At 44.5% G+C, this 144,179-nt stretch overlaps 1 protein-coding gene across 1 annotated transcript; it reads left to right on the top strand.

The window, feature by feature from the left end:
- The first annotated feature begins 11,478 nt into the window (after positions 1 to 11,478).
- LOC144824330 (mucin-5B-like) lies at positions 11,479 to 119,593 on the top strand. Its single transcript, XM_078683447.1, has 14 exons — positions 11,479 to 11,527; positions 11,628 to 11,792; positions 39,447 to 39,547; positions 40,824 to 40,975; positions 57,377 to 57,515; positions 58,448 to 58,558; positions 66,867 to 67,046; positions 77,203 to 77,442; positions 94,752 to 94,908; positions 99,588 to 99,716; positions 104,853 to 104,997; positions 109,617 to 109,660; positions 109,869 to 110,039; positions 118,854 to 119,593. The coding sequence occupies exons 1-14, from the start codon at positions 11,479 to 11,481 to the stop codon at positions 119,591 to 119,593; spliced, it is 2,523 nt and encodes an 840-aa protein (XP_078539573.1).
- Positions 119,594 to 144,179: the final 24,586 nt, after the last annotated feature.

The raw sequence follows: 144,179 nt of genomic DNA on the forward strand, positions 1-144,179 counted from the left end.
GTTCGAAGGACCCTCACAAACTGACCACTCCCCATAGGGAGCTCTCAGACCTATCCCCAAGTCTCCCTCTGCATCCTGTTACCGGGTACCCCCCACACCCCTATCTTTGTCCCTTGGCTGCTCTCCAGCAACTGTCAAAGTCCCTAGAACTCAGAGGCTTCACACAGGCATTTGTCACTGTGGCAAACATAAAATATGGGATGAATCCCCCTGGAGAAAAGGAGTGAGAGACTGATGCCATGCATTCATAATAGGAGTAGACTTCAATCCACCCTAACTAATCATCCAATTTCTCACAGAGTGTGAATACGTAAGTGTAATTGAGCATGAGTATGTGGCGTTATACTTGCAGGTCTGTGTTAGACTTGGGCCTTAGGGCAGGTTCACCCCTAATCTTTTTGCCTTTATTTGTGACCCTGTGTAGTGATTTTTGGGTCTTGGCGCACTTTTTCCCTGTGTCCCAGAGTGAAAGTGCGTGCGTGTAGTATGGCTGGCCTGCCCTCCCATAGGAATGCATGGGGAATGTGTGTGCCCTGGTAGTTCCTGATGTGTGGGGAGTGCAGGCTCGAGTTTAGTATGTATAAACTCGTGAGAATGAATGCTGCGCAATGGTATGTGCGGCTTGTATGTGTCTAGAAGGGAAGTGCTACTTCTGGACATTGATGTATGTGTGCAGTGAGTATACTGGAGCGTGATTGGCTGGAGCTGGCTGGCATGCCAGGCTCCAGGAAGTCTGGATGGGTCTGCCCGGTGGTGAGTGTGAGATCAGCATGAGTAATGTGTGGGAGGAGTGCACCTGGGTCCTGGATGGGCTGGGGTTTTCCCCACACAATGCTGGCTCCGCCCCCCTGTGGTTTGTCTAATGACCCAAGCCTCCCCAGTGAATGAAAGGGGTGGTTGGGCCATCAAGGGTACTCCCAAGCCAGCTGCAACTGGTTTCCCCCCACCCTGCACCTCCTAACAAAGGATTTCTCTGTATAAAAATGGGGCTGTGTCCCCACAGAAGTTGTTCTACTTTTGGATCCTTGCCAGAGGGGGCTGTTGCTGTTGCTGGGGCCAGGAGGACCGCCACTTGGCTTGTCTCCCTGCCTGGAGACCCAGTGTGCTGGCTCTGGCCCTGCCCTGCCCCCCTGTCTGCCTCCAGACCTTGCTGGAGCTTTGCTGTGCTTGGGGAGCGCTCTCCCTTGTCCCCAGCGCTGGGAGCGCTTCATTTTGCTTTTAGCGCTGAGAGCGCTTTATTTCATGCCCTAAGCGCTTAAGAGCGCTTTATTTTGATTCTAGCGCTTTGGAGCGCTTTTCCAGGCCGAGCGAGTGCCTACCTCGCTTTCTATTTTTATTTTGAGGCCGGTGCCCACCCGGCATTGCCCCGTTTCCTTGTTAATTTGAGCGGCTGCCCACACCGCATTTGCCCGCGATCACCGCCGCAGCCCGAGTGAGAGGAGGAAGCAGCGCCCGCCTTCAAGTCCGGGCCGCGCTGGGATTGGCCCAGCCGGCCGAGCCCCCTTTCACGTCATCACAGGAGGCGGAGGAGAGAGAGAAGCAGGAAGCAGCCTACGTTGACCACGAGGCTCCCGAGTGAAGGGGAGCCCCGCCCGTGGCCCAGCAGAGTCACTGAGGAGCCGTCCTGCAGCCCCAGACGCCCGGTGAGTGTGGGCTTACCGAGGGAGTCCAGCGGAGACTGCCTCCAACCCAGGAGGAGCCGGTGAGTGGGGCAGCGATTCCCGTGTGGCGGAGGGGGGCGTCGGGACACACTGTCGGTGCCTGCCCCTCCCCTCCAGAACGAAGGCCGGTTGTGTTCGAGCCTAAGAGAGGCTCCTGGGGGACGATTTGTTATTTAGAGCCCCAAGGCTCTAGGGGGCCCCTGGATTGCTACGAGCCTGCGAGGCTCGAGTGCCAGTGCATTGATTTACGAGCCAGAGAGGCTCTGGGGGCCATTTACATGGTGTAGAGCCCCGAGAGGCTCTGAGGCCATTCCTTGGTAATTACGAGCCCTGAGAGGCTCCCCGCCCATATTGATTTAGAGCCCTGAGAGAGGCTCTGGGGGCAATTCATTATTTTGAGAGCGCTGAAGCTCTAGATTGCGCATTTGCTTTGCGAGCCCCTGAGAGGCTCCTTGCCCACTTGTTCTCGAGCCCACCTGGCTCCAACGTTTGCCCAGTCCTGTTTTACAACTGTCCAGCACTTAGTGGACAGTTGCTACGTTTAGGCTTTTGTGTTCTGTGCTGCCTGCGCAGACCCCCTGACACTGAGACTCAGGGCATTCCGCCCCTTTCGAGGCCAGTTGGCCTGAGGGACATTTTGAGTGTTGTGCTACATGCACCCTGCGCATTGTGATTTCTTTGCTATATGATTCTTGCGCAAAAGTTCTAACCTGCACCTCTGAATGTGTTTTAATGTTACATGTGCAATTCTTGTTTATTATTACCTTTGCTAAAAGTGACCTGCTTAGGTAATTCTTTATGTGTTTATCCCCTTTGCTAAAAGTGACCTGCTTAGAGGATTGGTTGTGTCATTACCTTTGCTAAAAGTGACCTGCTTAGGTAGTGCCTTGTTCTTTTATTTCCCTTTGCTAAAAGTGACCTGCTGAGAGGAATGTTGATGTTTAATTGCCTTTGCTAAATGTTACTTGCCTAGGTGATTATTTTAGGTTTCCTTCCCCCTGCGTGATTTCCCTACAGAGACTAGGGTGGCGTAGTAGGTGATAGGTTTTCCTTCCATAGGTCCTAGCTCCCTGCGTGATTTCCCTACAGAGACTAGGGTGGCGTAGGAGGTATTTTCCCTTTACCAGTTGTTACTGGTTGTATGCTACATTTTCTATTTCTGTGTTACAGTCATTATATGTTTATGTGCTAAAGTGTTATACCTACAAGTATTATTTCTAACAAGTGCATACCCCTGACAGTGGTCCAGGTGGCCCTGTCCTGTACATAATCCCTTGTAAATCTTGCCCGTGCCTGTTGGCACATTGTAAAGTGTGTGTGTTATCTAATGTGTTTTTATTATTATAATACAAAGGCTATTTTTGATATAACCTTGTGTGGAGTTTCCTTTGTGGTGGGCCTTTGGTTGTTGTCGCTGGGGTGCGCGCGCAAACGCTTTACACATCGCCTCTGAGATTAGCCTTGCTGCTCGCGCCACGTTACCTAGAGGGTGAGCGGGGGTTATCTTGGTGTGTGACTCCCTAGCCCTGACCTTGGAAATGGTGATCCCTGACTGACCTTGGCGCAAGCCTTGGCCGGCCGGAGGTCCCGTTTCTAACATTGGTGGCTAGCGGTGCGGATTGGACTTGCGTTTGCGTTGTACCACAGTGGCGACAGGCCACACTTCAAAACTCTGCAATTTTAGATAACCACATTTTTGGGATTATTGTTTTTAGGGAAGTTCAGTTTTGCTTCTCCTGAAAGGTGTCATTTGTATTTTGTCCAGTACCTTGTTCCCCGCCCTGCTCCCAGAGTTTGGTACCTGTGTCGCTAGTGGTCAGGTTGAGATAATCAGGGGTGGTAGAAACTGCCTTACCAGTCCGAGGGGAGGGTTGTGTGTGAATGAGTGTGTGTTACGCTGGACAGTGGAGTGCAAGTTCTGAGATAGGAATCTTGCTGAATTGTGTTAATTGTGTACTCCTGTTTAGCTCAGACCCCCAGGTTCCCTGTGTGATCTCGTCTCTAGAACGTCTGCCAAAATGGAGCCTGTTTTTTATCTCAGTGATCTAGTTTGGTACAGTATGCAGGAGTTGGAAAGGTTCTGTAGAGAGAGAGACATAGGGGTGGATGAGTCAGATACTGAGAACCAACTTAGGAACCACCTGATCCAATGGTATAAGGATCAAAGGGATCTTGAGCGCAGCGAGGAAAGGGACCAGGCCACATGCCATGAGGGTGGTGAGTCTGTGGGGAGCCCTGAAGATTCTGATGAAGAATGTGAGTTGGATGATGACAGTGGTTGGGCCCCAGCAGATAGTGAGGACCCCATAGATAGGGAGTCCCTTGCTAGGCCCAGTGTCAGTACCAGCGCCCCATCCCTTGTCCTGTCCCCAGAAGAGTGGGAAGATAGGGAGAAAGAAAGGGAGCACCAGTTAGCGATGGAACAGCTCATGTTAGAGCATGCCCAGGCTATGGCGCAGCTAGAGATCGAAAGACTCTTAGCGCAGGAGAGGATAGAGTTGGAGAGAAGGGCCATCATCCGTGAGAGAGCAGCCCTAGAGGATAGACTCTCCCCTGCGCACAGTTGTAATTGTCTGGATTCCCCAGAGAGGGTGGAGTCCAGTGGTGGCAGCTTTTTAAATATAAGTGTAGACAGTCCCACTCTCAGTTCCCCGAGTATGGTGCCTGTTTTCCCAGAAGAGGAGTTAAGGTTGAGATTCAGGAATCTTAGAAAACTGCCTCACCAGTCTTGGGAAGATTTTGAGGACGAATGTTGTGGGACACTGTTTGATTGGGTAAAGGTTCACACGGAAGATGATTTTGACATCTTTTTTGAGTTGATTGTCAAAGAGCACCTGCTCAGTTGTTGTTCACCAGGGTTGCGCACACACCTGTTGGGGTGTGGATTGTCTGGCGCATGTGAGCTGGCAGCGGAAGCAGAGCGATGGGACAGTGCGAGAGGTTCTTCTGAGTCACTAGTGAGTGATTCCAACAATAGTGGGTCAGGTGTCTTCCAGCCCAGTGTGGTGGAGGAGGGTGAGAGTAGCCCAGCTAGGTCCTTGGTTAGTGAGGAGGGTGTAGGGGCTGACTGCCTGTCTCAGTGGAGCGGGAGTGAGTGTGTGACCGAGAGTCCCCAAACGCCCGAAGCCTTGTCACAGAGTCTGGATGGTTCCTTTAGGGAACACCAGGAAGGGAACCTAGACTTGCCTGTTAGTTCACTTGAGGGAGATCTCCTAGTGGGTAGAGAACCTGGAGCATCTGTAAGCGGAGCTTCCATGGTTATAGAGTCTGGCAGTACTGCTCCAGTAGGGAGAGTACCGGAGTCCAGCGTGAGGAGTGATTGGGGGAGTTCCCCAGTGGAAGAACCAGTGGGTCAGGGACTACCCAGTGGGGCTAGGATCCCGTGTAGTGACCATGGTGACACCACTTCTGTGCTGGGGGATCTTTGCGCACTGTCAGGTGGACAGGAGGCGGGAGATCTGCGCCAGGCAGACAGTCACCCAACATATGTGTCATTTGCTAGCCTCAGGGGGATGGTGTGTGAGTCCCCAGAAGTCCTGGAGTGCCAGGCATTGGTTCCACCGAAGGTTTTAGACCAGAGGTTGGATGGCCAGGTTCAGGATCAGCCTGACCTGAAGGGTGGGACTACTGTAATCAGTGTCCTAACCAGTTCTTTCTCCAGAGGTACCGCCCCGGTTGGGAGGGAGCAGGACTCTGGAAGGGGGTGCAGAGGGTGGGAGAGCCCACCTCTGACCCCGGTACCACCTGAGGGGTTAAACCCTAGGTTGGGAGAATGTTGTTTAGAGGGAACCCCTCGCAGGAGGAGGAGGAACCCTAGGAGAAGAGGTAAGGGGAGGAGAGCCTTCCCTGAGACTCCTGGTCCGCCTGAGGTTGTAGACCCTAGGCTGGAGAACCAGTGGCAGTCTAGCCCTGTCTTGCAGACAGGAAGAGTGGAGCATGGCTATTATGTGCCAGGGGTTATTACCCCCCACTTTATGAGTAGGCAGGATCCAGTGGTACCTGGATGGCCTAGGGCCTGGTCCTGGCAGAGGGCAGCTGGAGAGTATCAGTGGGGTACCCCAGTTAGTCCCTACAGTAGTTTTAGAAGGAACCCTAGGGGTTCACCGTGGCGTAAAACAGGAGGGTGTCCCTGCAGTTGTGGGCCCGCGTCCTTGTTTTATCGCCCCAAGCAGGGAAGCCCATCACGGTGGTGATCGGTCTGCCCTGCGTTTTGGCTGGAAGGGGGTCGTGTTAGACTTGGGCCTTAGGGCAGGTTCACCCCTAATCTTTTTGCCTTTATTTGTGACCCTGTGTAGTGATTTTTGGGTCTTGGCGCACTTTTTCCCTGTGTCCCAGAGTGAAAGTGCGTGCGTGTAGTATGGCTGGCCTGCCCTCCCATAGGAATGCATGGGGAATGTGTGTGCCCTGGTAGTTCCTGATGTGTGGGGAGTGCAGGCTCGAGTTTAGTATGTATAAACTCGTGAGAATGAATGCTGCGCAATGGTATGTGCGGCTTGTATGTGTCTAGAAGGGAAGTGCTACTTCTGGACATTGATGTATGTGTGCAGTGAGTATACTGGAGCGTGATTGGCTGGAGCTGGCTGGCATGCCAGGCTCCAGGAAGTCTGGATGGGTCTGCCCGGTGGTGAGTGTGAGATCAGCATGAGTAATGTGTGGGAGGAGTGCACCTGGGTCCTGGATGGGCTGGGGTTTTCCCCACACAATGCTGGCTCCGCCCCCCTGTGGTTTGTCTAATGACCCAAGCCTCCCCAGTGAATGAAAGGGGTGGTTGGGCCATCAAGGGTACTCCCAAGCCAGCTGCAACTGGTTTCCCCCCACCCTGCACCTCCTAACAAAGGATTTCTCTGTATAAAAATGGGGCTGTGTCCCCACAGAAGTTGTTCTACTTTTGGATCCTTGCCAGAGGGGGCTGTTGCTGTTGCTGGGGCCAGGAGGACCGCCACTTGGCTTGTCTCCCTGCCTGGAGACCCAGTGTGCTGGCTCTGGCCCTGCCCTGCCCCCCTGTCTGCCTCCAGACCTTGCTGGAGCTTTGCTGTGCTTGGGGAGCGCTCTCCCTTGTCCCCAGCGCTGGGAGCGCTTCATTTTGCTTTTAGCGCTGAGAGCGCTTTATTTCATGCCCTAAGCGCTTAAGAGCGCTTTATTTTGATTCTAGCGCTTTGGAGCGCTTTTCCAGGCCGAGCGAGTGCCTACCTCGCTTTCTATTTTTATTTTGAGGCCGGTGCCCACCCGGCATTGCCCCGTTTCCTTGTTAATTTGAGCGGCTGCCCACACCGCATTTGCCCGCGATCACCGCCGCAGCCCGAGTGAGAGGAGGAAGCAGCGCCCGCCTTCAAGTCCGGGCCGCGCTGGGATTGGCCCAGCCGGCCGAGCCCCCTTTCACGTCATCACAGGAGGCGGAGGAGAGAGAGAAGCAGGAAGCAGCCTACGTTGACCACGAGGCTCCCGAGTGAAGGGGAGCCCCGCCCGTGGCCCAGCAGAGTCACTGAGGAGCCGTCCTGCAGCCCCAGACGCCCGGTGAGTGTGGGCTTACCGAGGGAGTCCAGCGGAGACTGCCTCCAACCCAGGAGGAGCCGGTGAGTGGGGCAGCGATTCCCGTGTGGCGGAGGGGGGCGTCGGGACACACTGTCGGTGCCTGCCCCTCCCCTCCAGAACGAAGGCCGGTTGTGTTCGAGCCTAAGAGAGGCTCCTGGGGGACGATTTGTTATTTAGAGCCCCAAGGCTCTAGGGGGCCCCTGGATTGCTACGAGCCTGCGAGGCTCGAGTGCCAGTGCATTGATTTACGAGCCAGAGAGGCTCTGGGGGCCATTTACATGGTGTAGAGCCCCGAGAGGCTCTGAGGCCATTCCTTGGTAATTACGAGCCCTGAGAGGCTCCCCGCCCATATTGATTTAGAGCCCTGAGAGAGGCTCTGGGGGCAATTCATTATTTTGAGAGCGCTGAAGCTCTAGATTGCGCATTTGCTTTGCGAGCCCCTGAGAGGCTCCTTGCCCACTTGTTCTCGAGCCCACCTGGCTCCAACGTTTGCCCAGTCCTGTTTTACAACTGTCCAGCACTTAGTGGACAGTTGCTACGTTTAGGCTTTTGTGTTCTGTGCTGCCTGCGCAGACCCCCTGACACTGAGACTCAGGGCATTCCGCCCCTTTCGAGGCCAGTTGGCCTGAGGGACATTTTGAGTGTTGTGCTACATGCACCCTGCGCATTGTGATTTCTTTGCTATATGATTCTTGCGCAAAAGTTCTAACCTGCACCTCTGAATGTGTTTTAATGTTACATGTGCAATTCTTGTTTATTATTACCTTTGCTAAAAGTGACCTGCTTAGGTAATTCTTTATGTGTTTATCCCCTTTGCTAAAAGTGACCTGCTTAGAGGATTGGTTGTGTCATTACCTTTGCTAAAAGTGACCTGCTTAGGTAGTGCCTTGTTCTTTTATTTCCCTTTGCTAAAAGTGACCTGCTGAGAGGAATGTTGATGTTTAATTGCCTTTGCTAAATGTTACTTGCCTAGGTGATTATTTTAGGTTTCCTTCCCCCTGCGTGATTTCCCTACAGAGACTAGGGTGGCGTAGTAGGTGATAGGTTTTCCTTCCATAGGTCCTAGCTCCCTGCGTGATTTCCCTACAGAGACTAGGGTGGCATAGGAGGTATTTTCCCTTTACCAGTTGTTACTGGTTGTATGCTACATTTTCTATTTCTGTGTTACAGTCATTATATGTTTATGTGCTAAAGTGTTATACCTACAAGTATTATTTCTAACAAGTGCATACCCCTGACAGTGGTCCAGGTGGCCCTGTCCTGTACATAATCCCTTGTAAATCTTGCCCGTGCCTGTTGGCACATTGTAAAGTGTGTGTGTTATCTAATGTGTTTTTATTATTATAATACAAAGGCTATTTTTGATATAACCTTGTGTGGAGTTTCCTTTGTGGTGGGCCTTTGGTTGTTGTCGCTGGGGTGCGCGCGCAAACGCTTTACACATCGCCTCTGAGATTAGCCTTGCTGCTCGCGCCACGTTACCTAGAGGGTGAGCGGGGGTTATCTTGGTGTGTGACTCCCTAGCCCTGACCTTGGAAATGGTGATCCCTGACTGACCTTGGCGCAAGCCTTGGCCGGCCGGAGGTCCCGTTTCTAACAGTCTGCCATTGGACCTGGCATACTCAAGGTCATTCTTGTTTTAAATGAGGCACACATGGCAAAATACTGGTGCTGGCCTACTGTAGGCAATTCCTATCCCGTCAGATGCTGTGACAGAATACTGGCACTGATATACTGAAGATAATTCTTATGATACGGGGCATTTATTGAATAATTCTGGCATACTTGAAGAAACTATCACATTGGAACTAATTGTTGTCTTGAATGAGAATATCCATGGCATAAGGGAGGCAAAGTGATAGCTCTAGCATGCTGAGGTGATGTTTGATTTAAGGGCCACCTTGGCATATGAGGGGCACTGGTGTCAAACATCTGGCACCAGCATATTGTATGTAATATATGGCATACGGTGGCACCCATGATCAAATGATGGCCCAGGAACAATGTTGGTATTTGTGACATATGTGGTCACCCATAACGCATTTGGGAAACAAAGGGGGTGGGTCAACTCTTGGGGAGCATGAGAATTCAATGGCTTGACACACTATGAAAAGACTTGAATAGCAATTGTATGTGAAAATTGTGCTTTAAAATTCACAATTAGAACACATTTTTATCAAACGTTTCCTCAGTGGAGTATCCACTTCCCAACCTTACCTAGAAGAGGTCTGACTTACTTCATTCCCTACAATTAATTCAGGGCACAGATTAAGCCCTACCACTTTCAAAGATTGTGTCCAGACCCTAATATAGGGGCTATCTAAAATAACCATTTCTCTGTCTTGTTACATTACTTATGCAGGTATTGTGGAACTTGGGTGATGTCAGTTATTATGATGTCATCGTGGTTATGGTCTTGTGCCATGATTTCCTGGAAAGATTCAGGATCAATGTACACATAATGTCACTTCCTTTGCTCTCATGAAGGTCAAAGGATCACTTCTGCTACCCTTAGTATTTTGGTGAATCGATATCCATGATGGCCAAACTCCTTAACAAATTATTTCCATGATGACTTGTTAGTTAGGGAGAAGCGTGGCTCAGTGGTTAGAGGCGGCAGACCCGGAAGCTGAGATCGGCCGTGGACCAGGGTTCGATTCCCCGCCTCGGCGGGTCTCGGGCTCAAAAATTCCACGGACTCGACAATTCTCGCTCCGGTGCCTACTCGACTCACGGGGTCACACTCTGCGACTCTGGGCAATAGCTTGCTTAATCTCCACAACGGCCCCTCGCGGCGGGATGCCTGGCTTTCACCTTGTGGATACCCTGCCGGGGTATCTCACAGGGGAATACCAGGACGGGTTCCCTAAGCAAGCGCCTTGATACCTTCGGGTGATACGTGCGCTATATAAGTCGCAATACATTTAGTTAGTGCGCTCAATGTGATGGGGTGCATCCTCAGAGTGAAACTGTCTTATTGCACAACCAAATGGGAAAACCTATTTGGGCAAAAGAGGAAAGTCTGCTGTTCAGAGAGTGGATCCCTTAAGGGTGACACCATAGCTGTCCCCTCCCTACACTAAGTGTATGTTTAACATGAAGTGCAGCCCAGCTGATTACAGTATGAGCCAGTAATGTTTATTTGACCTGAGGTTCAATGGATGCGCCTCTAAATACAACTGAACTTGTAAAACCCAGTCACTTTTTCATGGTATTCGCATTGAATATATAGTCACATATTTACTTGTAATAGACTTCAAATTGCAATGTTTTACCTATTTTATAGTAATTCTGAAAACCTAACTGTCTTTAGTATTAAGTCACCGATGAGCACATCCCTATCTAAAAAAATTTAGTTATGCATAGGCATGCATATGTTTTCTGAGAATGCAATATCTCATTAATCTGAGGGGTAGAGGTTTGACAGTGTAAAAGTGACATAACCTACTGGGTAGCACTGCCGTTCAACTATAACTCTACTGATTTTGAAACACCTACCTGTATTGTCCAGCGCATAAGACGTCTGGGCGTATAAGACGACCCCCTACTTTTCCTGTTAAAATATAGGGTTTGGGCTATACTCCCCATATAAGACTACCCCTCTTCCAACGCACACCAAATAAAAATTAAAAAACATCAGATTTGATTTTAATATGGTAATTTTAATTCAAATGCTTATGACATGCAGGTACTTAGTAGGAGAGCTGTCACTTATAAACATAAGGCTATTTGTCATCAAACATGTAACCATAAAACAGTGCAAGTGGATTAAACTTTTCCTAATTCACTCTAAAGCTGAAAGGAAGGATAAGACAATAAACCCATGGGAGCTGCCATGCTGTTTGTTTTCTAAGCTGTCAACCAAACTGGAACTGATGATGATAGGAGGAAGAAAACAAACAATAGAGAGAGAGCAAGTGCCGGGCAAGTCCCTGGTGAGTCAGCAACGCCCATCATAACTCCAAGCTATTGTTACAGGATTTGATGGCGTGACAGTTTCCCTTTAAAAGCCTTCAAAATCCTCCTGTTCGTCATCTGATATCATAAGTAAATCAATTACATCTTGTGATACATTTGTAAGGCAGTCATCGTTTGGATATAGTAAAACATCTAAAACAAATGGCCACATGTTGTGCCCGTCATGCTTTAACTTTTTTAAACAAATCTTACAGAAACATCACTTTCTTTGTCCACAGCCAATTTCCATATATTCAGGCCTTGCTCCTTCTTCCTTATTGTAAACCTAAACATTGGCATACAACTTGAGATTCAGCTCGTACCAATCATGCAACTCTATATCCAGATCGATCCTTCCTTCCAGAGGAAACTCTGCGGTAAGAAATTGTCTCTCTTCCTTATCTTCATTATGAAATTCCCTTCCCAGTGTCTCTTAAAATTGACTATCTTCACAACTCTTTCTGCTTCTCCACCCAGGTCTCTGTGGGAACTTCAACAACATCCAGGGCGATGAGTTCACAGGCAGCAGTGGAATGGTGGAGGGAACAGCGGCAGCGTTTGGCAATTCTTGGAAGGTCTACCCCCAATGCCCTGATGTCAAAAACATATTTGATGATCCCTGCCTCATTAACTCAGAGAAAGGTAGCTTTCCAATTTTGTGAGAGCACACCATGGTAAAGGAAAGGCAATGCAAGGTGTTTTGACAAGCATATGTATTAGGATACCGCTCAGTATCTTAGTGACTAGTAGCACGTAATAAAATAACCAGTATTTCTTCTGAGGAGCCCAAAAATAGGACCAGTGGTGATGGTAACGGCTGTCAAGAAATGCCAATAGATGGGATTCTTTACACCTGCTGTATGTTATAAGGATACTGTAAGTCACAGAGGCATTACATCACCATATACACGGTCACATCATCCCTTTCCACAAACCGCTTTAGACCTTGGTGTGTTGCTCCTTCATATTGAAGAAGTTAGTATGATTGCATACATGAAGAATAAAAGTTACATTGCTTTTGCAAAATTACCTCCCAAAAACCAGTCAATAGTTTGTTGCAAAAGATATTGGAATCAGTTTAATTTAAAACATACAAAGATGCTAAAGCTCAGAATATGTAGAAACGTGCAGAGACTCCATCTGTCTAATAGTTGCTACAAAGATCTCCTTTCTGCAAATCATTGTTCATTTTTATTAAACGCTGATCAGCAGAAGGAGAGGGCTGTTCAAGGTGTTTCATTGTTCAAACTGTAACTATACTCTGCAGACTGCTTTTCACCTTGGCTGCTAGCTCTGCTAGGAGCTGTTATGATGTCACATCTCAAAATAGAAATAATTTATTAGAGTAGAGCAGCTACCGCATTTCTTAATTGCCCTGTGGGTGGAGACATCACAACTCAACTGTAATAAGGAAATTAGAGATGAGCTTTTATAGAAGAATTGCAGGCACCATGTCACTGAGACAGCATTCAACAGCTGTATTGATGGTAACATATCCTATGATGTTGCCCCTCTCTCCTAGTCCATTTTGGCTTCATTCTAGGGAAGGGAATGGTGATTAAAGATGTAAATCCTTTCCGAACAGTGTGACAGACACACAAAGACAATCTGAAAAGTAGGAGATTGTTTGATTCGTTTCTAATCCCCCGAATTAGGATGCAGAGAAATTGATAAAATGGCTTGAAGAGCATTTCTCCTAAATATGCCATGTAAGTGGCCTCTCACTTTTCATTTATAGGGAAAATGCAAGTAGACCGGATCATCGCTCATCCTAATGCCCACAGTCCAAAAAGTGCTTACCTATTCCCTGTATTTCACAGAGAGTGTCAGCTTAAATATTATGAACATTACAGCATACTCAAAGAAGGACCAGAGAGTCACAGCTGCTCTGAAATATGTGGGGATTGAAGTTTCCCTCTCATTTGTTTTCAGGCCTGCATGAAGCCTTCATCCTACTATTTTTTCTCACACTTTTTGAACCTGGCTTTTACCAACCTTGTTCCACAGAAACACATATGTGTTCATAAGTTATCCTCAGCAGTTGAAGATTAAGGCGCCATTAATGGTAATGGAGCATCACCATAAATTGATAAATGCCCCATTCACTAAACACATGGTTCCCCTGCTTAATTTAAGGGAGGGAGAAGGGCTGTTTTTTCAGATAGGTCGAGCGAGTGAAAGCTGACTCTACTGTCAGAAACAATCCTGTGAGCTACACTACCCGCAGCAGACGTGCAGACCAGAGGCCAAGCCCGATTATAGTGGGCCCATGACATCATATCGCCGTGTTTTTCCAGTCTAGAATTGCCATGCATGGGAATGCCCCCCACTCCCTATCAGAAATCTTCCTTTACGTCAGGGACATGTTTTTTTTTACATTTTTCATAATAAGCCCCACAATAAGGCCTGTTTTTGGCAAAATGTAAACAACAACACCCAGTCCTTTATGATGCCATGGCATGGTGGACCAGTCAGCATCGACTTATAGTGCTAGTAATGATCCCGAGTTGTCTGCAGAAGGAGTTTCATAAAAAATATCCCTTGAGCCCTTACTTTAGTTCTTGAGCTCCCAACCTTCACTTCTATCGCCCACTGAATCACTGAGAGTTCCATTACTATGAGCATTACCCAGTTTCCCATCCAGATAGCCTCCACCTCTAAAGGGGCTATCCATGAGTCTATCCACAAACTGCTCTGTTCTTTTCTCTACTCAAGCCTACTACTTTCCATCATACTAACCCTTGCCTGCTTATGACGGAACCATGCCGTCATGAGCCACGGGCGGTGTGTGCTAATGACGGCGTGGGTCCATTATTCTGCGCCGCTCCACCCACGCGGCATTAATTCACCGCCTGTGCTGGCGTATTAATGAGCAGGCGGGGCTGTGACTGAACCACACCGTCATAAGCACATGCCTCCCATGGTTCATGACGGCGTGGTTCCGTCACGAACATAGCAGCGCCGCGCTCACCTCCCAGCGCCTTGTTGGAATTAGCGCCTTGGCCAAGGGGTTAACATCAGGAGATTATGACTAGGAAATAAACATGTTTAAAGATTGCAGGTTTCTGCAATTACCTTTCCTGACTGATATTTCGGCACATGTTTACTCCTATCACAAGTTTTGGAACTTCACACGCACACAGAATTACAACACGTTATTCCTCATGGTATTCCCTTTTCGAGGGATTTAGGTACACATGCACCACCTGCTCTAAGGTGGTGATATGTGTGCGCGGGAGCCTCTGTCTGCCACACTGGTGGTGGTCGGTCGGTATGGAGAGCAGGGGAGGGAGGGAAGCAGCCAAAGCTTCATGCAAATTTAGTGGCTGGCATTACAGGTAAAATTGAACCCGATATTTTCGCTCTGAGAAAAGGTGCCAGAACAGCAGGCCAGTCATGATCAGGTGGAGAGAAATAACAAGCGGAAATTCCACTTCACCTCACTCATAATCAGTGTCTTGGCTCTCCTGATATCCCTTTACTGTTGAACATTGATCTTAGATTTCATTTACCTCTAGGTCAATTGATCTTCAGCTGTCTGAGGCTCTTCTTATTCCCAGGCATTGGAAGATTATACCTTGCTTGTTTTACCAAACATTCAGGAAGGCCTGACTCCTTTGGCATGATCTTTTCATCTCATTCTCTCTCCCTTCTCTAGCACCTACTTATCTATGCACGCTTCTTTTCCACATAAAATATTTTCCTCATTCACTGTTACAGAGGCAAACTAAGATTTATATCAAGCAATTTCCTGCATAGTTAGCAAACTGTCGTAAATGGGCCTCTAAAAACTTAGATGACAACAAGAAAATAACTTGAATAGTATGTTCTCTCATATATCTTCCAGACAACTACGCTCATGACACGTGTGATTTGCTCAACAAGTCCAATGGGCCGTTTGCTCCTTGTCATCACTTGGTGAATCCACAGTCTTACTACAAGGTACGTATGTGGTGGGCTTGTCTTGTCTTGTCTTCTCTTATCTTTTTTTCTAAATGAAGCCGTCATTTGGAGGACATTTTCTTTTAACTCAGACTTCTTAACTGATGTCAGATGGCTTAATCCCAGAGGTCAGTGGAGGCTCGGTCCTGCAAGAATAGCAAATGTCATGTTAGTGTGTGATTAGTGTAGAGGACAAAGAGTGGGTGCCACCCCACTAGCTTAGCGTACCCTGAGGCTAATGCCTCTAGTTGCTTGAGTGTCCACTCGAAGTAGTGACAGAGTGGCAGAGGAAACCGTGAGGTGTCTGGTAAATGCTCACATTGTGTATGCATCGTTGGAAATACTGTAGGTATGGTCAAACGTTGTTTGCCATGGTGAAGTGATAGCTGCAGAGCTCTGTTTTGAAATGGGAATACTTATTCGAGCAGGATAGCTTTACTGCCATGTATGGGAGGGCCATCCTTTCTTTGTTACACTAAGCAGTTACTGGACTGTGAAACTAATATGGCCCTGAAGAACCAAGAGCCATTAAAATAGTGAAGAAGAAGAGGTCAACAATTCTCCAAGATGTTAGAAAAGCCATGGTGCACATACTTACTGTGGGAACAATTATTGCCAGAAATGTGTTCATGTCCCCACTTGCAAGTCTGTTTCCTGGATCAGTGTACCTTACAGATAAGTGTGCAATGAATGGTTTAGATCTTGCAGTGTGTGAGAGTATAAGCGTGCATGTGCTAGAGTTTTCAGTTGCTGGAAGTCCCTAGTTGAATATACGGGCGTCGATTCACATGGTAGGTGTAGCAGGTGTCACATAACATACCCTTTGAACTTAATGACATTACACTAATTGGCATTATATGACCTTGATCCTGATTTTTTCCAGGAAGACAAGTCACATGACCCTAGCATCACACTCACACTCCCTTTCACTCAATCCCATTCATTCTTACTCACTGACTCATACACTTGCATTCACTCTTAATCTCACTCATACTCAATGACACTTCCAGGCTTACTAATGGTTTGGACTGTGTTTGTGTCCAGTGGCGGCTGGCATGGAATGAGGGTGGCAGAGCGGGCAGGGCGAGGGGGGAACAAAACATTTTTTTTAAAAACACTTACTTCCTCTCTGCTGCCTCCGTCTTTCCTCCATCATTGTTTCCTGACAAGTCCCAGACGCACACAGCCTCCCCAAAGCCAATCAAAATGCTGCAATGCAGCGTTGTGCTTGGTCTGAGTGCCATGATTCGGCACTCAGACCAGGGAGCCTGTGCATTTTCCCCACCAGGCTGTGCATTACAGCCTGGTGGGGAACATGCAAAGTGTGCATGATTGTTTGGCCAAGCTAAGACGGCCGGCCAAACTATCATGTGCACTTAGGGTGTGCATAAACCACTCCTCCCAGGCTCTGACACCAGCGAAGAAAAATAAAATGATAATAACGAGGTTATTGCTATTTTATTTTTATTTCTTTCCTGCTTTGAGAGCAGTGGGGCGACGCTCCTCCGCCTTATCAGAGGAGCCGCCCCTGTTTGTGTCACTTTTGTGTTAGATTTGGATTTACTATCAAACGCAAGTCCTTATTTTTGTTGGACAGCACCCCAAAGTACCATAAAATTGCTCTATATACTGCTTTGTATTTTTTGCATCAAGTGGCTGTTCCATGGGCAATGCATGGGCGTTCTCTTGCAAACATCCATGAGTTTTCACAAAAATCTCTATCTACAAACATTGGTAGAGGGGACTTTGTGGCAAAATCTTCCAACTTCCATTTCCTTGAAGGAGGTAAAATGAGGAGACATGTTTTAATTCCTCCTAATTTTCCAACTTTGCATGAGTGCTGCATTGTAAAACAGAGATGCAAAGTGAGAAAAGTCTTGAAGTATAGTTTTTGTGGTGGAAGGGACTCCTTCCTGTACAAAACCTAAGCTTCAAAGAACACACACAGACCTGCACTATGACTATGGCATAATGGTGTGTGCATTGGTATGTGGCTTCCAAAAGTATATCAGCGCACAGTGAGAGAAATAATCCACCATATCTTACTAGATATGGTGCGTGTTTTCTCCTTCACCTCGACACATACATATACACACATACAAATGTACACTGAAAAAAACAAAGGTTAAAGTGAAGTTATAGTTAAGTGTTGAAATAAGGTAAAAATGTATGTGCAAAAAGTTGAAAGCTTCTGAAATTTACCAGTTACAGTGTACTGAGCTAATTATGTTATGTGGATGTATGACATTACAACGCATACTTTTACATCGCATGCCTTTTCAACGCGGTTTTACATCGCATACCTTTACAACGCATAGCGCTTTGGGATGCTGGATAGTGAATAGTTTAATTTACTATTCCAACTCCAGTCCCCGTGAAAACTAGGGAAGGTGTTGGACAGTAAATGAAACTTATTCCCTATCCTAGAGCGCCCCCCAGCGCAATGCGTTGTAAAAGTTGCGTTTTAAAGCCACTGCGTGGTAAAAGTTGCGTTGTAAAGGATGTTTCCCATGTTAGGTTAGTGATATTTGTAAAGCACTCGAATCACCTCCTACTTGGCAAATTTAGATACGGATACGGATATTAAGAGCATGATTTCATACAGTTTACAATTTGCTATATTAGGTTAGATTAAGTAACCTTGTGTTTTGTTGTGATATGTTTAGCTGCGTTTTGTTATGTTATGTTATGTTATGGGAATTGTATGCATTTTTCCAAATAGCGCTATAAACTGTCAGAGATTGTAGAGGCAGCTGCTGCAATACATGTGCCACTTCATCATTATTTTTCTATTTTCTTCTGATTTATGTCATATTTGTCTCAATATTTTGCAAGGTTCAGTTTTCTTTTGGTTTTCGGTCGATGGCTTCCCTCCTGTGCTATAGACCTCAAACTGAGGGGGCACCCTATGATAAAAGCAATAAACTGTGAGCAGCTGGAAGGGGACATGATCTACTCGACATAGTCTACTGGCCACTCCTTTCTCCACTTCCCCATAGCACTCACTTGCAGAGACTCTCCTCGCTGGCTCCACCACTACCCAGGAGTTCATTGCACAATTTCACTTTAGGACCTGTGACTCTGCTGCACCTGTCCTTGGCTTGAGATATCTCAGTGACACGAGTCAGGTGGCACATCAGTAGGTTTAGTTGACCCAATATGCCTGTTGGCACCAGAAGATGGGATTGACTTCCCCTAGTCAGCAGAGACAGTGAACAGGAATGCAATGTAGGACCTAGTGGAGTTCCTGTTGAAGCAACTATTCTTGCATGCTAATGTGTTTCCTACTGAAACTTGCTGTTTGTTGTACTCATAGAATTGTCTCTTCGATACCTGCGCTTGCAAGAACACCGTCGACTGCTTCTGCGCTGCCCTATCATCCTATGTTCGAGCCTGTGCCATAAAAGGACTTGTCCTGACTGAATGGCGATCCGATTTGTGCAGTAAGTAACAAAGATGCTCAATACGCTTCATCCAGCATAGGCTTCAGGGAGAGATTTTTACTTATGTTCTGCTGGCATCTATCTCCTTTAATAATTGAGGAATGGCCTGGAACTCCAGACATTCCTAGTAGTGGTTCCTTTCTACCAGATGACAGAGTTCCCGATTGCTATTTTAGTTTAGACTTCCCCTTTCACAAAGACGTTTCCTTCCTTCAGCTCTTTATTACCCTACAGTAATGTTGTGATTGGGATTCCTTCCACATAGTTGTCTTAACAGGGTCTTGTCTTTGAGCACTCAAACTGGCAGTATCTTTTTAGGTCTCCCCTGCAGTCAACATTAGCTGTCTAGTGAAATTTAATGTCCTCACACAAACAACACACAATACACACCACACAATGCACATCATAGAGGAGCAGAAAGGTTTTGTTTGGAGGTGCTCTTTCACTCATTGACTTCTGTGGGTCAGACATCTTTATACATTGGCTAACAGGATCCATCAGTGTTGGTTTTAGCCCTTGGGATTTATACACCTTCAAAAATAGTTTGCACAAACGTTGACCCAATTGTTTTTTTTTATTGTATAATTTGAAAAAGAAGCGATCCCTGTCCTGCGTTTTCTCTATGTAATTATCACAAGGAATTGTAAAGAGTCTATTTAGTTCATCCCGTTCTTTAAAGTATATTCCTTATGGGATCAAAGATTTGACAGATTACCACAGGCAGTTGCAGACCCGAGTTGATTTCTTGCAGGGACCTTGGAATGTGCAGTGTTAGCTGCTAGGACCAAGCGATGCTTGGAATACAGGACAACAGCTTCATCTTCTCATGGTAAAGGGTTTCTGCATTTCTTTGCTGAGCCAGCATGAATTGCTCAACCAGGGTTTCTCAGGAAATTGGTCCTTGCCAAGTGGAGTCTGAGACTCCAGTTCACATGAAATCATTTCGTTTCGGAGTAGGATATCCACTTGTCAGCTGCTGGTCACAGATTCTAGGAAGAAAGAATGGAGATGGCGACACCGTGCTTGTGCCAGTGTCAGAGTAGGGCTGAGGGTCTCAGTGTCTCAGTGTCTATGACTGTGCCCTTTAAAAGCTCAATTAACCTGCCTTGCCCGCCCCTGCCCTGTCCTACCCTGCCATTTTCTGTAGATTCTCCTGCCTCCAGCCAGATCCCAGCGCTTGTCTTTGGGTCGTGCTCCTTGCTTGTTCGCTTTCTCTCCTCATCACACTGGGTCGGCAGTCCCTGTCACGCGGACATACAGAGTAGTTCTTGCTCGTGACATGGATTGGGACCTCATCCGTCTTACCTCATCAGGTTGTGTTGCTGCATGCCATCCTTCTGGAACCTGCTGTCATGTGGGGGATACTGTCTGTCTTTGAGAGTCTTTGAGATGCAGAAAGACATGCAGCTATCTGTGAGTGGCGATATGGTGGGTGATCTATTTTGAGTTAACATCTTGCCGGTTGGAGGAGGTATGTGTGTAGATATGTGGGGAGAGGTGTTTTAGGGAGGCACTGTGTGAAGCATGGAGCGTGGGGGACTAGGATCCCCCCGTATGTGGGCACTATTGTTCTTTAATGCCTGATGTACGGTAGTTAGAGGGTTACGCTGGTTTGCAGGCCGGCTTTTGTGTTCCCCAAATGTTGGCAGCTGCATTTTCACTTTCACCACCAGCGTTGTTATTGTCTCATTACTGTGGTACATATTTTCACACTACAACTGTGCTGGATGCTAGAACTCTCTCAAGCTCGCTTAGCGAAATATTCTTGCTCTACATTTCCCACCATTGACAACATGAAGTACAGGTCTCAAAACAAGCATTTCAAATCAGAATATGACACAAGCCTGCAGATTTTATAGGCACCTGGAATACATGACGGACCAATAGTAATGATCCTACTTCTCCAGCACTGGTGGCTCCAGAGTTACCAACCTTCCAACTTTCGGAATCTCAAGACACAGAAAATCTATCTGCGGAAGCTGATCTCAACCCTCCAGCAATAACTAGAATGGTCAGTGAGAAAAAACGATCAGTTCCCGAAGCAAAAAGGCTGCTTTTTAAACAAATAACAAAATAGAGACAGTTTTCGACTCAAAATAAAACATCAAGATCTCTTCTTCTCAGGGACAAGTTAGTTCATTTTTGGCCTCATGTAGTTCCAACTTGAACCAGTGACGTAACATAGGCCCCCATGGTGTGGCTGGGGGGCAAGCTCCAGTGGCCCCCTCAGCACAGTACCCTGGCCGGAGAGCTCCTGATTGAGTCCAGAGGGGGCCCCTCCATGTACCTTGCAGAGGACCCCCTCAAGTTTCGTTTCGCCACTGACTTGAACTCCAGTGAGTACTAGAGAAACCATCCCTTCTAGAACAAGCACCACCTTTCCATACAATGCTCACAAGGAAGACAAAAATAATTACTATTCTCAAGCGTGCACAATCTCCAGGTAATCTTGTGGAGTCTGACTCAGTGTTTGTGGTGGACCTTTCTTCATCCTCAGCATTGCTGGAATATGTCCAACAAACTATGACCATCCAACGGAAAAATAATTCCTTGGCAAACTCGTTAGATGATTACAAGTTGCTAGAGGACCTAAGCAGCCTTCATAATCGGGCAATTATTAACAGAAATTGAACTGCTCAGCTTCTAAATTCATCACTTAAGCCAAAATGTTCATCTTGCACCGCTAAGGACACTCCTCCACTTTACCAGGTTCTTCAAACAGTATGAGTGGTGACAACAACCTTATCAACAAGAATTTGCAATGTAATCGGTCTCTCCTTTGGGACCTTATATGTATTTAGCTATGCAGCGCATTAGCCTGGGTGCTGAAACATCTATTGTTCTTTAACATGGAGGGAAAGTAAGCACCAAACTGCATGACATTCCAGGTATGGGAACACATTGAGAGAAATATTGCCTTTCAGTGGGAAATGGTATAGTCCAAGGCTCTATTTTTAATATAAAATCAGGGCCTCCGGTGGTCATATCACTGAAAATACAAGATTTGACAAAAATATTATTGTCTACTGGTGCTTGTGGAAGACAATTTATATGGACTGGAATCTAGAGAATGCTAAAGTGATTCTGGTATTTTACTGGCCTCTGCTAGTCGTTTGCTATGAAGAAAGTTAAACAGAGGCAGTTGCCAAAAATGTTTTTAAAAAAAGAAAGTCCCTCAGCAGAAAGCAATTTTGTTATTTTACTGACTTCTGCTGGTCGTTTTCTTATCAAGACAGTTAAATAGAGGCAGTTGAACAGAAAAAAAAGTCCCTAAGCGGAAGCAGACAAGTCCTAGGGCGGATCTCGAGAGGCCATAAAGTACATAGACATACAAGTATATACTAAAGTATATATACTAAAGTATGAACTAAAGTATATATTCTAAAGTATATACTAAAGTATACACTAAAGTATATACAAGAAGTCTCGAATGCTCAACCTAAAAATGGCAGATACCTTAAGGGAGAAATCTTCGGCTCTTGCTGAACAACCAATGGTATTAAAAGATATTACAGAAGAACTCAAAAATATTGGCGGCACCATTTTGTTGACGATATAGTAGACTTACTTCATCTACTACATGGGAAAGTAACTACTAATCAGATGGACAGCAATACAGACTCAAATGTACCTTCTGAAGCTAATATTGAAACAGTGGCGTAAAGAAAAGTGAGGGGGCCTCCCTGCACGGTACTTAGGGGAGCCCTCTCTGGGCTCAATCAGGAGCACTCCCGGCAAGAGTTCAGTGCCGTGGAGGCCCCTTGGAGCAAGGGGCCCGCCCCACACCGCGTGGGCTGCGGGGGCCTGTGTTACGCCCCTGCATTGAAACCCGAATATCTGAATCAAACATACACAGCAGTCAAAACCTTGATGACACATAAAACGAGCAGCTCAATGAGATCATTTTTATCCCAAACAACAAAACCCAGTGATAGCTGTCTCCGATACTAAAATAATTCAATCTGCTGAATTAACAATCTTAATTTTTGGCAGGTCCAATAGGTGCTTTCCCATGCCTGGTATAAGGTTGGATTTGAAAATATAATTATGCATGGGCTGAACATTAGAGCACATGATAACAAGCTCCCTCTATTCCCCCGAGCAATTAAGAGTATACACCCTGTTTATTTATGTATTATCTTTGATAGTTCATTTTAATGCAACAGTTATTTTAACATCTTGTTTTACATAATTACTCAAGCAACACGAATTTGGGGCCATATTATCAAGAAAGGGCGATACATTATGGCCACTTTTATTGGCAGGAAACTGCCACTAAAGCGGCGAAAATGGGCTTGATAATATGCCCTTGTAAATTCCAATAGTAGCCCAAGTTCTGGTGTTAACATGGGCTTCTATGGGAAATTACAAGGGCATATTATCCAGCCCATTATCGCCGCTTTAGCGGCAGTTTCCTGCCGATAAAAGCGGCGATAATGTATCGCCGTTTCTTGATAATATGGCTCCTAGACCTTGAGCACCGGGTAGTTTGTATTTATTCGATAGCTCATATCTTCCACGATGATACTTGCCCCCTACATTAAAAAAACAATAACACACCATTCTCCCTTGCTTTGCATGGCCGCACCACAAACATATTCACGGACTTTCTGAAATCCACGCGTTACTCCCTAACAGGCATAAATGCAAGGGACAGTTGTAAGAGAAATAACTTTGTATTTCGTATTGTAACAAAGCCCCTGATTGCTGCACCGCGGCAGCACTCCGATTTCCCACTGCATGTCAATTAACAGAGACGGTCCGGTATGTTTTTTAATGAAAGGTAACTCAGGTGTCCTTTCTCCTCTTCTATCACAAGGTAAATATGCAACCGAATGTGCAGCCACCACGACTTACAACTACAATGTCACCACCTGCCAGCTCAGCTGCAGCGCCATCAGTGAGCCTGACATGACATGCAACACCCCATTTGTGCCTGTGGATGGCTGTGTCTGTCCTGCTGGGGAATATCTGGATTACTCTGGGGCATGTGTCCCTGCTGCAAGCTGCCCCTGCTACTACCAGGGATCGATTGTGACTCCTGGTAGCACCGTCAATGGGAATGGCCTCATATGGTAAGAGGAACTGTCTAGATCCATCATTGGCTCATAAGCAAGCAGGGTGGTTCTAGTTTGATAATGATTCTGATATTCTGTGTTGTGATGAATACCCTGTAAATACCCTGTGTCTAGAGCTTTCTCGAATCGCATGATCAAGATGCTCAGATCTCACTCCGAGCTCTTGCAGATTAGCGGTCCCTTAGTTATGCAAAAATACCATTCTATGTACCCACCATGGTGAACTAAAAATGATCAGGTCATTTCAACTGGACACATGAATGGTCCATTTATTCATATAAAGAGATAGCATGGGAAATTAGGATGTATCACACTCAAACGCTTCATGCAATGCTTACTTACATTATCCAAAGAGCTTGTGTAGAAGAGTCAAGACTATATTGTATCCGGTAGGCTCTGACATGTCCTAATTCTCATTAGAGTCATGAGGGTCATTCCGTAAAATATGGGTCCCGCATCCCATTAGACAGACGTAAGAGTTGCAGAATCAGTGTCTGTAAACAGATGAGGCTTCCCATGACTCTGTGATTGAACCTTTGGCAGGAGAAGCTGTATGTGTAAGTGAATTTGTTATGTGATGCATGTGGGAAGTTCACCACAATCTGTAATTTGCCTCTAGTTTTATATAGAACAAAGATAATATCATACCACAGAATATTCACAGACTCACTACATAAAGGCTTTTTGTCAGTTTACCTAAAAATGGTTGAAATCATGAGTTCTATTCTCCCAGGTACCGGTGGCAACACACTAGGATATCTGCAAAGTCAGCCCCAAGCGCATCTGCCTCAGATACTCCGACTTAAAAGGGTAACGCCATCTTACACTCTAACATAATATTAACTACTTCTTAGTGCAACATCCCAACCCTACACAGCTTGGGTATTCTGAAAGGCAATAGGAAAGAACAATGTGGAAAAGTGCCTGGGAATGTTGATTTAACTAGACATTCCCTTTCCTCAGTCCTTACTTAAGGTGAACTAATTAATTGTGTTACCAGGAGCTCTAAATAAACAAACCTTAGTGCATTAAATTGACTGGCTATGAGTACGTTTGAAGCTGGCTCCCACCTGATTGTTGGACCAAATGTCACTCACATATACTCTTCATCTTCTCATAAGTTCGGTTTTGAGATCATTTTGGTGTTTTTGGTGCAGGTGGGGTAAGGTGCATCCCAATGGACACATTTGTAATAGCTAAGGGAAGCTCGGTGCCTACTTGTCTAAGTCTTGAATCTATACCATCCCTTGGAGAGGGGGTACCAATAGACGACTCTAGGGTGTACTGCAGTTATCTTGTTCTGCTAGATCTCCTTAACCTGAATCAGAGTTCCAGAAAACGGAATAATCACACATCGGGCATTGCACCTCAGGCACTTAACCAATCCTACTCACGCATCATTCAAGGATAGGCTCTGGCAGAAAATCTCTTCTACTCTTTCCTGTTCCACTGCCAAATGTATGTCCAAAAGGACTCAGACTTTCAAGGGCTTTGCTTCACATTTCCACTTCTCAAAGAAGCACCTCATTCAAGGTAAGCTCCTGCCAATGGTTTATAGATAACTTCAAATTACTTAAATATTTTGGGCTCGATTTATATGTTGGCAGGAAGGAAAGTCTATCATGGTGGTGACAGAGTTACCTCCCCACTAGCATAGTGGTCCGCCTGCCCAATCTATTTGTGGGTGGACCTTAAGTTTGGCCACGGCAGAGACTACTTTGTCTCTGTCATGGCAAACTTCTCCAACAGCCCTGGGGAGTAACGGCTGTTAGAGAAATGGCTCCTGCCCAATTTAGATGTGAGGACATGTGGCCATTTCTTTTTACTCTCCCTCACTGCCAGGCAAAATCTAGTGGTGGGGGACAACAAAATCGCAATAATTCTTCCCTCGCCATGAGAGATGACTCCAAAGGCTAGGGGAGAATCACTTACTTTCATTACAAAAATCTTGTTTTGTGTTTTTCTTTTGGCAAAGAAAGAAAGAATAATCTATGCTACAGGGCTGCATCCTGCTGATGCAGCCCCATAGCACAGAGTATATTACATTGGCAGTAAACGCCATCACGGCGGATCTTGGCTATGCTTTTATAAATGACTGCATGCTTGGCTGTCATTTATATATTTGGCTGGCAACGCCTCTGTTATGAGGACGGAGTAATTTACTCTGTCCCCATGTGTTGCAAGGTGATTTATTAGTAGATGTAGGTAGGTACCTACCACTAGTAATAAGGCCACAATCTCAATATAAGTTCAAGTCAAGTTCTCAATACATTATTCTTTTGCTCATCTCTTGGTAGATGGCTGTGAGCAGGCAGGCTTAACTTAGGAGACAGGTGTGTTCAGCATTCAGAAACACCAATACATTACATAAGTAAGACAAAATACACAATAAAAAATCCAATACCAATTTATAAAAATAGGCTATATTTGTATGAACAAATAGATGCCAAAAAGACAAAAATACAATGTAGGAAACCGGAGCTAAGAATTATTAGAGAATAAACTCTTTCAAGTGCTTAAAACACTAGTGCCAAGTTGGGAGATCCGGTTGCGCTTGACCAGGACGAAGTCAAAGTTTTGAGGACGACTGCGATGGAGCCCTGGTTGGATAGTGGGAGGCCTCTGTCAAAATGTTCCCTTCACACTTAGAAACTTTTCTGGAGAATGTTCCCATGTCGTCGAGCAAGACTCTTTATCAAGCCGGATTTGGTCGACGTAGTTGCCTTTATTCTGTGCCTGGCCCGCTTGTGTCCTTCTGTGACCAAAGAGGATAGACCTTGTGAGAAACCAAAGTATTAGTTGAGGTGGGTGAGAATCCATCTCAAATAATAATCACAATCTTTGTCAGGGTGAATCACAAAAGTAATTAAATAAACCTTTGCTTAACCTTCTGGTAGCTTTGCAAAAAGCAGTCATGCCTGACATATAGGCAATGTGTAAAGTATTTATACAGTACTCAAAAACTAATACAGTGAAAAACAAAACAGGAAAAATCCCAAACCACCTTCGAACAATAGAGAATAGTTTAATAAATAAAATGACACCAAAAGGACTAAAATCTTATCAGTAGAGTCGGAGATATAACATTTTGTAACTTGAATTAGAAATAACGATAAAAAGCACAAAGCGCCAATTGTGGTTAGCTAGTTGAACTAAAAAGGGTCAAAGTCAGAAGTTAAGGCCAACCACGAAGTAGCACAAGCCAGATACAGGTTTATCCTGGTGTAAAATTTACCTCTGGGCTTTGAAATGACAGCTTATTGTTGAAGAGTGGGGTCCTAGTGAGGACGTCAACAAACAGGGGAAAGCTTAGAGCAGGCAAAGTCTATGCCAAGGAAGACCTTGACATCGATGGATTGCAGCTTCGCACCATTCCCGATCAAGCCTTGTACATACATTTCTGGAAAACCTGAGCCGGGAAAACCAGCAAACTGAGGCTGACCATTAATTTAGCATCAATGGTCATCCAAGTTTCCGTCAGTTCCCTGGGCAGAAAAGTGGTAAAATGTTTTTGAGTGCCAGATCTTGTAGCTTGGGGACATGAGGAGTAAACTATGACGCCAGTCAAGGGCCCAGGACCTGGGAGGCACCACTCGGGGATTGGGTCTCACATCAATAGAGGCCAGCAACAGGGCAGGATCAGTTGGTGCTGGTCAGCTGAGCAGTTGCATGAAAAGGCTTCTGACAGATTGTTTTTTCCCTGTAGCCCAAACAAGAAGTTAGACAACTGACCCTTGGAGTCCCATCTGGTGTTCTGGGCTCAAGACTAGCAGGTCCAGTCATCTACAGGCAGCAGGGCAGTCCTCTGATTTTCCCCAGGTCCAGGAATTTTCTGAGCTTGGGAATTGGGAATGCCACATTCATGCCCAGTGCCATCCTGTTGGGACAGGAACCTCCTGGCCACTTCCTAATCAATGGGGTAAGCATTCTAAAGGTTGACCTTTCCTACTATTTCAGTAACTCCTGTGTGTTTTACTGTAAGATAATCCATAGTGCCCCTCACTACCTAAATTCAACACTGCAGCACCCTTTTCCCTTGTTCAGAGCCCATCCAGCCAGAGGTGTGACTATGATAATGGGCAAACATTCCCTTCCAAAGCATTTCTATGGCAGCTCGCCCATCCCACTGGCATGGGATTCACTGAAGTTGTTAAAACATCATCCGCACATAGAGATCAAGCTGGAAGTCAAAGAAGAGCATTTATTTTTTTAGTGTAAGACCTATAAAAGCGCCTGGTTTGGTCAGTTCCAGAGTCAGAAGCATCAGACCTGATGCCAAAGCTATGGAACTACAGAAACGTTCCAAAAAAGTGTAACATATTAAATATAAAGGTATTTATACAAATAATAGATATTACACATGCCTATGTGTGAGCTACATCTACCACTGACAGGGTAAGCGTCCATTGAAGCTCTGGAAAGGAGCTGACACATACCACAGACCATCCTCCTCAAGGATGAAAAACACCACTCCACTCCCAAGTTTTTTGTCCACTGCCTAGGAGCAATCCACATCTCACATCAGGAGAGCCATCAGCAGTCAAGTGACAGAAAGGTGCTTTAGGCTTAGGCAGGAAAATGACAACTTTTTAAGAGTGCTATTTCTAAAATAGGAATATAAAATCCGCCTTGACCATTACGTTGGATTTTAAATTACTGTTAAAATTAATCCTTGAATATTTTTTCAAGGGTGCTCCCATACTAAAATTAAGGACTATCAGGTTCTATAGTGTAGCCCAGTGTTTTCCTGTGGGAGTGACAGTCCTGCCACAGTGAAAAACGGCTTTAGAGGTTTTTCATTGTCAGGACATTAAAAACATTAAATATGCATGTCCTAATTTGGGTGACTTTTAAGTATTAAAAAGTGAGGTTTTGGCGTGGAAAAAGGTTTATTTTGCCAGGTCAAAATGGCAGTTTAAAACTTCCCTTCCAAGATGCAGAGGAGACACAGATGATGGACGGAATGCCGAACGAATCAAATATTCGTCCCCAGTCAAGGAATCTGGGTTAAATCCATCATTCTTTTGCTCACCATGCCACCCCAGTTTGGATCCAGTCATATGCAAATCAATCCTGACCCTGTTCCTCATGGGAACAGTCCAGCCCGAACTGACAAGCCATGTCTTCCCTGGACCGGAAGAAAGCATCCTGGGACCGGTATCTGGCTAATCAGCTGTCATCAGCTAGGCTAGCTTGAATCCAGTGACAAAGTGAGCAAGGGACCCACATCTGGGCATACCCTGCCAACTTGGGGCGAACAAAGCAAAACCAAAGGGGATGATGGGCGGAGAGTTGAACAATGCAAGCACTCACCCCTAGTCAACTGATCTGGGTTTAATCTATCATTATTCTTTAGCTCACTCCGCCACCCCAGTTCAGACATGGCCATATCGTCCATCATCCCCTTTCGTATCGCTTAACTCCAAGGAGGCCATATAATGTAAGAGGGTTTTGGAGGCACAGGCATTTGTATCGTCCTTATGAAAATTAAAGTCACCAAGTAAGGTGAATTGGGCCTGTCCATAGCTAATCCAGCAATTACTTCAGGAAGAGCCACCTGCAAAAATTGGGTATATGTGCCAGGTGGTCTATACAAACGTAGGCCTGAAAATGTAAAAGTAGAACAGATAGTTAATGAAAAGAGCAGACTTTCAGAGCCCTAAATATTAAACGCCATAGTTTTACACTTTATCGATTCCATGTATATAATTGCTATCCCACCACCAGTTTTACCCAGTCTGACTCCCCTTACGAAGCAAAACACAGTGGGAAGGGCTTGCACGACATCAGGCCCAAAGCCTCTGTTAGCCATGTCTCAAGGAGAAATAATACATCCAGCGTAGAATCAGCAGAGACAGACGACGTCAAGTTTGTGGGCACCCAAAGACTGACAATTCACCAGGCCAAAATGCCAGGTGAGAGGTGAAGTGGAAGAAATACGAGAATGACTCGGTCCGGACTCAGCAGATCATACACAGTGGTTGCAAGAACAGACAAGTGAGCTGGGGATAATAGAGAACAAACAAGTCGGGAGCCAGTAGTACATGTTGTTATTCGTAATAAGTTGTGTGCTTCCACAAAAAGTGCTTGCCTTCACCAGCTGTAATCATTTTGTTTGTTTATGTAGTTGCCTGAGCTTGAACTTTCAGTGGTACACACATAACATTGTAATGCTATTAAAGTGGCTTAGATAACCAGATAATTTATGTTGCGTTTCTCAGGCAGGAGCAAACATAGAACAGCCATTAATCCACATGGATTTTTAGGTCTTGCTTGACAGTGCAAATGTCACGTCAATTTTTTGCCTTCATCAATATTATTCTGCAGTGCTCTGCTTCCACACAAATATATATCCATTCCCATGCTATTATTGTGATGCTTCACATTACCGTACAACATTCTCTTAAAGCCAGGCCTATTGACATTGCCAATGCATGTTTGTATTAAACCTTCAAGCATTCATGCTTTGCGAAGTTCTACAAGGTAGTTCTGTGCACACTGAGCATCGAATTGTTAAAGGGACACTGTCACCTCGTGCCACTGCATACAGTAAACATAAGATGAGGCCGAGGGGGGCCACCTCAGGCATAGGAAGTGCATGGCCCCATGCACTGCGGGGCTGCGGGGGTCCCCATTACGCCCCTGTGAGGCATGCAGTGTCATGGTGGAGATTTTCCTTTGTCACAGCTAGGGCTAGATATACTAAAGACAAATGCATGCAAATGCTATATTTATTCATAGAAATGATCGACGGAATTCAAAAGTCCTGGGGGCATATTTACAATAAGTGGCGCATCCCTGCATATCAGCAGGGATGCGCCACTTATTGTGCGCCATGCCTCCGCCACCATGGAAGCGCCGCATTTACAATGCGGCGCACCATGGGGCAAAAATGGCACAGATGCGTCACGCATCTGTGCCGTAAAAGTGACGCATTGCTGGAGTTTCGTCGCAAGGGCGACGCAGCTCCAGCAATGCTCTGGGGGGCCCTATCTTGTTCATGCTGCATCAATCCTTACGCCTGCTTCAAGCAGGCGCAGGGTTTTGACGCAGCATGGGCCCCAAAGTGACTGAGTGAAATCTTGTAGATTTCACTCAGCCACTTTTAGAAGGCGTTCCTGCGCCGGAACGCCCCTCCCTGCGCAGGAACGCCTCCTTCTGGACCCCGCACCGTGCCGCATCTTTTGCGCCGCCGCTGCGTCACAAAAGTGACGCAACGGCGGCGTAAAAGACGCGCAAGGGGCTTGTAAATCTGCCCCCTGATGCTTAAAAATGCAGGTAAAAGAGACAATTGAGACAATGCAAGCTTCAGGTTACGTGCTATGCTTTTTAGGAACTTGAATATCTCATTCTGATAGAGAAACGTGGTACAAGTCTAACATTTGTATTGGTTCTTTTTCAGTACCTGCACCGGGGGAATTCTAGACTGCAAGCACAGTGAGGGTAAGGGTTGTTATTTTCCAATGTTTGCACTTGTTACACGGCTCTGAGCTCTGTGCATCTTGTTTAAATGTGAATGGAATTCCCTGTAGTTGTGTCAAAACATATTGCCATTTTTGCATAATGAAAATGTTATTGAAGTTTAATTTTAAACGTGCCTCGCTATCAAAACAAGCCACATTTGTATGGGTTTAAGATTCGTACATTGACAGTAGGCATACATAAGCCAGTGCAGTGAGACAACTTTCAGAAAAAATATGCACTTACTCCCTAATTTCACACTTCAAGTATTTTACAGTTTGCATGTTTGAAAATATTTGTGGTATGTATTTGTCCAGTATATTCAAAGGAACCACAAACACAATGTACAAAGGGGCATATTACCAACAACTAGCGATAATTTATGTCTCTAACTAGTTTAGAGACAAAAATTATCGCCGCACATCGGCGATTTTTATCGCAGATAAACCTTGCTATTAGCAAGGTTTATCGCAAATGCGATAAAAAACGGCCGCAATGCATGAATATCGCTGAAAAGTCAGCGATATTCATGCATTATCGAGCAAATGCTCTTAGCCATGTTATCCACCTCCCATTGGATAACATGGTGAAGAACTGCTCAGGGCAGGTGTTAGCTTTTGGAGATATTCGCGCTTAGCGCGAATATCTCCAAAAGTTGGTAATAGGAGATAGCGATGTTAGCGACTGTTTCCAGTCGCTAACATCTTGGCACGCCCACTTTGCATGTCATTAGTGATAAATATCACTGACATGCAAAGCGGGGCCCAAGATGGTCGCTATCTCCTATTAGCTGTCACTAACTGGTGTTAGCGACAGCTTGGTAATAGGGAGATAATTTTATCTCCGCTTTCTTGGCTTTTAAAGCCAAAAAAGCGGAGATAAACCCCCTTGATAATATACCCCAAAATTTTTTGAAAAATCCTGTTACAACTAAAATTGCTGATTTCAAAATATCAATAGTGTTGCAAGATCTCAGAATATACCCACATTTTCTCAACCCCAATACATTTCTGAAATAATTCAACTTTTCTTGTCCTAATATAGTTCCATTTTGCACAGTTAACTATGGGGTATATTATCAAGGGGGTTTATCTCCGCTTTTTTGGCTTTAAAAGCCAAGAAAGCGGAGATAAAATTATCTCCCTATTACCAAGCTGTCGCTAACACCAGTTAGTGACAGCTAATAGGAGATAGCGACCATCTTGGGCCCCGCTTTGCATGTCAGTGATATTTATCACTAATGACATGCAAAGTGGGCGTGCCAAGATGTTAGCGACTGGAAACAGTCGCTAACATCGCTATCTCCTATTACCAACTTTTGGAGATATTCGCGCTAAGCGCGAATATCTCCAAAAGCTAACACCTGCCCTGAGCAGTTCTTCACCATGTTATCCAATGGGAGGTGGATAACATGGCTAAGAGCATTTGCTCGATAATGCATGAATATCGCTGACTTTTCAGCGATATTCATGCATTGCGGCCGTTTTTTATCGCATTTGCGATAAACCTTGCTAATAGCAAGGTTTATCTGCGATAAAAATCGCCGATGTGCGGCGATAATTTTTGTCTCTAAACTAGTTAGAGACATAAATTATCGCTAGTTGTTGGTAATATGCCCCTATGTTCGTAGTCTGCCTGATCCCATAATAATGTCCAAGTAGAGACCAAATTTGTGCTTCCGATATTCTCACTCAAAGTGCAAGTTTTCTTGTTCATCAGATCGAAAAAAGCAAATGGTCTAGTTTTTGCTTCTCACAACTCTACCTGCTACCACAGTTCGGAATATTCTCACTTTGCCACAAAATCAGATTGCTCCACTATTGCACAATTCAGACACATTTCATTAACATTTCACGCAATTTTATTGTTCACATACACTAACTATTTTGCATTTGAATTATTGCCAGGTTGAATGAATCCAGGGTATTAACATTATGAACTTTCACAGATTTTTTCTAGTTGTCAGAATCCCAGGACAGCAACTATAAATGTAATGCTAACCATCAGCAGACCCGTAATGAATGTCAAAGCAGTTGCGTGAGACAGGCATAATCCCCAATCCCTCCTCAGCCCCTCTAGCAAAGAAGGCCCGCTATGGTGGTGATAGTCAAACTACATCCCTGGGGCGGACTGCCACCCTGCTTACCTTTATGTGCAGTCCTCTGGTGAACCGCAGCACTCTCTTTAGTTGGTAGGGAATGAAACCCTAAAACCAACTCCATGACTCACTGTCCACAGTATGAATACCTGTCCCCTATCTTTGGTGTGAGGCCCCCATAATTTTTACCTTCCCCCTTCCTGTTTCCAGAAATTTGTTTTTGCTGGCATTAGGACTCTGTTCCCTTTATCACTGCTAACCAGTGCTAAAGTGCTTTTTCTCTCTCCTTACAATATGGTACAATTGATATGTTTCATTTCCTTTAAAGTCCCTAGTATATGGCACTACATGTACCCAGGGCTACAAGTAGGCCTGTAGCACTCATTGTAGCACCCACTTAAGGAGCCCGTTAAAAATGTCTCATACCTGCCATTGCAGCTGACCTGCAGTTTTAAACTGTCATTTGACCTGCAAACCCTTAGCCAGGTCTAAATCTTAGTTTGTAGAATATATAAATCACCCTTAAGGTAGGCGCTGACAGCTCAAAGGGCAAGGTGCAATGGGGCAGATTTATGAAGGCCTTACGCCGCCGGTGCGTCATTTTTAACATGGGAAAAAGTGACGCACCGGCGGCGCAAGGCCTTCATAAATCTGCCCCAATGTATTTAAAACATATATTTCTTGTGGTAATACAATTTCTAAGTTGGCCTATCTCTCCCATTGGATAACACGGGGGTATCTTATTACATTTAATAAGTGTTAACTTTTGATTGGGAGAAAGTAAGAATGTCAAGAGATTACTTTGCAATCCTCTTTAGTGGTAAAGTTGGCTTTTAAGTCACAATTCTGAAAATGCTGCTTTTGGCATGTTGGCATTTTCTTGCCATAACCATTTGGTGTCTGCTGCCTGTGCCTTAGGTCACATGACTGTGAATAGCTTAGCTGTTTACCTTTGTGTATTCTTCCCAGACAAAAGGTGTTGGCAGCATGGGCCATCGTGCAAGCATGGGTGGGGCGAAGGTGTTACCTGACTCACATTTCAAAAGGCTGCCTCTAGCACACACTAAGCGACCTGACGCCAGTCTTTTGTAACCCCAGGCTACTTGGAACCTTGGAACCTCCCTACAAGGGAAGGAAAGAACCTTCTAGAACCATATGTGGGGGTAACCAGGATGTCACACCCATTTCAAAGCCTCAACCCAGGAATAAATATTGGACCTCCTGAACCACCTTTTCAGTACACCCCTAGACCTATGGACTTTACATAATAAGGACTGCTGTGTTCCTCAGAAGACTGCCCTGCTGTTTGATGCCTGCCTCCTTCTGTGGAGGACTGCATTGCTGCTGCCAGAGTACTCTCCAGCTGTTTGAGACCTGCTCTGTTCCCCAGAGGACTACCCTGCTGCGTGAGGCCTACCCTGCTCTCTGAGAAGATAGACTAAACTTGCTCCCTTCATTCAAGGCTACCTGAGTGACTCCAAGGGTCGGTTGTCTGACCTCTTTTTCTGATATACAGTGAAGCAACAAGCTTCAGAAGCCTTCCTGTAATGGTCCTGCGGCACTGGACTTGCCTGAGCCCTGCTGACCTATGATAGAGTGAGTCCCTGATCCCCAGGATGTGCTTCCCAGTTCCTCTGAGACCCTTGGCTAGCACCAGAGTGCACTCCTCTGGAAGAAAAGGATACATTTTGGAGGTTTTGGGCTCTTTGAGAATCTGATTGGGCCCATTCATGCTGTCACTTTGCTGCCTGCTACAACTGCAAATGTCTGATGAAGGATGTATGACTTATTCATGCATGCTTTTACAACGCATGCCTTTACAATGCGGGTATAACAACGATGTGTTCCATTACAATGCAAGTTGTTACAACAGCTTGCCTTAGGGAAGCGCTGGACATTGGAATAGTACATTTTACTAGTACAACTCCAGTCTGTGCAACAGTAGTGAAGGTGTTGGATTTAAAATCCAACAATGCGTTTCCTGAAGCAAGTCATTGTAACGACTTCCGTTGTAATGGAATGCATGGTAACAATGCGTTTGTTGAGGTGCCTGCGTTGTAATAGCACTACGTAGTTCTGTCTATTTTGTAAACGCTGTTTCCCCTAGTGAACCTGCCTCTTTGATCAGCGACCACCAGCAATGCGAGAGCTGCACTTTGCTCTACAATAAAGACCGCCCGTGGTGACAGCCAACCTGAAGCTCCAGCAATGACCACCCGTGACGCATGACCATTTGCGACACCAGGGCTGCTCCTTGCAGCCACCTCAACTGAGTACTGGACTTTTTGCACCAGAGATTGAGAAGTTAACTTTTTCAGGAGGACTAATCTGGCCTCTGTATCTGGAGCATGCTCCTTGCGGTTGCCCTGAAATTGTGGCTGTCCCTCAGTCTTGCATGACCAGGGGACTGCAAGTGGTGCTTTGTTCTTTTAGGAATTATACTTACCTGAAACTTTAAAATTGCATATCCCTGGTTCCACTTACTGGATGTTTGTTATTGTGGTCTCATTTTATTTATTAAAATGTATCTCGGATCTATCGGCGCTATTGAATAGTTGCAATGCTCATCCGCCGAAACTAGGTGATTTACAGCTCAACCATCTGGCCTATGCCGATGACATAGTGCTTATGAGTTTAACGAAGGTGGGTCTAACCAGACTAGTAAACGAACTTTCGGTTTACCTGCTGGCAAATAAACTGGCCTTAAACATCGCAAAAACAAAAACTATGCTGATAACCAATCACCGCGGATCACATCACGCTATTTGGTTAAAAGGAAAACCATTAGAGAAAGTTTCAGCATACAAATACCTGGGCTTCTACCTTGATGATAAGCTTAATTTAAAAGAACAGAAGAAATATTTGACTCAAAGAGCGGGAGCCTTGATATTTGGTTTAAGGACGTTGTCAAAAAAACTGGAAGGTCCATCACTCAAACCCTTATTAACTGTGATGGCCAACAAAGTTCTCCCAACTCTGACCTATGCAAGTGTGGCAATGCACGGAACGGATGCGGACCTATTGAATAGTTTAACAACCAAAATTTATAAAAAGGTTTTACGATTACCCAGCATGGCATCACCAGCGCAAATGCGACTCGAATTTGGATTAAAAAATGAAGCCCTTGACAGACTATACTCATACATTAAGATTTGGTATCAAATAAAGCAAAAAGCAGTTAATAACAATCTCAATACCTATTTATGGCAAGAACTTCAATCCCAAAAAAAATCCAAAGCCAATCAATTCCTTATGTATGCTTTGGAGGCCACAAGCTCAAACACTTTATGGGATACAAATCTGTCATTTACTTTATTAAAACAGATTTTAAATAAAGCAGCTAAACTTCATTCACTTGTTTTGGATAAAGACATTTTTTCTCATCGTTCGCACTCTTGGACTGTAGTAAATGGCTATAAGACACTGACACCGGCACTGTATTTGGAAACAACTTACTCCATCTTTATTAAAAGAAAGCTGATGTCATTGAGATTTGGTAACTTTCCAACATTAGCTGATGAACCAGCCTGGAAACGGCAGGTAGCTGTCTCATGTCGTTTGTGTGGCAGCTCCAAAGAAGATCTTATACATATAATTTGCCATTGTAAGACGCTGTCTAAGGAACGGTCATATTATTTAAAGAGTAGTTTTCAGATTAAGAGGTTGCGAACATGTAGATCTGCTATTATTGGATGTCTGGACACAACTTCTCCTCGGTTACATTGTAAGCTGGTGAAGTTCTTGCAGCATTTGAGAAACGCATTAAACACCATGAAGATATGTAACGCTAATGATTTGAACTATTGCACAATGATGTAAATATTGATCGGAAATCTTTGAGTTTTACTTTTTGCCATATAATAGACGTTTTATTGCTAATTTTAACGTAATTTTATAAAACAAAACAAAACATTTTCATTTTATATAATGGATGTGTTTTTATCTAGTAAATTGTTATGGTTTTAATTAACTGAACAATAAAGTTTATTATTATTAAAATGTACTCTCTATTTTTAGATTGTTGTGGGATTTTTCTTGTGTTGTGTTTTTACTTTATGACTGAGTGCTGCATAAATACTTAACACAGTACCTCTAAGTTAAGCCTGGCTGCTTTTGTGCCAGGCTACCAGAGGTTTAAGCACAGGTTGACTTTTGTTGTTCACCCTGACAAAGATTGTGGTTGTTGCTTGAATAGGGGCTTCACTCGCTCAATCAAAAACACAATTTCTTACACCATATATATATACTTTGCTTCCCCTACACCCACCTTACACCGCCCAGTGCCACCCAAGATCAATGTGGCCCTTGGTGACACCACAGACCATACTTTTTGGGTCTTAGTAAAATGTTTGGGATTACCCATGCTCTATTGGTAATAGTTATACTTTAAGGAAGAAGGCTAAAAAACTAGATCCCAGCCCACTTGTCAACAGACGCCTTTATTTACTCATGCGGTAGGTGGATCGAGGGGCAGCGATACAGTGACTGCTCCTCCGCGTTCCACAACATGCATTGTAACAAAATATCTTGACTGTAGTAAGTCTGTCTCCCACAGTAACTGCATTCAAAGCGGGAATCGGGGCACCTATCCAGAAGGGACAATGGATTGTTATCAGGGAATGTCCCCCATGAATCTTGCCAAATGGTAACTTTACTTTTAAAGAGCAGAGTCTGGGTGAATGCAGAGATTTATGCTTCTGTACAGTGGTATGCATGAGAAATATATCCCAATGCTGCCTACTGATGACCTGTCCATGCTCAATGAAACTCTGCTTACAGCTCCCTGAGAAACGGCCTAAATATTCTGTGTGAAGTCAGAAATAAAACGCCAGCCTGTGGTGAGGATGGAGGCTGCCCAGTGCCCAGTGCCCAGGATGTCCCTGACTAACGGAGTCAGATTTAATACTAGCCAGTGAGGCACCCATGAAGGGTAAACCTCGAATACAAGAATATTGGTCCTAATCTGATCACTCAACCAGTTGCTGTCCAATAGGTGAAAACTATTTAAGGCCACATAGTTGGTGCCAGAATTGCAGCAAGTGTGAGAGGGACGATTGGATAATGGCTGTGACTTTGACGACATAGGGTTCTTGTTTCAAACACAATCTACTAGACTCTAAAGGAGATTATAAGTCACTTGAGCCCTCATTTAGTTCGAAGGATTTTGATGTGCCAATACCAGAGAGACAGAGGGGCATATTACCAAAAATAAGCGATAATTATCGCTAAGCTTGGTTAGAGGCAATAATTTTATCGCCGTGCTTTGCCCATTTTTAAGGCTTAGAAACCTTGCAATTATCAAGGTTTATCTCCTAAGCGATAAAAATCGGCAGAAATGCATGAATATCGCTTTTAAGTCAGTGATATTCATGCATTACCGAGCTAATGCTCTTAGCCATGTTATCCATCTACCATTGGATAACAGTGCTAAGAACTGCTCTGGGCAGGCGTTAGCTTTTGGAGATAATCGCGCTTAGCGGGATTATTTCCAAAAGTAGGTAATAGGAGATAGCGATGTTAGCGACTGTTTCCAGTCGCTAACATCTGGCACACCCACTTTGCATGTCATTAGCGATAAATATTGCTGAAATACAAAGTGGGCCCCAAGATGATCGCTATCTCCTACTAGCTGTCGCTAACTGGTGTTAGTGACAGCTAGGTAATAGAGCAATAAAATTATCGCCGCTTTAGCGGGAAATATTCCCGCTAAAGCGGCGATAAGGCCCTTGGTAATATGCCCCAGAATTCGCAATTTCTTGCGGTATTTCCTAACCAAAATCCTCCGATTTCTGGTTTTCGCCATGAAATAGCATAGAAATCTAGACTTACCATGTCCTTTTCCATGTGATTTTCCTAATTCCTAGACGAAAACAGCAGACATTTTCCACCTGTTCTCTGCAGGTGTAAAGTGTTGGGAATAGGTCTGGTGGGAGTTAGGGAAGTCTTGTGCCTGTCCAGAGGGAGCCTTATCTGCACTCCAATATTGCTGCTGGGGTTGGGCAGGCACAAGACAGCCACTCCACCAGCTGCGCCTGACAAAATCTAATGTATCCAAGCCCAGAATTATAAGGCCCGTAGTTCATAGACCCCATAATTCTTGGCCTGGAGAACCTTGCATATGGCGTAGTGGCAGGATTACTTTCACCCGGAGTTATCATTCTGGATGAAATTCTGCCACTTTCTAATAAGGCCTTTGGTGTGATGTGGTATGGGGTGATGCAGTGTAATGTGAGAAATGTGATGTACTTTTTCTTTACACTTCTCTATATTGCAGGTTGTAAACCTCCACAAATCTTCTTCAACTGTAGCAGTGCGCCACCGGGCGCTTCGGGGTCTGAATGCCAGAAAAGTTGTCAGAACTTGGGTGTCTCTTGCGTAAGTCTCATTCGTAAAGCCTCACTGTATTGCGCTACATGTTGGTTATAATGAGTTGGGTAGCATGTGCTTGGAAGAACTGTGAGCAGACTTACTTTAACCCTGGGATGTTGCACCTAATATGGCTATAAGCACTGCCTTTATGAGGCGATGAACGGTCATGGAGATCCTAGGATGCTTGAACAAACCTAAACATGGGATGATTGGCATGAGATAGGCATGTTTTATTAAAAAGGTATTGTACAATACCAATGAGTTTGGAGGATTAAAGTTATATCCAGCTTGGTTCATTAGACTTATGCAGAGGTGCTGAACTATGCTGGCCATATTGTTGAGTGATTGATTCTCTTGGCTATGTCTTTTTAATTTTGTGGAGAGTTGGAAAAAGAGAATAACATCTTAATTTGTAAGCCTCTCCTAAAAAATGTATCTTCTTTTGGGATTCTGATTATATTTTTCCACAAATAGGCACAGTGTAGGTTAGAGATCTTGTGTAAGGCAGCAGCAGCCTCATTGTTTTTCATTTCAGGGACAGTGGGAGCAGAAGACAGTGTGGGGGTAGTAGTGCCTTTGGTATGAACCTGTTGTTGTTTGCCTCTGTAGTAATGGTGCTTGTGGTGTCAATATAGCAGATCTGGTCCATGAGTACAGCTTGGGTTCGTGGGGTACACTTCCTTTACTTTTTGATGATTGCTATAAGCAGTGTCTTTATTTGGCTCAATACATTTCAACTTTTGGGGAGATGTTATTTTACAATTGTATTAAGGACCAGAAAAGTACAAGAGTTTCATTTTTGTATTTATAATCCTGAAGCCCTAGTAATGCATTCTGGCTGCATTGACAGTAGTAACTTTTGGCATGTCATTCTAGCTCATCCCAAGTGTGTGTATTAACTATATTCCGAAATGTCAGTGATGTTATCGCAGTAAACATTGAGACTTATATTGGAGAAATGACTGTAGAATAAACTTAAGGAATTTAAATGGTTGACTTTCATCTGTAAAGACAGTGTGTAATGGGGGGCACAGAAAACAATTGAGCTGGCTACATTTTGGACTACTTACGCCAAAAACAGCGTTTGCTGTGTAGAAAACTCACAACATTTTAGTTTTTATAACCTTCCTGCATTTCCACGGTTCCCAGAAATGTTGAATATTCGGTCGGTCGTGCCAAGGAGTGGGACATGAGACCTAAGAGCTATCACTAACCTATGTCAAGAAAAAATCTGTTGTCTCATTCCTCTCTGAGTGACTGCTGTTTCTTTGTCACCATGCAGATCAGCAGACAGTGCATCTCAGGCTGCATGTGCCCCAATGGTATGGCACTGAACGGAAGTAGTGGATGCGTTCCCATAGAGCAGTGTCCTTGTATCCACAATGGCGTGACTTACCAACCGGGGGACCAGATTCAAGTCAGCTGCAACACGTGGTAAGAAAAAGAGATTGCATAACACTCAGCCAATCGGAATGCATAAAGGTAATATGAAAGGGAAAGCTTAATGCAGCTACTGGTGTGATCTGTTATTCACAGTATTTTTTATGACCTTAAAGTTCCCAGGAAAACTCTCATCACTTTCTAGGATATAAAAAGGTAGGGCAGGTTGACATATCATTAAAGGGTGTTAATTCCCCCTCCTTAGTATACATCTAAGGTAAGCCATCTCTCCAGTACTTCATTTGTAAAAAAGTAAGCACCAGGGCCTTGTCAAGAAGGCCACCTCAGCTTGCACCACTCATTACAACGGTCAGCACAGTCATCATTGTACCTACACAACTACTAATCATCACACTGCTAAAGTGTGACAGTTCAGACTGTTCGAGGCCCCTCAAAGGTTGAATGGTGCGATGAAATAGCTAACTACTTCACTGAAACAGTTGAGAAAATTGAACATTCCCTTTTCCACTATACTAGTCTGACATCTCTGCCCACCTGCATCATTGACCCATGGATCACTACTGAAACCTTCCCCCAAGGACTTAACCAACGACCAGCATGACTTAAATGAACCCAAATTTAATCATGATTGCCTATTAATGAAAAATAGTGCACTGTGGACGGACTTCAAACTCATGACTGAAAGCGAAGTCTTCAAAATTATCACAAACTTGAACCTCACATCCCACACCTCCGATCCACTCCCCTCCACCATAGTAAAGAACCTCAACCACATCAACTCCCTGTTTTATAACAAAAACATGAACGACTCTTTTTCATCAGGCTGTGTTCCTGAATCCCTCCAACTAGCAGGGCTGGACTGAGAACACAAACTGGCCCTGGCAATTGAGTCAAACCAGCCACTGGTGGAGGAGGAGGGGGTACGTGGAAAACACTGTAGTAGCTTTTGTTACAGGGGGCCGATATTGCAGCTCTGCTGCAAAACCGGCCCCAGGTAACGAAAATGGACACCCGGGATCCAAACCGGGCCCCACCCTGGGGGCCCACTGAGAAAACACCTAGTGCTCGCTACGGCCAGTCCGGCCCTGCCAACTAGGCTAAGTCACACCCATTCTAAAAAAACAGGAGCAGACCCTAACAACCTGAAAAAACCTTAGTCGTATAACCAACCTTCCCTTACTTGACAAAACACTGGAAAAGTGTGTCTTCCTTCAGCTCAACTGACACATAGAGGAATTGAACCACCATAACACTTTCCAATCAGGATTCAGGAAAAGCTGTCGCACTGAAACCACAATGCTCAATGTTTTTGATGACATCCACAGATCCTTGGATGGAGGTGATGCCTGCCTCCTAATCCTACTTGACTTGTCTGCTGCATTCGATACAGTAAATCATCCAGGTTTACTTGAAGCTCTCAAAACCCATGCAGGTGTCAATGGAACAGTCCTGAGATGGGTCATGTCCTATGTGCAACATTGCTGTCAGCAAATGAAAATCAACAGCTGTCTCTTCCAACCTACTCCAGTAACACAAGGCATACCCCAAGACTCTATCCTCTCCCCAGTCCTTTTTACCCTCTTAATGGAACCACTCACCGTAATTTTGAGCCAAGCAAGAGTTAAATGACACACACCTCTACTACAAAATAAAATCACCCTATGGCCTCCAATATCTGAACACCACAATACTTAAGAAACAAACATGGCTAAACACCAACCACCTTCAACTGAACCTGAAAAGACAGAACTAATACTCTTCCTCCCAAAAACACTCCCTTACCTATCCAAGAATGGACCAAGAATATTGACGTGCTTAGCTAATCTCTTTCTAACTCTGTTTAGTTCCAAGGCATTACTCTGGACACTAACATGTTGATGAGGGAGCACATTTTTTCAGTTTAGTAAAGTTTTATTGAGCATACAAGAAATGATACATCATAATATAACAACATGGGATAGAGCAAATTCAATAGGAGATACACACGAGAGATAAATGGAAATCGAAGAGAAAAAGAAAGAAGAAAAAAGAGAAGGGAAAAAGAGGGAAATAGAAAAAGAAAGGAAAGAAGGGGGGTTACGGAGGGGGAGAGGAAGATAAGAAGTTAGAGAAAGGTAGCCAGGTAAGATCAGACTTAATTTTTAAGGTGACAGATGAAGAAGAAGCAATTGCAATTCTATGCTCATCACAAACAAAATTCCACCATGTCTGCACAGACAATTTAGAGTTATCCTTCCAGCAAGACAAGATTACTTTGAATGCAATTGCAATAAATAAATCAAACAATTTAGCGTTATAGGAATGTAAATCCAAAACATCAGATAGAGAACCTGAAAAAATATGCAACGGTGAAAAAGGTTCAGAGAAATGAAAAATACGCATGCAATATGTCCAAACTGAGGACCAAAAAGTAAAAACTGGTGGGCACTCAAATAGGAGATGTATGAGTGTGCCTGGATTAGAGGAACAGGACCAACAAAGGGGTGAGGAGGAAGGGGAGAATTTTGTAATGCTTACAGGGGTAAAAAGAGCTCTATGGTAAAGAAAAAAGAGTGACTGAGTAATACGGGCCGAAACTGAAGTTCGAAACAGTTTGGACCATAATCGGTCCCACATATCAACAGATAACGAGAAAGATAAATCAGTTTCCCAAGCAACTTCAGTAACAGTTTTAGGTCCAAGACCAACATTCTCTAATAACATTTTATAAATCAGAGCAGCTTTGGGAATTTGTTGAGTGAACATAGGGTATAGAGGGGTGGAAGGAGTAAGGGAAGGAAGGATATCAAACGTAGGGAAGGTAGATAGGTGAGACACAATGGCAGCGGTAATAATGTCAAATTCCTTGCGATACTGTAAAGGTAAATCAAACTTAGTTTGCATTTCATCAAATGAAATAATGGTTGAATCAGAAAAAAATTGATGGACAAACAAAATATTCTTTTCTTTCCAATACTTGAAGTAGAAAGATTTACCCTTGTACTTAAGGTATTTGTTATACCATATACTGGAGGAAAGAAATGTTTGTAGGGGAGAGGAGTCTTTGGAAAAGATATTATGTAGCAGTGTATGAGAATATTTCAAAACAGGATGATTCGTCAAAAATGAACAGTTTGACATAAAAAGAGATTGTTGAAAAGTAAAATCCTTTAACAAAGATCGTTCAACAGCGATCCATCTGGGTAAGGGGATATCAGTAAAATCAAACGCTAATGAAAAGGCTTGTTTTATTAAGAAGGCAGAATGGTACGATCGGAAATCAGGGAAGCGTACTCCCCCTTCAGATTTAGGGCGTATAAGTTTTTGTAGGGAAATGCGGGGTCGCTTATTGTTCCACAAGAATTTGGAGCAGATAGAGTTTAGCCTAACAAAATACAATTTAGGGATTTTGACAGGAAGCATGGAAACAGTATATAAAATATGTGGGGAAATCATCATTTTGATGGTGTCTAAGCGACCCCACCATGAAAGAAAGAGAGGAGACCATGTCTGAAGGAGTGATTGAATTTTGTGAGTAAGGGAGGTAAAGGTCAGTTTGAGTGTGTCACGCAGAGTAGAGGAAAACCAAATACCCAGGTATTTGATCTTGGAGGGACACCAAGCAAAGTCGGTTGAAGCAAACATATATTGGTAACAGGATGAGTTGAGGGGTAGGACCTCTGTCTTGGAGAGATTAAGTTTATAACCAGAAACAGATGAGTATAAGTGGACTTCTTCTAAAAATGGGGGAAGGGAGGAGACAGGGTTAGCCATGTAGACCAGAACATCATCAGCATAAGCTGAAATTTTTGTCTCAATCGATGATAGTGTGAATCCCTGAATGAGGGGGTTAGAACGAATTTTAATAAGGAAGGGTTCAAGGCAAAGAATGAAGAGTAAGGGGGAGAGAGGACAACCCTGTCTTGTGCCTCTGGATAAGGGGAAAAAATTGGAAAATTGATTATTTACAAAAACACTGGCGCGGGGAGCAGAGTAAAGGAGTCTAATCAGGGAAATGAAGTGGGGACCAAACCCAAACCACTGCAATGCCTTAAACATGAATTTCCAATTAATTCGATCAAACGCTTTCTCAGCATCTAGTGAAAGGGCAGCTAGAGGAGTCTTGAATCGAGTACTGTGGGATATAATATTGGCAAAAACACGGGCATTGTCTGCTGCAAGTCTACCTTTCACAAAGCCAACTTGATCGGTTGTGATTAACAGGGGAATAAGGGAATCTAGGCGAGCTGCTAAAATTTTGGCAAAAATTTTACAGCCGTAATTAATAAGGGTTATGGGACGATCATTTTTGCACAGGGAGTGGTCTTTGTCAGGTTTGGGGATTATGATTATGAGGGCGTCCAAAAATGAGCCGGATGCTTTAGCATTTGCAATGAAGGAATTAAAAAGTTGTAAAAGGTGAGGAACAAAAATGGAGTGCATGTTGGCATACAATTCAATTGGGAGACCATCCGGACCAGGGGCTTTCGCTTTCTTAAGGGAGGTAATGGCCTTGAGGATTTCCTGAGGGGTAATGTCAGATTCTAATTGATGGAATTCTGTAGGAAGAGAAGGGGGAGGAGGAAGGCTTTCAAAGAAACGGGAAAGATCATCATCACCAGGATGTGTATCATCTGTATACAGGAGTTTATAATAATTGTGGAAGACCTGTGCAATATCCTCATCAGAGGAAACCTTTGAATTAGTTTCTTCATTGAGAATAGAGCCAATTGATTTACGCTCAGATTTAATTTTAAGATAATTTGCTAGCATTTTCCCCGCTTTATTTTGACCTCCATGAAATTTAGACTTCACCTTCAAAAGGGTGTTGCAAGCTTCAACTGTGGCAATTTGATTAAGTTCGGATTTGGCTTTGATAAGTTGGAGGAGAGCATCCGGATTCTTGGATGAAAAGTAAGAGTGTTCGAGGGTCTTAATGTTGGAGAGTTGGGCGGTGTATTTGTCCCTGTTGAGTTTCTTTTTCCTAGATACATAAGAGATTGTGAAACCTCGCAATGCGGCTTTAAAAGCATCCCAATTGTTTGAAACTGATGTGTCTTGTGGTAAATTGAGGGAGAAGTATTCAGAGATGAAACTTTTAACTTGAGACATAAAAACAGAATCAGAGAGAAGGAAAGTATTACATTTCCAACGATTGAAAGAGGTGGCAGTGTGGGTCAGGTCAAAAGTGGCATACACAGGTGCATGGTCTGAAAGGAAAATGGAGCCAATGTCAGAATGCTGAATCGCAGGGAGAAGGGATTTGCTGACAAGAATATAATCAATTCTGGACCTGGTGTGGTGCACATTAGAGTAGAATGTGTATTCGAGTGAGATCGGATTACAAGTTTTCCACACGTCAAAAAGGGGACGGGAGGCAATTGCTGATTGGAATGATTTATGTGTCTTTTCCGGCTGGAATTTGGAAGAGGATAATCTATCCGAAAAAGGGTCTAACCATTGGTTAAGGTCGCCAGCAATGACCACGTTAGGGCAGTCAATAGACGAAATGAGGATTTTAATATCATTCCAAAATTTAGGGTCAGGACGGACAGGACCATAGATATTTAGGAGCACCAAAGTTTTATTTTGTATAGACACTTTTGACATAACCCATCGACCTTCAGCATCCGATTGAGAAGATAAAATCTGAACATCCAAACCTTTACGAAATAAAATAGCAACACCACCTTTTTTATCAATCGCAGGAGAAAATACCACTTGACCCACCCATGCCCTCTTAAGCTTCATCGACTCGACATCTGTACAATGCGTTTCTTGGAGAAAAGCAATCTGAGCATTTAACTTGGATAAATGGGACAATACCTTTTGACGTTTAACTGGGTTGCCGAGACCACGAACATTCCACGTTACAAAGTTACACATGATGGAAGGTAAGGGAGGAGGGTAACAACTGGGTCCAATACACTGCAGGTAGGAAGCTAAGGGGAGAAACAAGGAGGACAAACATGTTAGCAATACAAATCGGAGAAAGATAGTAAAACAATATAAAGAGGAGCATCACAATCAATAAAAAGAATAAATAGTAACAATGAGGAGCACTAGAGACCACAAGAAGAAAGACAAGACGGGGTATAAGGAAGAGAACGGAACAGAAATGAGCAAGGAATATGCAACAATGGCCTGTGAAAAAGAGGAGAAAGAAAAAGGAGAGAAAAAGAAGGAAATAGATAAGAAACAGGTCAAGGCATAGAAGCCAGACTTGAGAAAAAAGAGAAGAGCTAAGTAAGAGAAGCATGGAGACGCCAACGCGGGCGCCTATCCAACAGAGCAAGGAAAACGCGGGAATATAGGTAGGATATAATCAATTAGAAGTAAAGTTATAGCAAGACATGACAGGAAAGAAACCGGGACAAGGCCACAACAGTCGTCAAGACAATAGAAAAATGATTGCAAATACTAGAAGAAAGTTAGTTTCAGTCATTGGTGTCCACCGTGGGTGAAGAGACGGTGAGGAGATACTCTCGAAGCTTCTGCGGATCATCAAAGGTACGAGAACGGCCATTGTGGGTTATTTTGCAGAGACAAGGATGAAGTATTCCATATTGGATGTTTAGTTCCCTCATGCGTGGACGCAGATTGAGGAATTCCTTGCGACGAGCATTCGTAGCATTCGACAAGTCCTGGGCTATGAAGATGGTGTGGCCCGACCAAATGAGGCGACGTTTTGCTCTTGCAGCTTTAAGAACAGTCATCAATTCGGTAAATTCCAGAAAGAGCAGGATGATACCTCTGGGTTTGGCCGGGTTGGACGTTGGTCGACCCAGACGGTGTGCACGCTGTATGTTTAGAGGGATAGAGTCTGGTTGTAGGCCCAAAAGCTCGTATAGGAGTTTGCGGACGAAGGTTACCATGTCACCCTCCCCAAGGGACTCCGGAACACCATAAATACGGAGGTTATTCCGCCTGTTACGGTTTTCAAGGTCCTCAGTGTGAAGTTTCAACTGCTGTATCTCCTTTTCAAGAGTAGGAATTTTTGTAGAAATATCCTGGACGTCACTAACGCGTTGTTCCAGTTGCAAGACTTTGTTTTCCATGACTACCCATCTGTCTTCAATCTGCTTGAGCTTCTCATTAGTTGCCACCATGAAGGGTTGTAGGCCACGGACCTCTTCCAAAATGGAGTCCAGCACCGGGTTTTGAGACGTGCGAATTGGGGACGGAGGGTCATTCTTGAGGCGTTTTGGGTTTGTTCCGGTGACAGATGCTCTATGATGTCCTGCGGTCTGAGACATGATGTCCACAGAGGGGCAGACTAGGAGGACCACAAGAATAGAAGCCAAACCAAACAATAAGAGTTGTGAGACCCTGAAAGTAAATATGCAGATAGTACTTGACGGAAGAGGACTTGTACAAAATGACAGGCAGCACTGGAGAAGCCCTAATTCCAACCTACATAACAGGTGTCGAGAGGCAGCAAAAATCAGGAATGCACAGCCATAAAACCATCCAGGAATAAAGTTAGGAAGAAAACAGCATAGCGTCCATGGGTAATAGGAACCATGAGAGTAGTGCGAGGTGCCACGTAGGGTTAGTGGTGACAGAAAGGCATGAATATACCAATTGCGCAGATAACCCCTCAAAATGGCCGCCGATGTGAAGTACTAGTATCAATAGGTAAGCTGAGGAGAGCTCTGGCGCCAAGAGTCACAAAGATGCAGAAAAAACATGATGCACAGAGGTTATGCCATACCTTGTCTGCATGTGGTCTGATAATGCAGCATACTAGGAGATACAGCGTTGAAAACGCCAGGAAAACGGGACGCGAGCGCGGCGACACAAAATGGCGGCCGCTCGCGTCCCTGTAGTCGGATCCGAGGCTGCGGTGAAAAAATATGTGAAAGCGGCAATTTCAGCCACCGCTGTCAGTCGCAAAGCACGCGGACCATGTTCCGCCGCTAAAAAGCAACTGTTCCCGGTGTCTATGAGAAGGAAGGATGCCAAGAGATAAGGAGAACTCCCGCGTCGTCACGGAGCTCAGCCGGGCAGCGCCATCACACGTCGGCGCGTTAGCCACGCCCCCGATGAGGGAGCACATTAACAACTCAGTTAAAGAAGCACTCTGGACACTCAGACACCTCCAAAAAAATAAAACCGTTTAGCCCTCCAGACAATCTTAAAACAGTAGTGCAATCTCTTAACATCTCAGAATTTGACTATGGCAATGCCCTCGTGACAGGAACCCCAAAATGTCACCTTATGCCCCATACAGCAGTTCTCAATGTGGCTGCCAGATTCCTCACAGGAATCAAAAGGTTTGATCATATCTCTCCTGCCCTCAAGAGTCTGAACTGGCTTCCCATCGAAAAAATAAAATAAATACTTAGAAACCAAAATCTCGAGAGCAGATAGAGTCCAGGCACTGAGAAGCTCCAACCTCTTCTTCTCATTCCTCCTAATGTAAAGAAGAAATCATCCTGGGCATGCGTCTTCTCAGGAAATGTACTAAGGAGCATATCAGCAACAGCCGGCGATAATTATCGCTAAGTGTGCTTAGCGCGAGGCTAATTATCGCCGGCTATCGCTGCTTTATATCGCCGAGATGGCGTACTATCAGCAGCGCTTCTCTCCGATGCGATATGTAAACCAGCAATAGTTGCAAAAAGGTGCGATTATCGCTGGAAAAACAGCGATAAACGCACAGCGATAGGCAATACCTTGTTGATAAGGCTGGTTGGTATCAGCCCTATGATCCACCACCCATAGACTATCATGGTTTAGTCAAAAGAAAAGCAGGCATAAAGAAACCTGCGATAAGTGCGGTTAGCGCTCCTTTTATCATCGCTGCACAGGTTAGCGTGCAGATTGATAATAGGAGTAATGTCGCTTAGCGAAGTTTTCCTGGTGATTTCTGTGTGTTAGGCCCACTTTGCATCTCATTAGCGATGCAAAGCTGGGCGTTGATGTAACAGGTGCTTAGTCAGCAAAACACGCAATAGCGTGTCTTTGCTGATAAGGCGATAAAATGATTGCCAATTTTCACCCGAAAACAGGCGTTAAAGCGGCGATAATTTTATCGCCTCTCCTTGATGATATGCCCCCAAGACCTGCAACTCACTCTCCAAGGATCTCCGCTGCAACCCTTCTTTTGCATCCTTCAAACGAAAACTTAAACTTACATTTCTCAAAAACTACTTCAACAAGCTGCTCTGAATTTCCCTAATTGTCTGCCTTCTTTAAGAAGGCCACCTGACCCTTTCAATATCCATTACTGTCCCCAATGCCATTCCTCAATGCATCATTGTATTATACAGTTGTCATTTTATAGCCACCTAATGATGTTTTTCTCTTTTCTTTGACTTTTATATTACCCCTCGTGTACATCTTGTAAAAGTATTCCCATAACATGTACAGCGCTCTGATTCTCTATGGTCTACCCAGCGCTATATAAAACTCAAAAATAAATACATTTCAGGTCTGGACACAATACTGCACTGCAATAAAAAAATGAAAGCGCTAATTGTAACAACGAAGACAGCTCCAGTTGATATAAAGTAATAGGAACATTTTCCTATACAAAGTATGCAATTGTTTACTTAAAGGTCCTACCAGGCACATGAAGGCAGACTGGGCCAGTTGGTAATTTTCAGCCCCATATGGCTCAGTGTAACATACTTAATATAAGTGTGTAGGGATGATCCCACCTATCAAGAAAATTGTGCTTCAAGTCCATAGAGCCTGTCACCCTGGGTATTCTGTTTTGCTTGCAATAATGTGTGCAACATCTTATAGATCCTTCAGATTTTGGTGCTAAAAAAACAACTATTGGATTTGCTGACTGTCCTTGTCCTTGTCCAACACCTTCCTCCTTGGTCTTGCACTGGAGGCCTCATCCCTGCTAGGCCCTCATTATGGTCCATCCCATGTAGAAGGTCTCAGGCATGGTTGCTAGGACTTTGTGAGTTGTAGTTGAAATGGCACATTTGTAAGGATAGTTATATGCCACTCATCTAATAGCGCCATTCCTTCCTTGATTGCATCCCTTTGTGGATGTTCACACTTTGGGGCTCATTTATGAGAAAGTCATGCAGTGCAGCAAGTCACCTTGCTTCATTGCACAGCGTGATATTCCCTCGCTCTCAAGGCGCTGTCATACTCTTCAAGGGATTGTCCCTTTCCAGGCCCTATAATGAGTGTAATCATTACTTCCGTCTAGCACAGTAGCCTCAGATGCTCAGCTTGGAGCTGGCTACAAGACAAATCTACTGTTTTTAAATTTCTTCCTCCTCTGATGTGTAGTAATCTCTTCTCCTCTTCTCACATCAGTAGTATGACCTTAGCCAAGACCTTTTTATTTAACAAAAAATATATATATATATATTACCTACTTAGAGGTGCTTTGAGCCAACCCCATTTATCCATTGGCCTGTTGTTTTGTCATTCACATTTATCTTCTGGTTGGGGCAATGGGCTAGCCCACTTCAACCATTGGTTGACCTCACTGTGAGTGATAACATTCTTCCATTTCACCAGGACCACGTTACCACATAAGGTAGTTCCCTTCAGTGCATGGACTATTAGGCAGGGCCTACTATGGCAATGTGTAATTTTTGAGACCAAACAAAGTTAGGTTTTCCACCAGAGTGCTTTTAATATTGTCAGGATCCCAGTAACTACTCCAACAATAAAGGTTTACAGGAAGAAATGATCAGACCGGACCCATTGACTTTGCGACTGCTTTCTATCCTTATATTGCCACTGTCTTTGCTATTTGTGTAGGCAGGAAACCAACAATATTAACGTCTGTTAACACACCGTTGTGAATATGAGGGAGTTTCCCATTTATCAGACATCCAATCATGCAAGACTTCTGTCTTAAAAATCCCTGATGTTCAAGATTGTTCCAGAACAACCCAGACACCCATAGTGAACGAGCTGGAGCAGTGCTGCCACTAAGTGCCCCAGGAACCGGTCATCATTTGTTGCCATAACACTTTTTGCCCTTAGTGGAATGGGTATGCCCAGATGTGGGCCCCTTGCTCCCTGTGCCACTGGATTCGAGCTAGCCTGGCCGATGAGGGGTGTTACCCCGAAACTGGTCCCAGGATGCTTGTTTGTGGTCCAGTGAAGACCTGGCCTGGCAGTTCGGGTTGGCCTGTTCCTATGAGGAACAGGGTCAAGACTGATTTGCATATGGCTGGGTCTAAACTAGGGTGGCATAGTGAGAGAACGATGGATTCAAACTAGATGTCTTGACTGTGGGTGAATGTTTGAATCATTCAGCATTCCATCCATCCTTTGTTGCCGCAGCACTTTTTGCCCTAAGTGGGATGGTAATGCCTAGTCGTGGGTCCCTTGCTCGCTGTGCCATCCATCATTTGTTGCCACAGCATCAGGAGCTTTCACAGCATTCATTTTCAATATAAGTTGCAGTCCTAATTCGCAAACAGTGACAGACCTGCACGTTTACTTTTAAATAATCAACAACACATTCTCTCTAGTTAGATAACTCAGCAGATTTAGCACTTGCTACATAGATCTGGGCCAATATTGTGGTTGTGTGGCTGTTTGAATCATGGCAGGGCTAATGAGTGTTTTGTCCCTTGTGAGGTTGTTGTTGAGTTGAGAAAATAACAAATCTATTGCTTAAGTTTCAAGACATTTTAATTGCCAATGTGCAGCATCTAAGTGGTCCAATCCACTAACAATTCGAATTGGGGGTACAACTACACACGAACTTCGCGGGAGGGGGGCTGAGACTCCAGCCAGGGTCGTCTCAATCACTGGTGGTGGCAATCTGATACTGTTTTTTGTCGCTCTCCTTCCCCATAACATCCTTCTACACCATGAATTCCCTCACTTCAACTCTCTAACAGTTCACCTCATCTCTCAATTGCCCCTTTCTGACATGTCATGTTTTTATAGTGCTGCTCATACTTCACTCACATTCAGGGCCTCATATACCATATTTTGATGCATGGCAGTGCAGCAAGCCTTCCTGATATGCTGCCGTGCGCCAAAATAAAAGGGCAGGATCTTCAAGATATGGCGCATTCCAGTCCTTCGCCCTTGCGCCAATACACAAACAGCAGCCATGTGCCAACGCAGACACCCTTGGACCAAGGTGCAAGGGTGCCTGCGTTGCAGGGATGATTGCTGTTGTGCAGAAAGTGACATCTTCCTGCACAAAAACAATCTTTAATTATGTTTTCACCTTCTATGAGTGCTGCAAAATGCAGCACACATAGAAAGAGCAAAAAACAAGGAGAAATAAAAGTATTTTTTCTTTGTTGCACCACTACTACGTCTCCCCTTGTAGGATTCTGATGCATTCCCAGGTCTACTACACTTTGTGTCAGGATCCAGGATTTTGCGTGGAAACACCCACAGCAACAGCCAAGGAACAACCCTTTCACGCAGAGTATGTGTAAAAGGGGCCCATATTTGCAAGGGCATGAAATGTCACACAGGTTGACTTTACGTCACCTAGTAAATATGGGCAGGCACACAGCCGGTGTCTCTAAAAATGTGACACTGCAGTGGCACAATGGGCTTGTAAATGAAGCCCTGAGTTCTGTGATCTGCATGGTACATGTTCTTTGCAGCAGGCACATTAACCCTCTGCACTACTTACGATGAGCCAAAACTGCCACTAGGCAAAATTCCCAAGTCTCCCCAGTAGGAACATTAATCACCAGGGTTATCTTGACATTTTTATTGTTGCCTGAAAACTGCCTGATGCACCAAAGTACATGTGCTTTTAACTAAAAATTATTTTTAAACACAGCGCCCCTCACCAGAGTCAATGCCTGGTTCACCTGCACCGGTCGCATTGCCCTAAAGCCAGCCCTACTTCCAGCAATGGAGCAGGACAAACATTTCCAGATATGGGTTAGAGCTAGACTCATAGCCATTATATGAGGAAAGACGATCTATGTAAGTGGTGTCGTATGGTACTTCTCCCAAATTCCAGCAAGTCAAACATGTTAACAGATTTCTTGTAGATGATTTAAGGGAATTTTTAAAAACTTTTGGGATCAAATTTGCTAAAATGTCGCAGACCCTTAGAGGGCATTCATAAAATAGTCCAGTACTTTCATGGTGAACTAGGAAAGACTGGACTTTCCTAGGCATAGAACTTGTTGTTTTCAAATGTCTTAAGTCGGAAATGACTTCCACTATACCAAGGTCATCATTTTTTCATGGGTGAGCCCCTTATGCCAAGGAGTACATTCAATATGACAGTGCCAGAAATTTACCATGGATACTTTAGTCAAAGTCATGAGTACCTCAAAAAAGTTCCTCCAGTATACAATGGCCAGCATTTTGCCATTGACACCACCTATACAATCAGTACAGGAAATCTTATGACAAGAATTACCTCTAATATCAGTTTCACAGGTGTTATGGTGCGTGTTCTGTGTTCCTGCTGCTGGGCATAACTGGGCTGGGGCTTTCTCAGTTAGACAGTTTGAATCCCCACAGCCAATGATATTGTCTTAATAGAAGCAATTCAGGGCCTGCAATTTGCCATAGGTAACACCTCCCATCCATATGCTATTAGTTCCCTTGTCAATAAGGCAAGAATAACCTCCAGCATTCCAAACCAGCAGCACATTTGCATGCATAACACACATAAATTCACACATTCTCTCACACTCACATTCTCATTATATCTCTTGCACTCTTTCGTACATTTGGACTCTGTCACACTCTTGAACAGACACACTGCAAATCACACTTCCATTAGTCAATACGCTTGCTCTGCTGCTTCTGCTATACCTGCCTTTCCATTTGGTAAAGCTTAATAAAAACCTATAATATATATTCTATTAAATAAACATATATATTGACTTGTCAATGTTTGTTACAAGTATGATGTGAATGAAAAGATGACTTCCTTAAAATAGCTGTACGGGGTTTATATTTGGTCTAGCAGTTACAGTATTGGAAATGAACTAGTCCGTATTCTAACATGTAATATCACAGCATCCAACTGATCTTACAGAATGCTTGACTTCTTCAACAACTATTGATTTTATCCAGTAACACTTTGCATTTTGGGGTTTTTAAGACCCAACTTACATTGTAAAAAAAATAAAACACATCTCGGAATGAAGCATTGTGGTGAACGGAAAGCCAGGAGTGGCTGAAGGTGTCACACGATCCTCAATCCAGCACCCTACCCCAAAGCCCAAGCACTAGTCTCCCTGCTTGTGCCATCACACATTCACATTCCACTCTCCCCTCTTGCACCTGCGCTGTTGTTGCAGATGGAATTAGGTAGGTATCTAGAGCAACGGAAAGAGCAGGTATTATGTGGGTGCCTTTGTAGAAATATGTATATAGTCATGAGAGTTGTGTAATATTTATATGTGCAGAATGAGAGGTGTGCTCTTGTAAGTGCAGTGTGATGGTGAATACTGTGAGTGAGTTCAGCATGAGTGGTGGTGCAAATGTTGTGTAAAAAATATGCCATGTGAGTGTCGAGTTAGTTGCATGAATGCAATGTGAGAGAATGGTCAAGTACGAGGACTGTGTGCAGTGAGAGGAGTGAGTGCAGGGTGTAAGTGATGTAAATCGAGGGTGAGTGGTATGCCTGCATGTGTTGCAGGGTGAGCGGCAAGAGTGAGGGGTGATTGGTGAGAGGAGTTAGTGCATAGCGGTGTGTCCCTATGAGTTCCGGCAGACTATCATCTGTGTGCAGGCAGAATGAACAGATTGCATGCATAAAGAGGTTTGACTCTGTGAGTGCAGGTTGAGAGGAGGAAGTGCAGGGTGAGTGGTATGATTCCAGGGTGAGAGTTGTGCTTGCTTGTGTGGTGTGAGTGTAGGGTTAGTGCTGTGCACATTTAAGTTAAGGGTGAGTTGTGTGAGTGACAGGCGTGCCTATATGAGTGCACAGGGAGCGATGTGACACTGTGAGAGTAGGGTGGGAGGAATGAATGCATGGTGTGTGACGTGCTTGTTTGAGTGAGATTGCATAATGAGCGTGACAGGTGAATGGAGTGTCACGTGAGTGCAAGGTGAGTAGTGTGCTTGTTTGAGGACAGGGTAAAAAGTGTGAGTGCATGGTGAGTGATGTGAGTGCAATGTGGCCACTGTGAGTGCACGGTGAGCGCTGTGCTTATGCATCTGCAGGTTGAGTGGTGGGAGAATGGGGAGAGTTCATCGCAAGGGGCATGAGTTGTGTGTGGTCGATGTGAGTGCAGGGTGAGCGGTGTGCATGTGTGAGTGCAGAGTAAGAGGAGAATGAATGGTGTGAGTGCAGAGTAACAGCGTGAATGCAGTATGATTGCAGTGAGTGTAGGGTGAGTGGTGAAAGTGATAAGTGAGTGGAGATTTGAGTGTGTGCAGACTGGGCAGTGTGCTCATGTGAGTACTGGGTAGGAGATGGGTGAATAGCGTGTGTGCATAGTGAGCAGTGTGAGTGCAGTTTAATCGCTGAGAGTGCAGAGTGGGCGTGAAAGTGAAGGGTGAGCAGAGAGAATAAGGTCTGAGTTGTCTGAATGCAGAATGTATTCACAGACACCTGGAGTAATAACTCAGCATTGTATTGAAAACTGGCATAAAAATTCAGATATAAGCTAAACTATTTCTATTATGGCATCAATGAGGGATGGAGGGTGGAGGTATTAAATAATGTGCTGATCCTGTAACAAACATTTAGTCTCCTGATTAGGGTTGCCAGCTGGTCAGATTTCTTCCAGTACTACTGGTATTTTGATGTCCCAGCCAGTACAGAAATAAGCAAAATCACCTAAAGCCAATATTTTTAGCACTTATCTGTGCATACTTCACATAAAATATAAATAGACAACACTTTTAAATGTGTCCCATGGCTGCATTAATGATCCATGACTAATAATTAAAGGAAACAAAGATAGAACAGTCATCTTACAAATGAATACATATCATTTCAATTACAACCCTATTTATTTAGTGTCAAGGCGACGAGGCCTTTGCAGACTCTTTGAACAACTAATGGCCGTTATTTTTCTTTTGGAAAGTGGCATTCCTACTCCTGAGATGCCTTTTCACTTAATGCATTCTCCCACTGTGGCAGTAAAAGTAAAATGTAAAGATTAGGCAGAGTGGGGACCCAGGGTGTACTAGAACCAGTGAACATAACAAACAAAGCCTTGTTAACCAGTTCACAGAGGCATGTAAACGGTCCTTTAAAGACCTGTGGAAAACTGTGTTTTGGGAGATAGGACTCCACACACTGTTCACCTGATGCCACAGCAGATCAGGCTGTAGCAGCCAGGCTAAGAGACACAACGGGGGCTTGGTAAAGGCCTTTTAGCTCTATAGGCATTGTGAGCCGGATTCAAATTGTAGGGTATGAGACAAAATGTAGGGGAGTAGCACTGCCCTATAGCGTTATTTTCAGCTCATACATTGATAGAGAGGCCTTTATAGCCCATGACTGAGGACATCCTATTTTCCACCTCCTTAACTAAGTTATTTCTTGTTTTGTATGTTTCTTTGCAGCAACTGCACACAAAGGTCCTGGGCCTGTACAAACCGGGTTTGCCTGGGGTCTTGCACAACATATGGCGAGGGGAACTATGTCAGCTTCGACAACCGCCGATTCCGGTTCAGTGGCAACTGCGAATACATCCTGTCGCAGGTATTGGCTCAACTGTGGGCATGGGGGTCAGGGGGAGGTAGAGGGGTTTAGGACCTTCAATGTCACTGTTAGTGAAGTAGTTGAAAAGCAACCTGTTCCTCATCAGTTAACAATAATGGCTTTTATAAAGACTGGTTGATTATGTTGTTATGCCAGCGTAATCGTGCATAATTTTCAGCATTTCACCTTAAGCTTGTTATGTAGAACTTTCAAAATTACCCCCTTATACCACATTGCATAATTGTATGTGTGTTTGGATACAAATCCTATTGCATGAGCACAGGAACAATGAAAACAAACAGAATGCTAGTTGTTGTCATTGACAGCACTTGAGTTTGTTTGCTTTTTTATAGTCCTCAATGCATCCTCACTTCCAAAATGGATGCGAGGTATTTTCTGCTCAAATATTGTGGTAAATTCCAGGTTTGCATTTCACATAAGTCCATTTTTTCCTAAATTTGACATATTTAAGCAAATAAAAATTATGTGAATTTCACACAACCCTGGGGTCGCATTACACAAAGTGCCCTGGGGCTCAACAGGCATTTGCACCCGCTTTGCGTGCCCCCGGGGCACTTTGGTATTACAGAATGGGCTGCAGACGTCTATGCGGCTTCTTTTGTAATACTGAAAGCACCCCCACACATACACTGCTAGCGCCTTCTCGAGAGGGCATTCCCTCATTTGCATGAGGGAATCCCTTTGCCTTTGAGCCCGTGCCATATTATGGACGAGGGCGCAGAGGCAAAGAAACTGTCAGGGGCGCACTGACATTGCTCCCCTGATAGCAGCCTTCTGGAGCAGGGAAAGGTGGTCCTCAAGCCCCCCACATATCACCTTGCAGGTGGGTGCAGCCATAATAAGGCAATGGGAAAACTGATTAGTAACCCTTATTAATATTTGTTAATTACTCGACTCATTCCTCTTCCCAGGATTACTGCAGCAGCTCAACTCAAGAGGGCACTTATAGCGTCATCATCGAAAATGTCCCCTGCAGCAGCAGTGGCATGACCTGTGCCAAAGCCCTGAAGCTCTCCCTTGGGGTAGGTACTTCAGCTGATGTTGTAATTCAAAGGCCAGTGTTGTTTGGGGGCCTATGTTTTAGTACATAAACAAAAGCATGAAAAATACTTGCAATTTCAAAAACTATTAAGCGATGACCATGTCACAGTCTATTTGTTTAGATCATGCATTCTGCAAGAAAAAATATCATCCGTGTTGTCTTTCAAAATCTCCCTTATCAGACAGACATGCACACTTTAAACCTCTCAACCCAGCTGTCTTGACAGCTGGGTTGAGATCAAGCATAGACCTCCAGTGCTCTTTGGAGGGCTGAGTCAGTCTGCTCCCTCCAATCCTGGCACTGCTCTCATGCTGTTTGAGAGCAGCGCCAGGATTGGTTAGGGGAGTTGTTGGACCCGAGGAGAGAAGATCAGTGGGACGTAGCAAAGACATGTTTTTAATTTCATTAAAAAAAAAAAAAAGGATTTTATGTTTCTAATTGCCCTAAATCGATGACATGCATTACATTACAATTTTAAAGATAAACATTTTAACTTTAAAATGATAATGAAATGCATGCAATGCGGGATACGAGAGCGAATAAGGTGCAGCTCAGACTTTATTGTATGCTTTTAAAATCTTCACTCTAGCATTGCGGCTGCTTTTTACCTTTTTAAAACACTTCGCTAATCCTGTCCCTGTTGTATTGTTATGAAGTAATGATACTTGGGTCACTTACTATGTAGGAAATCATCTCACTCTTTGGTCTGCCGCATGGGTTCCCGATGGAGCGGAGAGTGTGCTGATGGTTGCACGCCATACCTGAGCGCCATTTTAGGTTGGTTGTCGTTTCAGTGTTTCGTATTGCTGCTCACGCACTACTTCCGGGAGGGCACTTCAAAAGGAATGCTTAGCCAGGCACGCAACGGGTGCACCAAATGCAAGCACATCTGCGCCTGTCCGCTCCTGGACCGCACCCAGGTCCAGTCCCCATGCCAGTCCTGCCCCAGATGTTAGGCCCAGAATCTCCTTTTCCAGTAAAGGTCTCCATGATCTAAACTACTGAAACCATAAGCAAGACTGTTTTAACCTGCGAGCTCACTGTCAGGGCTTGGAGGGTACTTGCAAAATCTGTGGCTTTCAACTGCTTGGCCTTTCCAGCCTTTCTAAGTTCATAGACCTCAGCCTAAAAACACCTAGAAAAGATGATTCCATGGATTTTATTTGCATGCTAATTAATGTCCGCTCTCTTGTGAAACATGCTTTTGAAGTAGCAGAACTCATTGACTCTCACAAATCTGATATCATGCTTATCACAGAACCCTGGGCTACCAACTCCTCTATGCCTGAACTGCCGGATACCATCGACATAGGCAGTACCGTCCATTAAAAAGAGGAGGGTGATTGGCTGTCATCGACAGTGAGAATATCAGGGCCAATTTCACTACCATGCAGTCTAAGAACTGTGAAGCACTGTCATTCAATTTAGGGCACATAAAAACATACCTTTAGGGGCTCACTTATTTACCGCCCTCCATTCCCGAAACCTGGCTTGTTAATTTCTATGAGCTCACTACTTGAGGTACATATTTGTAATGCTAATTTTACCTTCTTAGGAGATTTCAACTTTCACTTAGAGCAGGGGGAAGACAAGGACACTACATCCTTATTAGAAATTATGGATGCAGTAGATCTAAGCTTCTTAGTACTGTTTCCACACATAAAGCTGGGCATACGCTAGATGCAGTATTTTCTAACAACAAATATATCACTAGTCTTAAAGTGCTTCCTCTAGAATGGTCTGATCATGCAGCCATCTTTTTTATGATTAACTGTCCTGCAGCTAACACACTCCAGAGCAAGGGGCATTGCTCTGCTCAACTCAGAGCCTGGGCTAACATTGATCCAAGTCATCTGAAGCAGTTGTTAATATCATCCATGCCCCCGGCTGTCGAGAATCCTGAGCTCGCAGCAGAGGTATATTCTAACTGGCTCAACTCCACCTTTGCCCAAATAGTCCCTATAAAGAAAAAGGACCAATGCAGGACTCGCCATCTGCCCCTTAGTTTTAGGAGGCCTTAAGGCATGAAAAACAAAGCTGCAGACGCCAAGAGAGGAAATGGAGAGCCCAATATAATTCCCACGAGAGGGAAATGTATACATTTTCACTAACCAAATACAAATCCCTTCTGATAACAGAAAAATCAGCTTATTTCTCATCACAAATTGAATCAGCTAAAACCTCAGTCAAAGTACTTTGCCAAGTCGTTAATAAGCTCACTAGACAACCAGATTACAAAGGGGATTGGGTTAGCCAGTCTTTCTGCAATAAGATTGCCTCTAAATTTAAAGCCTATGTAGATTCAATTTTCAACGCCTTTGATCACACTGACAACCATCATCCTTCCTCCAACATTCAAGACAAGGGGTATGGCAATCCTATAATTGACCCGGCAATAAATACTCTCAAATCTTTTTCCGCTGTCTCTTCCACGCAAATAAAAGACCTCATATTGACCATCAAATCAGGCTCTCCAGATGATCCTTGCCTGCCTTCAGTCATTAAGTTGGTCCCAGATATTATAGCAGATCACTTTTCAAGCATATTTAACAACATGTTTAAGACAGGTATCTTTCCTCCCCAATGGAAACAAGCCTCCATTCTGCCCCTTCTATAAAAAAACAAATGCGGACCCCGAAGATCTCATCAACTACCGGCAAATCTCCAGACTCCCCTTCCCCACTAAAATAGTTGAAAAAGTGATGAACATCCAACTTAATCGTTCATCTTGGATTTCAATCTCCTTGACCCCACCCAGTTTGGGTTTAGATTGGAGCATGGGGCAGAGACTGCCCTGATCAAGGCCACGGATGGACTAAAGTTCATCCTGGATGGGGGGGGATCAGCCGCTCTAATCTTGCTGGACCTGTCTGCGGCATTCGATACAGTGAATCATTCCATCTTGAGCCACTGTTTGGAAGTAAAAGGCATTAAAAACCTTGCTCTGAAACTACTTTCTCCCTGCCTGTGAGACAGTGAAAATGTGATCAACATCGATGCCTTTTCTTCAAAATCTTTCCTTCTGCCCTGTGGGGTTCTGCAGGGCTCTTCACTTGGTCCCACCCTTTTTAATGATTGTGTTGCAGATCAAACTCCTATGGTCCTATCCTTCGGGTTCTCTCTTACATCATATGCGGAGGATACGCAAATCGTGCTATCAGCCACTAAGAATGCATATGACACCAGCCTCCGTATTCATAACTGCATGAAATACATTTATTATTGAATGAACGAGCACTGTCTTACTCAACGCCGGGATGACCGAGGTGATCATACTCAGCAATAACCCCAATATCTGGTCTGCTCCCTGCTGGCCTGCAGATATGGGACCCCTTCCTGTCCTACCAGGAAATCCAAAAGTCTGGGGGTCATCATAGATGATCATCTACTTCTAGGCAATCAAGTCAATACAGTGTTCTCCTCCTCATATAACATCTTGAGAATGCTAAAAAACTCATCTTTCTGCCTATCTCAGTTAGTAAAGTCAGTGATATCCACCTTAGTATTATCAAAAATAGACTACTGTAACTGCCCCTACGTGGCCTTGCAAGTCCAGTGTTTAAACAAATTGCAGGTTCTCCACAATTCTGCAGCCAGACTTCTACTAGAGATACCCAGGCATCATTCAGTTTCCATCACACTCAAAGACCTCCACTGGCTGAAGGTCAAATATAGAAATAACTTCAAGGCCCTCTGTTCAACCTATAAAGCGCTACATGATTCTGGGCCCACCTTTTTGAAGGAAACCTTCCATTGGTACACCCCAACTAGAAACCTAAGATCATCAGGCATGCATAGAATAAACTCCATTAGATTTAAAAAATCGAAATGAGGTGGCAGCAGCTTTGTGGTCAGAGCAGTTACATCCTGGCACCTCCGGCCACTCATCAAAAGATCTGCCCCTTCCTTGCTTCAGTTTAGGAAACTTCTAACAACTTGGCTTTTTAATCAGTAGGTTCTATTACTCTGCTCACCATCTCTCACAGAATCAGCGCCAAGACACCTTCAGGTATACGCCGCGCTTTATAAATTGGGTAACATAACATAACATAACATAACATTTGAGCATAAATTTAATTTATATATTTTCGACCCCATTTGCAAGCACCCCGCCCCCATAGCTGGCAGCCGCCACTTCTTCTAGCATAAAAGACATATTGATGTGAAAGTTGGGCAACCTTCGAGCAATATAATCAATATCATTTTTGCCATTAAGGGGTAGCAAATCCCAGTGAAAAGAGAAGCCCAGTCGTTGGGTCTGATATTCATAACTAAAACCTTCATAGGTGTCTTGGAAAATATGATAGAATAAATCACTGGTCAGAATGCCATAGTATGTTTGAGTTTGCAGAAACTTTGCAAGTTCCTTTGTCCCTTCTTCAGAATACTATTTAGTTCCTGTTCCTTGGGGAGGAATGCAATGCTTTTCGCAACCTGGTATTCGCTTTCCAACCTTGCTTTCTCTTTCCCTCAATGGGCCCTCGGTGGTTTCATGAGCAGGTGCCTCATGTCAACACACAATGTTACAAGGCACTCTACAATAAAAGAGGGAATAAAGGAGGGATAGAGATTAATGGAGAGGCATCTATTCACCACCTTCGAACAGTCTGGTGAAAAATGCTCCTCATATGCTCATGTTTCCAAGCTAGCCTACATCCATTATCTTTAGTTAGAGTTTGGCCTGACAGGCCACTGGCTCATTGTTGGACAGACAAGCAAAATTACAAGTATACTGTGGTTGTTAAAAACGCACTCTGGGAATCAGCCCTTCCTCTTTAGATACTAGTGGCTAGGTTTCTCGAGATGAAGATGTAATTGATGGCTGAACTACAACCCCTACCTGTGTATGTCATCTTATTACATGGGGACATGCCATTAGGCACAAGCACATTACAGAGACCACAGGACATCAAATTGCTAAATAACTTAGCAGCCTTCTGGTCTCGATGCTGAGAAGCAACCAACCTATCATGAACAATGTTAGAAATTGGGTTGTTGGTTGGTTGACTGGGGTATGAGCCCTGGTCAAGCAGCAATCACAATCCTAGTCATGGTAAGAGGCAGGCAAACCCTAAATTAACCTGTGCCCACCCTCTGGTAGCTTGGCACAGAGCAGATAGGCTTAACTTTAGAGACTGTGTGTAAAGTATTTGTGTAACATGTTTAGGCAGGAAAGCAGGGAAAACAGCTCACAAAAATATTCCACAGGACGTTAGAAAAATAACTATAGTTTTAATAAACAAAACAAGACTAAAACAACCATGTGTTTAATTTAAAAAAATGAAATTTAGCTGAAGGGTTGGACCCTGGTTGCCCATGCCTATCGGTTTCTCAGTCCCTTGTCCTGGTTTGTGCACCTGTAACGATGCGGAAGGCCCACAAGTCTTTAAGAGTTTGTAAATCCAGAAGGTTTGCAAACCCTAAAAAAATTAAAATGTATTATTAAGAAATAAATGACAAAATGAATTTCAAAAGTTTTTTTTAAACAATTTAAAAATAATGTAATTAACATTGAAGACTCCTACACTTATTTGGCTATTCGCAGTAGGTCGTGAAGAGCTCCTGACCTTCTCAACCATCCTATGCCGGTCTTGGCTGAGGGCCAAATTCAGTGAGGGTGGCTGGTCAAAACTGTGCAATCAAAAGATATGAAATGTATGTTACATTTTATTTTTTCAGTGTTCATATCAATATCTAAGCTCAAACCTTTGGTACATGGTTCACGAACCAAACAATGTCTCTAGAGTAAAAAGTAAGGAGGGTATTAACCAGGGCTTCATCACTGCTTTTCTGGCTTTAAAAGCCAAAGAAGCGGAGATAAAAATATCGCCCTATCAACAACAGGGTGCTAACATGCAAAATCGCATGTTAGCACCCTTTTTCACTATGCTTCCCTTTGCATCTCTAATGAGATGCAAAGTGGGCGTTCCAGTGCAAAATAATAGGAGAAACGTCGCTAAGGGACAGTTCTCCTACTATCAAGCTTCTCGCTAACCCTGTTAGAGACAAAAAAATCAGCGCTAACCACGGTTTACGCGTTTTTTTTACGTCTGCTAATTTTCAGACTTAGCCATGTAATCCAATGGGAGGTGGATTACATGGCTAATCCACCATGGGCTATCAACAAGGATATCCCTATCCTTGAAGTTTTATCGCTGCATTACCAGCGATAACCTCCCAAAATGCCGCTATCGCTGGATTTTTTATCGCCTAGGCGGTTAGTGTTGTTAATAACAAGATATGTATGTAAATTAACACTCCCAGGCATAAACTACAACAGTAACACAATAGAGTGAACAAACAAACTACTAGGGTATCAAAAAATATACATTTTTAATTCGAATAAAAATACAGTTGATAACAATCAATACACTGATAAAAGTTAATAAAAATTCTAGACTGATATATAAGGATTCACAAAACAATCAATTTAAAAATCAAATTTAGAGATCAAAGGAGGTTAGGTGGTATCCGGTCGACGCGTTTCAACATAAAATTATGTCTTCATCAGGACATTTACCATCCAATTTCACAAAGAGGATTCATTCAAGCCTTCTCACTTTGGAGTCCTTTATATCAATCATGTATCGCAACTTTAAAATATTTTATTCAATAAAATCCAAGCTCTAACTGAGCCGATCATATCCGGTAGCTGTATTCAAGGATAAAAACAGAGAGAGATTATGATATTCTTCTGCTGTGCTCATCAGTTCCTATTTGTTTCCTTTTCCGGGCCTATTGTTGTTCGCGCTGTTCCCAAATGCGTGCGTTTGTCAGCCTTAGTCCCGTCTAGGCGGTTGGAAGCTGATACTCTTATTATATATATTTTTTTGGGAGACGCTCGCCACTCCTGGAGTTTGCACGGTGAAAACAAATGATGTCAAATCCTGCCGGTCGGTCAGGAATACAACGAAAAGCAGCCCCAGTCGGTGAAATGCGTGCGTTTGTCTGCCTTAGTCCAGTCTGTAAGGTACGGCGGTTGGGAGCTATTTTTAGCAGACACTCGCCACTCCTGGAGTTTACACGGTGAAAACGAATGGTGTAGGATCCTGCCGGTCGGTCAGGATTGTATTCCTGACCGACCGGCAGGATTTGACATCATTTGTTTTCACCGTGCAAACTCCAGGAGTGGCGAGCGTCTCCCAAAAAAATATATATAATAAGAGTATCAGCTTCCAACCGCCTAGACGGGACTAAGGCTGACAAACGCACGCATTTGGGAACAGCGCGAACAACAATAGGCCCGGAAAAGGAAACAAATAGGAACTGATGAGCACAGCAGAAGAATATCATAATCTCTCGCTGTTTTTATCCTTGAATACAGCTACCGGATATGATCGGCTCAGTTAGAGCTTGGATTTTATTGAATAAAATATTTTAAAGTTGCGATACATGATTGATATAAAGGACTCCAAAGTGAGAAGGCTTGAATGAATCCTCTTTGTGAAATTGGATGGTAAATGTCCTGATGAAGACATAATTTTATGTTGAAACGCGTCGACCGGATACCACCTAACCTCCTTTGGTCTCTAAATTTGATTTTTAAATTGATTGTTTTGTGAATCCTTATATATCAGTCTAGAATTTTTATTAACTTTTATCAGTGTATTGATTTTTATCAACTGTATTTTTATTCGAATTAAAAATGTATATTTTTTGATACCCTAGTAGTTTGTTTGTTCACTCTATTGTGTTACTGTTGTAGTTTATGCCTGGGAGTGTTAATTTACATACATTATTTACCCTGTCCCAGGATACGCATCTGTACCAGGGGGTCCTTGTTGTTCACATGTTAATAACAAGATAACCAGACAATATTATCCAGCGATAGCGGCGTTAAAAAAATTAACGCTAAGCGCCCTTAGCGTTAATTTTCCCTGTTCCTTGTTAACCCCTTCGCCGTGGGGCTACATCCGCCGCAGCGCTGGGGGGAGGGATGTATTCCTGAATCTTTTATGAAAAGGCGATTGAATAATGAGAAATCATGCTGTACTTAATGTTTTTATTTCAAGGCTGCATTTATGGACAGCTACTACATTCTTTACGACCACAAATAGCATATAAAATGATTAGTTCCAGTGTTATGTAGGGGCTCCAAAATCCCTATATTCATAAGAAAATGTATGTTTATGTGCCCTTAATCTATGCAAAAGTTTTATATGGCAAAGGAGCTACAATATGGCAATACCTGATTCTCATTTATTTTTGTAGATCGTAGTCTAACCTTTCATCTGGTAGTCAGAGCTGCTTATATTAAAAATAACCTCTCATTTTTCCTTTTGGATTAGAGCTACAGGTTCACATTTAGCGATGCACAGTTCACAGTGGTGGACACGACTATAGGACAGCGTATCCCCTACAAGATCCGATACATGGGCATATACCTGGTGGTGGAAGGAAGCAATGGAATGATCCTTTTGTGGGACAAGAAGACTACCATCTTTGTCAAGCTCACTACAGCGTTCACGGTGAGTCTTGTAGACCTGGGGTTGTTATAATTCCGCAGTGGAAGGTCTCCAGCTCCTTATTCGGATCAGCCTTGCCTAAACAAGCAAGGGTGATACAACAGCAGTAGAGCCATTGACCTGCTTACAGACAGTCTCACAGAGCTAATACCAAAGAGACATGGTTGAATTCATTCATAAAATGCTGAATGATCAAGAAACGTTTAGCTACAGCCAGACACAATGTGAATGGGGGATTGACTTGCAGTCATACAGATTGTAAGGTAGCTTTTTGTGACTAAAACTATCAGTCAACAGAGTGTGGAACTACAGACCTGCTAACAGACTGCAGAAAGGAACATCAATGTTATTTCTATGTAGTAATGAATAGATCTATCCACATTTCAAATGACCAGAAGAAAGTAGTATGGTCCGCTTTGTGGGGCTTTCTAAATAGAGGAACGACTAGAAGTCTGGCAAAAAGAACTTCACTGACAACGAAAGCCGGTTCCTTGTGATTTTCTGAAAATTAGACATCCACTCGATGCTGTCATTTTTTAGGGCAGGGGTCCTCAAGGGTGAAAAATTATTTAAAATTGTACCACAGTCAAAAGGTAAACACTGGTCAGTTAATTTTGACTGATAGAATAAAAATATGTTTAGTTGTGAAGTTTGACTATTTTGGGTATGGGTCTGAGTTATTGATCCTTCTAGAATGACTCATTGATTCTTCCCAACCTTTGCATGACAATATAGAAACAGAGTTTTACGAAGTCCAAGAGATGGGCTCACCAGTGTCTTAGAAGTGAAGGATGAATCCAAGTCCTCAAACATACTTCAAGTTGCTTTCAGGTTGCAGGTGAAAAATCAGAAACAAATGATATTCACAGCAGTGACTTGCAGTGATAAATGGGGTTGAGGGAGATACTGAATGGTGTTAGTGACTTTCAGTTAACATCTATGGTGCAGGTACTATCAAACTGAGTGTGTTCCTAAATCTTTTATGAAAAGGCGATTGAATAATGAGAAATCAAAGATTTTGTAGCAATATCTCAAATTGAATCAAACACAGATGATGACGGGGTAGTGGCACACAGTCCTTGTGCTTCCGACAAAGAGGTTGATTTAGAGTTTGGCATACAGGGCCCTCCGTTTCAACTGCAAGGACCCACTCGTCAAACTGAAGTTAAGCACACCTGATTTACAGGTGGGCAGATCTTAAGTATGTCAACAACAGAGACTACTCTGGGCATATGTACAAAGAAGTGGTGGAGTGAGGCGTTAGCCGTCATGGCTTAACGCCTCACTCCGCCACTTCAGAAATGCAAGGCTGCACCATATTTACAAGAAGATTGTTAAATTGCAGAAAGGTGTCCCTTCCTGCACATAAACAATCTTTAAATGCTGTTTTGTCACTTCTAAGTGTGCTGCTTAATGCAGCACACATGGAAGTTACAAATGCCTTTTTTTTTTGTTTTAAAGATGGTTTATGTGCAGGAACGTCACCTTCCTGAACATAAACATTCTAAAGCATTTTGCTTTTTACATGTGTGCTGCACAAGGCATCACACATGGAAAAAGCAAAAACGAGGATACATAAAGCATTTCTTCTCGTTTCGCTAAGTTTAGACCAGGCCTGGTCTTAACTTTGGCACTGCCTCCTATTTATGCAACCCTTGTAAATAGGGGGCAGCATCAAAATCAATGGGTGTTGAGGGGGCTTGGCTAGCAGCCGAAGAACATGGCCGCAACCTAGAGAGGCTCCGAGCTCCCAATACAGGGCCCAGGGAATCCGTGCAATTATCTGTGACCTAACCTACCCATGGAAGTACAGGGACGCGGCGGAAGGTGAGCGGCTTCATCTGCTGCCAATTTCGGTGGACTGCAGTGATCCCAGAGGCCGAGACGGACTGCGAGGTCCTGGGGCCTAAAAGTAAGTGGCAGCCGGGACCCACAGAAGAGAGGGTGTCCGTGACGGAAGCCTGTGAGCCGGATCGGGGAGGAGCGGAAGTGCCGGTGGTTGGAGCGCTCCCCCCCTTATCTATCCCCGTGGTGGCGGTGAGTGGTGGTGTCCCAAAGGCGGCCTGAAGATACAAGGCGGAGCCCGGTGAAGTCCTCCTGGCGGGGTTTGACGGTGATTGTCTGGCGGTCGGGGACAGGACTGAGAAGAACCCTCTACCGCCATTTTGTGATCGAGTGCGTTTGAGCTCGCGTGCTGTCACCCAAGGTATGGAGACTGACTATTAGATGGTGCTGGGGTGCTGTATATGCACCAAGTATTGAGGGGGAGCAGATTGTGGACACTACATCCTTTTAGAGTAAAGGCTGCCAGCGATATTACAGTGTCCGTTTGCCCCCTGGGGCTACCCTGCTAAATTACTTTGAATTTTGGTAACTCATCCGATCTAACTGGCCAAGGAAGGCGAGCAACTCTGCAGCCCCAAAGCACAGGAGCTGGGGTCTGCCGTCCGATATGAACTGAGGGCGCACATCCTTTGACAAGTGGCAAGGGTCGGTGAGAGCACAGGCCCTCCGATTTGATATCCTGTAGAGGCGCATGCTGGGTGGCGGGCCAGCTTCATTAGTCTCACAGCGGCCCCTCCTCCCCCCCAGGATTGAAGGACTGATTCTTTCAGCAGCAGTTGTCGTGGGCCCTGAGGTAGGCGAGATCGTCCCTTGGGCTCCAACCTTGAGCAGCAGAAACACGAAAGGGGCCAATCAGATAAAACTTGACAAATTCGCTTTCACCAAGTCACAAAGTGTGGCGCAAGACAAAGATGTCCCGTCGTCGAGAGGAGGTGACCCTACAAGACATTATGGTCACCCTAAATAAGGTGGATTTGTGACTTGGTACCCTCGCGGTTGATGTAGCTCTGATCCGTGCTGATTTTAGCAAAATGTCCACCAGGGTGTCCGAGTTTGAGACCACAACGGCAGCTCTTTCGACCGACACCTCCACCCTTAAGGCAAAGGTACACCAGCTGGAGGCAGACAATAAACTCCTTGCGGCCCACCTCGAGGATCAGGAAGGGCGATCGAGACGTAATAATATTTGCCTTTTTGGCGTACTGGAGACGACAGGGGGCCCGGCCCTGGATCTCTTTGGGGAGGACCTGGTTACAACACACCTTCAATTTTTATGAAGTATAGAGGTGCACTCCCTTTTCCAAATAACCAATCTCTTTAAGCTAAATGTTTTCTGGATTGATCAACTTTATCAGGCGTGCTGCAGGAGTGACACGTTTGTCCTAAAACCGTGTCTCCAACTGAACCTCCCTACCTCGAGACCTTGGGTCCCGACCCCTACGCACAATATCCATGGGGATTTACCACCAAAATTTGTACAACTACAACTGTATTAAAGAACACTATTTAAATCAAATTTTGAACATTTATTTCCGACACCATAAATGTTTTTTCAAATGACTGAATATAAGCAAATCATGAAACATAATTATCAAACATATACAATTCTGAATTTCGTATACACATGTGAAATTATCAAGTTAACATTTCATCTGTGGTTTTTTGAGGATGCTCTATGCATTTCGGGTCACAAAAAATATAATAACCAAGATCCAAACTTACATGATCCGTCCTGCTCACTACGAGTGTATCTAGAAAAATAACTGAAAAAAAGAACCAACACAAGATATAACCTACGACCTCATCTCGAAGAGATTCAAACTGTACTTCAAAACAAAGGCAAACCTAGCCTTCAGAACTTACCGAAGGACTTCTTACACAGTACTGAATACCGCATCCACCTTCTAAAATACTCTCGCTTTTTCAATTCCCAAAACGGAGCCTCATCGGGAAACCCTGTGGATGTAAATACCACATAAACCGACATCAAACTTCCACCCAATGCAGCGCTCGTAAAAACGCACAACCTGAAATACATGCTCTAAAAAGAGCTTACCGGGACTTCCTCGTGCTTCCTTCCAACTCCGCCTCGGTGACCTCCTCTGAATACAACTCTATGGTTACTAACTGTAGATCGGTGCTTTTTTCAGTTATTTTTTGAAGCACTGAGGTGAAGGGCACAACAATGCACCACATGGTTATGTTGATTGCACTGTAAACAAGCATTGCTTTTAGGAATAAGTTTTGACGAATTGCAAATTCCAGTTGGTACACACTGCTTACTGCTGTGTACCATTGTTTTTTAGATGGCACTTGCTCCTGACGAAGGGTCTGGTGTGACCCGAAATGCATAGAGCATCCTCAAGAAACCACAGATGAAATGTTAACTTGATAATTTCACATGTGTATACGAAATTCAGAATTGTATATGTTTGATAATTATGTTTCATGATTTGCTTATATTCAGTCATTTGAAAAAACATTTATGGTGTCGGAAATAAATGTTCAAAATTTGATTTAAATAGTGTTCTTTAATACAGTTGTAGTTGTACAAATTTTGGTGGTAAATCCCCATGGATATTGTGCGTAGGGGTCGGGACCCAAGGTCTCGAGGTAGGGAGGTACAACACACCTTCAGCCACGGGGGCTGTCCAACTTCTTTTCTGTCGAGCGGGCGTACCGGGTCCCAAGTGGCAGACTGAAACTTGGGGCTCCCCCGCGGCCTATCCTGGCACGTATTTTCAACTTCAGGGACCGCGATGCAATCATACAAGCCGCTCGAAAGGCCCCGCCGATCCGGATAGACAATGCCGCCATAACGATCTTTCCAGACTACACCGCGGCAGTCACGAAACAGCGCAGGGGATTCCTCGACGTGAAGAAAGCTCTTCGGAGCGTGAAATAAAATACTCCATGCTGTTTCCTGACAAATTGAGAGTAGAAGCTGAAGGAAAAGCGTGGTTCTTCTCCACACCCAAAGAAGTACGATATTGGCTGGATGGATGGCGAAAGGCCGCACTGGACATCGAGTAGTTGTGAATCCATCAAGCAGGGAGGCAGGGTGGGGGATGGGAGGGTGAAGGTGGTTCATGAGAATTGTTTTATGTTTTGCTGTTTTTATGTTCAGGGCAATGATTCACGACAAATAAAGCTGGTATGGTTGCATGGCCACACTGCATTGGGGCTGGTTTGAAATGCTACATTACTCATGGCGGTAGAGACTAGACTGACTCACCCTGAAGTTGGTACTGATGGGCCCCCAACATCCCTGGTATCCCCATTCACGTTGCTTACCTGGAATGTACCTGGCCTGGGTGATAAAATTAAAAGAGGATTGGTGCTGCAGTATTTACGGCGCAATCCCCCAGCGGTGGCGTTATTGCAGGAAACGCATCTGAAGGGTCTGGCATGCAAAGCTATGGATCGCTGGGGTTACAAAATGGTGGTTCATTCAGAACTCTCCACAGGCTCTAGAGGAGTGGGCATACTGGTAGTAAGCAGTTCCCACTGAGTATACATCACACTTGGACGGATGATCAGGGGTGATTTGCAGCCATGTCATGTCAATGGGAGGGGAAGCGTTTTAATATTGTATCAGTGTACATTCCCCCAGCCCTCCATGCTGTGGCCTTCCCGGCGCTTAGCGCATTCCTATTGAAACTACCTGAGGGGGAACTACTTTTGGGAGGTGATTTTAATGCGGTGCTGGATAGCACAAGGGACCGCCACCCATGTAGGACGAGTGGTGCGGGCGGCTCACTTATGAGGGGGTTCCTTGATGCGATGGGTCTCACAGATGTGTTGCGGTATAGACATCCCGAAGCGCAGTGCTACACTTTCCAGTCAGGGGTGCATAACAGCCTCTCCCGTGTAGACTACTTTCTACTTTCCGCAGACAGCCTGCCCCATTTAACGGATGCTGAGATTCGTCCCCGTGGTATCTCGGACCATTCTCCCATATCCCTGACCTACACAATTCATATCAAGGTGCGGAGGCGTGTCTTGCCTATCTCCCCAGGCGCTTACAAATCCCCAAGATCCGGAAAGATATTGTCACAGTCATGAAACACTACTTCCAGGACAATGTGTCCTCAGTACAATCCCCTAGTATTTTGTGGGAGGCATATAAGACAGTGGTAAGAGGGCAGGCAATTGCCTCCATAACTGGCCACAGACTTACGGGGCAAGTTAGATGCCCTGGAGGCTGATCTGGCCGACATTCAAGCCCGTCATGAGGTGAATCCCTTACCGGAGACGGCGCAAGCCTTACGTCTCACACAATGCACGATTACAGAATACCAGCGTGAGCAGGTTAAGTTACAGATGCAAGCTACACGGCACACGGTGTATGAAGTAGGGGACAAGGCAGGTAAGCTTTTGGCGTGGTTGGGCAGGAAAGAAAGAGCACAGAGAACGATAGCACAGATCCGCACTCAGACAGGTAGGATAGTGACTGCTCCGGAAGATATAGTAGACGCCCTGGCAGGGTATTTTAAACAAGTATACACTTCAGACTCCCGCATGACAACGGAGGAGGTGCAGACATACATCAAAGATATTAGAATGCCCGCTCTGTCCGCTGAAGCGGCTCTATCCCTAGAGGCTGACTTCACGACTGATGAACTGCTAACTGCCATCCACTACCTGCTGTCGGGGAAGGCTGTGGGACCTAATGGGGTACCCATTGAACTTTATAAGCGTACATCTGATCTAACCACCCCTCATCTCCTAACAAGGTTCACATCTAGCTTGGAAGCGGGGGAACTGCCACGTGATCAACGGATGGCTACCATAGTGGCGGTGCCAAAACCTGGCAAACCCCCGGATGAATGTTCTTCCTATCGACCAATATCTCTGCTTAACGCTGAGGCTAAGATTCTTGCTAAGATGATCGCCATCTGGCTGACCCCGCACTTGGAGACCCTGATTCACCCGGACCAGTCTGGTTTCATGCCTAATAGGAATACCCCGCTTAACCTTAGAAGGGTGCATGCAGTGCTGGCGCGCATGTCATGTCTTCAGGAACCCGCAGTTATCCTTTCTCTTGATGCTCGAATGGCATTTGACATGGTGGAATGGCCTTACTTATTTGCAGTCCTCAGGCATTTAGGTGTTGGCCCCAAATTCTGTGCATGGGTGGAATTACTATACTCACATCCCCTGGCACACGTGGTGGCGAATGGCCATATCTCTTGGGATGGGGTACGCGCCAGGGCTGCCCATTGTCACCTTTACTATTTGCATTGGCGCTGGAACCATTAGTGGCCTGGATCTGATGGGACCCCATGATTCAGGGACTTCAGTGGACGGAGACATGGGAGGACCGCATCTCCCTCTATGCGGATGATGTGCTCTTGTACCTAACCTCCCCCAGACGCTCTATCTTAGTACTACTGAATATTTGTGAAATCTTCAGTCGGGGGTCTGGATATACTATCAACTGGTCCAAGTCAGTTCTGTTCATCCTTAGTAGCCCGCCCCCACTGCTCCCGGCGGACTGTCCACTTACGATCACAACAGACTCCTTTAAATATTTGGGTTTATTGGTAACACCCAGGTCAGATGTCTTCCTCCTCAAAAATTTGACGCCCCCCTTGAGCGACTCCGACGGGATCTGGAGCACTGGCGTGGCCTACCACTGACCCTCCTGGGCAAGGCCGCCCTTTTCAAAATGATGACGCTCCCACGACTATTATACGTATTAGAGAACGCCCCGTTTCCCATCCCGTTAAAATATTTTTCGGCTATAGACGCTATAGTCTCAGGCCTGCTCTGGGGAAGTAAGCCAGCACGCATATCGCTCCATGCAAATTGATTCGAGGCTGGTACCATGGCGGTATAGCCCTTCCAGATATTCAGTTATATTACTGGGCAGCCCAATTGAAAATAATTCATTATTGGCTGCATGCGCCCCAGACAGAACCTGCGTTTCAGGCAGACAGATATGAGCTAGGAGAGGCAGGAGTTCTCTCTGCGTTATATGATAGGGGTAGATCCTCCTCCCTCGTGGGGCCTACGGCGCACACGGTTAGCAACTGGTACATGGCACAAACTCGTCTTAAATACATAGACAATATCACACAGATGACTCCACTCTGGTTGGCACGACAGCTGGGCAGACTTCGCAATAGCAAGGGATTCCGGACATGGGACCTAATAGGTATTTCCACGGTGGGAGATTTGTGGAAGAGAGGTGCTGTGGTACCGTTTGACCAACTTCAGGCTCAATATGAGTTAGCACCGACCGAGAAGTTTAGATATATGCAGATCAGTCATGCGCTGGGGTCGGTTATTCCGCCTGGCAACGACGTGCCGGAGGCCACTCCTTTGGAGGACAGACTACTTATTGTGCACATGCCCAAAAAGGCAACCTCATTCACCTATCGTAAGCTGGTTAATAACACTCCGGATCCAACGCTGAAACTTAAGTGCAAGTGGTCCACTGACTTGGGTGAACTCGCCGAAGCGGACTGGCAGACATCGCTATCTTCCCCGTGGGAGGTAGCTATACCCTCTAGACTCCGACTGGTGCAGTTAAAAATATTACATCGTGTATACTACACTAGGGTCACACTCCACACTATAGGGAAGGCCGCACATCACTATTGTCTTAGGGGCTGCGGTGAGGTGGGAACATTCTTATATACCATATGTCAATGCCCCAAATATAGAGGTTATTTATGTGATCTGCCGATGCAAGGTGGTGAGAGTGAGTCAGACTGAGGGGCGGGGGGAGGGACGGGGCTCCAGAGTTGTGCCACCGATGGATAATTTTGTTACATTTTATTTATTGCGGTGTATAATGTCACAAACATCTACTGCAACCTGTAATGCACAATTTGAGTGCCATTTGATTGTAATATGCCCTGCTAAAAATTTTCAATAAAAACATTTTTAAAAAAAAAGAAAAGAAAAAAAAAATCAATGGTTGTTGCAGTGGAACGCCCACTGCAACACCCACTGCCCACCCCTTTCATGCTAAGCATATGGGCTTTACGCTACTTTGTAAATAGGCGAAGGCCCTACCGCCACAGGAATGTCAGAAAAACTAACGTTCCTGTAGTGTGTAGTGATACATGCCTGTACTTATGCCCCACTGTCTCTTTCGTTGACATACTGTGATATACTATCCACCAGCCTGATGGGGTAAGGGCTGTTGGACATTTAAGCCATTTGAATGCAAATCTGATTTACAATGATTGGGCAGTCAAAAGGCCAGTTTTTATTCTCCTTTACTGTCTAGGGGCTAAAAATTCCCATGGTGTGGGGGGGTTATACGTTTTTGATTTTTTTTAAACTGAGTCACACTCCGTAATGACTGTTCTTGCCCATGTTTGGAGTTGTGCATCTGGCTGGCAGACAATTCAAATTTGGTGAAACAAGGACCCTCCCTATGCCAGGAGCAAAGTACACCGCCACACCAACAGACTTACCACCACCTGCCAAACTCTAAATCAGCCCAAATTTCATAGCATATGTGGAGTGGTAACTTCAGACATTTGGGATTAAGAGCAATTTGTTCAAAAAGGACCGAAAGCATGACAAAACCATGCGATATACGGTATACTCAGACATAGAATATAGATTATGGCACTAGATGGGTGGGTCATTCATCATGATTTCTAGATAAATTATACTACAGCCACTCCTTGGGAAACTCCAAAGAAGAACATATAATATATGTATTGTTCGTTGATTGCTTTACCGAAAATTCCTTCTACACTGCAGTGTCAGCCCCAGAAATCAACATTGAGAAATGTGTATCAACCAGTAGCGGCTGCTACCGGACCTGGGTGAGGCAGGGGAGGGGGTAGGGAGGTGTGGGGGGGGGTTTAAAACACTCACCTGTGACGGTCAGCTGCCGCCTCTCCTCTGTCCTCTTCTTCCTGACTCCGGTCCTGCAGCAGGATGCAGTAAGCAGCAGGAAGCCCCGATAGCCAATTACAATGCTGCAGTGCAGCGTTGTGATTAGTCTGAGCGCCGTGGATCAACGCTCAGCCAGGGAATTTGGGGCCTGGGCATGTTCTCCACGCAGGCTGTATTGGAGCCTGCATGGAGAAGATGCGAAGTGCGCATGCATGTTTGGCTGGCCACGAGTTATTATCATTTTATGTTTCCTTTACATCACTGCTGAGAAGCAGTTGAAAAATGCTCCTCCGCCTTAGAGGAGGAGCGGCCACTAGCCTCTATGTATTCCTGGGGTATTGATTAACCCCACACGTCTTTATCTACATATGAGGGCCATTTATGCATGCACAGTAGCGGCGAATTTCATGCCTATTACAATTCTAACTTTGAACCCTTCACCTCCTAGGGTGCGGTGTGCGGCCTCTGTGGTAACTTCGATGGGAACAGTTTGAATGACTTCACCACCCGAAGCCATTCTGTGGTCGAAGGCGTGGCCGAATTTGGCAACAGCTGGAAGTTCTCAGCCTCCTGCGGGGATGTGCCCCCCCCTCCAGTGCCCTGTGCGGACAATGCACCCAGGAGATTCTGGGCCCAGCAGCAATGCAACATAATCTTGAGTGTTACCTTCTCTGACTGCCACCGCCAGGTACTTACCCGTGTCACCACCCCTAGAACGCCAGTGCCCTTTCGGGGTTAATTAGCCACTTTAGTAAGGTACAGCTCTCAAGTGAAGGTCTTTATCAAAGAAGGGTGACTGCCTTCATTCCTGTCCTGGATTTTCTTGGAGCTAGAGAGATTAATCTAATGACGAGAATTTACCCTGCTTTTTGATTTGCGCCAAACAGCTCACTTTGCATTTTGGTACATTTGTATGTTTTTGTTTTGTGTTTGCAATTGTAACAATATGTTAGAAACATCTTCAAATAATGTTCATCTCGCTAAACAAGGACGAGTGTCTCATAGCAGCAAAACAGATATTAAAACTAAGCAATTGTGCGTGGAAACGGTAAGATGCTAAAATGTATAGAACATCAGCATGGATGTACTACTTACACAGATGCATTTTGGGATGGCTGTATGCTATGTGTTTGAAAATGATGTCCGTGAAATTAATTCCCTGCGTTTATTTTGCCTGAGAAATGCTATAATCGTAAATATTGGGCCAGATGTATCAAAGGGTTTTGCCCATTCTGTGTCTATGGGGAAACGTGTTGATACATATGGCCCATTGTGCCTAAAAAATAAATGCAAAGTTTGCACCGCACAGATACAAATAAATCAGCTCTCGGGTCTTTAATGTTTTCCCCGAAGAATATAGGAGCCTGTGTGCCATTGGGCAGGTTGCTAAGACTGGGTACAAATTAAGCAGTAAGGTTTTGTGATCTGCCCAGCAGTTTGCAATGTAGGTGCAAAAATGTATATTCATGGCGGGTCGGGAAACCTCCTGTCTCCTGAATATTAATGAGGCAAGTTCCATGTTGCCGCGCTCTATGAATGGCTGCAAACGCAGGGATCGAGGCCTACGAGGGAATCCTTCTCCACCATCTCAAGACTTGTTTTCAAAGACAGCTCCCGTCCCTTTACAGGCTGGAAAGATAATGGGGTAGCATGCCTTCCACCTCAGTCTGCCCGGCACAATTTCCAGAGGAAGCTAAGTGGGGCAGCTTCCCCTTGGTAAACACATTACCACCCCAGCTCGGAGGCGCATAGCTAGTCAATGGCTGTCATCTGCAATTGTGGTTATACATCATTGCTAAATGGCATTGCAATTCGTAAATAGGAAGGATATTCCTCTTTCACGTCTATCCTATGTGCAATCGGGAAAGAGTCGCAAAACCGTTTTAATGAGTGAAAGACTTTGCTGGCTCGTAAAAGGGACTTTGCCCATTGCAAAAAAGGGTATTTCGCAATTGTAAACCATGTGATTTCGTCAATCACAGCCTTTGTGACCGGAAGAAACCTTTGCACATCAGACCCATATATTGTTGGAAGTGTTTTTTAATGTAAGAGCTAACTTTCTGTTTTCCACTTTTTTGTACCCTTTTCGAAAGATCTTTCTGTCATCCACATTCAAGTATTTCGCCAAGGCCAGATATGCATAGGTCTACATATTTAAATGTTTTTAAATATATAGGCCCCCATTAGGATGACGGGCGGACTTTGTCCGCCCGTCATCCTACCGGTGAATGGGACCACCCGCCATAAGGGCGGGGGTCCCTTTGTACATATTAGGATGCGCCCGCCACAGTGGCGGGCGCTTCCCGCATTTTTAGCATTGCGGCGGCCGGTGCTGAAGCACCGCCCGTCGCAATGCTAAAAATGCACGTTGTGCATTTCAATGTACAGCATGACAGGCACCGCGAGGTGCCTGTCATGTTGTGCATTGAAATGTCCATGTGCACCCCCCATACCCCCCGGAGTCCCTGGGGGCCCACAACGGGCCCCGCAGGGGGACTCCGCATGCCTTTCCGTGGTGGCTTTGCCGCCATGAAAAGGCATTCACAAATGCCTATCATACATTCAAGTATTTCGCCAAGGCCAGATATGCATAGGTCTACATATTTAAATGTTTTTAAATATATAGGCCCCCATTAGGATGACGGGCGGACTTTGTCCGCCCGTCATCCTACCGGTGAATGGGACCACCCGCCATAAGGGCGGGGGTCCCTTTGTACATATTAGGATGCGCCCGCCACAGTGGCGGGCGCTTCCCGCATTTTTAGCATTGCGGCGGCCGGTGCTGAAGCACCGCCCGTCGCAATGCTAAAAATGCACGTTGTGCATTTCAATGTACAGCATGACAGGCACCGCGAGGTGCCTGTCATGTTGTGCATTGAAATGTCCATGTGCACCCCCCATACCCCCCGGAGTCCCTGGGGGCCCACAACGGGCCCCGCAGGGGGACTCCGCATGCCTTTCCGTGGCGGCTTTGCCGCCATGAAAAGGCATTCACAAATGCCTATCATAATATGGCTGGCGGTGTCTAATAGACACCGCCACCATATACACCCTTTTCCGCCCCGGCCGCAAGGCGACCAGGGCGGAAAAGCAGCGGACAGTCTTTCCGTCCGCCGCGGTACCCCCCACCATGCTAATATGGCGGGGGTCATTCAGGGTAGGATGGCGGGCGGATCGCCCCCTCCATGCAGGCGGTGGCTACCGCCAGCCTGGCGGGGGCAATCCGCCCGCCATTCTAATGGGCCCCATAATTTTCACAATTCTCAGGAGAGACAGGTCAGTGATGGGTTGGATTGCATCCTGTCCCTTCTTGAAGAAGAGGCATTATTAACTGTATCAAAATGGCAGACTGATTCTCATGCACAGTTTGTCAGTGAGTCTGCTGTGGTGGCGCTGACCTTTAGTGGTCTATCTCTATTATTTGACTACTGAGTGATAGCTCTGAAGACACACTATCTTGCTGTTCAAGGCCATTCATGAGTTACCAACTTTTGTGGAACTAAGTCACCATTCCAAAGTTTTCCTTCTCTTTCTCCCTAGTTAATATAGACTATTCTAGCCTCAGTGGATGGAATAGCATTATAGTCCTTCTGCCTCGGGCTATACCAATAGTTAAATACCATCTCCCTCCTTATAGGCTCTGCCCAGTGGCCTAAGCCTTTCACTCTGCTTTGGGGCCGTTATCAGATACAGCCATTTGTAGGGGGGTGTGGGCAGTGGGATACAAAGCTGTAATTTCGGGTCCCATGAGATACAAACCTTAGGAAGAATCTAAGCCATGACAGTATGACAGTTTACAGAGAAAGAACGGACGTGACAAATATGCTATACATGCTATAGATAGTGAAAGGGCGAGATTTTGATCGATACCTTATCTCTATTGATCCAAACCTCGATCTGGTCGACTGAACCTTTATTGCCTGTCTTGGAAGGAAACAGTACACCTATCTGCAAATTAGTTCACCCAAGAAAGGACTCTACTCTCAAAGATCACGGACAACTTCTAGGTTTCAAAAGTTTATTGTAAAGATATAATGAGCTGCAAATACAAGCATCTCAGAATGAGATTCACGAGATACACAGGTCCAATTACATACATGTGCTCTCGAAAAGCCCTCAGACGAGCAACAGAAATCACTAACACAAGTTCTAAAAATAGCAAAGCTATCAGCATAGACGCATATCTCTCCTTCATTTAGGTTGGAGGAAAACAAACACAGGTTAGGCGTCCCTACCCTGTTCTAGATGGTATCCCTACTTAACCAAATCCCAACCTAACAAAGGTGTCAGCAATGAATGACCCCCAAGGGAAGTCACCCACTCTAAGTCTCTTGGTGAAAACCTAAAATTCTCCAGTCATGACCCCTCACTGCCTACCCATCCGCTCTCTAAAGGGTCCTCAGGTCTCTGCTCTAACTCCACCCAGGGGTGCTGTCCCTAATACAAAACAGTCAACAACATTTGAGACGCCCCTTGCGAAACGCCTCTCACGTGGTGCAACTTCAGGCTTTTTCCATGATGCTTTGTATTGGGCCTCAGACGTTAGAGTTGACCTTGCTTCTCAGTCTCTTCTCCGGCCCGCTGATACCCCTTAAACATTCCAGAACCCTCCTCCATGTCTGGGCCGTCTACTGAACAGACCTCTATTCATTCACTTATAATTGGATCCCCCCTTTCCTGTTGCAGACAGATATCTGCCGCCAAGAACCCAACTCTCATAGACTTCTAAAAAGGCTTGCAACATTTCTCAGCCCAGACATGTACGTGTAAATCACTGCTAAAACATTTCAGGCCTACAATATTTCACATTATGATTATAGCATTCAATTTCTTCATTTAATTAAAGCATGTTAAAACTCTTATTCTATTATTTAGAAAACATTACTCTAAATCATGGCCCATTAATGCAATGACCAAAAACGTTAAACAATCTGTGTCGTGAAAAGAAACACCTTCCCTTTTAGCTCCAGCTCTGGCCCTGAGGCCTACCACGTTCTGCGTTTTACCACAGACCATCTTATATGTTAACAGCTACACGACATAGATTCAAAATAATCACGTCTAATAAAATCATATAATGTCACACATTTCTGTATTAGTTCCACTTCTACTTAAATCTCTATATTAGCTATACATTTAGAATATAATTTCAGATACTATTAGCACTCATGGCATTTCTCATCATGACTTGTGCTTACTATAGGTAAGTGTGATGTACTCATACATTTATATCAGTTTGCGCTCTCTCAGTTCCCCCCTTTGATGACCTCTCGGGGTCATCACTAACATTTAAACTGCAGTTATTGCTGGCATTCTCTGCGCTTCCAGAGCTCTCAGGCTCCTGTACTGATTATCTTGTATGGCAGCCAATCTTTGCAACTGTTCTCTTTGGGCCCTTTCTGACCTTCTTGCTCTGTACCATTTGAATACCCTCACCAATCCCCACAATATTATCCCACAGATCAATATTATGATGATAGGCTTTAGGATATACCAAATAAAGCTTTTGCCTAAGGTGGAAAACCACCCTCCAACTGTACTCATTCCGTGGCCCACCTTTTCCCAGACATTTTCTCTACTCAAGTCTTCGATCTCTTTGTGTATATTAGTTATGTTCTTAATAACTTTCTCAAGGGGTTTTGAAAGGTCTGGAATGTAAGTGCAACATTCCTGAACCTTCAAAGCCTTACAGACTCCGCCCTCTTTTGCTAATAAGACATCTAATGCAAGCCGATTTTGAAGAACCATAGCCCTTATCGATTGCATCTCTCCTTCTACCAGCATTAAGGACTGAGCAGTGCTGGCAGACAACCTGTCGACAACTGTTGCCAGTCGTCTAATTTTAACATCATTAAGGATTATTCCCAAAAGAGGGAACATAGCTCCAAAGACATCTCCAACCATTTCTGCATCGCCTAAATCTCTCCTTCCCCTCGATGATGTCTGGCCCTCAATGATCAATAAGTCTTGTGCATGATATATTTTGGGGAAGACAATTGCCAAGTAACATGATCCATACCAGTTGTCAGGTAGTCTCACGTAAGCATTTCTTCCACATACAAAATACACATTTGGAATTACTTGCATTCCCTTCAGGAAATCCTTAGTGTAGTACTCTAAATTAAAAGCATGTTCACAGTCAACTTCACCCACGTATACATTTTCATAATACGTTTTGGCTCGGTGAAGACATAACTTTCCTTTCTGCGCTTTATCTAAAGCTATTGGACCACTACTACCCTTTCTCTTATGTGACTTCTCTTCCTCGGTCCAATCTAATTTCCCTTGTCCTGATTTTTTCAAAATCTTTTGTCTCCTGTAACGATCATCCACCTGCCCTATGAACTTTTTCTCGACTTCTGACACCTTGCATGTCAGATTATTTCTACGGGCATGTGAAGTATCTAAGGTAATCCAAGGAATGAAGAACTTGGCCAATCTGTCTTCACTCTTCCAGTAATCCCATTTATTCATCTGCTTATAATTCGGGACTTCTGGCAACACAGAATCATAATTGGAGAAATAGTATTCAAAACTATCTCTCTCATAAAATATACTAAGCAATAAGCTACATGTAATGCCATATGTCAGAGGGAGGTGATGATATCGAATTCCTTCATCTACAGACGCAGGCAACTGCATGCAGACGTAGCAATCCTTAACCTCCATGGCATCCACGTATTCATACAAAAGTTTAGCATAAGCATTTGACCTAAAGTCTCCTTGGGACTCGTCTACATGTAACCTGCGGGCTTCTGCAGCCAATAACGCTTTCTCTTGAGTGTTTTCCCTTTTCTCACCTGCAACAGTGGGTGTAAGTGTTACTACAGAATTCGCATCAGTTACCTTTACCTCTTCCTCATGTCCCTTTACATAAGAAATTGTTACCACTAAAGCTATTAATATTATCACTCCTACTATTAGTGTACCTATTATACATTTAGCTCTGCGGTTCGGGGTGCCGGCCTCCATTTCGTCAGACAATCTAGCTTTTCCCTTTCTCTTTGCAAAAAAGTTCTTTTCCTCTCGTTCCTTTACAGTCTCTTTCAATCCTTTTTTGTCTTTAGAATCCACACAGCTGGAGGCTGACAGCCTTTTTCGCAAAAAAGTCCTTTCACAGTTCAAAAAGACAACCCTAGCCCTTCTCCATCCACTCAAGGGGTTCCCTAAAATTCTCTGCTTCCTGGGCGCTAGGTAATCTTCTTTTCTTCTGCTTGCTTTATTTACAAAGTCCTTTAACAATCGACTATTAGATTTGTGGTTGCAGCTTCAATAGCATAGTTCAATATTTCCATGCGAAGAGTATGCTCTTCATGTGCTGTTATCGTGGTACCAAAGTCGGGGAATTTCAATTCTGTAAGAAACATGTGTTTTAACTTGCTGAGGCGGGGAGGTCTGGGGAGCACGAATGTTAGTGACCCTTCTTGTTCGACACCGGGTACCAACAGTTGTATTTCCACGGTGATAATGGGCTCAGAACTGGACACCACCACCGCTCGGATCCTCCCTGTCTCCGGTTTCACAGACATTTGTCGCCAGATATGTCCACTCAGGTGTGGAGTATCTTCTGTTAGGCACACGCACTCTTCTTGACCTTCTTCGGTCTGGTGCTTCAGCGCCCTGAGCACCTTCTTCTGGGTCTGAGTCTTCTGATATCGGAGGAAGGGTTGCTTCTGGAGTTGACCTCAGGCTAGAACTTCTTCTTTGCGGCCAATTTGCTTCTCCACGTGCCCTTCTACTCCTTCTCCTTCTGGTCTGTTCTCGCTCTCTTTCAGACCTGTCAGGGTCAGACTCGTACTCCCAGCTGTCTTCTCCTTCTGTAGCGTCTTCTGTTTCGCTGTTGTACTGACCGTCCTCAGCTTGGTCAGACTCGTTCCCTGCTTCCACTGGCACCTCTACAGCTTGGCTAGCCCCCTCTATGGCTTCTTGGTCCTCTGCTGGACGTCCATCCGAGAGAGGAGCTGTTTCCAGAGGTGCTGGAACCCTTTTCGTATGCGACGCGTGTATCCAGTTGGGCAGGCCTCCCACCTTTACAGCTGTACTTGTGATCAGGATGACCTGGTAGGGCCCACGCCAACGAATATCCAAGCAGCTTCTTCTCACATGTTTCTTCACCAGGACCCAGTCCCCAGGATACAGGTCATGGCAAGGGCCCTGGCACGCTGGAACCTCTGCAGCCTGCACCTGAAGGGACACAGAACGCATGGCGTCAGACAGCCCCTTACAATAGTCCAGGATCATATCATCTGTGATATTTAACAGTGCAGTAGCTGGAATAGATGGCAGTCTCATTGCTCTCCCCATTAACACCTCATGTGGTGACAACCCTGTTCTTCTGTCTGGGGTACTACGAAGGCTCATGAGTACTAATGGCAGGGCGTCAGGCCAATTCAGGGTCGTTGAGGAGCAAACTTTCGCTATTCTGGACTTGATCGTGCCATTAATTTGTTCCACAATTCCTGAGGCTTCTGGTCGGTAACTGCAATGGAGTTTTTGGTCTATATTCAGTGCAACACAAATCATCTTCACAAGCTCGCTGTTAAAATGTGTTCCCCTATCTGATTCCAAAAAGGCCGGCACCCCGAACCGAGGGATAAGTTCTCTAAGCAGTAACTTAGCCACTGTGAGGGTGTCGCACCTACGTGTAGGGTATGCCTCAACCCATCTGGAGAACACACAAACAACCACCAGAACATAGCGGAGGCGGTTGCATCTTGGCATTTCAATGAAATCTATCTGCATTCTGTTGAATGGACCTCCAGACCTTCCTATGTGACTTAGTGCAACTGGTGTTCTTTTCCCTACATTCAGCTGCTGGCAGGTCACACAACGCTGGCACACTGCTTCTGCTGCTATTCTAAACTTAGGATTGTACCAAGTCTGTCTAAACACTCTCAGCATAGCATCTCTCCCTAAGTGTACGGGACCATGTATGAGTCTAGCCATTGGACTCACCATCTCGTTGGGCAACACTGCTCTGCCGTCTGCTGAGACCCAAAAATGAGTCTCACCCACTACACATCCTGCCTTTACCCATGTTTCCTTTTCTGAATCAGGAGCATTTTCTTGCATGGTTGACAATTCATCCCAAGTATCAACAGTTTCCAGTATCATGGCTAATTCAGTTCTCACATTTATTCCACCCACATCCACCTCTGTGAAAGAGTAACCTTGTTCTGCGCAATACCGCGCAACTTCATCAGCATATCTATTGCCTTTCGAAACAAAGTCCTCATTTTTGGTATGTGCGATGCACTTTACAACTGCGATACTTGCTGGACATTGCAATGCTTCTAACAACAAGCGCACAAACTCTCCATTGCGAATGGGAGAGCCTGAAGAAGTCATGAACCCTCTTTGAGACCATAACTGCCCGTAATCATGAACTACCCCAAACCCGTATTGGCTGTCGGTGTAGATGGTGACTCGAATTTGATTGCCTGCTAAGCAAGCACGTGTTAGGGCAATAATCTCGGCTACCTGAGCGGAGTGTACTCCTTCCAGGCACCCAGCTTCCACAACTCCTTCAATTGTACAAACAGCATAAGCTGCTCTCAACTGCCCAACTTCGTCTCTTACACATGAGCCATCGACAAAGAAAACTTCGTCTGGGTCGGTCAGTGGCTCATCTACGATGTCGGGTCTGGGTTTGGTGCATAGTTCAGTCACATCGAGACAGTCATGGTCTGAATATTCATCATCATCATCAATATCATTTGGAAGTGGCATTAAGGTAGCAGGGTTCAAAACAGAGCATCTCTTGAGGGTCACGTTCTCTGCAGCAAGAATAACTTGCTCATAGCGCGTGAGCCTGCTATTGGTCAGATGCTGTGTTTTGGTCCTGGTCATCAACAGTTCAACAGAATGTGGCACGCACACCTCTAACGGGTGCCCCATGACGATATTTTCACATCTCTCAATGCTGACACCCGTTGCAGCAACGGATTTGAGACATCCGGGCAACGCTGCGGCTACTGGGTCTAAAGTAGCTGAGAAATAAGCAACTGGTCTACGGGCATTCCCATGGATTTGGACCAACACAGACAACGCACAACCTTCTCTCTCACAACAGTAAAGAAAGAATTGTTTATTGTAATCAGGCATTCCCAATGCCGGAGCACGACACAGGTCCTCTCTCAGCTGTAAGAATGCCATCAAACAGTCTTTGTCCCATGGTACCGGATCACTCACCTCCTTGTGCGTCAGTTTTTGCAAGGGCTTTGCTTTCAGTGAAAAGTTCACGATCCACTGTCGGCAATAACCCACCATCCCTAGGAACATCCTGACCTCTCTCTGTGTCTGAGGCGCGTTCATTTTCATGATCGCCTCTATCCTGTCTGGTGACACTTTTCGTTTGCCTTTCTCAATTCTGTGTCCTAAGTACTGTACTTCTGTCAGGCAGTACTGCAATTTTCCCGGGGACACCTTGTGCCCATTGGCAGCTAGGTGATTTAACAAAGCAATGGAATCTTCCCTGCAAGCTTCTTCTGTTTCTGACGCCACAAGGAGGTCGTCTATGTACTGGACCAGAACTGACTTCTGGGGCAGCACTAGACTTTCAAGATTTTTCTTCAGAAGCTGGTTAAAGATCGATGGACTCTCTGTATACCCCTGAGGGATACGACACCATGTTAGGACGCGATTTTCCAGCTTAAATGCGAAAAGAAAATGGCTATCTTCGTCCAAAGGGATCGAAAAGAAAGCCTGACAAAGATCTATCACAGTGAACCACTCAGCTTGGAATGGAATCTGAAACAGTATCACTGATGGATTCGGTACCACTGGACAACATGAAACGACTATGTTATTAATCTTTCGAAGGTCCTGCACTATCCGAAATTTCCCATTTGGTTTCTGCAGACCCATAATCGGGGAGTTACATGGACTACCCACGATTTCTTTCAGTATTCCCTGTTTAATCATGGACTCGATCACGGGTTTTATGCCTGCAATCGTTTCTGGAGTCAATTTATACTGGGGTGTTCTTGGGAACTCAGCATGCGGTTTCACTACAATTTTCACTGGGTCCACCCCTTTGACCAATCCAATCTCTTCCCCAGTGAAATCCCATACCTCTGATGCCACTGTCTCTCTCAAATCCCAGGGAAGCTCGTCTACTGTCAAAGTAGGGTACAGCTCCACACATATTCTTGAGTTTGCAACTTTGAAATCTGCATCATCATCATTAGTCAATACCTCCACTCCCTGGGGTGTACAATATATAGTACAATTCAATTTGCACAACAGGTCTCTTCCTAGCAGACACACAGGACTTGAATCGCAAACCACAAATTGGTGCTCATCGCTGTACTTCCCTATTTTCACCTGTACCGGTTCTGTCAATTGGCTGGTTATTCTCCTGTTTGCGACCCCTACCACCTGTATGGTCTCTCCAGACATGGGCAGGTCTGGAACTGCAGCTGATCTGATCGTGGATCTAGTGGCTCCTGTGTCCACCAGAAATGTCGTAGGGCACCCTGCTACTTCTGCTTCCACATAGGGTCCCCTCTGATCTACCTCTAAGGCTGCCCCAAGGGTGCAGTCTTCTCTTTCCACTCTCTGTCCGGTTAATGGGTCCACATAATAGCATTCTTCACCTTCCACAAACAGGGGCATTTGTCTATAGGTCTTACCCATACTCCCTACTCGAGGAGGTTGCGGGAACTGGGCTCGGGGAGGAGCCCCCCCCCCTTTGAGCACCTTTCCTTGGTATGGCGTCGCCCCTCTCATAGGTGCGCTCTGGACCTCTTCCTCCTCTATCTCTTGCTCTCCTATCTCTACATTGTAAGGGCACTCGCGTTTCCAATGCCCCAACTCGTTGCACTGGTGACACCTAGTCGTTTTCTTCAAGGTAGCTATATCTACTCTGGGTCTGAAGGTAGTACTCTCCTCATTACCCTTGTTCTGACTGTACTGCTTCTTACCTCCTGTACCTGTCCCTTGCTGCTGTTGTTGCGGTCCCCCCTTTCCTGCTGCCTGCAATTGTACCACCATCAGCTTCTCTTTTAGTTTCTTAGCCTTGGAGTCTACCTCATCGCAGCAGTACCTGGCATATCTCAGTATTTCATCTAGGGGTCTACTTTGCCAACAAATCGAGTGTTGCTGAATCATTAAACTAATATCCGGTCTCAGTCCCAGGACGAACTTGGACACGAATTGCCCTATGTCCTTTGGATCCATTACATCCAAGCCGCTATACTGTTTAAACGCCTTCAGCAATCTCTCGTAATATTCATGGACTGTCTCTTTGGGTTCCTGTCTCGTTCTGTCTATTCTGACCCAATCTATGTCTTGCATTGGCACCTTCTCTTTCAGCCAAGTCATCACTCTCTCGAATTTTGCCATCACGATCTCGGACGGCCCATTAGTCCTAGCATCTCTCTCTGGCTCCGTTGTGGGCCACTCAGCGCTAACCTTGCATGCTGTCCACAGATCTCCTGGTACTACAATGTCAAACAGCGTGTTCAGATCTATCCATAGGACTTTTGAGATCTTCACAAACCTCTCGACTTGCTTGTACCACTCCACGGGGCTCTCTCGTAACTTGGGGAAAGATGTGGTAAAAGCAGCTAAATCTCCCCTACTCCAAGGGACATGTACATAGCTCCCATTGGCAACTTCACGCAAAGGGTAAGTTTCTATTCCCTGCTGTCCTGGTGTTATACCAATCATGCTTCTTCTGCCGGTCCCTTTCTTGGACCACCTCTCTTCCCATTTATCTAGTGCCCTCCATGTCCTTATTCCAGTAATCAATTCCCTTATGTGTGTTTTCAGCCCAATCGTTCTCCTCTCATCTAGATCTCGATCTGAGTAATGTAGCCTGTGGTTACCCTGTAATGCTTTGGTTCTTGACAAGTCCACCATATATTTGCCTGCTAGTTCGACTAACTTCTCATGGACTGCTCTCGCCTTTCGTGTGATGTCCTTTGCCATATACAGTATTTCATCCTGTTCATACATTTCCATTCTTTCTAAAGGCAGGGTACCATCTACCATGTCATCCAGATCTGACCTTAAGCTGGAGACATCAAGTCTCTTGGCTTTTATCTCAGCTCGCAATATGTCTTTTGAAGGGGGCTCACTGGTCTCCCTACCATCCCAACTTCGAGCTCTGCGTTTGGGCTCAGGAGAATTAATGGGTGGCCTCCCTTGCTCCCATCTCTCCAGGTCCCATGCTCGGCCATCCAATCTTGGAAGGTGATGGAACACGGGCCTTTTATCCCTACTCTCTCTCTGCCCACTCTCGTCTTCTTCTCTCCTCTCACCGCACATCTCTCTGTTATTTTCCCTCTGGTCGCTACACTCCCTTTGCCTCGTATCGCTCAGTATCCGATACGATCCTTCCTGGTTCCCCATATTCCCTGGGCTGCGCTCATTTCTGTCATCACAGGGACTATGGTGCGACCTCTCACAACTCCCATTCTGTTCTCTGGTGCCAGGCACACAGTGTGGACACTTAAAGCTGTTCCTGTACTCTTGCGCTCTCCTCTCCCCTTCACTGAGTATTGGGCACGCCACCCCTCCATTCCCGGGGCCCCCGTTTTCCAGGTCTGTTCTACCTCCATTTCGGGCCCAATGGGTGACTCCCCTACTCCCTCTACAGTCCCACTCCGGGCTACTCTCCCCAGCCCCGCAGTGAGTTCGTGCTCTGCTGTCCTGACTTTCCCTTTCTGCTTCTGCAGCATTGATGCACTTTTGAGCCTTCACTGCCTCATCCCGCTGCTTCATGTACTCATTTAGCTCTTGAAAGGATTTTCGTCCAGATCCCCTCAGATCCATTGGCCATCTAGGGCCCCCAGGATCTCCTCCTGGGTCCCCTGCTGTGTGCATCGGGGTGCTCCACTCTCTGGGTATTGGCATCTGACTTGGGGAATTAGTGGTATCGTTCCTCCTTGCCTGCTCTGCTCTTTCTCTGTCTTTCCGTTTCCGTTCTTCCCCTTTTGCTCTCTCTTGGTCATATATCGATATTATAGGACCTATGGTAACAGGTACCTGTAGTGCATCTGGTAATGGGTAGGATGTGGCGCTTTCCGTTTCCGGCGCTCTTTGTACCACAAACCTACCGACCACCTGTTGCACCTGACTAGGCTGGAGCAACTCTTTCTTTGGCTCAGGATCCCACTCTGAACTGGGAAGCGGTCTATGCTCTCCTGCAATGCCCCCCTTTTCTCCTTCAGTATTCTCGACCTCTCCCCCTGCTCTATTATACGGGGGTGGCCTGTCTGTCAGTAATCTGTTTATCAGGCTGTCCTCTGTTTCGCTCTCGTCATCTTCTTCTATGGGGCTTTTATTTACTGGCGCCTCTAACACTGGGTACAGTTTATTTATTTCCAAATTATGCACTCTCCATCTTTTAGCATCCGCATCCCACCTGGCATCCTGTACTGCCCTTACCGAGCGTTTCACCCTTTCTTGCCGTCTGTTCATATTCCTTTCATGCGCTGCCCTAAGCCATGCTTCAAGGGCTTCAAACTGGGTTGGTCTAGGCAAGGGTCTCTTTGAGGTCATGACTGATTTCAATCGATGTAACACCTCTAATCTGAACGTCCCGTACTTCGGGAACGTCAGTTCCTCGTTTCCTTCAGTAATCTTACTCCACTCTGATATCCAAAGGATCGTATGCAACCCAACATTTACTGCCATATAACGAGCTGGCGTACCCTCCGGCGGGGCTTCTTCCCCTTCATACGATCCTCTCCTCTCTTTCTTAAACAGCGCTTTCAACCATTTAAAACACTTCATAATTATGCGCACAAAATCCAGCCTCGCTACTCTGTTTACTTCCTGATGACAATCCACCAATCCTGTCGCGGCTTTGCTAGCTTGGCCTATCACAGCGCGGTCTTTCTCCTGTTGGCCAATCACGTCGCGATCCTGTGTGACGTGTTCGCTAGCTGGCCTATCACAGCGCGGTCTTTCTCCGGTCAGCCAATCACTGCGCGACACCACCTGACGTCTCTTTTCTCCGCTTCGCAGCAGCACCCCTCCTTTCTCAACTCGTCTCCCGGTTATGCATGCGTCCCATTCATACACTGAAAAATGACTACTTCCGACCAAGCGGTCACTTCTCTCGACTGTACGTCCACAGTCTATCTGTAATTGTCAACACAACTGACGAGATGTCTATCGTCTTTCTGATAGGTTACTTACACACACAGTAACTTCCGACCAGCGTCCGTTACTCACGCACTCACTCTTACGTTCCCCCTATCTCGGTCTCTCGGGTGATCAATGGTACCTCATGACCCCCTTCACACTAGTTGACAATTACTCTGGGTGTCCGATACACCCGAACCACTTAAGCTCTCCTTGAACTTAAGATTTCCACCGGTTGCGCGCGCTCACAACCTGTTCCACAGTCACTCTACAGACATTCAACTCCGCCAGACATTACAACATAGATACAATACAAAACACCGCAATCTAACACGCATAACCCTTTATACTCACTCTCTCTGATACTGCTGCTTTTTCTGTCTCACGTCATCCGGATCTTCATCTGCGGGCTGTTCTTCCGATCATCGATTTCTAGGGGCCTTGGGGTAAGCTAACCTGGCCTAGGTCACCGTCCTCAAGAAGGCAACCATCCTCTATAGCTACCAACTGAAAGGGCGAGATTTTGATCGATACCTTATCTCTATTGATCCAAACCTCGATCTGGTCGACTGAACCTTTATTGCCTGTCTTGGAAGGAAACAGTACACCTATCTGCAAATTAGTTCACCCAAGAAAGGACTCTACTCTCAAAGATCACGGACAACTTCTAGGTTTCAAAAGTTTATTGTAAAGATATAATGAGCTGCAAATACAAGCATCTCAGAATGAGATTCACGAGATACACAGGTCCAATTACATACATGTGCTCTCGAAAAGCCCTCAGACGAGCAACAGAAATCACTAACACAAGTTCTAAAAATAGCAAAGCTATCAGCATAGACGCATATCTCTCCTTCATTTAGGTTGGAGGAAAACAAACACAGGTTAGGCGTCCCTACCCTGTTCTAGATGGTATCCCTACTTAACCAAATCCCAACCTAACAAAGGTGTCAGCAATGAATGACCCCCAAGGGAAGTCACCCACTCTAAGTCTCTTGGTGAAAACCTAAAATTCTCCAGTCATGACCCCTCACTGCCTACCCATCCGCTCTCTAAAGGGTCCTCAGGTCTCTGCTCTAACTCCACCCAGGGGTGCTGTCCCTAATACAAAACAGTCAACAACATTTGAGACGCCCCTTGCGAAACGCCTCTCACGTGGTGCAACTTCAGGCTTTTTCCATGATGCTTTGTATTGGGCCTCAGACGTTAGAGTTGACCTTGCTTCTCAGTCTCTTCTCCGGCCCGCTGATACCCCTTAAACATTCCAGAACCCTCCTCCATGTCTGGGCCGTCTACTGAACAGACCTCTATTCATTCACTTATAATTGGATCCCCCCTTTCCTGTTGCAGACAGATATCTGCCGCCAAGAACCCAACTCTCATAGACTTCTAAAAAGGCTTGCAACATTTCTCAGCCCAGACATGTACGTGTAAATCACTGCTAAAACATTTCAGGCCTACAATATTTCACATTATGATTATAGCATTCAATTTCTTCATTTAATTAAAGCATGTTAAAACTCTTATTCTATTATTTAGAAAACATTACTCTAAATCATGGCCCATTAATGCAATGACCAAAAACGTTAAACAATCTGTGTCGTGAAAAGAAACACCTTCCCTTTTAGCTCCAGCTCTGGCCCTGAGGCCTACCACGTTCTGCGTTTTACCACAGACCATCTTATATGTTAACAGCTACACGACATAGATTCAAAATAATCACGTCTAATAAAATCATATAATGTCACACATTTCTGTATTAGTTCCACTTCTACTTAAATCTCTATATTAGCTATACATTTAGAATATAATTTCAGATACTATTAGCACTCATGGCATTTCTCATCATGACTTGTGCTTACTATAGGTAAGTGTGATGTACTCATACATTTATATCAGTTTGCGCTCTCTCAATAGCGCGAATCTGCCCTGCCATTTCCTCATGCCCACTTGGTACAGGGACTACATGGAGTTTTATTCAGGTGCATTGCTCCAACTTGAAATATTGGTGGGGAGGGGGGTAAGATGTCGATTCAGAGTAAAACTTGGAATAAATCAGAAAATGATAGTGGTAGAGATAGACAGAATACCGAGAAATAAATATGATATACGAGGCTTCGGACCTGGAGGAAGGGCTTTTGACTCTCAACCTTCACAGTAGTCGCAGGCTTAGAGTTTAGTAAAGTAAAAGGACTAACTAGATACTTAGAGGCTTAATTACAAGCCACTTGCGCCTCCGGTGCATCACTTTTAATATTGGAAAAAGTGACGCACCGGTGGTACAAGGAGATTGTAAATAAGCCCCATAGTGTTTCCCCACAAGACTCAGAATTCAGGAATTTGTGTCTACATATGTTTAAAGTAATGCAATGTGCATTGGTATTCAGCCTATAAAAACCTACAAGTGTGCATTTCTAATACTTAACCAGTCACACGTCTGAAACAACAGAATCAGACATAACAAGCGAACATTGGGAAACAGCAACTCACTACTAAGATAACCCAACTGCTGATTCCTGCCAATTGTTATTATAAATACATATATATATATATATATATATATATATATATATATATATATATATATATATATATATATATATATATATATATGTGTGTGTGTATATATATATATATATATATGTTAATATATATATATATACACACAGACACATGATTATTTATATTTATATATATATACACAGACACATAAATATTTATATTTATATATATGTGTGTGTGTGGGTGGGTGTGTGTGTGCGTGTTTGTTGAGTGTTTTCTGTGTTTTGGCATTGGCCAAGGACCCAATGGGTTACATTTTGTACTGGGAATAAACAATTAACAATGTATAAGTAAAAGCATGAATGCGGGCTAATAAGTGCTTCTCTCATCCCGGGGCAGATCGACCCAGTCCCATACTATGATATATGTGTGGGTGACGCCTGTGCCTGCGACACCGGCGGAGACTGTGAATGCTTCTGCACTGCGGTAGCTGCCTACGCCCAGGCCTGCAGCGACACTGGAATTTGTGTCTACTGGAGAAGCCCTGAAATATGCCGTGAGTACCACACACCTACCTTCCAAAACAAATGAGGAACACCAGGCAATACAGGGGAAGCAGGAGGAAGGAGATCACAAACAGGAGCACAAGCACAACGCTTAAGGGCCGCCTCTCAAAGTTTCTTCTGGGAGGAGTTGTGTCATGCTCCTGCCTACATTATCAAAATTCTCGAGTGAGTCAAAAGTTCTTAGAATTCCATCCAAAGACAGTGAAGTATCGTCCTTTCTCTCCCACCTTTGAAACATTTTCACTGATGCAATACAACTCACCATGTGATAACAGCATTTGTGCATTTGTCAGCATTTGTCAGCATTTGCCAGCATTTGTCAACAATTATTTTACCAATGCATTTTATAACACAGGGCTTGACTGTGAATGTGGGTAGAATAGCCTTGCTCACCACATATATGTTCGGAGGATGATATTCACATACATGGCCTCTCCTGCACCCTTCGTTTTAATGACCCTGGAAGGAGTGTTTTAACTGGGGAATGGTGCCACCTGCGGATAGAGCAGTGGCAAGAGTTGTCTCTGAAAATGCCATATCACTTGGAGACCTGGGTATATAATTCATAGTAAATTATAAATAGCAGCCAATAAAGTGATCAATACATGAATATATATTCACCATTTTCCAGTGACATGCAGATTAGTCTACGGTGCGTGTGCTTCTGGGCCTGTTTGTCCTCCAGGTGCTTCTTATTTGCCCTTCTAAATGTTCAGATGTACAAATTAAGGATAATTTGCCAGGATGCATGTACCAAGCGTATGCAGTGTCTAACTTTAGAACTTGTTAGTCACACCCAACTTCCAGTGCTAGGAAACGACCTCAAGGCAGTGTGGCCAGCCAACGCAAGAACATAAATAGAATAATGAATAAAAACAAGGCATAAAAACATTATCAAATATTACCTTCGTAGCCAGAAGTGCCTACTCTGATTAAAGATAACATTTGTGTAAGGTATGTAAATCACTGTGCATTTGTAATATGAGTTTATCTTCAAAATATAAAGCAATACTTTATTTAGCAAAGTTAAGAAAGTTGGTCCTTTTTGTTTAAATACATGGGCTATCTGATCTCGGAAAAGAGGTTCTGAGGGTTTTACTTATAATTCTGATTAAAATTATGTACCCAGACATATATCCATAGACTCTTCAACTCATCTTCAGCCGAAGTAAGCGCTTTACACATGCTATTTCAATTCAATTCAGCATTCGTCTGTGTCATTAATGACAGTGATTACACAGTGCTAAGGACTCTGTATCACTCAACAGATTTATTTATTTGTTTGAGCAAGGCAGCTCGCCAAGTCTCTCAACAAACTGTTCAGGGGATCAATGGACTTTCAATAGAACTTACAGCGTAACCGGCAAGTCTTCTGAAACCTGGCATGATCCACGTAGCCTTTCATCCTTCTGAGGGCAATGAAATGATGACTAGTGATGCCATAAATATTGCTTTTGTAATGCATTAATGCTTCTTTTCCTAAACTTGACATGACATTACTTTTTGAAATATTAAATGTGTGGCATTTCCAACTGTAATGAAAAGTACCCCTTACATCTTTAAAGACTTCAGCCCCGACAGGTGTTTATTATAGCCTTATAGCCTACTGTAGCGGATTATACCGGCTATTAAAGGCCCGCTCCAGCGTTAAAGGCCCAAGCTGAAGGCGAGGGCCTTTAACAAGGGAGCAGGACTTGAATAGCCGGTATAGCCCAGCTACGAAGGGCCAAAAGGCTAGAACATTCTGCGACTAGAGGGCAGAATGTTCTAACAAATAAAATAAAGGCCTCTCAGAGCCCGAGGGGGTTGAAATCCCCTCGGCTCCAAAAGGCCTTTGTGAAAACAACATTGGAATATTGCTCTGCGGACGTTTACCAGCCTGTAGAAGCATGGTGCACTCCATTGTCTTCAATGGAGTGCTCCACATTCCAATGTTCTAATAATAAATACACCATGCTATGGTGATTCTAGCATGCTATGCTTATTCCTCTTGCAACAATATTTCTGCAAGATGCATAGAATCTTTTCATATCATAAGAGGCATTAAATGTGTAATGGATGGACGTAGATATTTTAGCCGCACTGGCAGAGACCTGGGAGTATGTGTGACAACAGGCACGCCTCTCCTCCGTCTACCTATGAAGCACTATTAAGTGCCTTAATATAGACCCATTTACAGACACTTAGGGGCCCATTAGGATCTCGGGCTGATCGCCCCCGCCCGCATGGCGGTGGCAATCCGCCCGAGATCCTTCCCCGTCCGCCACCCATTTCCGCCCGCCATATTACTATGGCGGGGAAAGACCGTCCGCCACTTCTCCTCCCGGTTAACAAGTTGACCGGGCGTAAAAGAGTTTAATATGGTGGCGGTGTCTGTTAGACACCGCCAGCCATATTAGGAAGGGGTGGAAACATGTCTTTCCGCCACGGAATGGCATGCGGGGATTGCTTGTGGGGGCCCGTTGTGGGGTGGGGAGGATAGGGGGTGCACATGGGGGGTACCTATGGTACACTCTGCAGTTCCATGCACAACATGGCAGGCACCGCGCGGTGCCTGTCATGTTGTGCATGGAAGTGCACGACATGCCTTCCTGGCATTGTGGCCACAATGACAGGAATGCAGGATGCGCCCGCCACTGTGGCGGGTGCATCCTAATGGCCCCCACGGGACCCCCACCCTTATGGCGGGCGGTCCCATTTCATGGCAGGATGGCGGGCAGACAAAGTTTGCCCGCAATCCTAATGGGCCCCTTAGTAGGTAGTTTAGGTGTGCTTGACATTCGTATGGGGAATTAACCAGTTACGTCAGCATTATGGAATAGGTGTGGATTGCGGTAGTATAATCGGTCCTGACAAAAGCCATGAGCAGTTGGGAATATAAGTGGCTGAAACATGTTGACCCTAAGAGGAAGTAAAGATAACTAGAGCCCCGGGTCTTCCTCACTTTACCTGTTTTCAATCATTTTGGTTGGTGCCCAGATTAAAGCGTTAGGACTTTCATTCAGGTATTTCTAAGGATTAACCCTACCCCCTGTAGTCTTCGTAAAGTAAAGGCTGTAGGCAACAAGAAACAACATCTTTGCATTCCCATATTAGTGAAGAAGCACTGGATTCAGATATATAGATTTATCAGAAAATGAATGAAGTGGTAGTTTGGAGAAGACAGGAAAAAAAATTCTAGCGGGTAGGTTGAGCAGTTGAATGCATCATGCAAATCGTATTTGCATATGCACAACAAGCTGACTAGTGGAACAAATCCAGTGGGACCTCTGGCCAGAATATAGATACAGAAGTGGGCATTGAGCTCACCAGGAGTTTGCGTCCCGTTGTTGGACCATCAGCGCACTTCCACATTTCCGAAGGCTTGCGAACACTTGTGCAGTCTATTCTCTAATACCATTTATTGGGTGCACATTACAAATCAGCGCAGTGTTACAAATGTGTTCCTTCATTTGAACGTAAGATATGGCCTCATGCAACTGCGAAAATGCCCTTCCCCTTGCAAATCTTCGATAAGGGCGCAGAGGTGAAGAGACTGTGTGGTCCAGCGAAAGTGGCATAGAGTTAATAAATCACCGCCTGCAGCCCTCATGATGACTCCATTTGAAAAGAATATCTGTGTGCTTCCTTACTCCTATCAGCCTCTCTGCCCCACCAAAGCTAGTTTGACTTGGCTTGTAGTGAAAAGTATGCCTATGGTTCAGGAGACATCCTTCTGACCTTCACTGCAGCCCTCGCTCCAGGCAAGGCTGCATTGGAGAAAGAGCATCTTCTGTAAACGGGGGCATGGGGCTGATCTGCAGTGAATGCACCAAATAAAAGGAAACCATCCATTTCAACACAGTCGTTACAACAACCTGCCTTTACAACGCAACTGTTACAACACAACTGCCTTTACGTCCCATGCCAAAATAATGCATGCCATTGCAACGCATGTCAATACAATGCATGCCATTACAATGCATACCATTACAACTAATGTAATTTCAAAACATGATAAGGTAAATAATGGAGATTTGTTTAGTATTAGGGTGAGTATGGGTTTTTGGGTACATGGGAATAGTAATTTTTACCCTTACACTATCCAACACGTTCCCTACTGTTGCACTCACTGGAGGGGAATAGTAATTTTTACCCCTACACTATCCAACACTTACCCTGCTGTTTCCCTAAAAGTATTATGCGTTGTAATGGTATGTGTTGTAATGGAAGGCGTTATAGTGGTAGTTTAAAAAAATGCTTTGTAATGGCATGCGTTGTAAAATCATGCAATGTTATTGTAGTTGCGATGTAAAGACTACATTGTAAAAGCATGCGTTGTAATTGCATGCGTTGTAACGTTATATATTCCAAATGAAAGTGTGCACTGGCACATCCATATCGTGAGCTCAGTGTGTAATCGGGCTCCTGCTCATATTTCTGTTACTGGGCATCAAAGAAGACAACTACTAAAAGTAGAATGTTGGTTTTTACAGGTGCAATCAATGAAACTGTGGATGATCTAATGATTAACACATTTTGTGACTGAGTCTTCTTAATGCAAATGCTTTTTTGTACTGTGCCAGTGACATATTAAAAACAATACAGCATTCCCTAAGATGGGCTATTTCTGTAGGCGTTATTTAAAATGGTCGTCTTATTCTGTTTTTGATCTTTCCACTCTCCCCAGCCTTGTTCTGTGATTATTTTAACAAACATGAGGGTTGCGACTGGCACTACCAGCCCTGCGGCGCCCCCTGCATGAAGACCTGTCGGAACCCCACTGGGGAGTGCTTGTATGTGTTGCCAGCACTGGAAGGTGAGAGAAATCGTAGGAAAGCGCAGGTGTCACATAAGGATGCCCACTGACTCGACCGCATGGCACCACCATTAGACGTGGGCATCTGACTGATAGTGATATGTTTGCTGAGAGACGCGTGTCTAGTACTTGCTAAGCGAGGGGGGAGGGGTGCTCTGGAAAAACAAAAGCAGAGTAACCGCAAGAAGGGGAGAAATGTACTCACTTATTATGAGTGCTTGACAGACGGATGGACAAAGACAGCAGGATAGTAGGATGGACATGTTAAAGCCTAAATGGTTGGACAGGTGATTCAAATACGGGACACTTTCAGGTGCATGATGTGATTACTGGGCGCAAGTGCTAGCTATCCATTTATGCTATCACACCCTGCCATGGCATTAGTTCCTGCTCATAACTGTTGCAGAAATGTCTGCTGGGTCTTCATATTGCTTCTAATTATAATGTCTTCTCTGCCCTTGACTGTGCAGAAAGGGGCGTAGGAGCCAATGGGAATGGGAGTGATCTTGCAAGTCTTCCAGACGAGATTCTTGGCGAGGGAGATGGAACTGATGAATGGGTGTGGACTCGATGGATGAATATATGTGTACAGTCATACTTATTTAGCACAAACCTAAGCACTTTGGGGTTTACTCATGTGAAGAGGACAAAGCATTGCTTACATATCACACATATTTATAATTTTAGAAAAAAGAAGATTAAGAGATATGCCAGGTGTGAGCAGTGGGGCAGGCTGGGGAGGGGGGGGGGGGGGGGATTTCGAGAGACGACCACGAGGGAAAATGTATTATTTATTGAATTTTCCCTAGTTGTCGTCAAGCGTTGGGGCTAAGTTAGATCCCAGGCCCTGAGGTTCCTAATTCGAAAGCTAACTAGACCAAATTACCTCCCAAAACTAAATTCTTATTCACCACTCTTCAAAGCAAGTGATGATATTAACCTGAAAATAGAACTGTCATCTCAACTTTCACAGAACACCCAAATTGGGGAGGAATTTGCACTTTTTAAGTAGTGGGGGAGTCTTAATGTCATCCTTCACCCGTTCATACAGGACTTTCTGTTTTCCTGAACTATATTTCAATGCACTCCTGCTGAATGAACTAAGAACAAAAGTTCACTGTAATGTCACCTCCCTCTAATACCCACATAAAAAACATGAAAATAGGCATATGAAGGCCAGATCTACAAAGCCCTTTGAGGGTACAAACCCTGCGATTTGCAAACAAGTTTGCGACTTCAGAAAGGCTTTTTACAATGTACAAAAACCCTTTTACAAGTCATAAAATTCTTTCTGACTCGTAAAAGATATTTATATATGGTCTGTGACTGCAATTGTGTTTTCGAATCAATAATTGGTTACTGACCCCTAAACATGATTCCTATTTTTAAATGCTGTCCCTTTCAGGACTCCATCCTTACATTTGTAGCCATTCACGGGGGATGGGTTGCATTATAAATTACAGTCCCATTTGCCAGCCAGACAGTGTACAAATTGTGTATCCCTAGTTGCAAATGGCAATAGTACAGCTGACTCATAACACTTCTTCCTAGATTTGCATGCTCAGAAAGGACAGATACTTAAGGATGATAGTGGAATAAATCCACCAAGGGTGTTGTGTCCCTTGAACCAGCAGAACTAGTCAGAATATGCCCAGGTGCAGGCAACAAACTCATTTTATTTAGGAATTAGGTTACAACTATATAGAGAGAGTATCACAACAGGGCAACATCTACTCTGCGCTTCCATCCTCTCTCCACCCATGCAACTGTCAGTTCTCCCCTTGTCATAGGTCCAGCATTCCACATGACCTCCTAAGGCTGAGAAAAGCAGAGGAAAAGTAAATGCATACACATTAGTACTCCTCCTTCCCTTGCAGAGTAAAATAAAACACAGGCATCTGAAATAAAACCAAAAATAAATGTTTGTCAGTACATAGAGTCCACACATAATGTTTATGATGTAGTCCCTAGACTCAATATACACAAAATCTCCACACTTAGGCACAGGTCGAAGGATCACTGTCCCAAAGCCATAATCAGTCACTAGGCTCCCAAAACAACAAAGTAAACCAACACTGTTCAGTCAACATTTTGTCAGACCCCGTCATCCTGAAATCAGGATTTGTACCTGGGCCTAGGGTCCCTATCACTAGAAAAGCCTAAACTTACATTCCAGCCTTGCAAACAAAAGAAAGCAAGCTCCAGCTGCATGATAAGCCACTCAGTATATCTGCTGTAATTTCACGATGAGGCACACTGTCTCAACACAGAGCTGAGTGAATGTTTCTTGTTCATCTTAGACATCTTAAGTTCCTCCATAAAACTCCTTCTTTCTCCCAGGTAATCTAATGTGTGCATGAATGTATGTAGGTATATGCTATTTCTATGATGCTAGACTAGCCAAAAGTAAGAGGAATGCTGTACAGGGTCAAAGACAAGCAGAAAGCCAATGAGCGATAGGAGGGTTAAGTGTGCTGTGGGCGGTTAAGACATTAGTTCTTTAATAAGGTAAGTATTTAACTCTTTCCTAAACTGGAGCTGCATTTTGGCATTCCTAAATGATGCAGGGTTTTTGTTCCAAATCCTGGGTGCATAGAAGAACAAGCATTTGAAATGCAATAGGTCTCGCATTTACGTAAGTTTGAGCTATTGCCATTGTAAATGACAAGTGCAATAGCTTAAACGCTCGCAAATGCGAGGCCTATTGTATTGCAAACGCTCCTTGACGGGCTTCATATTCTTGGCAGCTGAGTCCCATTCTTTAGACTCGCCTCATCTAAAGTAAAGGGCTGGGCAGCAATTAATATGAAAGCGCAGTATGGGGTGCTTTGACAAAAAGAAACCCCATATTTTTAAACAAATGCATTTTATTGCAAAAGTTCCCCAAGGCACCGTTAATACTTTATTAATGGGCGCACATGCGGCTCGTCGTAAGAAAGGGGAAAAGTTACCTTTCACGCCCTTCGAGCTGCAGAGCATTAGCTCAAACTATGGAAGAGTGGATGTATAAATCGACTCACAGTGCGAAAGGTGATAAATTTGGTGTCCCCTCCAAATTAAGGTGAGGACCCAGATGATGACCTAGAAAGGAAAAGCATGTCGTGCGGAATGGTTTTGTGGTGGTCCTATCGTACTAAGACAACCACAGGCTGAGTGATGGACAAACATGTGTTTTGACTAACGCATTATGGGACGAGTTTCCGTAGTGTGGTGAATATTATAGTATTGGCTCCCATGCTGAGCCGGGAGAGCTACAGTAAAGTTTTCCTTTGGTTTTATTTCCTTTCTGCTGGCTCCTAGCGCTCTTCCCTTTTTTAAATGGGCACACTACAAAAGCATTTGCTTCTCAAGTTGACAAAGAAATGCTTTTGTTGTAAGCACACTCCATGACGCATTTTTACAATAATGTCCGCTGCCACCATTTTAAAATTAAAAAATAAAAAAGGGTTGCGTGATCGTTTGTCTTGCCTGCAACAGCAGGGCAGAAATCCATGTAGCAAAATAGTGCTCAGTTGCTGCAATGAAAGCCTACTGAGTAACCACACAAGTAACAGGGAGTGTCGTCATTTGAGGATACAAATTGAGACAGGGAGGTACTAATGAGGGGCTACTAAGCCTATTGACCAATGAAGCCACAGTTTCTATAGGACAATCACTCAAGCAAATGAAAAATATGGGCAGAGAGTGGGCAGAGCTTCAAGTGCATACCACAATACTGCATGCCTTGCAGAGCAGCGTAAGCACTGCCCTGGCTTGACCTAAAAATGCTTCCTGCCATGGTTTTTCTTTTCTACCCTTCTTATTCTGCAGTCTAGTGGTGTCTTGGCTGTGAGTATGCTGAGAACCGCGAGCGATGATGAGTTAGTCTGCAAGATATGTGGGAGTGCGGGTCATAATGACTTTGTACATGATTCTGCTGGTTTTAAACATTGTGCGAGCTGGCAATTGGAGCCAATCGAGTTCCATCATGGGGAGAACGTGATCTGGTTATATTTTTTCAGGACCTGGATGGAATGCGCTGCAGTTCGCAGAATGCCCTAACAGGGTGTCAGTGTGGATTCTGGGAGGCCATGTAGTAGGGCATTACCAGCATCTAAATGCGAGAGTGTGAAGACTTGGAAAGCAGTTCTGAAGTCACCCTATGGAAGAAATGGTTTCACTTTCTTTAGAGAAGACAGTTGGTGCCAGGCTGTCTTTGTTCTTCTGGAAAAGTGTTCCTTTAGGGTGAGACGCTGGTTATCAAGATGGTGCAGAACTAGTTGAAAAAGGTGAGCAGAGATTGCCTCTTTCCATTTTAGACTTGTTCTGTCTAAAATTCATGCATTAACTCACAGAAATTCAGAGTTATCAGTATAAACATTGGATTCCTCAGGTGCACAATAGTAGGTGATTGGCTCTGCGCTGATTGGGTGGAACTCATCATGATGTGGCTCCTTGAGTTCTAAACAAAATCTCCTACAGCTCGTCCTTATCTATTTTCTAGGAGATGCCAACATCTCAAACATAAGACAATGATATCAATTCGCTCAGTTATATCCATCAGTCTATCACAAATCCCACACCTAAGCTAGAGAAAAACAGAGAACACTGGCCCCTTTCACCAGGGATACATCTGTCACTTTCCAGGCCCTTCTACCTTATAACACAGACAAAAATCTATCAATAAATACAGAATCTCATTGCACCTTTGTTATCAGTGCAGCTTCAGTATTTCTTGGTGAATCAGGAGTTAGGAAATGTGAGGACATGCCAAGAGTTTCAAAAGAACAAAAGATCTTAAGGCATGGAAAAAGGGTGCTGTTTATACAGGACACTGTTTGCAGGCACGAGGGTGAGGCCATCCCACCATGAGCAGAATCTAACTTGCTCAGCTATCCACTCTCCGCTCATCTAACTGTCCATCATCAGACAATGAATGCTCAAGATTCTGGCATTACCTTTCAAGCCATGGCAGTAAAAAGGAGAGGGAATAGATGCAAATATGCACATTACAAAAACTGTACTCAATGGAGAATAAGAAAATTAGAAAAACATAGTTTTAGGCAAGTTCCTTTTCTCAATTGCCTTTGTGTCCGTAACAGTTTACAGGATGAAGTATGTCTCAATGCTTAAAATGGCTTCAACCCCCTTTTCTAGGATGCTATCCTAAGTGTCCAGACGAAAGACCATATTACGATGAAGATAAAAAGCAGTGTGTTGAAATATGTGGGTGTTACGACGACGAAGGGAACCGCTACGAGCTTGGCGAAAAAGTGGATCTCTGTGAAAGCTGTCAGGCATGGTAGGTACCTAAGCCCATAAAGTCTGTTGTCATGTACCTGTGAAGTGTTTATGGAATCAAGACCTTTCAATGATCCTGTAAAGATGCCCTGCACCCCATAAAAAGTATAGTTTTTGATCATGGTAGACTGTGGATCAATTTAGGACTGCATTTTTCAATGGACACCAAGGGCCTGATGAACGAAGCCATTTAGCATTTCTTAATGGGTTGAATCGCTATTTCAGCCTATTAAGAAATGCTAAATGGCCTTTTCCTATGTGAAAAGGCCAAATCAAGTTCTCAATTTGCGATTTTGCAAACTGCAAATACGATTTAGGGAATTGCAAATAGTGATTACCTACTTGCAATTCCCAAAGCACATGTACAAAGCATTTCCTAAAAGCGAATTGGGCATTTAGGAATTGAAATTACCATTAACTTAAAGTTGATGGTAACTATGTGCAAATTGAAAAAATGCATTTAAGGCCAGATTTACAAAGGTCTTTTGCATTTCTTACCAGTCGAATTGCAATTTTGGCCTGTTAAGAAATGCAATACAGCTTTTTCCTATGTAAAGAAACCTTTAGGGAGTCGCAAAATGCAATTTCTGCCCAGTTGAAATTACATTTTGCGATTCTCTAAATAGGAAATTGCAAATAGGGATTTCCTATTCATGATTTCTTAGCATATGTACAAAGCATTTCCTAAATGCAAAATGAGCATTTGGAAAATAAAATTACCATTTACTCAAAGTTGATGGTAAACATTTGCAATTTAAAAAATTCCCCCAAAGATGTTTTTTTTTAAAGTGCAATAGAGCACACATATGCCCCTAGGGCATATCTGTGCTCTACATGTGCACCACTATTTTTGTGGTGCATTACGGGGAACCTTATGCCCATAGCCATCATTGGAAATCACTATTTTAGAAATGCAAAGCCAGTCCATTGGTGTGAATGGCATAAGATGTACTAATTGCGATTTCCAAATAGCGAGTCCTATTCCTTAGGAATCACTTTAAGGAAATCGTTAATTTCATACATATCATTTAGCATTTCCTAGAAAGCGATTCCAATGGAGTCGCTATTTAGGAAATGCACAGTTACATTTTTGTACATTTGGCCCCAAATGTCGGACCTCCTGCGGTAAGCACCAAAATCAGATATGCAATCATTTTCACATTCAATACATTTCAAACAGTAAAGTGATGGATTTTTGTTAGTTGTAATAATCATCACATCCACGAAGGTCAATTTATAATCAGGTCCACACATTTGAATTTGTTCACCATATTGGTGGTGGTATCCTAATTGCCATTTGACAGAATGCAGGGTGGCCCATACAGATTGGAGCAAATGCTCTGGAGAGAATGTGGCAAAACATCTAGGGCGGTTGACCTCGGAGCTGGAGAACCGGGTTAGAGTCTGAGCGGGGACGCTCAACATTCTGTGGTTCTGGGCAAATCACTTAATCTACCCGAGCCTAACAAAAATTAATGTGTGAGTCTATAACGTAACTGGTGCTCATGTAAAGTGCTCTGATACCTCTGGGTCTAGCTAGTGCTATACAAAACTCCCCAAAAATTAATAAATAAATGATACCACATCCGATTAGTGTATGAGAACATTCTGCTCACCATAGTCTAACATAGTTTCTTGGTATGGGGTGCTGCCCAGCATGGAGCATGATATCTATACACCTGACCAGCTTGTGTAAGGAAAAATTATAATAAACCAAAATAAAGTTTGACTACTTTATATTAGTTATCACATTCTGGTTAACTTAAATCAAATGAGATTTCCAAAGGGCAGAAAGAGCAGTTATATATATAAATTTCTTTATTCAGCTTTACACATTGGAAAACTATAAAAGCAACATTTTGATAATACACATTCATGTTATAAAAGAGTAAAAATGTAATCGTATTACAGATTAAAGTTCAAACAAAGTCAAATTAATACATTTAGAATCAAGAATCATTTTGTTTCGTTGCATCATCTAGAACCGCCTCCAGCATAGATTTTACAGATTTTTCCTGTGCTTCATGACGCATTTAAAAAAATTCAGGACGTGAGAACAAACGGATTCAGATTCTAGCAGTTGGAGACGAAGCATTGCAGGACGACATTGTCTGAGACCCCAATGCCTTAATAGAGGGAGTAGCCATATTTTCTGATGCGGAAGGTGGAATTTGCAAAACTATATTGTGTGTAAGTTAGTCTGTTTTGATTCCTCGTCACAAGGGCAGACAGGGAGAGTTAAATCCCACCTATTTCCGTCGTAAAAAGCTACTAATCTGAAAAAGAGATCTAGTCTGAATCTAGTCAGTAACATCCTGTCATACGTGCTAATCTGCAATGTTAGATAGGGCTGGATAAGGTAAGCAGCCTGAATCATATTGGCGTGAAGGACCGAGGGTTTTGTGGACTCAGAGGTCAACCTCAAGGACTCTAGGTGGCTCAGTGCCAGTTGTTTCAGCGCTCTCTTTGGTAGATCAATAATGCCTTCGGGTTGGAGCAGTTAGCTTGTGGCTCGCACACTTTTGTGTAGCTCAACCTTCAAAACTAATTGAACAGACAAATTCAGGGGTTTGTGGATAACCTACTCCATACCTGGTAAGCACAGACTTGGGTCATGTGCTCTTCATGCTACTGGAGTCAAACTAGCCATGATGATGATGAGCCAGGCTGATGAGGAGTAAAAACCCTGAAACCCGTCCTAGGATGCCTGTTCCAGTCCAGGGAGAACCTGGCCTGGCAGTTCAGGCTGGACTGTTCCCATGGGGAGCAAAAAAAGGATGCGTTTAGGCCCAGATCTCTGTACTGGGGTGAATGTTTGACATTGTTCAGCATTCGGTCCATCAATTGTTCTTTTTGCACTCTATCATGCCAGGCAGGTTTAAGACTCAAGAGAGGAAGAAAACTGCACTGGCAAATAGCACTAATGCTTTTTTCCAATTACCTTATGCCTGTTACTGAAAAATCAAGACCGGTCTGCAGCTTATGGCACTCTCTCTACCATGGCATTTTGCTTGAAGATATCATTGAGTGAGGGGGAAGTTTGGGCACTGGCACACAGAGGAGTCCACCATATTGTGAAAGAAATCATCAACATGAACTAGCACCAGTGAAAGAAGACTGCTTGAAAGGTTCTCCATTTGCTCTTAGGGACGTTCTTTCTTAATTACATTCACTCCTTGACAATATGTACATGGCCTGAAAGGACAAAGACTCAGATGTCTGCAACTTTGGGCTCACACCATTCAACAGCAACCAACGTCCTGTTGATACAATCGACACACTACACCAAATAAAATAGGTAAATGCATGCTGATATGCCACTTGGTGAACATCACTCTGTGCTCTGCATTGTCCTTAGTTCAGCCTTCCACCATACAAGTAAATTCATTTCACCATAAATTTTATTTCAAAGAATGTTTGTAGAAGATGGCAATTGGGTATCAAAGAAATGGGACCTCCATTTGTCACGTACCTTAACTCCAATCGCCTAGGGCCAATTTTGCAGCTATGCTGTAAAAACGGCCCTGTAACAAAATCGACCCCCGGGGGCCCAAAACATCTGAGCTACAGCCCAGGGCCTCCAGTGAGTGTGTGTGGCACAGCCCTCCGACCTCATAACCCCATACCATCACATTGCCTCTATATGAAGACATGCTGTGGTAGCAGGGACGGGGCCCCTGTTCAAAACAGCTTTGAAATTATGATCCAATTTCATCCATTTCTTTGGCCAGGTCACTGACAGTGCTCAGACACAATGATGCACATTCTAAACGTGTTACCTCTAATATTAAATAATGGTGAAGTGTTTTCAATATTGTAACACAGCAGCAGCTAACTAATATTAGTGCAAAGAATCTATGTGACCCCCCTCCCATTTCTCATATATTTTTTTTATCTAAAATAAGCATTTGTGATGGATGCTGCATGAAACATAAACACATTTTACTGCAAAATGTTAGTAATGTATTCTCACAAATCACACACATTAAAAACACATTTAAGGAAAACGGTATTTAAATTCATCTGTTTAAAATTATTCAAGGTCATCGGGGCAAGCATCTATGCAGAACAGAGCTGGCTCTATCAGGGGGCAAGCTGAAAGGCTGTGGCCATGGGACATAGCCCACTTTGCCCATGCCTTAAATCGTCTCAGTGTGGTAGGGGAACCGCACCTTTCCACAAGCACTCCTTGTCGATACTGGGCGCCCTGCATCTTTTGTGAAAAATCAGGCGCATATTTAATAAGAACTGCCCCCCAAAGGCTTTTCAAAGCTACTAACCCTTTTCAGTACAGTCATGGCAGAACAAGCCTTCTGTTAGTTTCTTACCTCTCCTGGGCTCCGCTTGTGTTAACCTTTTCACTGTTAAAATTATTTTTTTCCCTTCATCCATTATTCTCAGGTGATGGTGTCCTCACCTAGGTAAAAGTGTAGTAAACGTAGAGTTTATGATGTCAAGATTGAGCACGACGAGTCTCTTCAGAATGGGGCCATCTGACTGGATGTTCTGGCCACAGGACAGCTTCTTTTCTGTATTTGTTTTACGAAAGGCAAACTGAGTTTCTTGATACTGGGATTTACAAGGAATGGTAGATTAACGCTTGTGTTTGTTTTCTTTCAGCAACTGTACAATGAATGGAATAAAGTGTGCATATGATATTCAAGGTAGGTGGTCAAATGTGTAGGTGTTCTATCCGTGCAATCGTAGGCACTGACCCCTCTTCCCTCTTTCCAAGTGACCTGTTAATATTGAGTTCATGGTGTGACCTTAAATGAAGAATAAGTTGGAATCCGTTGCAGTAATGGGCATATCATGATTCTAAATGCTGTCCGCTGGCTGTAAGCATCCTGATTGTTGCTTTGCTCTTTGCAGCCTGCTTCTGTGTATACGACGGAAAGGTGTATAAATACAACGAAGTGATCTACACTACAACAGGCGAGATGGGCAAGTGCACGAACATGACCTGCGGAGCCGATGGCAACATAGTGGCCGTGGTCTACTTGTGCCTGACAACAGCAATGACCACAGCAAGCACACAAACAGGTAACCGCATCCATCTCTGTCATCCTAGAGGCAGCGGCGTGCCTTCTGTGCAGAGGTGTTAAGCCACACAGACAACAGAGAACAAGCATTGGCTTAGCCAATAGGTCTCGCCTTTGGGACCTTATAAGTGTTTAGACATGCAACAGTTAATGTTGTTGCACCAAGGATATTGTGCTGGATAACTATACACTTATAAGGTCCCAAGGATGAGACCTATTGGCTATGCCAATGCTTGTTTCTCATTGGTGAAACATTGCTATTTGTCCCTCCTTTGGGTGTGTTGTTTCCTCCCATGAACTGTTATAGGCCCACCTACTCTTTTGTTTGTTTATCGCTTTTTCGGCGCTCTCTTATTTCTATAGGCTTGTTCTTTATTTGCTGCTGGCTGCTTGGTGTGGGGGCTCTGTGTGCCCGCTGAAGCGGTAGGGGCGGGCTCTTCTCCTCCGGCATCCTACGGGTGCATCTGCTGCTAGCTCACCGTTTCCTTAAGCCCCAAGTTCCAATTGTAGTATATGTGGAAATGTGCAGAAACCCGTAGCCGATTGAGTTGGTATATAAAATCTTCTTTTCATAATATTTCAGTGTGGGTGCCTAATTAAAGTAGATTTTTCAACCGTGAGTACGTCAATGGCTACTGTGTCTTATATAGTTCTCGATGTCTAGGGAATTATTCACACTTTAACTAAAAGTGTTTGAAACAACATTGCCTTCCCTTCTATTGACAACGCGGAGCATCATGAATATGCAAATATTGTCGATGATGTCACAATATGTCCCTCTCTTCTTTATTTTAAGACCCTGAGATAGGACTATGATGGAGGTGCATTTGAGTGCAATTAGAAATGACAGCCATGTTGCAAAGGCGTTTGCGCTGTGTAAAACAAGCACGTGAACTTAGTGAGAGAAATGGAATTACTAATAAGAAGAGTCACACTCTTCTTTTTGAAGTCGTCGCATTTGGGGTTCTGAGTGTTTAATTTATTTTTTGCTGTTGCCTCTGAGAGCCCTTTAGGAGCTGCCCGCCCCGCTTTGCACTTTGACCTTCTGAGTGTTTATTTTTGGCTGTTGCCTCTTAGTGTCCATTAGGAGCTGCCCACCCCCTGCTTTGCACTTTGACCCCATGCAGCCCCTCTCTGTTTCAGCCTGTGGTGCGCCATCATATTCAAACAATAGCCCCAGCACATGGTCTGTGACTGCCGGCCACCCCCCGCCTTAATATGCAGACTAAAGTTACACATTTAACAGCCAACAACAGAATTCTTTGGAAGGCCGGGGGGGTCTCGGGCTCGAGACCCCCCGGCCGTATTTATTAAAATATGAAACAAAATGAAAATTTTAATAAAATTAACATTTACATAATTATTAAATGCAAACTTCAGAACATTAGATTTACATCCATTTTGACATGATATGATGGGCTAACCTTAACAAGTATCTAATACAGCGTGGTTCCTAATCGAATCTAACATCCTGATATTAAATTTGCATTATAATAATTTCTGGTCCTACGGCAAGGTCGCTAACCGGTGTCAGATCCTTTTACCAGCTACGCTCTCACGTCCGAGATGTGCATGCGCAACCTGGGCCCGTTTACCCGCGTGCGCTCCCTGAACTCCATTTAACCATAACAGGAGGGCCCTTACACTCGCGCACCTTGATGACGTCATAGTGTATGTGAGGGGTGGCTACCAGCCTGAGGAGAGCGTGGACTCCCCTCCCCCGCACCCTTCTAAGCGATGGATATCCTGCCCCTGAAGTTCTGGGAGAGACCAGTGGCCTCTCCCCCTGGGCGTCCTCTTTCGTGAGTGGGACCGCCCCCCCCCCTAAGGACCTTAAATTGCTGCTCACCGATTATGACCTTACCGCCACAGGCCAGCATAGATGACCGACTATCTGCCCCCCCCCCCAACCGCCTACACTGAAAGGTCATATTTTCCTAATCAAAACCCTCTACCCCTGCTAGTTTGTTCCCTATCCATAGGGCATTCCCTGACTCTGTCAAATGGACCCCTAGCCTGCAAGTAGAGACAACCCTTCCAACAATTGCCAACCCTTTTTGTCAGCCGACTGCTAATCTAAATTGTTCCTCTCGGATGCACCCCTGTGGGATATACTGCAATTGAGGTGTTTGCAATAATTCCTCAATCCAAGTGTTGATCCTCTTTACCGAGTGATTCTTTACCGAGTGATTCAGCGCACTAAGAGAGTCCCCCTCCCTTTTCTGCAGCCTAGGAAACAACTGAGCCCCCCTATGGTGCAGTCTGGGTTTTATACTTGCTAACCTGCTTGCTACTGCGATTATCCCTTCCACCAGGACCCCCTTGCCCAATTAAACCCAATCGTTGCTACCCGCATGTCAGATAATGACTGAGTGTGGTGGGGTGTGCCTTTGAGTACCTCCCCTTCCCCACTCTGGACGGACCTCCTTGGGGTCCCTGTAGTTGCTGTGACCGGGGGTATCCTGGCCCTAGACGTGTACACCCAACCTACCTCAGTATCCTGTTCACGTTGCAGGGTCTAACGCCGGGGCTGGCCTACTCATAGGCACTTAACACCCCTTCACGGTACCGCCACCTGGCCCCGGTGTCCGCCTCACGGTATGCCGGACTTAACACTACCCATATCCATGCTAATTGCTGTTGATGCAACACTGTCATTATTAGGCTAAGCCCTGCGCCAGCCTACCTTCTTATCATGGAGCCTCCTAACCCCACGCAGTTATTTATGAAAAAAGGAGCCTGTGAGCCCAAGCGCCCCCTCCGTGATTTGTGTTCCAGGTCAAACTGCGACGGCATACACCTGACATGCATTGCCTTGCCCCGGGCAACCCAAATGAGTGACGATCATATACTACAATTATGGTACATGGGTAGCACCTTTACCCGCCGGCACCGCTTTCACCGTTGAAATGGCCGCTCATCACACTTGATGCTTTTCTTTGACACTCCCGATCCAGGTGTAACAATCCTCTTGTCCGTCCACCTCCTGCAGTTGTGGAGTGGTGCCCTTCCCAGGTATCAACCATGGGTCCGGTCAGATATAAAATAAAACAAACACAGACGATTAGTGCTTCTGGCCTCCGGATGAAAGATACAGTACACATGCACATACTATGTTGTTGTCACACGCTAAGCCTTAGCTAAGGTCTGCCCCCGGATGCCTTCCCATCCAACCTGCAACCACCAGTGTGTCGCATAGCATCCCTCTTGTGCCACCTGCGGAACATTTACATTAGGGCTACCATAAGGGTGTCGGGTAGTATGACCTTCATGAAAGCCTAGACCTGTAGTCCACAGTGAATGCCATAGCCCATCCATGATTACTTCAGGACAATACACAGTGAAATGCCGTGCAATGTGCTGTATGGCTAGGTAAAAGGTTTCTGGATTCCTAACGAAAGCTGCCCCACCTGTGTCTGCAATCATCATCATCCTCAGGTGCTACGCCTCAGCTGAGATTAACCCCAGATGCATTTCCCTCATAACTCGCCGCTGCGAGTGGTCGGCATAGCATCAGTTTGTGACATGTAGCGCATTCAACTCAATGCTACCGTGGGGTGCCTCTTAGTACAACCTTGCCTAAGAATAAGCCTGCAGGCCACGGTGAGTGCCATCGCCCCTCTATGGTTACTTACTGTCAATACCAAAGCACACTACCAGCACATGGAGCATAGGGCTTTAGACACCGTCCCACCACTGCCTATGTGGTGCCGCAACTGGGCACGGGACAACTTTTAAGGTATGACAACAGGGGCCAGGGTGTGTCGGAATATCAGCACCCCAAGAAAGAGGTCATTAGCGTGGAGAAGTTCCCACGCTTGTTGTAACTATCAGTTCGGTTGATGCCATTGATAAGAGTTCTAAAATGAGATGAACTTGTGAGATAAAAGCTTTTCTTTCGCGTGGGTCCCCATGTGTCACTACCTTGGGTGATTCCTGGTGGCCCCAGGTAGTTCTACAGGCTCTAGGCCTTGTCTGTATATGCCAGTCGTGGTTCTTATACCACTTTCTTGCTATATGGTTTGGTACGCCCCCAGGGCTCAACGTATATTGTGCTAATTTACTTGTGTGTTAAATAAGTTTACTGACTGTAATTTTCTGCCTCTAGTCTCATACAGGGACTAGAGGGATGTGTTTAGAACAAACACATATATTTGTTATACACCTGTTGTAGTTCTCTTTTATTTACTCATTCATGAGATTATAGACTGGTAAAACAAGCTGCTCTACCTTCCTTCAAGACTTAGGGCTCAAACGTATATTGTGCTAATTTACTTGTGTGTTAAATAAGTTTACTGACTGTAATTTTTTGCCTCTAGCCTCATAAAGGGACTAGAGGGATGTGTTTAGAACAAATACATATATTTGTTATACACCTGTTGTGGTTCTCTTTTCATTTACTCATTCATGAGATTATAGACTGGTGAAGGATGGGGATATTTGCAGCTGTTAACAATGCTTTGCATTAGGGCTGTTCTTGACTGAAACACCCAAATATATAATGTTTTCACAGTGCCATTTTCTGACACATTATCTAGACCATACTTATAGAGTGCATCAGGACGGCTGTTGAAAGTTAGAAATGCTACTATAATATGGATGATCTGTCATGCAAAATGATGTAGTTATCCATAGTGCGTCAAGTGCAGTGGTGCCAGCCCCGAGGTTGTGAAAGACGCACAGCACGCCCAATTGAGTCACTACTAACTATGGGTAAGAGAGGCTCGTTCTTATTGCTTGCATCAAGACCTATGGCTCACTTGCTTACACAAGACCCTTCAAAATGACCAAATAGAGCCAAGATATCACTCTAACCTACACAAAACAGTCATGTGCAAAGACAGACACCACGGCGTTACCCTTTACAATACCACTAGTAAGGTTAATGTTCCCTGGTCAGTGCGTCCAAGTTTTACCAGGCCGAACCCAATTAAGAGCGCCTAGCGTAGCATCAGTTCCACTACATGAAGAACATTGAAATCTGATTGTTAGAGAGACTTTGAGAGCTCTACACATAGTATAGTATCAGTTGCATTACATGAGGAACATTACAATCAAACTTCCCACTAAAAGTGCCTAGCATCGCATCATTTGCATTACATGAGGGACATTTGACATCAGATTTGTAGAGAGACCTCGAGAGCGCTAAGCCTAGTACCATTTTCATTACATGAGGAACATTGAAATCGTACTTTCGAATGAGAGCGCTTACGATTAGTGTAAGAGTGTGTTGACTCCTTTCAGGGCTGGCTGACGCAAGCTAAGGGACTCGGAGTGTTTTAAATATAGCATAGTTGAAATAAGACATGATGTTGATAGCACTTAGCATATCCCAATCGCATTACCTGAGGACACTTTTGTATTTGTTAGGCACAGGGATATTAAGTGATCTCCCGCCTTACTCCTGCGTATCATGCGATGTAGTCATGCTAAGGGGTAACACCCATGCGGTACACCTACCTGGTAATACCCACTAACGGTCATGTCGTAACATCACTGCAGCCACCTCCATGCGGGTTAACAGTCACCGCAAAAATACTTATTAACACCTAAGTGGTAACCCTTACACGGTAATAAAACACCTGTTGCCACCTACGTGGTAACACACGGTAACAGTGACGCCTTAACGTTCACGAGAATGCACATTGTGTATCTACACGGAAAACGCAATTTAAGATTTTGATGCACAAAGGGCCACAACCTTTCACGGTACAAGGGAACTATTTTTACGCTTTTCCTCTCAACATATCAGCCACACTGTTAGAAACTGCATACTGTTGCATATTAATTTGTCATTCAAAAACCTTGAGAGCTCTGCTAATGCAATTTGATGAAAACACCAGTCTAAGCTATGTGGAGAACATTCCCAGAAGAAACACTGGGCGTTGTAGCAGGTTTTACGACATTACCCTCCCGATAATGCCCTCCAAAGAATAGAGCTATTCTTAAAAACCACCTTCCTTAGGAGGGACGCGCCGTTCCGCTGCCATGCGCGTATGTTAAAATCTGTGGGCCGATGGCATAAGACACTGCTGATCCACGCAGGTTGTCGGTTATCTCTTTCTTAACCCGAAATTTCTTAGAAAAAGAAATATATACTTGCACCAATAAAGAATCAAAGACGATCCTTTTGTGTATTTTTTGTGCGTCCAATAGTACCCAATATCTATTGTTAGTGGGATGATGATAACCATCTCCCCTGACCTGTCTGCCCATTCATGAATACTTTTCAAAAGGGGGTGGTGATGGACAGAGTATCTGAATTAAGCAGAACACTCCTACCCAGACAAAAGATCAGGGCTTGATCCATCACCGTTTTTTAGCTCACTGCACCATCCCAGTTCAGAACCTGGCTACATGCAAATTAGTCTGACCCTGGCCCAGTGCATCATGGGAACAGGGCAGACCAAACTACCAAGCCAATTCTTTACTGGAAAGGAAACAAGCTTCCAGGGACCGGTTTCTGGCATTACAGCCGTCTTCGGCCCGGCTTGCTTGAATCCTGATGGTGCAGTGAGCAAGGGACTCACATCTGAGCATACCCTTCCACACTTGTGGTGGTCAAAACGATTCAAAAGGGGGTGGTGATGGACAGAGTATCTGAATTAAGCAGAACACTCATACCCAGTCAAAAGATCAGGGCTTGATCCATCACAGTTTTTTAGCTCACTGCACCATCCCAGTTCAGAACCTGGCTACATGCAAATTAGTCTGACCCTGGCCCAGTGCATCATGGGAACAGGGCAGACCAAACTACCAAGCCAATTCTTTACTGGAAAGGAAACAAGCTTCCGGGGACCGGTTTCTGGCATTACAGCCGTCTTCGGCCCGGCTTGCTTGAATCCTGATGGTGCAGTGAGCAAGGGACTCACATCTGAGCATACCCTTCCACACTTGTGGTGGCCAAAACGATTCAAAAGGGGGTGGCCACCATAAGTGTGGAAGGGTATGCTCAGACATGAGCATAAATAATAATTAATTAATTAATTAATTATAAGTGATTACTTCCAACCCTATTCCCCTCTAAACCCCCAACCCCCTCCTAAAAAAACCCATAATTAAGATATTTTAAGATATTTTTCAAATAATTATTAATAATTAACATCCAACGAATAATTAATTAATAATACATTCATTACCACAATTAACAATATGAAATATTAAATGCATGAATATTAATTAATAAACAATATTAAATAATTATTATAATAAATTACTTCCCACCCTATTCCCCTATAAATCCACAACCCGCTACAGAACAAAACACAAAATTCAATTTAAAAAAATTAATGACTTCTAAAAATTACTTTTACATTTATTAGAATCAAATTACTTCTCACCCTATTTACCTATAAACCCACAACCTGCTATGGCACTAAAACGCAAAATTGACTCCAGAAAATTTAACACATATATTAAAAAACGAATGCAGGGGGGCGTGGCTTGCAGCCGGCTAAGATGGCCGCTTAGCCTAAGAGCTCCGGGGACGGCACAGACCTTCCGACTATCCGTTCACTTATCCGCAGTTCATCAGTCCCCCAAGTGCGGTCGAGCGGTACCAGCCGGTGAAACTCCGGTTTGGATCTGTGGCCAGGAAGTCCGACAATCATCATCGGTGTCAGAGCCGCCTACCTTCAGGTTGAGACCGGGCGCTCAAGTATCCATCAACTCCGCCATCAGGTGCGGAACACCCGGATAGCGCCCGGAGGACCTGTGTGCCCGAAGGTTGGATGACCGTGGGAGTTGCAAGAAACAGTCAACCCATATACCGGACGAAGGGCTCACCTTACCAACGCGCAATAAACCTTGGAAAAGACAGCCGGGCTGCCACTGCAGCGGGAAGCTGATCCCTTGTCCGGTGCACACGCACTCACGGAGGTGCAGGCTCCTCCCATGGGGTACAAAGAGAGGACAGGATTGTGGTGCGCGGGAGGAGAGGAGGCCGATCCGTACACTCAGGGTCGGGGGTAAGAGGCAGTGATCTTTGTTGTTTCGGCCCCTCCCCCCGCTCCTGCACATCGCCCCCGCGGCCGTACTGGTGCAGCGGCTATTATTGCCTCACCCATTGGAAGCAGAGGGATGGCCTGCGGCTGCGGATACGAGAGGCAGCGCTATCCTGCAGCACTTTTGGAGGCAGTGCCTGCGGAGGCTATTAGGCACCCCAAGAGGCCCAAAGACGATCCGAGCACCAGACATTGGCTGCGTGGCGGCGTCCCCGGGGGCCCAAATAGGGAGGGGAGTGGTGCAAAGCTCCGTAGAAAGTCTGCCCAGGTACCTGAACTGCAGCAGGCATTAGACCAACTGTGGCTGCTTCCCCTGCCCACAACACCCAAAGAGAAGAGAGACTGGTGAACGTAGTGGTGCATTGGAGCTCACGCAGGTGCCCAGCTGAAGTGTTTGCACTGGGGGACACGACGGCTATCCTCCCGCCGCCATTGCATCACTACACCCCTGAGTAACAACGGGACACAAAGAACTGCCAAGAGACTAGCCTGCATATGCAGCCTTGCCACACAAACCCCCCCCTACGACATAGGAGCACAGTGAACCAGAGCTCATACACGGAGTGACACCGACTCCACATAAGTCGGACCATGGCGAATAGGGGTACTAGAGGCAACAGCGCCCAATTCAAGCTGGAAAAATATGCCTTCGAGAAAACCTCTGGGACACACCCAGAAGGGCGACTGTCCGCGAACAAGAATCAAGACGGGAGGGGCTGAAAAGATCACTTTGGAGGATGTAATGGCAGCGTTACCGAATGTGCAAGCTACGACTGGCACGATTTCAACAGATATCTCACTCTTGCGCGCAGATCTTCATAAAATGGCTGACAGAGTAAAAGAGGTTGAAATCGTGGCGAAATCCCTGGTGACAGATATGTCGGAATTACAAACGAAAGTATCTCAACTTAAGAAAGAGAATGCAGCCCTGGCTGACAAGCTCGATGATCAGGAAGGGCGTGCACGGCGCAATAATGTGCGCATCATTGGACTTCCGGAATCAGAAGGCAAACAGGCGATGGATCTATACGTCGAAGAACTGATAAAGACAGAGCTGAAGCCTAAGGGACTCTCCAATTTCTTTACTGTGGAGCGAGCGCATAGGGTTCCTGGCGGCAAGCCGAAGCCAGGAGCCCCCCCAAGACCGGTGCTTGCTTGTCTCTTTAATTTCCGGGACGGGGATGCTATTTTACAGGCCGCAAGGACTTCTCCACCTGTGAGTATACACAACTCAAACATAACCTTCTTTCCCGACTACACAGCGGCGGTGTCCCAGCGCAGGAGGAATTTCCAGGAGGTCAAGAGGGAACTGAGATCGAGAGAATTACCCTACTCTATGCTTTTCCCGGCGAGACTCAGAGTGGTGGCCGACGGCCGGGCATGGTTCTTCGAAACTCCGGAAGCGGCGCAGGACTGGATTGATGGTTGGCGTCAAGTGGGAAACAACAGCCGCGGCACTAGACAGCTCCACCGACGGGAAGGACAGGATTGGCCAGATTCACAACAAACCGAACGTCCGACTCCAGGGCACTCTCCGGGACACGAGGAATAAAGTAGGCTGCGAACCAAAGACACTTGATTAAAGGCTACAGACACACAAGTATCGTCATGTCAATCATGAGGCTGTGGCAGCTCTGGAAGCGGGTCAGGCTGGCCTTGGGGGGCTTGAAGGTCTGGACACTCCACTGGACCTAACACCCCGGACACGCAAGTACTATGAAGTTGGGAGGGAAAAAGCGCTCTGCTAAGTTGGGGAGGCGGGTAGTTCAAAGTCCGCTAAGCAGGGAGGCAGGGAGGGTGGGGATGGGAAAGGGGGGAAGAGTTGGTTTCTTTATTATTTGGTTCACAACAGTCAGTTTGCGTAGCACATTAATAGCTGTTAAAGAAATTGCCATCGAAATAGATCAGAGCCCACTAGATAGGCTTGTGGCTCCCACACACACCACGTGCAGCAGATGTTGCTCGGGTAATGTCGCACCTAAAAGCCGAGACACACATGATCATATTAAAGCCGCGCTTAGATACTGCCCAGTTAGGTCCACGACAGACGACCACGACACACAGAGGTATCCTGTAACCACATTGGCGCACCCATCACTACTACACCACACCTATGCCGCACAACACACCGCAGGGTGACAGCCCCACATTAGGCAGAGAGGCTGTAGTTACCCCCCTTAAGATTCTAACCTGGAACGTACGGGGACTGGGAGACAGGATAAAGAGGGGTTTAGTTTTACAAGCATTAAAAAGATATAATCCAGCGCTGGTTCTCCTGCAAGAAACACATCTCACAGGGTCGACATGCAAGGCGTTGGATAAATGGGGCTACAGAATGGCGGCTCACTCGGAATTCTCCACAGGTTCTAGAGGCACTGGGATCCTAATCAAAAAGACGTTCCTATTCATGATCCGACAAACAAAACTAGATGACCAGGGCAGATTTGCAGCGGTGCAGGAACAGTGGGAAGGCAGGCTATTGAATGTGGAATCGGTCTATATACCACCGGCACTCCACACAGTGGCGCTGCCAGCACTAAGTGAATTTCTACTGGGCTTGCCGGAAGGGGACCTCATTATCGGAGGGGATTTCAACACCACACTCGATGCCACGTTGGATAGATTTCCAGTCCGGACACTGACACCTGGACATTCATGTTTTCAGAGGTTTTTAGAAGCACTGGGCCTGATAGACGTATGGAGGCACATGCACCCGGGAACGCAACACTACACCTATCACTCCACAGTCCACAGTAGTCTATCTCGTATAGACTATTTTCTCATGTTAGACTCTAGGCTTCAAAATATTGAAGGCGTAGATATAAAGCCCAGAGGAATATCGGACCACTCCCCGATGCTCCTTACTCTCTCTTGTCGGGAAACAGCCCGTAGATGGCTTTTCCCCGTGCACCCCGGATATCTTGCGATCCCAGCCATAAAAAAGACACTCCGTAAAACAACTAAACTATATTTCGAGGAAAATGCGAACTCAGTGGACTCGGCGATCACACTGTGGGAAGCTTATAAAACAGTTTTCAGAGGGCAGGCAATGGCGGCCATTACTGGGTACAAACGGGAAAAACATAAGGAGTTGTCAGAGTTAGAAGTGGCGCTTCTAGCGGCCGAAACAGCGCACTCATCAAACCCAACCCACGACACAGCCCACACTTTAAAGCTATGCCAACAACACTATCGAGACTATCTGAAAATGCGGACGGTGGAGAATATCGCAGCAACCAGAGATAAGGTATATGACAAAGGGGACAAGGCGGGGAAAATGCTGGCCTGGCTAGACAGAAGAGGAGAGGGGGTGAAAGGAATACAGCAGTTACGGACAAAGGAAGGTACGCTTGTGTCGCACCAAGAGGAAATAGTGAACACTTTAGCGGACTATTTTAGAGAGGTGTACACCCCCACGAGAAGTCCAGAGGATATAGACATACGGGAAGCTCTCAGACATATTGCCATGAACACCCTAACACCGGAAGCGACCGAGGAGCTAGAAACAGATCTAACGATAGAGGAACTCCAAACTGCAATTCATGCGATAAAGTCAGGGAAAGCACTGGGCCCGAACGGCATACCCGTGGAATGGTACAAATTAATGGCAGAGACGATGAGCCCGCTTCTCCTAGCCATGTATGAGGAGAGTCTAGCCAAGGCTGAAATGCCAATAGACCAGCGGATTGCGACAATAGTGGCGATCCCAAAGCCTGCCAAATCACCCACAGAGTGCACATCATATCGACCGATGTCATTGCTAAATGCAGAGAGTAAAATCCTAGCGAAATTGTTAGCAAATCGATTGCTTGCACATCTCCCACAGCTAATACACCCGGATCAGTCTGGGTTTATGCCCCACAGGAACACGGCACTTAATCTTAGGCGAGTACAAGGGGTCATGGCGAGAGCCTCTGCCCTAACGACACCTGCGGTGATATTGTCTCTGGATGCCAAAATGGCATTTGACATGGCAGAGTGGCAATACCTATTTGAAGTCATAACACATATTGGATTTGGTCCTAAATTCTGTGCGTGGGTGAGGCTCCTGTACGAGAAACCACTTGCGAGAGTAACAGCCAACGGTCATATATCGGAAGAAATAGCCCTGGCGCGAGGGATGCGACAGGGGTGCCCCCTGTCATCGTTACTATTCGCGATCGTGTTGGAGCCCCTCACGATGTTAATCCGACAAACCCCACTACTAAAAGGCATTACCTGGAGGGAGGGTTGGGAGGACCGTGTCTCGCTCTACGCGGACGACATGCTGGTCTATCTCAAAGACCCAGAAAGAGGCATACCAGAACTGCTCAACATCTGTAACACGCAAGGCGCATTATGCCAAGCCAACCCCAGGGTTGTCGGCTGATAGGCTGTGTCACTCCGATAGTATTGAACGAGAGATTCCACATAACGTAGCCGGCCCCTGGGTTGTAGGCTTTATACTGTGTCTTGCAGAATTGTACAATAAAGGTCTTTAAAAAAAACAAAAAACAAAAAAAAACAAATGCAATACTTACACAAAAAATAGAACACATACATTTAAAATACACACTAAAATACATAACATTCAATAAAGCAACGAAATTGTTAACAACCATATTTTTGCAAACAATATTAATTATTTCGATGTTTTGAAAAAAACAATATTACTTACCTTCAACTCGATTTTCTTGACAACGATATTCTGACATGGATATTTTTTTACTGTAATATTTTGCACTCGATATTAGTACTAGTCAACATTTGCAACTCAATATTATGTCTGTTCACCTCATCAAAGACTTAAACACAAAGCAGTGTCCTTTGAAACTTGATAGGCATGTGGCTTACTTGCACAATGTAGAACGAGCAAACTTTACTTCGATCCCAGTGACCCTGCGTGACCAATTGGTATGTTATGTTATGAGGATTTGTAGAGCATGTTTATCACCCAAGGGGTATCCAGGCACTGGAGTAGGTAGATATATCCATCGGGCTTCCAGTCAAATAGCCAGGTCTTCCATTTCTTGCAGAATTCAAGAAGGGAAAGGGAAGTCTTGATGAGGATTGAAAGGTTGTTCCAGGATTTGATGGAGGAAAAGGAGCATCCTCCTGATTACTCCTGCGGATGCTAGTTATGTGTGTGTGGAGAAGTGAGGCGGAGCACAGTTGCCTGGTGGATTGGTGGAAGTTGAGACAGAGGTTGAGTTAGGCTGGGCCAATGTTATGTAGAGCTTTGTATGTGTGGGTGAGCAGTTTAAATTGACATAAATTCTAGAAAGGTAGTCAGTGTAGATCTCCGAGGTGGGGCATGATATCTACATTATGGGAGATGTTGAGAATGAATCTGGCTGCAGCATTGTGGGTGGTCTCGGTATTTTCAGCGAATAGCAGCACAGGTCTCCATCCTGCTTTGGGGTAATCGTCTGGCTCGCATAGCACAGAAAAAATTACACAACAGCTGGTATGACGGAGGTATTGCGCTCCCCAACCTCCAGCTGTATTACTGGGCCGCCCAGCTCAAAATCATAAACCAGTGGATACATGCACCGCATGGTGACCCAGCTTACAGCGCAGACAGGGCACAACTGGGCATTGACAACATGCTGGCGGTACTCTATAATAGGGGCCTAGTTGCGAAACTAATGGGACCTACTAAATACACGGCGCTGATATGGCATAAGGCACATGCCAAGCTGGGATGGCGGGGGGTGATAATGAAACTAACGCCGCTCTGGGACACCAAGGCACTGGGTCAGCTGAGGCGATGCAAGGGCTTTACACAGTGGGACAACATAGGTATATCCACGGTTGGGGGCATGTGGGACAAAGGAACAGTGTTACCCTTTACGCAGTTACAACAACAGTTTGACCTTGGCCAAAATGAAAAGTTTAGATATTTGCAAATAAGACACGCCTTAATGGCTGCACTCCCAACAGACACTGAAGTCCCTGAGGCTTCCCCGTTAAAGATCGATTGTTGACGGACCATATGTCACAGGGAGCACCCTCCCTAACATACCGAAAACTCCTTAACAATCTTCCAGACCCCATGGGGACATTGAAGGAAAAGTGGACTACAGAGGTTGGGGACATGGATGACCCTGAGTGGAGGGAAGCGCTGGCGTCGCCCAGGGAGGTAGGCATCTCAGCGCGGCTGCCACTGGTGCAACTTAAAATCCTACATAGGATCTATTACACTAGGGCAACCCTACATAAAATGCAAAGAGCTGTGCACCCATTTTGCCTAAGAGGCTGCGGGGAAGAGGGGACCATTTTCCACGCAGTGTGGGATTGCCCAATAATAACTCACTATTGGAGACAGGTCCTACGCACTATTTCACAGGTTACAGAAACATCACTCCTGCCAGAGCCAAAAAGGTGCTTGTTAAACATTTGGGAGCCTAACGACCTCACACGATATGGCTTGATATGGGTCACACTTGGGCTAATAATTGCGAAAAGAGACATTGCACAGAAATGGGGAGCAGCAGAGGCGCCGACCCTGACAGTATGGAGCAGAAATATGGACCTAACCATGATCACTGAACGTACTGTATATGCAACCAGAAAATGCCAGAAAAAGTGGAATAAGATATTGGCACTGAGTGAGGGATAGGTAAAGACGGGGACTGATGCAGAATTGGGGCACTTGTAACGTAGAGGATTTGGGATACTCTAGGAATGATGAGTCTAGTTCATTGAGGGGAGGCGATTTCGTATTATTGCATTAACTTTGACTGACTGTACTGTTACCACGTTTAATTGTTAATGTTATGGTCTGAATGTTCAACGAAAAAACAAAAAAACGTAGACCTACAGGTTATCCGGGAAGCCAAACTGACTGATCAGTGTACACCTTATTACACCGTGCCGCCGGACCCCAGGGTTGTCGGCTGATAGGCTGTGTCACTCCGATAGTATTGAACGAGAGGTTCCACATAACGTAGCCGGCCCCTGGGTTGTAGGCGTTATACTGTGTCTTGCAGAATTGTACAATAAAGGTCTTTAAAAAAAACAAAAAACAAAAAAAAACAAATGCAATACTTACACAAAAAAATAGAACACATACATTTAAAATACACACTAAAATACATAACATTCAATAAAGCAACGAAATTGTTAACAACCATATTTTTGCAAACAATATTAATTATTTCGATGTTTTGAAAAAAACAATATTACTTACCTTCAACTCGATTTTCTTGACAACGATATTCTGACATGGATATTTTTTTACTGCAATATTTTGCACTCGATATTAGTACTAGTCAACATTTGCAACTCAATATTATGTCTGTTCACCTCATCAAAGACTTAAACACAAAGCAGTGTCCTTTGAAACTTGATAGGCATGTGGCTTACTTGCACAATGTAGAACGAGGAAACTTTACTTCGATCCCGGTGACCCTGCGTGACCAATTGGTATGTTATGTTATGAGGATTTGTAGAGCATGTTTATCACCCAAGGGGTATCCAGGCACTGGAGTAGGTAGATATATCCATCGGGCTTCCAGTCAAATAGCCAGGTCTTCCATTTCTTGCAGAATTCAAGAAGGGAAAGGGAAGTCTTGATGAGGATTGAAAGGTTGTTCCAGGATTTGATGGAGGAAAAGGAGCATCCTCCTGATTACTCCTGCGGATGCTAGTTATGTGTGTGTGGAGAAGTGAGGCGGAGCACAGTTGCCTGGTGGATTGGTGGAAGTTGAGACAGAGGTTGAGTTAGGCTGGGCCAATGTTATGTAGAGCTTTGTATGCGTGGGTGAGCAGTTTAAATTGACATAAATTCTAGAAAGGTAGTCAGTGTAGATCTCTGAGGTGGGGCATGATATCTACATTATGGGAGATGTTGAGAATGAATCTGGCTGCAGCATTGTGGGTGGTCTGGAGTCTTCTTAGGACTTGATTGTGATGCTGGCATAGAGCGCATTGCCATAGTCCAGGTGACTGGTGATGAGAGACCTGGGTGACGATGTCGGTGAGGAGTCAGTAGAATATTTTGTAGAGCATGCATAAGATGAAGAAGCAGGAGGTGGTGACGGCCCTCACTTGTTTAGTCATTGTGAATTTGTCATCCACGATGATACTGAGGTGTTTGGCATGGTCGGTGGTCCCATCCAGTAATGGTCCCATTAAGAGCTCTTTTGCAGAAGATCAGTACTTCAGTTTTATCTGTGTTGCACTTTAGGCAGTTTGATTCATCCAGTTAGTTTCAGGTGTTGAAGTTAGTCCTGGTGGTGTGGTTGTTGTCTATGAGGGAGAGTAGGAGGTGGGTGTTGTCTGTGTAGGATGCAATATTAATTCTTTGGGATTTGATGACGTGGCCAAGTGCTGCCATGTAGACAGCAATGAGGGTAGGGTTCAGTGATGATCCTAGAGGCTAACTGCAGATGAGGTCTTGGGTTCGGAGGTGTGGGCAGGGTCCTTTGTTCACTTGGTCTGGTTGGAGAGGAAGGAGGCTATCCAGTTCAGGGTGGTTCCATGTATTGCAGAGTAAGGCATGCTTTGGGAGACTGTGTTGAAGGCTGCTGAGAGGTCAAGTAATATGACTGCGGTGGTTTCTCCTTTGTCCTTGATGATCCGTATGTTGTCAGTTGCTGCTATGAGAGCGTTTTCCATGCTATGGTAGTTGCGGATACAGAGTGTGGGATTTCCAATAGTTGGTGTTGTTCAAGGTTGTTAGAGAGTTGTTTGTTGATAGCTTTCTCCGCGACTTTGGATTTGAAGGACAGGAGTGAAATGGGTCTGTATCTGCAGAGCACCTTTGGGTCTGATGTGCATTTTTTTAGGAGAGATGTGATTTCCATGAGTTTTCAGGTGTCTGGGAAGGTTCCACTTTGGATGCTGATAGTGGTTAGGTAGGAGCTGATTAGAGGTCCCCCAAAGTTGAGGACATGGTGGGGAAGAGGTCAGTGGGAGCCCTGGTATGGATTGTTCTCATGATTTCAGTGGTATTCTCTGGTATGAGGGGTTTTCAGTTTGTGAGTTTTTGTACTTTGCCTTTAACTCACATACATTGCTATAACAATTGATTAAACCCTCAGCCGTGGGCAAGAAAGCTAGAATATTTGGTGTGTGTGAATTGTATTAATTTTGACTGTTGATGGTGGCCAAAGTTAGGCATGCTCTGCTTCTTTACCTAAATATTACCATCTCCTAAATGTATATTTAAGTTTTCCAGAAACTCAAGTTTTTTAACTTGGTTTCCATTCCAATGTATGCTAATAAGGCATGTGCACATCAATAATGAACAAACTACAATAAAAAAAACCTTTGACCAACAGGCTAAAACTAAAATTAAACTGTATTTTTTGCAGCTATATAAGACAGAAGTAAATCTAGCTGATCACATTGCCTGCAGGGCGACATATGTGGGTCAGCATCCTATTGTTGCTCCTCTGCTAGGATGGCAACTTTGTGCTGTAATGGCCCCCCTACTTTTGAGAGGGCTCTTCCTCTAGTTATTGTTGTGTGGCATCAGGAGGGGAAGAGTCAGGCCAGAAATGTATAAAAGGTTGGCTGACAGCTGGTCCTCTGTGTTTTGCGTTCTGTTAAAAAATCAGCAGCAGTGTAGGACTCCCATCTGCGTCCTATATTGCAAGGTGAACATAAGCTTTGAATATAGTCCCCAAGGGTAGTATAATCGGGGCCACCGGATAGACAGGGCACTGGTTCTGTGAACAGCAAAACACACAAGATGATGGACGGAATGTTGCACAATGGCAAAACATTCACCCCCAGTCACAGATCTGGGTTTAATCAATCCCACCCTATGTGGGAAGGGTATGCCCAGACGTGGGTCCCATGCTCACTACGCCACTGGAGTCAAGCTATCCTGGCTAAAGAAGGCTGATAGCCAGAAACCGGTCCTAGGATGCCTGATTCCGGTCTTGGCAGTTCGGGCTGGACTGTTCCCATGAGGCACAGGGTCAAGACTGATTTGCTCACCAAGCAACCCCAGTTCACGCATGGCCATATGCAAATCAGCCAGGATAGCTTGACTCCAGTGGCGTAGTGAGCACGGGACCCACGTCTGGGCATACCCTTCCCACATAGGGTGGGATTGATTAAACCCAGATCTGTGACTGGGGGTGAATGTTTTGCCATTGTGCAACATTCCGTCCATCATCTTGTGTGTTTTGCTGTTCACCCTATGTGGCAAGGGTATGCTCAGACGTGCAATACATATTAATGCATCTTTCAGTTTCCTGATGTTATGTTTATCTCCTTTAATACTAAAGAATTTCAGCTATCAAAGAAGCATTTCATTTACTACAGAATGTCATATTGTTTTGTAACTAATAATAATTTCCTCTTTTATCACCTACAGGATGTGTCTATGAAGTATGTGAGTGGTCTCCCTGGTATGATGTCAGCTACCCGCAACCAGGTCCTACAAGTGGAGACTTTGAATCATTTGCAAATTTAAAGGCTAAAGGTTATGCTATTTGTGATGCTCCCAAACAAGTAAGATGCAGAGCCGAGAGCTTCCCAAGTGTTCCTTTAAACCAACTGAGTCAAACATTAGTATGTAGTGAAACCTTAGGCCTCATGTGCTACAACAAGGACCAATCTTCTGGACTGTGTTATAATTATGAGATTGAAGTTTTGTGCTGTAAGAGTGTGCAAGGATGTACAAGCACAATACGCACAACCATTGCACTCACATCATTCTCCACCACACCAACACACTCCACATCTCCAGGCTGTGTCCATGAAGTCTGCGAGTGGTCTCCTTGGTATGACGTCAGCTACCCTGAACCAGGTCCTACAAGTGGAGACTTTGAATCATTTGCAAATATAAGGGCTAAAGGATATGATGTATGTGAAGGTCCCAAGGAAGTTAAGTGTAGAGCTCAAAGCTTCCCCACAGTACCAATAAATGAACTTGGTCAATCGCTAGTGTGCAGTGAAACGTTAGGTCTAATGTGCTACAACAAGGACCAAGGATCAGGATTATGCTACAATTATGAGGTTGAGATTTTGTGCTGCAAGCTTGTGAATGGATGTAAAACTAGCACAACACCACCAAAAACTAGCACTCGCTTGACATCCTCATCAACAACTAAGGCAACAAGCACCAGAACAACTCCTAAAACGAGCACAACTTCTGCCTTCACAACACCATCAACCACAACCAAATACCCCACAACTACTGGCTGTGTCTATGAGATGTGTGAGTGGTCTCCTTGGTATGACGTCAGCTACCCTGAACCAGGTCCTACAAGTGGAGACTTTGAATCATTTGCAAATATAAGGGCTAAAGGATATGATGTATGTGAAGCTCCCAAGGAAGTTAAGTGTAGAGCTCAAAGCTTCCCCACAGTACCAATAAATGAACTTGGTCAATCGCTAGTGTGCAGTGAAACGTTAGGTCTAATGTGCTACAACAAGGACCAAGGATCAGGATTATGCTACAATTATGAGGTTGAGATTTTGTGCTGCAAGCTTGTGAATGGATGTAAAACTAGCACAACACCACCAAAAACTAGCACTCACTTGACATCCTCATCAACAACTAAGGCAACAAGCACCAGAACAACTCCTAAAATGAGCACAACTTCTGCCTTCACAACACCATCAACCACAACCAAATACCCCACAACTACTGGATGTGTCTATGAGATGTGTGAGTGGTCTCCTTGGTATGACGTCAGCTACCCTGAACCAGGTCCTACAAGTGGAGACTTTGAATCATTTGCAAATATAAGGGCTAAAGGATATGATGTATGTGAAGCTCCCAAAGAAGTTAAGTGTAGAGCTCAAAGCTTCCCCACAGTACCAATAAATGAACTTGGCCAATCACTAGTGTGCAGTGAAACTTTAGGTCTAATGTGCTACAACAAGGACCAAGGATCAGGATTATGCTACAATTATGAGGTTGAGATTTTGTGCTGCAAGCTTGTGAATGGATGTAAAACTAGCACAACACCACCAAAAACTAGCAGTCGCTTGACATCCTCATCAACAACTAAGGCAACAAGCACCAGAACAACTCCTAAAACAAGCACAACTTCTGCCTTCACAACACCATCAACCACAACCAAATACCCCACAACTACTGGCTGTGTCTATGAGATGTGTGAGTGGTCTCCTTGGTATGACGTCAGCTACCCTGAACCAGGTCCTACAAGTGGAGACTTTGAATCATTTGCAAATATAAGGGCTAAAGGATATGATGTATGTGAAGCTCCCAAGGAAGTTAAGTGTAGAGCTCAAAGCTTCCCCACAGTACCAATAAATGAACTTGGTCAATCACTAGTGTGCAGTGAAACTTTAGGTCTAATGTGCTACAACAAGGACCAAGGATCAGGATTATGTTACAATTATGAGGTTGAGATTTTGTGCTGCAAGCTTGTGAATGGATGTAAAACTAGCACAACACCACCAAAAACTAGCACTCGCTTGACTTCCTCATCAACAACTAAGGCAACAAGCACCAGAACAACTCCTAAAACGAGCCAAACTTCTGCCTTCACAACACCATCAACTACAACCAAATACCCCACAACTACTGGCTGTGTCTATGAGATGTGTGAGTGGTCTCCTTGGTATGATGTCAGCTACCCTCAGCCAGGTCCTACAAATGGAGACTTTGAATCATTTGAAAATTTAAAGGCTAATGGATATGATGTATGTGATGCCCCCAAGCAAGTTAAGTGTAGGGCTAAAAGCTTCCCCACAGTACCAATAAGTGAACTTGGTCAATCGCTGGTCTGCAGTGATACTATAGGTCTAATGTGCTACAACAAGGATCAAGAAACAGGATTATGTTACAATTATGAGGTTGAGATTTTGTGCTGCAAGCTTGTGAATGGATGTAAAACTAGCACAACACCACCAAAAACTAGCACTCGCTTGACATCCTCATCAACAACTAAGGCAACAAGCACCAGAACAACTCCTAAAACGAGCACAACTTCTGCCTTCACAACACCATCAACCACAACTAAATTCCCCACAACTACTGGCTGTGTCTATGAGATGTGTGAGTGGTCTCCTTGGTATGATGTCAGCTACCCTCAGCCAGGTCCTACAAATGGAGACTTTGAATCATTTGAAAATTTAAAGGCTAATGGATATGATGTATGTGATGCCCCCAAGCAAGTTAAGTGTAGAGCTAAAAGCTTCCCCACAGTACCAATAAGTGAACTTGGTCAATCGCTAGTCTGCAGTGATACTATAGGTCTAATGTGCTACAACAAGGATCAAGAAACAGGATTATGTTACAATTATGAGGTTGAGATTTTGTGCTGCAAGCTTGTGAATGGATGTAAAACTAGCACAACACCACCAAAAACTAGCACTCGCTTGACATCCTCATCAACAACTAAGGCAACAAGCACCAGAACCACTCCTAAAACGAGCACAACTTCTGCCTTCACAACACCATCAACCACAACCAAATACCCCACAACTACTGGCTGTGTCTATGAGATGTGTGAGTGGTCTCCTTGGTATGACGTCAGCTACCCTGAACCAGGTCCTACAAGTGGAGACTTTGAATCATTTGCAAATATAAGGGCTAAAGGATATGATGTATGTGAAGCTCCCAAGGAAGTTAAGTGTAGAGCTCAAAGCTTCCCCACAGTACCAATAAATGAACTTGGTCAATCACTAGTGTGCAGTGAAACTTTAGGTCTAATGTGCTACAACAAGGACCAAGGATCAGGATTATGCTACAATTATGAGGTTGAGATTTTGTGCTGCAAGCTTGTGAATGGATGTAAAACTAGCACAACACCACCAAAAACTAGCACTCGCTTGACATCCTCATCAACAACTAAAGCAACAAGCACCAGAACAACTCCTAAAACGAGCCAAACTTCTGCCTTCACAACACCATCAACTACAACCAAATACCCCACAACTACTGGCTGTGTCTATGAGATGTGTGAGTGGTCTCCTTGGTATGACGTCAGCTACCCTGAACCAGGTCCTACAAGTGGAGACTTTGAATCATTTGCAAATATAAGGGCTAAAGGATATGATGTATGTGAAGCTCCCAAGGAAGTTAAGTGTAGAGCTCAAAGCTTCCCCACAGTACCAATAAGTGAACTTGGTCAATCACTAGTGTGCAGTGAAACTTTAGGTCTAATGTGCTACAACAAGGACCAAGGATCAGGATTATGTTACAATTATGAGGTTGAGATTTTGTGCTGCAAGCTTGTGAATGGATGTAAAACTAGCACAACACCACCAAAAACTAGCACTCGCTTGACTTCCTCATCAACAACTAAGGCAACAAGCACCAGAACAACTCCTAAAACGAGCCAAACTTCTGCCTTCACAACACCATCAACTACAACCAAATACCCCACAACTACTGGCTGTGTCTATGAGATGTGTGAGTGGTCTCCTTGGTATGATGTCAGCTACCCTCAGCCAGGTCCTACAAATGGAGACTTTGAATCATTTGAAAATTTAAAGGCTAATGGATATGATGTATGTGATGCCCCCAAGCAAGTTAAGTGTAGGGCTAAAAGCTTCCCCACAGTACCAATAAGTGAACTTGGTCAATCGCTGGTCTGCAGTGATACTATAGGTCTAATGTGCTACAACAAGGATCAAGAAACAGGATTATGTTACAATTATGAGGTTGAGATTTTGTGCTGCAAGCTTGTGAATGGATGTAAAACTAGCACAACACCACCAAAAACTAGCACTCGCTTGACATCCTCATCAACAACTAAGGCAACAAGCACCAGAACAACTCCTAAAACGAGCACAACTTCTGCCTTCACAACACCATCAACCACAACTAAATTCCCCACAACTACTGGCTGTGTCTATGAGATGTGTGAGTGGTCTCCTTGGTATGACGTCAGCTACCCTGAACCAGGTCCTACAAGTGGAGACTTTGAATCTTTTGCAAATATAAGGGCTAAAGGATATGATGTATGTGAAGCTCCCAAGGAAGTTAAGTGTAGAGCTCAAAGCTTCCCCACAGTACCAATAAGTGAACTTGGTCAATCACTAGTGTGCAGTGAAACTTTAGGTCTAATGTGCTACAACAAGGACCAAGGATCAGGATTATGTTACAATTATGAGGTTGAGATTTTGTGCTGCAAGCTTGTGAATGGATGTAAAACTAGCACAACACCACCAAAAACTAGCACTCGCTTGACATCCTCATCAACATCTAAGGCAACAAGCACCAGAACAACTCCTAAAACAAGCACACTTTCTCCCAAAACTAGTACTCCCTTGACATCATCATCAACAACTAAGGCAACAAGCACCAGAACAACTCCTAAAACAAGCACAACAACAGCAAAAACTAGCACTCGCTTGACATCATCATCAACAACTAAGGCAACAAGCACAAGAACAACCCCTATAACGACTGCAACAACGCCACAAACTAGCACTCGCTTGACATCATCATCAACAACTAAGGCAACAAGCACCAAAACAACTCCTAAAACAAGCACAACAACACCAAAAAGCAGCACTCGGATTACCTCAACCTCAACAAGTATGGCAACAAGCACCAGAACAACTCCTAAAATAAGCACAACAACGCCAAAAACTAGCACTAGCCTGACATCATCATCAACAACTAGGTCAACGATCACAACCACACGTAGAACCAGCATAAAAACAGCATCATCCTCAACAACCACTCGTAGTACAACTGCTTCAGAAAAATCTTCATCTAAAATAACGCAGAAATCTATCACAGAGGTAAGTTGAACTTACTTTTTTTGCATTAGTTCAGTAGACCTTGTAGAATGATATGTATATTACAGAAGCATTGAGTGAGTATAAGTCCATAGCAAAAAAAATCAACATTTTCACTTCTGAGGGAGAAGAAGAACTGCTTTAAAAAAGACGTCTTTACCAATCACCTTTGGCGATTACTAGAGAGACATTCAATGCTGTCACACGATATTTCAGAAAAGGTAGTATTGGAAAAATGAAGTTGCCAAAAAAGACCTTTGAACACAGATGAATGCAGAGAACAACAGAAAATGCCAAGTGCAAAGCCTCATAAGCAGGATTCCTTTGCCTTTTCCTGGGGTTGAGCTAATTTTTAATTCTATACCAACTGGTGACCTATTGCCCAGTAGTAAATACAGAACTGGATTACCCCAATGTGCATCTTGATTTGCCTCCAGAATTGGCCCCTCCTGGGAACTCATCTTCCAGCCCTTTCTCTCTACCTATCCTGATTTCCTTTTACCCTGCAAATAGTGTTTTCTGGAAGCAGCATGCTGCCCTTCACTCCTCCTATCAATATGTCAATGGCAATCTACGAACAGCAAACACAATTATGCTTCATAAGTGCTCAAAGGAGCTCTTGATTAGTCACTGGGAGCTTTATATCCCATCATGGACCTGACTCAGTAATACAGGGTGTCCTAAGAACCTTCGTATGAATAAGGATGAGGGAAAACTGACTTCTCTTGGGTGACCTCCCACTACTTTTGACACGATAAACCATTTTAATTTGGTCAGTTGACTTACTGTGGTGAGAAGTTTGGGCCTTGCCTGATAAGTGAATTTGGGCTTTCTGGGTTAAGCAGAATCAGGTGGTAGGTACCCCCCCCTATTTCCGTTCTTCAGTGGTGTCAGTATTGTGTGGTGTCGATGAGGGATCCACAAGCCTCCTGTTTCTTTCGCTATTAATACATTCTACCACTTTGAGAGTTACAAATTCCCTATATTTAACTCCTCCTTATATTTGACTATTTATTCCACAAATTCAATGTTTTGCATGCAAGAATGCCTAAGCTGGATGGTATCCAGTATTTCTAAAGTTCAATGGGGATAAAAAGGAAGTCCTGGTCAATGGGAAGGACTCTGCCTGCTGTGCATCTACGCTTTGGCTCAGATCAATTCCCACTACCTTCCTGAAAAGTTAAGAACCTTACCTTTCCAATCAATACACATTTGTTAGGCATAGGAGGTGCTTCCACTTGCTTCCTGCAACTTACCTTGCAAAAATTCTTCTTTTCATCCTACCTCAGTCTCAGCCATGGCCATTGAAACAGTGTCCTGTCAAGCATGGAACATGTCTAAGTGCTCTTTATTTAAGGCTTGCAGAATTTACAATAATGAAAATGCAGCAGATACAAATTCTGTTGAATTGTTCTGTAAAGTCTACATATTTGACTGCATTCCTGAAGCATTGCAGTCTCAGCATTGGTTTCCTGTTAAACAGCGCATTGACATTAGCATGTGCTCTTCGGCCATTGAGCTCAGAAGCCAAGACCCATCGGTTCAGATGAGGCTGTTGTGGTGGGCGGGTTTTCAGGGTGATTTATCCCACAAAATGTGGAAATATAATATCCCTAGTGATGCAACTAATTTGTGAGAATTATTTGAGTCGCAATAGAGCCCGAAAAACTAAAAATATCTTCTAGCCCCTCTTGCCTTTCTCCACTGTTTGTTCAATGATCAATTGTAGAATACTTGCACCATGCTGCCTGGAAGTGCACCCATGTTCAATGAAGAAACAAATACATAAATAATAAATTATGGTGTGATTACATACCCATCGGTCTAAATTGTTGCTTCATTGATGTTTCGTTTGCCAGTCTACACAGTCATATATCTATTCTACACAGTCATATATCTTTGTAAACAAGATTATGGGGCATATGTAGGTAATCTCCATTTTGCGATTCTGAAATAGCGATTTTTAAGGAATCACTATTTGAGAATCGCAAAATGGAATGTAGGTAATAATTCGCAGTTTTTCTGTGATTACCTAATATTCCTTAATTGCGATTCGCAAATTGCGAATCGCATAGGAATGAAGGGGGATACATTCTCAAATTGCGAAAAGGCCTACTGTTACGAACTTCTCCTCCCCCAACATTGTCTTGAGGACTGCCTTTATGTGTTACATATCTTTTTGCTCACCATGCCTTTCCTCTTACTGTAAAGCGCTCTGCTACCTTCGGGTCTTGTTAGCGCTATAGAAAACTTCTAAATAGATAAAAATAAAATAAAAATAAATAAATAAGAGAAAATCGCAATTTGAGAATTGCAATTCCAAGGGTGCCAGGGTGTCCAAAGGACAACTGTTGCACCCCTGGAATGTTCCTGTAAGTACATGTGGCGCACAGACATGCATTCCTTAAATGCTTGAGCAAAATAAGGAATCGCAATTTTTCCCATTCCTTATTTTGCTAATATGCACCTACATAGCAAAACGCGGTTTGGGAATCGCAAACGGCTACCCACATATGCCCCTTAGTCCCTTTTTTATCTCAAATTCACTACAAAGTCTTGATATATTTATTCTCAAGGACACAGTGGTCACCCTACACCTATAAAGCTTGGTGCAGCAGCCGTTCCTTCTTTAGGGTGGATGAGCATCGCTCTACCTGCTCGACTCTCCTCTTCCCCAAATGAGGGATACATTCATTAACATTATTAAAATGCTCTCAAACTCATTTCCAGGATGTGCTTGCTACCGGCGAGTATGAGGGTGGGGCAGTGGTGATTACTGCAGATTGGCAGCAGCATGGATGACACCAAAAGTTGTCTTGCGATGGCCAGCCCAGCATGTGCACTTTTGCTGCACCAAACCAGAAGATGCTTACAGCCGTGGGATTGAGGACATAAGTCCCCAGTTTGCAAAATAAGCACTTGGTTAGCCTGCTCCATCCAATCCTGATGCTTCCCTCATGCTGAAAACAGCATGAGAGCAGCTGTAGGACTGGTTAGAGGTTTGTGTTGGGCAGGGACCTGGAGCCAACCAACATAGCTCCAAGAGGGGGCTGCAAACTCTGCTCATTTGACACCGATTTTATTAATTTTGATACCTTTGTTAGTTTTCTTCACCTCACGGGGATCAGGGCAAGGGTTCTCTGCTTGCCAGACCTCATTTTATATTTACATTAAAACCTAATCGCAGTGAGCTTTTAAAGTCCTGGAGTCCTCCTGGAGAACCCACCTCTCCTTCAGGAAACAACTAAAAACTTGGTTATTCGATAAGTAAAGTCCCTCCCCTCCCTTAAGCGCCTTGAGACCCTCTGGGTGAGTAGTGCGCTATACAAATTCTAAACTTGAACTTGAACTCTGTAATTGAAGGTGGCCACTTTATTCTTAATCTGGACTGGCGCTTTAAGCTACAAGAGAACCTTTTGCTGATGTAATGAGCTTTTAATATTTCTTTGGGTCGGTGCTGGCCAGGTGCCCTTCTGGCTATCCCTGCTATATCGCTGTATGTTCTAAGCCTACAGGCCACAAGCCTTACTGAAGCTGTCAGCACACCTTGCCCCTTTCACAGAAAGCATGTTGCTTTGCACCTGGCCTAGTCTGCAACTAGCTGGATGATGCAACTCCTGCACCTAGCTAAACCCACCAGATGCCTTCACAGCCGATGGTCGAAGCAGCAGGGGGCAGCTGGTCCAGGCACGTTCATACTCAAACAGGCCCCCAGCAGTACGCTCAGCCACCAGCAGGAGTCTCAGCAAGGACCCGGGCAGTCCAGTGTGCCGAGTCTGGAAGGGGACAGCCCCCACGCCCAACGCAGTTCACGAAACGCCTGCCTCACAAGACACACCAATACACTGAAACCGCCTGCCTCACAAGGCATGAAATATCCTTAACCACTTATATCATTCATAAGGTACAAAAAGCATTGGCTTAGCCAATAGGTCTCGCTTTTGGGACCTTATAAGTATTTAGTTATGCAGCGCAATATCCTTGGTGCAACAACAACTCTTGCTTGGCGAAACACTTATAAGGTCCCAAAGGCGAGACCTATTGGCTATGCCAATGCTTGTTTTGATTTGTGTCACTAATTCAGTGGCCTGGAAAGCAAGCAGCTCCTTCTGAATGGCAGCTCTGGTGCTTCTGATGGTGATCCTCCCCTTCGATAGGAGAAACCTCCAAGCTGGTCTGCCCACACCCTTTATTCCAGCTGCAGCCATGAAAGGTGGCTATTGTAACAACCCTGGGAATCTTTGTACTATGAAGGTGTAGGCTATGGTGAGATAGACTTCTACTATGAAAGGGTGGGCGTAGGGAGCAAAACCCTGGCACTCTGAAAGTGTAGGGGTAGGGTGCAAAAAGCTCGCACTATGAAGGTGTAGTCTTAGGGAGGCACTGCATCACCAAATGCGATGCAGTGCGCGCAATGAAATTCGTTTTATTTATTTATATGTTTACTTACCTGTTAAACTCCGTAATCCATACATTACTACCTCCCACCCTGCCCCTCCCCCTCCCCACGTCACCGCCCTGCAGGAACTCCTTCTGCCGACCGCGGCTGGTAGGCGTAGGGACAAAAAGCCTTGCATTATGAAAGTGTAGCCATAGGGTGAGAAAACCTGGCACCAGGGTGATAAAACGTGCACTATGAAAGTGTAGGCGGAGGGACTGAAAACCTTGCACTATGAACGTGCGTAGGGGCAAAAGCTTTGCACTGTGAAAGTGTAGGCGTAGGGAGAGAAAACCTACGCCAGCAAGGGAAAGAAAAGGTTGGGATGGACAAACCCATCAGGGACAACCTTTGTAGCATCTAAGTGCAAACATTAGATGCGCGGCATGCCACTGAGACATTGGATCAACTTGGACTAATTAAAATATGAGGTGGAATTTAATGGGGTGGACTCTTGACCACCAATTAAAGAGGAAGCTTTGGAGGGAAATACATGCATTGAACTTCCAGAGAGAAAAAAAAAATAACGTGTGCAGCTTGAATGATTCAAATAATAACTGGGAAACAAATATGGCGAAATACAAGTCCTCGATGAGTGCAAGGCAACGCTCTGCATTCGAAGGAAGGTCGGGCTAGGAGGCAGGATGCTGATTTCGAACTTCTCATGAGCAAGAGAGAGAAGAAGAGAGTTTAGAAGTGAAAGGAAACCCAGAGGCTCTTCAGGATGAATTCATTACACCTGCTTCAGAAGAGCTGGGGCGCTGGGGGCAAGAGCCACAGAGTGTTTGATTTAAAAAGAAAAGCAGATTTTGACAAGCTGAGAACATCTGCCTTAAATGTACCGTGGGAGAGCTATGGGGAAGTGGGTAACGCGCAGGAAGTCCGTGGCACTTTGCGGCACATAATCAAAGCATCAAAAAGGAATCCTGGTGAACCTAAGAAAAACGAGCATTGGCTGCGCGGCCGGGCCGCGAAATGAAATAAAAAATTTTTTAAACGTGAGTTGTGCGCACGCGCACCGCGCACAACGATAAAAAGTGCTGTGCACATCACGCGCGTGCTTGTGCAGGTGAGGGTAAGTTGGTGGCTGCTTTGGAAGCACTTCCAAAAGCGGCTTACTAAATGTCTCGCTAGACCAGCCCATGCGCTGGGCTCTAGAGAGACCTAAAAAGCACTGTAGTGCCTCACTCAAAATGCACAGAACATGCAGGAGACCCCAACAAATACACATAGCGATTTTCAGTGTATTTACAGGCAATGCAAAATGCATGAGTGACCTCCAACACACCGCAAAATACAGCTTGCACAACATGCAAACATGCTCCACACAATGCAAAATAAACAAGAATGCTGTGCTATGTTCAGAGCTCCCGATTATAGAACTAGGGAGCGAGGTTCGAGTGTCGGCATCGGCTCAACTTCATGATTCTGGGCAAATCACTTAATCTCTCCATGCCTATAAAAATTGAATGTGCCTTTGTGTAATCTAAAGCTCTAGGGGCGAGTCTGCGCTAGGTGAAGCTGCACATAAAACAAGTTCTGCTGAGCATGTGTGGCTTGCACAGGATCACATGTGTAGTCAAGTGTGGATTACAACACAAAGGACCCCCTATAAAGTATGCTCATGTGAGGTGCTTTGAAAGAGCCCCATCCGGACCAAGGAGTTGATGCCTTCTTCGCTCCTCTGCCTCACTCGCATTACCCCTCCTCCCCCACCTCCCACATGCTTTCCCATCTTCATCAGCGTGCCCTGGTGATCCAAAGAGCAGCAGACACCAGAGATCCACTGTAGCTGCAGTCTAGGCTGTGGACACCAACAAATTATTAAGCATGTTGTGCAAAACATTACCAAAATCAAATATGCGCTCTATTTGGCTGTGTTATGGTTTTAAACTAGCTTAAACTAAATAAAAACAATGCGCAAGGCGCATCAGGTGCTAACCACGCCATAGAGTTTTATTTTTATATCTAGCACCTTAAAACAGTGCAGGAGTTGGAGGTGCTGGGGGTGTCAGGAAACAAGAGGAGAAGGATGGGCAACAAAGAATGTGGGGGCATATTATCAAGAATGGCGTTAAAAATTATCGCCGGTTTAGTGGCAGAAAACTGCCGCTAACGAGGCAAGAATGGGCTTGATAATATGCCCTTGAGAATTCCAATAGAAGTCCATGTTCTGGTGTGAACATGGGCTTCTATTGGAATTCCCCAGGGCGTATTATCAAGCGCATTATCGCCGCTTTAGCAGCAGTTTTCTGCCGCTAAACCGGCAATAATTTTAACGCCCTCCTTGATAATATGCCACCAGCAGTGGGAGGAGGGCTGTGGGGTGGGTCAAGAGAGCAATAATTTTAACGCCCTACTTGATAATATGCCACCAGCAGTGGGAGGAGGGCTGTGGGGTCGGTCAAGAGAGCAATAATTTTAACGCCCTACTTGATAATATGCCACCAGCAGTGGGAGGAGGGCTGTTGGGTGGGTCAAGAGAGCAAGAGAGGTAGGTTAAAAAGAACAGACGGTGGGAAGAGGGGTTGTTATAAAGATCGTAGTGTGGGAGGCTGACATGGGACAATTAAGTAAAGTTCAGAGGACATAAATAAAATCCAAGGCAGCCGACAACATTAACAACCATATCTTAATCTTATAGTAAATGCAAGTTGCCAAGAACATCAAGATCATATTAAATGCGTGCAGACACAAGGAGACAAGGTAAAGGGCGGAGGACACAAAAAAACATGCAGCAGACAAACACGCTTGCTTACAAGTAGTAAAAAAAATGGTCGACAAAAGTGGATAAAGTGGATAAAAAGGTAACAGGATTGACTACTTAAGTCAAGCTCCACTGATAAGAAATGCTCATAAAAGGCAACCGGAAATAGCATGCTTTAACCAACAGAAAGGTGGAAAGGTAAATAGCAAGCAGACGAATCAGTGAAAAGTAAGGACAGATGTAAGCCCCTTTTAAGAGTTGTAATGAATACAACAGATTTCACAATCACAGCACAAGCAATGTGCAGGTGAAACCTAAAAAGGGACAGAATACAGTAAAACTTTGTAGTTCCTGCTCTGTATTTAAGAAGTTGTACATTCTCCAACGCACATTTTGTAGAAACGAACTTGATGTCTGCAGCATCACAAGCAAGTGAAGTGTTAAACCTGTTATTGCTTATAATGAAATATTGTATATTAACACCCTTTAAACACTGAATAGTTGTCTAATTGGAAACAATATGTATGCCCCTCCCCCCTGAGACTAGAGGAGAGATGGAAGGTGACATGCACCGTTTATTATATTATGAGAAAAAATAAAACATACTTTAAACCTTAAAATGACTTTTAATTTATGGTAAAAAAAATTGGCCTGTAAATGATTTTTAAAATAAGACTTCATTTTGAGTTTGACCAGAAATTTTGAACTTCGTCCTAAGAAATAGAGGAACAACAGGAATGTTTTCTTCCATGAATGTTCCATTACTGACCTCTGCGCAGTGGTGAAGTCACTCTGTTGCACAGTTTTATTGCTATCTACAATGGCAACTTATCACCTAACATGGACGATATCAATGTCATATATGATGCTTCTGTGTGTGTGTAAATGCAATGCAACTTTTCTGATTGTAGACTCCCCCCATCATACATATCATCAATTGTTCCAACTCAGTCTGTGAGATGACTGGCAACAGAACCATTACTACAATCAAATGCCCGCCCGTGGTCACTCCAGTCTGCAAAAGTGGAAACCCACCAGCAAAAGTCTATGACGAAGACCTGTGCTGCTACCATTTTGAGTGCCAATGTAAGTTGTTGAAAATTTATTTTGGTTTAAGTTTGGTTTAGAACTCCAGGTTTCTAGAATTTCTGACACGGGGACAGAAATGTTAACGCTACCTGAAATCTGGGTACCATACGATAAGATATAAGATCTCATAGATTAATATCTTGGTCTGCAGCTATGCAGTGCCTTATGATAACAGGCACACCAATTTGAACTATGATCTTTCTTTAAAGCTAGGCGGGTGTTATAAGAATCGCAACATCTGAGACAGAGTATGGGCTTGATGCCCTGGTTTTCGGCGTCTTGTGGATTAGCAAGATGTTTTTAGAGTATCCATATATGTGTAGCTTTTAAGTAAGTTGAGTGGTGGCACTAGGAGAACCATTAATTTTTGTAAGGAAAGATTGGAAAAGGGAGAATCTCACAAATTTGTCAAAGAGAGGTCACTCTCAAAGAATGCTCAGAGCTTGCTTTTTCTCACTTTGTGTTGGGCCAACGATGTCTGTGTAAATGTGTAAAGAAATGAAGGTTAAAGGTGAAGAATCCACAAGAGCAGGGAATAGGATTCCATGTTGTGACCCATACCCGGTCATCTATTGAACTTTATCCAGTCTTAGGAGTCTTTTTTAAATTCGACAGTGCAATATGGCTACAGGTATCAAAGGTGCACAGCAAAGGCAATATCCAAACTGTGAACAATCACACACTCACATAGAACAATGGTTAGTAGTAATTACACATACGTGTAGTAATGAATGAATACGTTACCTTCTAGCATGTTGTGCCTCTGTAGGCTGCACATTTTTGAAAAAAAATATTGTCTATTTAAATATTTACCTGTAGGTTAGGAGGCTTAAGAGCAGAAGGGGAGAAGCCCTTTGGATGAAGATTATCGAAGCATTTTTTTGTTTAACAAACACATTAATCTAAATGGATATGGTGAACATATTGTTTGATTCTACCTCCATGACCCCACACACAAAATGGTAAACATAGCCCTTTTTATCTCCACACAAATCACAAGTTCCCTGTTTTCAACAATTGTGAGCTTGAGCTTTCTAAAAATGGTTTGGGTGAATTCCGGAAGTCGACGAAAAATGTCACACTTTATTTGGGCTGGGTTTTCGTGTACATTTGAAGCCTACATATAGAGGTGGGAAAACGAGTATTTTTTTTTATATAATATTTCTTTTCAAACATGACTTTTATTACATGAATTAGGCTTAGGTAGTCGAGTACATGAAACGTATGCCCTCTGTTACAAAAGTCATACAGGCTCCTTGCTAAATATATTTTCCAAGCAGGTTCGAAAGTTACGTAATGTATGTTGGTAAGGCTGAGCTTAGGGGCCAGGTACGCATCCACTTTCTCATTTTCACAAGAGATTTTCTGCTTGAACCAGTCTCCCACAAGTGAAAATTATGTTTCAAGCTTATACTTCAAGAAAAGAAATTGCCTTGGCCTAATATTTAATCACTTTATTGACAAGCAGGAAACGGTATCGGGTCTAATATAAGAGCAATTGTTATGTCCTATGATCATACTATTGTAAATAAATACATTTCTCAAAAAATGGTTTCATATAAATGCTAAGTGGCCTATTCACTAAGGGATTTTGGAATGTGCGATTTTATACTCCTGCAGTACTCGTTCATGTACTCTTACATGAATTTGTCACAAAGCTTCTAAAATGGGAATAAATGTGACTATTTAGGGAACATTCATATACAGTTAATACACATGAAAGAACTGAGCCCACCTTGCCCTTTTACTAATAGTGAATTGGATGTTTTGGGGCTGATTAACGAAGGAATACAGGAGTACATAAAAGAGTACACTGCTAGTGTGGCTTCCAATCCTCCAAAAATAAATGCCTTTGTGAATTAGACCCCTAAACATCTCAACCATTTCAAATGCTGTTCTTCTGCTATAGATCTTGTATATATAACAATATTAAAGAGACCTAAATAAAGACCAAAACACCAAATTCTCAGCTAAACTATATATGGAGGAGTTAATCTTAAACCCTTTTGGAAAAACTCTTGTTTTTTGTTTAAGGAAAACGGGCAGCAATTTTAAAAAATGATTGCGACATTTAAAAGCTATCATAGACATGATGGTCTACTAATTCCAGCAGGCCTCCATCCCTGTGTTAGCTGCAAATCGCAGTGGGTCGCAATTTGCGACTTACCTCATTATTAGTCATGAGGTAGGTCGAATTGCAACCCACTATGATTCAGTATTTTGGGAACTGACCTTTTA

Source organism: Lissotriton helveticus, chromosome 3_1 (assembly GCF_964261635.1).
Source record: "Lissotriton helveticus chromosome 3_1, aLisHel1.1, whole genome shotgun sequence".
Taxonomy (NCBI): Eukaryota; Metazoa; Chordata; class Amphibia; order Caudata; family Salamandridae; genus Lissotriton; species Lissotriton helveticus.

Excerpts from the sequence above, each read along its gene's own strand:
- LOC144824330 (XM_078683447.1), top strand. The coding sequence starts at position 11,479 with ATGCAACTCTATATCCAGATCGATCCTTCCTTCCAGAGGAAACTCTGC. Across the intron at positions 40,976-57,376 it reads CAAGTCAGCTGCAACACGTG|CAACTGCACACAAAGGTCCT; the intron begins GTAAGAAAAAGA and ends GTTTCTTTGCAG. Across the intron at positions 57,516-58,447 it reads GCGAATACATCCTGTCGCAG|GATTACTGCAGCAGCTCAAC; the intron begins GTATTGGCTCAA and ends TCCTCTTCCCAG.